Here is a 134,436-nt window from a genome sequence, read left to right on the forward strand (position 1 = left end):
CAGGTATATCCAGAGCAACAGAAGAAAATGGCACTGGGGACACTGTAGACTGAATGTTGGTGACCTCCCCAAATTCCTGTGTTGAAACCTCATCCTAAAAGTGATGGTATTTGTGGGTGAGGCCTTTGGAAAATAGTTAAGTTATGAGGGTGGTGCCCTCATGAATGAGATTAGCCCTCTTACAAGAGAGACCCCAGAAAACTCCCTTGTCCCTTTTGTTACATCAGGACCCAGTGAAAAGACAACCATCTATGAACAGACACTGAATCTGCCAGCACCTTGATCCCGGACTTCACAGACTCCTGATCTGTGAAAAATAAATTTCTGTTGTTTAAAAGCTACCCAGTATGTAGTATGTTGTTACAGCAGTCTCAAAGGACAAAGACAGAAAATGAGGCACCTGAGCCTGCTGGGTTCCCAAACACCTACCAGTTGTCCCAATGGCTCCATAAACAGATGTGTAAGCTTCTTTCAAGCAGTGGAAATTCAGAAAGAACAAGAAGGATAAATTTTAAAATATTGTTCTGATGTGGTTTTGTTAATACTGGTTCTACAAATAAGACATTCTTTTCTTTCTTTTCCCTCCTACTTGTATGATTTTGTAAATGATATTTTTAGTTATGATTATATTCAAAATAACTCTGCTTTGATTACCCATTATTTTCTCTATTACCAAAACAAAAGCAGAATACAAAGCAGTATGTGTACTGTTAATACAACAATCTAAAACTATGCAAGTATAAGGACAAAAACTAAAAAATAAGATATAGAGAAATAAAGAATTGTTTTTAACACTTAGAGACAAATGATGTTTAAAACCAAAATTTGTTGTCTTTACATGTTTTTAATCATGAGAGTTCTGAGCCACTGATATTTCAGAACAAGTTTTATTCAGAAATCTTTTATCAAAGAATTTAGAAATACTAAATCTTTAGAAAGATTACTTTCTCCATAAAAACGTTAGATTTGGCAAATGATTATATGCTAATATCTTAGTGAGTCCCACCACCCCATCCTCTAAATGTTGGATACTAGCTTCAAATGTGTCAGGAAATAGGATGTACATCTGAGTGAGAAAAAAAATGATTCTTAAAGGAAATGAGTTTTTAAAATGTGACCCAGTACAATTGATTATTAAATGAAGGGGCAAACCTGTAACTGTGGTCTCGTGTCTCCTAGCCTAGCACCATTCCAAACCCCTCCACAGCTTTCCAACATAACTAAACCCTCTACTGTTGTGCTGTGGTGGTGTTGTTCAGTAGCTAACTCATGTCCGACTCTTTGTGACCCCATGGACTGCAGCACACCAGGCTTCCTTGTTCTTCACTCTTACTCCCAAAACCATTCCTCATTGGGCCATGCCAAACCTGATGGTCAAACAGTATATAGGAAGTACTTATGCCTTTCACGATAAGAGATTTCTAGAAATGAGAAATAGTCATTCAACCCTAGTAGACTAAATCAACTGAGAATGAATGAACCATTTTGGATATCAGTGTACGTAGATATACAGGAATCTTCCAGAAATGATGAACTGGCAAGAAGACTTTCCCTAGAAAAAGTTTATAATATTTTTCATATTTACATCTGTTTATAATATTAGGAACCCAGACCACTGACCTTATGAGAAGCAACTTACACCATTTCTCACTTTAGCAAATAGCAAGGCCCAGAGATTGGGTCAACAAATAGGACTCCAAGGGATTGTTTTACATCAGTGCAAGGTCAGGGTCTTCAGAGAGCAAGTTATCAGCTAGATGCTGCACTTGGAAGTCTTGTGTGAAAGTCAACATGAGTCCTAATTCCCTTGCCAAATAGAACCACATACTCTTCCCCCAAGACTCTGGGTCCCTCTGCATCTGTTTGTATATCATATTCAAGAAGTTCCTCAAAATCAGGAATCTAAGAAAAAGTAAATCAATAGATAAATGAACTGTATTTTATTGTATTCAATGCCTGCCACAAACATTTGCCCTTAGGGAAATAAATGAGTGTTCCTGTAGGAAGAGAATTCAAGTTCCAGTGAAATCAAAGCTGCTTTCCAGGATAGTGAGGGAAAGGCCCCGCGTCCTTTCATCACACTGATGAGCTGTGACCCAAGGAGGCAGCCAGAAGGATGGGGAAACCAAAATGTTTTTATGTTTATGTATAAGTCTACCCAACCCACCTCTCTATCTGAATATTCTCTCCATCTTTCCTCCCACCCCTTGAATGATATACCTACAATGTAAAAAGGGACAATGGAAAGAAGTTTGAAATTAATCTTTACTATACACCTATTAAGTGCCAGAAATTTTAATAAGTGCTTCATTCATTTATTCAAAAATATTTTAAAGCATGTTCTAAATGTGGGGCACAGTACTAGATATCAGAGATACCCAAGAAAAAGACATTCACTGGCCTCAAGAAGCCACATTAGAATGTATTGCAATTACAATACAATTAATATCTGCTTTCTGGAGGTATATGTGAACTATGATGGAAGCATAGTAGGAAGGAAATACCTATTCTTACCCTTGGAATGTCAGGGAAGACTTCTTAGAGGAAGCAGCATTTGAAATGCTATTTAAAGGGTGAGTGGGAGTTTTGCTGAGGACATTGTTTATCAAAATTCTTGAACATCATCCTTAAAACCCTGTGGAGTATGTATTTATCATCCCCATTCTCCAAGTGAGGGACCTGAGAAGCAGAGATGTTGTCTAAAATCCCCCAACTACTAGGTAGCAGAGCTGGGTGGAAAAAAAAGTGAAAGTCATGTCCGACTCTTTGCAGCCCCATGGACTGTAGCCTGCCAGGCTCCTCTGTCCATGGAATTTCCCAGTCAAGAATACTGGAGTGGGTTGTCATTTCCTTCTCCAGAGGATCTTCCTGACCCAGGGATCAAACCCTGGTCGCAGGCAGATTGCAGAATTTTTACCATTGCAGACAGATTCTTTACCATCTCAGCCACCAGGGAAGCCCCAGCAGAGTTGGGACTTGAAGCCAAATCCATCTGACATCAAAGTCTATGCTACTTCTAAGTACAGCACTTCTCTTCAAAGCTATAGTGTCAATGATGTGCCCCTATTGGGTTGGTTTCTTTCTTTTTTGTCATTATTTTCATTTTGTTGTTTTTTTTTCTCTTTTATAACTGCTCTTGCTGTTCATTTTAATCTAATTTTACTTTATAAAGAATAGAGAAAAGGGTGATTATGAAATGTATTGTATGGTATTGTGCATCTAAAGCTGATGCATCCTGAAGATGATTTGGGCCCTCTATCAACCAACTTAGAAATGATCTGAAGTGAAGTATCTCACCCAAAAAAACTATGAATATCTGATGGTGTCAAAGAAGGCTTTACTTGCTTCATTTTTCTACCTGGGGACTCCCAGTCTGAAAGTTGACTTTATAAGACTACTCCCTAAAAATCAAAGAAAATATAAGACATACCCTTAGCCAGATAATTTTTTCCTGCTGCTGCTGCTAAGTTGCTTCACTCATGTCCGACTCTGTGCTACCCCATAGACAGCAGCCCACCAGGCTCCCCCTTCCCTGGGATTCTCCAGGCAAGAACACTGGAGTGGGTTGCCATTTCCTTCTCCAATGAATGAAAGTGAAAAGTGAAAGTGAAGGCGCTCAGTCGTGTCCGACTCAGTGACCCCATGGACTACAGTGCACCAGGATCCTCCATCCATGGGATTTTCCAGGCAAGAGTGCTACCCTCCCCCAAAATCAGCTATTCAAATCTCTTACGCAATAACTCAGGGTCCTCAATATAACAGGCTTAAAAAAAAAAGAGGCAGTGGTGATATCTGTCCAGTTCTTTCAGTAACTCTTTACATAACTTCTACTTTGAGGCTAATGATGTCTTGATATCAGTTGCAAGTAATTTTTCCAAGTCCAGAATCTTTTAGGATTTCTTTCTCACACTGATCATGAACTACTTCAGTCATCTATTGTTTTGGAAAATTAAGCTAACCAAATACTTGCAGGAGGCAAGCTTTATCTAAATTCTCATAGAACTATTAAATTCATGAATTCCAAGTCTGCATCACATGACTGTTATGGAAACTTCAGCCAGAGTATTTCTTTAGAATGTTTTCTAGTAGTGTACATTTTCTTCATCCCTAATGTGAAAGTCCAATAGGTAGAAAGTAAAGAGAACACTTTCCTATTCATTTACCCAACATAGCTAACTACATGTTGCAGTGGGTAATCAGAGGTAGGAATAGAGAGATAAGAAATAGATGGCCTAAAGCTGGAATTCACCCCCACCCCCTGCACCTCCTCCTCCTTCTCTGCCTCTCCCTCTTATTTCTCTTCCTCTCCTTCTCTTCATCCTCATTCTCTTTCTTCTTGTAACTCTCCTTCTCCTTCTCCTTTGTCTCTTCCTGCTTCTCCTTGAAGTGAAAGTGTTTGTTTCTCAGTTGAGTCCCACTCTTTGTGACCCCATGGACTATAGCCAAGCAGGCTCTTCTGTCCATGGGATTTGCCAGGCAATGATGGAGTGGGTGGCTTATTCTCCTATTATTATTTTTCTTCCTCTCTTAATTCCAGCTGTCACATAAGATTGATGTCAACTTGGAGTGAGGACTCCTAGATTATGACTCAATACTCTCGGTCACAAAACTTTCCATCTTCAGTCTAATCCCAGGAATAGGTTCTGACCTGAATATCCCACTAGCTGCCCTGAGTCCTCTACCCATATCTGTCTCCACCCAGATAAAAATACTAGATACCTTCAATCCCATCTTGAAGTAAATGAGAAGAACACTGGCAAACAGTTAATTCCCCCAACCCACTCTAGTTTCCTAGCCACCTCAAGTCCTCATGTTTCCATTATAAATACAGTGTTTAAATGATCAGCTAATGCTTCCCTTTAACTATCTGTGAAGGTTCTCAAGAGATAACTAAGAAAATTCTCACCAATAGATATTGCTCTTTTCTAACACAAAGCCTCTACTACTCCTTACCTTAGCTGCCCTCACCAAATCCCTTGCACTTGTGTTGTACTTGTGTCACCCAGTTGTGTCTAACTCTTTGCAACCCCATGGACTGTAGCCCACCAGGCTCCTCTGTCCATGGAATTCTCCAGGCAAGAATACTGGAGTGGGTTGAAATTCCTTTCTCCAGGGTAACTTCCCAACCCAGGGATTGAACCCAGGTCTCCCACATTGCAGGCAGATTCTTTACCATCTGAGCCACGTGAGAAGTCTAGTCTACATATACTAGACATAATATAGATGTACCTAGTATTGTATAAATAACCAAAACTTTCAGTCCATTCTCATGCAACCTCCAGTCAGCTCTCAGTTCTCATACTCTTAAGAGCACCCATATTCTGTCGCATCTGCTTCACACTTAGCCACACACACTTATACTCTTCTTATTACTTTGTCACTTAACTCCCACAACCCATATTCCTTAGGACAATTTCTAGTCCTTCATTGCAACATTCATACCATATCCTCTCTACCATCTTCCCCAAACTTTTTTCCGAGGATATACATGCCAGCTACACTACATTCTGTCCCCTTACCCTGCTGGTATTTACTCATGGCCAGGATCACCAATTTTATTATTATCATGAACAACTTCAACATCCATACATTCAACAACTCAGACTCAAACTTTATTAATATTCTTGGTTGTAACTAATTTCACTCACATTCTACTTTAAGAACTCACTCTGAAAAATAAGGAGACTCTAAACATTTTATTCTGAAGCGCTAGGGAAAATAAAGTGAACTCTTCTAGCCTATCTCTTTCCTGCCTTTTCCAGAAATCAAATGGGATACAAGTTGTCAGAACCTTTATTCAAAGTGTCATGGCTTCAATAGCAATCTTTCTTCCATTAAATTACACAAATAATCACTCCAAGAAGACTCTTCCCTCTTAACAGCATAATTTAATCAACCACCAAAGTCCTGCTGACTTTATCTCCTAAATATCTCTTTAATGTTTTCCTTACTTACTATCCCTACTTTCATAAAATCAGTTTAAGACTTCATTATCTGTTCACCTCACTATTTTAATAACCTCCTAGTTTATCTCCTGCCTCTAATTTTTCCCCTCAATTTCTGTTCTCCAATTAGACATGATCATGTGTATCTGAATTGTATATCTGACCATGTAAATCTTCCTATTTCAGTGTGGTTCTAGACAGAACCTTCCTTCACCAAGAGAAGGAAGAGAATTAAGCATAAGTAATAGCAAGAAAAAGTTACTTATTATTACTTTCAGGTGTTATAATTGTCTATCAAGAAAATAAATCAACTGAAGAAATATTATAACCAATAAGAAAAGTCACAAATGTAAACAGTTTTAAGCATGGGCAGAAATTAATTATTTTCCTACATACTAACAGCCAGATAGAAAAATAATAAAAAATAATGGAAAGGAGATATCATTCACATTAGTAAAATAGATATCTAGACATAAATGTTGAAAGATAGGTACATATTTATAATTTTTAATTTTTTAATTAAAATTATATTTAGAATTCAAAATAGAACTACCATATGCTCTGTCAGACATGACTGAGAGACTGAACTACTATACTATACTACTATACCATATGATCTAGCAATTCCACCCCTGAGTATTTATCCAAAGGAAAAAAAACACTACTTAGAAAAGATACATGCATCCCAATGTTCACTGCAACATTATTCACAATAGCCAAGATATATAAATAACACAAGTACTCATTAGCAGATGAATGGATAAAGAAGATGTGATTTCTATATTATATATATATTGGAATATATATATTATATATTATATATATATATATTCAGCTATGATGAAGAATGAAATCTTGTCTCTTGTGCAACGTGGATGGACCTAGAAGGCATTATGCTAAGTGAAATAAGTCACACAGAGAACGACAAATATTGTATGATTTCACTTATGTGTGGAATATAAAAAACAAATGAACAAAAACACAGAAACAAAGTTATATGTACCGAGAACAACCAGATGGTTTCCAGAAGACAGGGAAATAGGGGAAAGAAAGAATAGGTGAGGGAGATTAAGAGAAACAAGCTTACAAATGAAATTTAATGAGTCACGGGTATGAAATGTACAGTATGGGGAATATAGTCAATAACTATATATCAAAAATATCTTTGTATGGTGATATATCATAACTAGACTCATGATGATCATTTTGAAATGTTTAGAAGTACTAAATCACTTTGCTGTATAACAGGAACTAACATAGTATTGTAAGTCAATTGTACTTCAAAAACAAACACATAGAAAAAGAGATAAGATTTACAGTTATCATAGGCAAGAGGGGTAGAAGGAGGCGAATTGAGTGAAGACAGTCTTAAAAATCTTTTGAAATATTTTTTTAATAAAATACATGAGCATGGTATTTATGAAAAATAATTTTTATTTGTGATAAAAAATATAATTTTGACAAAACATGGTCCACTGGAGAAGGGAATGGCAAACCACTTCAGTATTCTTGTCTTGAGAACCCCATGAACAGTATGAAAAGGCAAAAAGATTGGACACTGAAAGATGAACTCCCCAGGTCAGTAGGTGCCCAATATGTCACTGGAGATCAGTGAAGAAATAACTCCAGAAAGAATGAAGAGACAGAGCCAAAATAAAAACAACAAATACCCAGTTGTGATGTGACTGGTGATGGAAGCAAGGTCCGATGCTGTAAAGAGCAATATTGCATAGGAACCTGGAATGCTAGGTCCATGAATCAAAGCAAATTGGAAGTGGTTAAACAGGAAATGGCAAGAGTGAACATTGACATTTTAAAATCAGCGAACTAAAATGGACTGGAATGGGTGAATTTAACTCAGATGACCATTATATCTACTACTGTGGGCAAGAATCCCTTAGAAGAAATGGAGTAGCCATCATAGTCAACAGAATAGTCCAAAATGCAGTTCATGGGTGCAATCTCAAAAACGAGAGAATGATCTCTGTTTGTTTCCAAGGAAAACCATTCAATATCAGAGTAATCCAAGTCTAAGCCCCGACCAGTAAAGCTGAAGAAGCTGAAGTTGAACAGTGCTATGAATACCTACAATACCTTCTAGAATTAAAAACCAAAAAAGATGTCCTTTTCATTATAAGGGACTGGAACACAAAAGTAGGATGTCAAGAAATACCTGGAGTAACAGGCAAATTTGGCCTTACAGTACAGAATGAAGCAGGGCAAAGGCTAACAGAGTTTTGCCAAGAGAACACACTGGTCATAGCAACTGAATTTACCCCCAGCTTCATCTATAAGTTTAATATAATTCCTTCAAAATCCCAATGGGAGAGAAGGACTTATATTGGAGATTGCTAGTTTCCCCCCACATATGTTCTTTGAACTCTCTTCGTTAGTAATAAAGACTCAAAATATAGGCTGGCACCTGACCACATAGAACTTCCCAGATAGCTCAGTTGTAAAGAATCTGCCTGCAGTGCAGGAGACTTGGATTCGACTCCTGCGTTGGGAAGATCCCCTGAGGAAGAAAATGGCAACTCACTCAAATATTCTTGCCTGAGAAATCCCATGGACAGAGAAGCCTGGTGGGCTACAGCCCATGGGGTCACAAAGAGTTGGACATGACTGAGCACAGCTCTGCTAGCATCTTGATTTCAGACAGCTAGCCTCCAGAACTACAAGTCAATTAATTTATTTTGTTTTCAAACCACCCAGTTTGTAGTACTCTCTTGCTGCAGTGCTAGGAAACTAATACAATCCCTCCCTTCAGAAACCCACATCTAATAAGAGACTAACATACAAACAAATATTTACAACATGGTGTAATAAGACCAAGAAATAAAAATTATGCACAGCATTCAAGGGTCGTACCAAGTAGTGGTTAACTCTACTTGGGATCTACGTTGGGGAGAATTCAGGTAAAACATGAAAACTTTACAGATATGGTGATGTTGGTTTGGGACATGGATAATTTATCCATTCCAATTACTCAGCCATAAATAGAAATGAATTTGAGCCAGTTCTAGCTGAGGTGGATGAACCTGCCGCCTATTATACAGAGTGAAGTAAGTCAGAAAGAGAAAAACAAATACCGTGTATTAACACGTTTACTTGGAATCTAGAAAAATGGTAATGATGAACCTATCTGCAGGACAGGAACAGAAACTCAGACAAAGAGAACAAACTTATGGACACAGCAGGGGAAGGAGAAGGTGAGACAAATTGAGACAGTAGCATTGAAACATATACATTGCTGCTACTGCTACTGCTAAGTCACTTCAGTCGTGTCCGACTCTGTGTGACCCCATAGACGGAAGCCCACCAGGCTCCCCCGTCCCTGGGATTCTCCAGGCAAGAACACTGGAGTGGGTTGCCATTTCCTTCTCCAATGTGTGAAAGTGAAAAGTGAAAATGAAGTCGCTCAGTCGTGTCTGACCCATAGCGACCCCACAGACTGCAGCCTACCAGGCTCCTCCATCCATGGGATTTTTTAGGCAAGAGTACTGGAGTGGCTTGCCATTGCCTTCTCTGGAAACATATACATTACTATATGTAAAATAGATAGGCAACAGGAAATTGTTGTAATAGCTCAGGAAGCACACTGTGGTGCTCTGTGACCATAGAGGGGTGAGATGGGGTGAGAGGGAGGTTCCAGATGGAGGGGACATGTGTATACCTATGGCTGATTCATGTTGATATATGGCATAAACCAATGCAACATTGTAAAGCAATTATCCTCCAATTAAAAGTTAATAACTTTTTTAAAAAAGAAATTTATCCATACCAAGATGAAGTGAAAGTCAAAGTAAGTGTTAGCTGCTCAGTCACGTCTGAATCTTTGCAGTTCCATGGACTATAACCTGCCAGGCTCCTCTGTCCATGGATTCTCCAAGCAAGAATACTGGAGTGGGTTGCCATTCCTTTCTCCAGGGGATCTTCCCAACCCAGGGATCAAACCTGAATCGCCTGCATTGCAAGCAGATTCTTTACTGATGAGCCACCAGGGAAGCCTATACTAAGATGGGAAGCACTAAAGTTTTAAAAGGTAGAACATGGTCAGATTAGAAGGGTCATCCTATGGGGAAAAGTGAAGAAGAAATTTGGGTAGAATATGTGTCACAAGCCAGACAGAAAGTCAAATTGACAGACTGGCTTCTTTTTCCATTCCTCATGATGCTTTCTCTTTCCGTGCATACCTTCCACCCCTCACCCACTCTAAGTCCTGAGGGGACCACTGTACATCAGGTTTTTATGTGGGAATAAGATTATTCATTTGTTTCTGTGCTTCTAGGATGTGATTAAGACAAATTGGTATAAGTGTGAGAGAAGATACAAGAACAACAACATAAAAAACTTGTCTCATTAGAAAGAGCTTTATAATTATTGCAGCATTTTCCCAAACATGACCTTAGTGAAGGGCAGGGGGTGGAGTAGTTCCATGGCCAAATATTTGGAAAATTCTGAGTTAAACAAAATAGAAAATATTCCCCATTAAGATTTTTGCAGAGCCCTTATTATGCTACTTTACATAATGACTCTCTAAGAGAGGACAATTTTATAAAATGTTTCCCAAATGTATTTGACCTCAGAACTTTTTCCTGCAAATTATCACTTCCCAAAATAAAACACACTTCGAGAAATGTTGAGGTGAGTTGGAATTTTCTGATGATGTAGGGATTGCCCTTTTGCTGGCATGTTTTAGAAGAGACGAGCCCTCTTACAGATGGTGTAAAAGGACATTTCTCCACTGAGCCGGGTATTAGATTAAACTACTTCTGAAGTCACTTTCAACTCCACATGCCATTATTATGTGGCTATTGATGATTTCCTCATGCATGAAATCTGATATGTTCTACCTCCAATATTTCATTTTATTATTGATTTTTAAAGAGTAAGAAATTTCACCCATTAATTAAATGGTAAATATAACTGGGCAATGAGGATTGGATGTTTTTCCCTCAACCTACATAAGGTCTTTCAGTCCCAGGATCAGACTACAAGAGTTTTCTTAGGCAAGAAACCCGATCCTCGTCCCACTCCACCCTGAAGAGCAGCCCAGTTCCAACACCATGCTCAACTGTGTGGCTTCCTTTCAGAAATGCATCTACATGACTCATGTAACCTAAGCTACTCCTGATTTTTTTTCCAGGGAAAATAAAAATCAAATACTTTACTGTTTCAAAGGAATGCTGTCATCAATAATGTAAGGAGGGTTGGGAAGGAACAAAGCCAGTCGCTGTCTAAGGAGATGCTAGGAGGACACCCCTACCTGTTGCCACTGGAATAAGGAGAGAGACCCTGTGGAATGGAGTCATTCAGAACCAAAGACTAGGGACAGGAAGAAGGGCAGGAAGAAACTGAGGAAGGAAAATCATTTCTGTGCCGACTGAAGAAACTCCTAGTCTTTCACAATCCTGCTCAGCCCAATGATGACCCTCTTCCCATTTAACTCAGTTCTGAGTTACACAAGTACATCTGTTTGGCAAATCTAAATTACAGCCATAACCTTAAGGGAGTCTTAAAAATGTGATTTTTAGCTTTCTAGCCTCTACTTCACAGGAACGCATACTAGGAGAACATTACAGTGGCCATGGAGAAGGCCAAACAGACACAGCATCCTCCATACACACAGATACAATACTTCCCTGGTGGCTCAGATGGTAAAGAATCTGTCTGCAATGCAGGAGACCCAGGTTTGATCCATGGGTTGGGAAGATACCCTGGAGAAGGGAATGGAAACCTAGCCCAGTATTTTTGCCTGGAGAACACCATGAAAAGAGGAGCCTGGAGGGCCATGGTCCATGGGGTCGCAGAGAGTCGAACATGACTGAGTGACTAACAATACACAAAATACAAATAGAATGAGTTGAGTGGGGTTCAATGACAAGTTATAATCTACTTCAGAAAGCTCCTGGTGATCCATTTACCCCAACAGCCATTAATACCCAGTCACATTTAAGGTGAGTCTGAGTAAGGAGGGAAGATGTATAGCATACATTCTTCCACTTTCCCCTCCCACTCCTGTGGCAGACATTAATAATCAATCCCATCACTTTAGTGCTAAATCTAGACTCAATTTCAAATGTCCATTCAGAACAATGCATCAGGCAACTAGTAACATCAATCAGAATTAATAGGAAAGTTGAAAACTGTCATACTTCATTCAATCTTTGTAACATTTTCCTTTTAAAATTTTAGGAAACTCCTGATCTATCATCTATTGCCACAAAAATGGTAAGGAAACAAAACAAAAATCTCCCTCAAATTCAGAGATTTAAAGCAACACTCATTTACTATTGTTAATGTGTCTTCATGTCGACTAATCTAGATTAGGCATGATTGAGAAAGCTCTGCTCCCCAGGTCCCTTATCCTCCTTGGAACAGTGGGCTAGTCCAGGCATGTTCTTCTCATGGCAATGACAAAGATATAAGAGCTGCTATGGAAATTCCCTGCCTCAGTTTGGAATGGGTATACTACCACCTCTGTGCACAAGCCATTAAAAGAACCAAGTTGAGCCCAAAGTCAGGAGTGGGGAAACAACTTTCAGCCACAATAAGGCTATGGCAAGTGTGTAGAAGAAAGAAGTGGTGAAGAATTGGGTATTAAAATGCAACAAGTCACAGGTCCTCATCCAGGATCATTGTCAAAATTACATGTAATCTCTAATTTTTGTTGCCAAAAACTTTGAAAACTTCTTCCCTACATTGTAAGACACTGGCTTTTGTCAATTAAGAATGTAGATCCACATAGAAGTGCAGATTGATCCTAGAAGCATTAAGGTGAGTGTGAAATCTGCTGGTTGAAGAAGTAATACTCTTAGAACTCGAAGCTACAGTGAGTGATGGTCATACTAAGGGCCAAGATAAGGGCCAAGATAAGTGACCAAGATAAGGGCCATATGTACTTGGAGCAGCTCTATTTGCTCTCAGCAGGGCACTCACCATAACATCAGAAGCATGCAACAACAATCACTTTCATGTAAAGATACCAATTTGCTACTATTACTCAGTGCTGTTTATGAAGGAAATTAATAAGCTTAAATTTGTCATTTTGATAACCTTAAAAACCAAATAAAACTTACTGGTAATAATAAGTACTAGAGTATATAGGATGCTGTAAAAAATTTTATTGATGCCGTAACTAAAAAAAATTACTAACAAAAAATGTTTTAACCATACAGTATTATGAAAACCAGATATTTTAACTATAAATCTTCATGATAAGCAATTGTATAATTTGATGTTATATTTGTATTTATAATCACTATTTGATATCAATTTTTAAAATATATAAATACATTATGGGAAACCCCATGGCTCAGTGGTAAAGAATCCTCCTGCCAGTGCAACAGTCACAGGAAACACAGGTTCCATCCCTGTGTTGGAAATATCCCCTGGAGAAGGAAATGACTACCCATTCCAGTATTCTTAGGCTTCCTGGGTGGCAATAGTGGTAAAGAACCTGCCTGCCAATGCAGGAGACATAAGTAAATGTAGGTTTGATCCCTGGGTCAGGAATATTCCTTGGAGGAAGGCATGGCAACACACTCCAGTATTCTTGTCTGGAGAATCCTCTGGACAGTGGAGCCTGATGAGCTACAGTCCATGGGGTCACAAAGAGTTGGACACAAGTGAAGTGACTTAGCAAGCAGGCATAAAAACATTTGTTGGATCCACCAATGCTATAAATGCCTTTGAATAATTTCGCTATCAGTGAGACTAAATTTCACAACACTTGGTGTTCCTAATTCCTTTCAAGACAGCTTAGTCTCAGTACTTTAATTACAGATTATTCTTTCTTCTCTCTTCTTTTATGCTCACATCTATAAGCACTAAAGCCCATGCAGGGTGGGGAGAAGGAGGAGAAAAGATGTTGGTTTTAAAAACTAATGGCAGAATCCTTATAAGAGAAAAATATATTATATTTATCGCATCTTGATTGGCCTCTGGCTGTAGAAAGATATTCCTTATGAGTGCAGGATGGGCAGCAAGTGAAGAAAAGAGGATCAAATTGCCCTATGTAATAAGAAGTTTTTGTGGAAGGGGGAGTCGGGGGTGGAGTCTGAGAACAAGGTAGAAACTGAGGGAGGAGCTAAATGAAGATGGTATCAACCAAAAATAATGCAAGAAGCTGCAGATAGGAAGAGAGTTTATTTGGGCTCTTACAAACTGTAATTCCAGAGACACAGATTTGGGTTGCCCCGAAAAGTGTGTTCTGAGGAAGAGAAAGACCCAGGGTTATAAAGACAAAAAGCCATGAGGATGTTAAGGTGCCCAGTGAGACTTGTGATTGATTCTGACTTGAGTCAGAAAATATTCACTCCATGGTTGCAAGGATGGTTCAATGTATGCAAATCAAAGTGAAATACCACATTCACAAAAGGAAAGACAAAACCACATGATCATCTCAATAGACTCAGATAAAGCATTTGACAAAATTCAACATCCATTCATGATAAAATCTCTCACCAAAGTGGGCATAGAGGGAACATATGTCAATATAATAAAAGGTATTTATGATCAATGCACAGCTAAGGTATAATACTCAATGGTGAGAAGCTGAAAGCCTTCCCATGAAAATCTGGAACAAGACATGGATGTACTCTCCCACCACTTCCATTCCACATAGTATTGGAAATCCTAGCAACAGCAATCAAACAAGAAAAAGAAAAATATGGTATCAAAATTGGAAGGGAAGAGATAAAACTGCCAAGATTCATAGATGACATAATATTCTATCTAGAGAACCCTAAAATCTCCACACAAAAGCTATTAGAATAAATTAATTCAGCAAGGTAGCAGGACACAAAATTAATATAAAGAAACCTGCTGCATTTCTATATACTAACAATGAAACATCAGAAAGAGAAAATTTTAAAAAAATCATGTTCAATATTGTGCCAAAAAAATAAAATACCTAGGAATAAATTCATCCAAGGAGAAGAAAGACCTCTAAGCTGAAAACTGTAAAACACTGACAAGGAAACTAAAGATGAGTCAAAGAAGTAGAAAGCTATCCCACACTCTTGGATTGGATGAATTAATATTGCTAAAATGGCTATACCACCCAATGCAATCTACAGATTTAATGATACCCCTATAAAAATACCCATGACCTTTTTCACATAACTAGAATAATCCTAAAATTTATATGGAATAATAACAACAACAACAAAAACAGAATTGCCAAAGCAATATTAAGGGAAAAGAACAAAGCTGAGGAAGTAACATCTCCATACTTCAGACAATACCATAAAGCTACAGTAATACAAAGTGTGGTATTGGAAAAAAAAAAAAAAAGATGTATAAATCAATGTAACAGAGCCCAGAAATAAACTCACACACATATGCTCAATTAATCTACAGCAAAGGAGGCAAGAATATGCAATGGAGAGAAGACAGTTTTTCAACAAACAGTATTGGAAAAGCTGGACAGGTATATGTAAACCAATGAAATTACAACACTCCCTCACATCATACTCAGAATGGCTTAAAGATATAAATATGACACTATACCATAAAACTTCTAGAGGTGAACATTGGCAAAACATTCTCAGATAAAAATCATAGCAACATTTTCTTAGATCACAGTCTCCCAAGGCAAAATAAATAAAAGCAAATATAAACAAATGGAGTCTAGTCAAACTTAAAAGCTTTTGCACGACAAAGTAAACCATCAACAAAACAAAAAGACAACCAAATGGTAGGAAATATCTGTGAATGATGCAACCACCAAGGGATTAGTTTCCAAAATATACAAATAGCTCATATAACTCAGTATCAGAAAAATAAACAACTCAATCAAACAAATGGGCCAAAGAACTAAATAGACATTTTTTTTCCAAAGAAGATATACAAGTGGCTAATAAGCATACGAAAAGATGCTCAACATCACTAATAATAGAGAAATGTAAATCAAAGTCACAATAAGGTGTCATTTCACATGGGTCAGAATGACTATTATCAAAAAGTCTACAAATAACAAATGCTGCAGAGAATTCCCAGGTAGTCCAGGGGTTAGGATTCCATGCTTCTACTTCATGGGGCATGAATTTGATCCCTGGTCCGGGAACTAAGATCCCTCAAACAACATGGTGTGGCCAAAATAATAATAATAGATGCTGGAGAGGGTGTGGAGAAAAGGGAACTCTCCTACACTATTGGTGGGAATGTAAATTGGTGCAGCCACTATGAAAAACAGTATGGAAGTTCCTAAAAAAACTAAAAATAGAGCAATCATTTGATCCAGCAATTTCACTTCTGGGCATGTATCCATAAAAGACAGAAACTCAGATTTGAAAAGATACATGTACCCCAAAGTTTGTAACAGCATTATTTACAATATCCAAGACATGAAAACAACCCACGTGCCCATCAACAGATAACTGGCTTAAGAAGATGTGGTATACACACATAATTGTTAGTCGCTCAGTCATACCCGACTCTTTGCAACCCTATGGACTGCAGCCCACCAATCTCCTCTGTCCATGAGATGTTTCAGGCAAGGATACTGGAGTGAGTTGCCATCTCCTTCTCCAGGGAATTTCCCCAACCCAGAGATCAAACCCAGGTCTCCTGCACTGCAGGCAGATTCTTTACTGGCTGAGCTACAAGGGAAGCCCAAGGTAGTGGAATAGTTCAGTTCAGTAACTCAGTCGTGTCCAACTCTTTAAGAGCGACCCCATGAATCACAGCACACCAGGACTCCTTGTCCATCACCAACTCCCGGAGTTCACTCAAACTCATGTCCATAGAGTCGGTGATGCCATCCAGCCATCTCATTCTCTGTCGTCCCCTTCTCCTCCTGCCCCCAACCCCTCCCAGCATCAGAGTCTCTTCCAGTGAGTCAACTCTTCACATACTCAGCCATAAAAAAGAATCAAATATTGCCATTTGCAGCAAGATGGATGGACTTAGAGAATATTATACTAAGTGAAATAAGTCAGAGAAAGACAAATATGGTATCACTTATATGTGTAATCTAAAAAATAGTACAAACAAATTTACCTATAAAACAGATACAGACTCAGACATAGAAAACAAACTTCCGGTTACCAAAGGGGAAAAAGGGAAGATAAATTAGGAATATGAGATTAATAGACAAAAACCACTCTACATAATAAACAGCATGGATTTACTGTGTAGCACAAGGAATTATATTCAATATCTTATAATAATTTATAATGGAAAATGATCTGAAATATATTAATATATTATTGCATCATTTTAGAGTATATATGTATATATATATACATATATATATATAAAACTTCATCACTTTGTTATATACCTGAAACTAATACAATATTGTAAATAATTATACTTTAATTTAAAATAAAAATAAAAATCAATATTTGCCCTTAAGGAATCACAAGTTGTTTTAGGGTACAGGTCCAGTAAGTAGATAAACTGTCACAAGTAATTTTAGGGTAAGGACCCAATAAGTGTCTTGAGTTTCTGGCAAATGTTCCAGATGACTTCATCAGGTCAAAGGTTCGATTCCATCCAGGCTGAGACGAGCAAAAGTGATGCTTCCTTAATGGCCTCCTAGCTCCATTTTAAAGAGTTCTCTTAGCAATACCAACTCCATTTTTATTTTCCTTTTATCATAGAGAGAGAAGGCTGGTAAAGTAACAAGAGCAGAGAGAACAGATGGCTGTGTATAAATTCAAGGTTGTGGGCATAGCTGTGGATCTTGAAGAACAAGCGTAGCTATATCTATTTCAAAGTGCTTGCTGAGCTCTGCTGCAATATCACACAAACCTGACACCAACCTCCACAAATCATGAGCAAAACACCTACAATATGTTTCAAAGCAATCAGAGAACTGTTCCCTTCAGGTTAACCAGGAGCAAAGAAAAGGGAATATTCATGAAAGGTGAAACAGAAAGAGGAAGAATTTGTGAGCAGAATAGATAAGCAAGAGGTTACTAGGAGAAATGCAAACAGGGTTACTAGATAAAATAAAGGACACCCTGTCAAATTTTAATTTCAGATCACAATGTTTTTGGTCTAAGGATATCTCAAATATTACCTGAAACATACTTATATTTTAAAAAGTAGTGTATTATTTGCTAAATGTAGCAAGCCTCCTCCACCCAAGAATCTTTTGATCTGTTGTAGCAAGCATGTGTTTCTCTTTTTAATTTGAAATGATTAAAGATTTATCCCAACCTTCTAGCAGACAGGAGGACCTGAGAAACTCCAGACAATTGAATAATATGTAATGTACCCATTTACCTTGTTACTAGCTAGTAATCGATACTAACCCAGTCATCTATTTCTCACGTCTTTTTAGAGTACTTTAAAATGGGGACCATTGTCCCAGCAACCTCTTTCTGGTGCTACAGAAGGAATAAAAAGTAGACTAGAAGTAGGTGTCCTTTTCTGGCATTATGGACAGATTAGATACCCTGAGCAATCTCACAGTTGAATTAACTAAAATGCGGGATAAACTGTCTCATAAAATACTTTGAATGCTTCTGAGTCACATTCACAGGAGTCTATAACATCCGCTGGATCATGGAGAAAGCAAGAGAGTTTCAGAAAAACATCTGTTTCTGCTTCATTGACTATGCCAAAGCCTTTGACTGTGTAGATCACAATAAACTGTGGAACATTCTGAAAGAGATGGGAATCCCAGACCACCTGACCTGCCTCTTGAGAAACCTATATGCAGGTCAGGAAGCAACAGTTAGAACTGGACATGGAACAACAGACTGGTTCCAAATAGGAAAAGGTGTACGTCAAGGTTGTATATTGTCTCCTTGCTTATTTAACTTATATGCAGAGTACATCATGAGGAATGCTGGGCTGGAAGAAGCACAAGCTGGAATCAAGATTGCTGGGAGAAATATCAATAACCTCAGATATGCAGATGACACTACCTTTATGGCAGAAAGTGAAGAGGAACTCAAAGGCCTCTTGATGAAAGTGAAAGAGGAGAGTGAAAAGGTTGGTTTGAAGCTCAACATTCAGAAAACAAAGATCATGGCATCTGGCCCCATCACTTCATGGGAAATAGATGGAAAAACAGTGGAAACAGTGTCAGACTTTGTTTTTTTGGGCTCCAAAATCACTGCAGATGCTGATTGCAGCCATGAAATTAAAAGACGCTTGCTCCTTGGAAGGAAAGTTATGACCAACCTAGATAGTATATTAAAAAGCAGAGACATTACTTTGCCAACCAGGTCCGTCTAGTCAAGGCAATGGTTTTTCCCGTGGTTGGACTGTGAAGAAGGCTGATTGCAGAAGAATCGATGCTTTTGAACTGTGGTGTTGGAGAAGACTCTTGAGAGTTCCTTATACTGCAAGGAGATCCAACCAGTCCATCCTAAAGGAGATCAATCCTGGATGTTCATTGGAGGGACTGATTGCTAAAGCTGAAGCTCCAATACTTTGGCCACCTCATGCGACGAGTTGACTCACTGGAAAAGACTCTGATGCTGGGAAAGGTTGGGGGCGGGAGGAGAAGGGGACGACAGAGAATGAGATGGCTGGATGGCATCACCGACTCTGTGGACATGAGTTTGAGTGTACTCTGGGAGTTGGTGATGGACAGGGAGGCCTGGCGTGCTGTGATTCATGGGGTCCCAAAGGGTCGGACACGACTGAGCGACTGAACTGAACTGAACTGATAGAATCCAGAAATGAAATGAGAGCAGGAACTCTGAGTGGTAAGCAAGTATGAAACTCTGCCTGGAGGGTTTGTGCTAATTCTGGAGACACAGTCAATAAATATGCAGGATGCATGGTGGAAAGGAAAACCCCAGATACTACCCAAGGTAGGGTATCAAATAGAAGACCTCTGTACCAAGTTGAGATGGCAAAGGTCCACACCCCCAGGAAAAAAGTAATGAAACCAAACCTCTCTCTGCTGGAAGGAGCAATCTACCTCCACCTGTATGCTGGCTGGAAGAGGAAAAATATTCTGCTTACAATCTCATAACCAGAGGGCTCTCTCTCATGGGTTCACAGTGTAAGTTCACATCAACTCTCTGATCCAAAAACTAAAATTTAAAGTGGCCCCAGGGGAATTCCTGAAAAAGAATGATGGCAGCATCATGAAATTATTGATTCTCTCCAAAACTCACCCTGAAACTAAACTGGACAAGCTAAAGATGCTGGCAAATGCTCACCACCAAAGATTCTCCACCCAAGTGGAAAGCTGGGAAGCAGACCTGAGAATGAGTGTAACTATAAGGAACTCTCATGGGCTACAAATCTTGGTGCAAAAATGACACTTTGGGGGTGGAAGAGGACAGTAGTCTCTGCCTTTCAGAATCTCAGATACCCAGGAATTGCCCTCTAGTGTCTCCCACTGACAAAGCCATGAGGAAGCCAGCTTACATGGGAACCCATGAAACAGGGCCTTAGGTGTCAGCTCCCTACATGACAGAGCAAAGTAGGGGAGGAGCAAAGAAAAGGGCCACAAGCAAACATGCAAGTGACCAGTGCAGCCACCCATTCCCTTAGTGCTGTCATCCTGTGCTGTCATCCTGGCAGCACCTGTCAAGGAGCGACCATGAAGGGGAAAGCCTCTGCCCATCTACACTGACCTCTCAAAGCTGTGTGAAGCCACCCGACATTTTGAAGTCATTTGGTACTACAGCACAACCCAGGATTGCCTTGAAAGACACAGAAATTGGTATTCTACCACTTAGAAGGACTCTGCTAATAACAAAAAAACCCTCAGTAGGGGATATTGGCTTAGTAATGCCCTTTTTTGAGTAATGTCCTTTTCTATGGATGTGAGAGTTGGACCATAAAGAAAGCTGAGTGCCAAAGAATTGATGCTTTTGAACTGTGGTGTTGGAGAAGACTCTTGAGAGTCCCTTGGACTGCAAGGAGATCCAACCAGTCCATCCTAAAGATCAGTCCTGAATGTTCATTGGAAGGACTGATGTTGAAGCTGAAACTCCACTACTTTGGCCACCTGATGCGAAGAGCTGACTCATTTGAAAAGACCCTGATGCTGGGAAAGATTGAGGGCAGGAGAAGGGGACAACAGAGGATGAGGTGGTTGGATGGCATCACTGACTTGATGGACATGAGTTTGAGTAAGCTCCGGGAGTTGGTGATGGACAGGGAGGCCTGGCTTGCTGCAGTCCATGGGGTGGCAAAGAGGCAGACACACTGAGCGACTGAACTGAACTGAGTGACAGGGAAATTAATTAGAAACCAGAATGGCAATCACCTGCCTACAATGGGAAGCGTTTGGTAGAACTGTCACTGAAGTAATCTGGAGGATGTATCTAGTGAGTTTATAACCCTAGGGGAGGAGTTCAGGAAGCAAACGTTAGTCATATGTTTTAGTTACAATTGGCTGTACTCAACAAGTTGCCAGGGGGAAGACAGGAGCTCACAGAAATTTGGCAGGCTTTGCAGAAAAGGGCAAGAAAGAACAGAGTCCACAAACTGAGGGATTTGTACAGTGTCTCTCAACCATGGGGTAAGATAACATTCAGGAAGTTTTGGTACAACAAAGGCCAGTTAAAACTCAGCTTTGGGGCAAATACCTAGTCAAGGTAGGGACACCTGAATTAGTCATCACTACTTTCAAAATGATAGTAGAGGTTGTCAGTAGAGGTTGAATCAGCAGTGTAACAACCAATAAATCCTCTCATTGGAATAATGGCTCAGGGTAAAGATAATGTGCTTATCTGGGATTTCGGGCTATTTTTTAAACACAGATTCCAAAAAGAGAATATGATAAACAGCTTTTTGTAAAATTGAAAACCATATGGAACAAATCAACCCCTAGGGGGGAAAGTCCCTACCAACAATAACTGAAGAAATAGAAAATCTGAATATTCTTACAATCATCAAATAAATGTAATCAATATTTTAAAATTTTCTACAAAGAAAACTTTGTAGTTTGTAGTTCACTGGGTTGCAAAGAGTAGAACATGACTGAGCGATTAACATAGACACAAAGAAAACTAGATTCAGAGAAATTCACAGTCAAATTCCATCAAACATTCTTATAAAAAATAATTGTAATCATACATTAATTCTTCCAAAGCACATAAAAAATTATTACCTCCTCCACAATTCATATTTTCAGGCTACCATAATTCCATACCTAACCCAGACAAAGACAGTACAAGAAAGGAAGCTGATCACCAAGTTAGGCTCTACTTAAGAACAAAAGAATACCCTAGGGACAACATTGTAACCCTGAATCCCAAAATTTATAAAATGATAATGTAACATAATCAAGTTAATTTTCCTTCTCAGGAATGAAAGTTTGAACTAAAGTTAAATCTAATTAACCTAAATATTATTTCAGTAGATTTAAGAAGGGGCTTCCCAAGTAGCTCAAATGGTCAAGAATTTGCCTGCAATGCCAGAGATGTGGGTTCGATCCCTGGTTCAGGAAGATCCCCTGGAGAAGGGTATGGCTACCTACTCTAGTAGTCTTGCCTGGAGAATCCCATGGACAGAAGAGCCTGGCAGGCTACAGTCCATGGGGTCACAAAGAGTCAGACACAACTGAGCAGCTAATACTTTTCACGTTCAGATATAAGAATTTAATAAAATTCAATATCCATTTATTATTTTTGAAAACCTTAAGAAACTAGAAACAGTCTCTAAATTATTGAAAGGTATTTAAAAATAACCAATAGCCAACCATACTTAAAGCAGTGATTTCAGGACAAACACGGACTTCCCTGGTGATCCAGTGGTTCAGACGCCACACTTCCAGTGCGTGGGGCATGGGTTCAATCCCTGCACAGAAAACTCAGATTCCACGTGCCATGTGGTATGGTCAAATGTTTTTTTTCTTTATTTTAAAGAAAGCACAAATACTGTAAGGTTTCACTTACATGTGAACTCTAAAAGCTAATAAACATAAAAAAACAGGAACAGACTCATAGATACAAAGAAGAGATGTGGTTGCCAGGGCAGGGATAGTATGGGGATGGACAAAACAGGTAGACTAAGGCATACAAACTTCCAGATATAGAATAAATAAGTCATGGGGCTATAGTGCACAACACAGGGAATATGGTTAATAATATTATAATAACTTTGTATAGTAATAGATGGTAACTAAACTTACTATGGTAATCATTTTGTAATGTTAAAGGACATCAAATCACTATGCTGTACACCTGAAACTAACACAATATTGTAAGTCAATTATATGTTAATGAAAACAAATATATAAACAGAGATAAAATTTTAAAATGTACTGCTTTCAGCATTTCACTCTCAGTCACTGACTGGCCCAAGACACAAATGCCTATTTACCATAACTTTTATTTAACATTGTACTAGAGATCTTAGACTACAGGTAAGATAAGAAAAATATTTTTTAAAGGATTTGAAAGCGATAAATAGGTCAATATTTGCATATCATGACTGTACCCATATAAATTCAAAAACAGCTACAAATCAGACAAAATCCCCGTGAAAATGTCAATCACATTGCTCTGCACCCTCAACAACCAGTCAGAAATCATAATTTTTAATAGATACATTTTAATATACTTTTTTAAAAAGATACATTTAGCTAGGGGAAAAACTTAACAAAAGATGTACATCTTTTTATAGAAAAAATGTAAAACTTTATTGCAAGAGTGTGAAAGATCTAAAGAAATGGAGAGACATGCCCTATTCCTAGTGAGAAAGATTTAATATCATACTGAAGATAATTCTTATCAAAATGACCTTTAGAATGACTTATACACTTTGCAGATTTCCAAAATATTGTTCAGAGAAACATACAAAAGGAAACTAGGAAGAGAATACTTAACATAAATTTTTGAGTATCTATGTTTGGGTGGGGCTGAGAAGAGAATTTAATTGGGAAGGTATTTTTTCCAAGGTATTGGAGGCTTCTGAGGTTTTAGTAATGTTCTGTTCCTTAATCTGGGCCATAGCTCTGCAGGTATTTCTTATTTTTCATTAAAAGGTACATTTGTATTTATGCTTGACTAAATGTTTCAGAGTTGGACTGTGAAGAAAGCTGATCGCCGAAGAACTGATGCTTTTGAACAGTGGTGCTGGAGAAGACTCTTGAGAGTCCCTTGGACTGCAAGGAGATCCAACCAGTCCATTCTAAAGGAGATCAATCCTGGGTGTTCATTGGAAGGACAGATGCTGAAGCTGAAACTCCAATACTTTGGCCACCTCATGCGACGAGTTGACTCATTGGAAAAGACTCTGATGCTGGGAAGGATTGGGGGCGGGAGGAGACGGGGACGACAGAGAATGAGATGGCTGGATGGCATCACCAACTCGATGGACATGAGTTTGAGTGAACTCCGGGAGTTGGTGATGGACAGGGAGGCCTGGCGTGCTGTGATTCATGGGGTTGCAAAGAGTCGGACACGACTGAGCAACTGAACTGAACTGAACTGAAATGTTTCAGAATTTAAAAAAACAATAATATTTGCTCAAATTGTCCACTAGCCTATATAGTTCTCTTAAAAACTCCTGATAATGTTAACCCATTAAACTATGTACGTATTGAGATTTAGTTGGCTCTAAATCTTGTTCTTCATACCTTTTTCCCTATCTGGTACAGGACCTGCGATGAAAAAATAGCTCCACAAATTATTTTAAATGAGTGAATAAACAAAGCCTCATTAACTCTATGTAATGGCATGCATCCATCCCAAAGTCAATTATTCTAATCCTATGAACTATGCTTTGTGTTCACATATCTCTAAGCCTTGCTGGTGTTCCTATAGTTTCCTGCCCACTGTCTACTGGATTTCCTCTGCTCAAATGCTTGACTCATTTCCTCATATAAGTTTAATGAAGTTGTCAGCAAAGCCCTTTTCATCAGACAGCCTAACTTGTGTTTCACTTAAGGTCTTATTAGCATGCCTAATTCTACTTCCTGAAACAGTTAATTAACTTTCTAAATTTGCACATATAGCCTGGCATCACATTTAGTTTGCATCTATACACCAAGAAAAGTTGCGAAACCCAAACCATTTCCTGGGACTTGAGTAGTACGGCAAGAGCACCTGGGGCTTTCTGGGGAGTTCACAAAGAATGGATTGAGGCAGTAGCTGGAGCAATGTAAATTGGGCTTAGCTTTCAGCAGCAAGGCAACCCACTCCAGTATTCTGGCCTGGGAATCCCATGGACAGAGGAGCCTGGAGGGCTACAGTCCACAGGTTCACAAAGAGTCGGACACGACTGCGTGACTAACACACACTCAGCAGCGACAGTGATAGGAGCTCATCTGCTCCAGCCTGTGGCAGCAAACTCCTGAGTCCACCCTGACTCTGTGTTTCGGTGTTCAGTCCCCATGAAAAGCTTCCACAACACAGATTATTTCTCCCCAGAAGATTACTACATTTTTAAAAAGAGACTGGTGGTCCCCTCCATACCTCTTAGGGGCTCATGCTCATTAGTGACTCTAACATGGGGTGTGTTCTGATGACTTTGACAGAATAACACCAAGCAACTTGAGGGGGGTGGTTTCATGCCATTTTGGGAGAAATTGGGGGCCTGGGGAAGATGAAGCAAAGCTAACATATATCCAAACTAGCCTACTCTCAGGCAGCCAGAGAGACCACCTGACTCTCTCAGAATCTCCTCCTCCTGCTACTTCTCCCCTCCCTTCCCTGCAGGGTTAAGAACTACCAGTGTAAACCGAGTTCCTACAACACACTCAAAGTTCCCCATGGAAGAAGTATGGATTAAACTCTAAATGTGATTCTGAGCTAATTCCATATATAAATATAACACATTCAGTGTAGTAAAATAAACTTAACAGAATTCTAGTTCTTAGGTCTCAATTGCTTCCCAAGGTACTTTATGCCCAGAATCACGAACCTGAGGCTCCTTCCTGCCTCTGACAGCATGTCCTCTCAAAAGCACCAGCAGTTTTCAGCCCTAGAGATGGAATGCAGTGGTACCATTTTATCTGGCAACCCAAGCTGCCTTCTGGACCTAGAAAATGCATATCTTTAAGCATGTCATGCAAACTTCTTCACTCTCCCTTTTCTCACCTGTAAAGTGAGGATCACACACTACCCTGCCCCCTTTTGGGGTTGTTGAGAGGGTAAAGATTACTACATATATTAGGTGGTTTGAGAAGAGTTGTACCCAGTAAACTGCAGCTACCTGACTTAATGGGCTTCCTCAGTGGCTCAAAGAGTAAAGAATCAGCCTGCAATGCAGGAGACCTGGCTTTGATCCCTGGGTCAGGAAAATCCCTTGGAGAAGGGAATGGCTACTCACTCAAGTATTCTTGCCTGGAAAATCCTATGGACAGAGGAGCCTGGTGGGCTACAATCCATGGGGTCACAAAGAGTCAGACACAACTCAGCGACTAACAAACACATCACACACACATACACACACACACACACATACACCTGACTTAATATTATCATTATTGTTAAATCTCCCTCTCATATCACAGAGATACTCTCTCCCTTCCTTCCCAGAAATGCTCCATGAGACTAAAGCATTGACTCTGAGTCAGAATGTCCTGGATTCTAGGACTTATTGGATGGTTCAGTGGCTAAGACTCTGCGCTCCCAGTGCAGGGGGTCTGAGTTTGTTCCCTGGTCAGGGAACTAGATCCCACATGCCACAACTAAGACTTGGCATACCCAAATAAAAAATTTTTTCAATGTTCTGGGTTCCAATCACAACTATGCTGATTGACAGAGGTACAACCTTCAGCAGGGCACTTACCTTCTCAAAACCCACTGGAAAAATCACACCTCAAAAACTTCTTACCAGATAATTTCAGGAGATCAATCAATTCAATTCTAAGTAAACAATACTCTTTATTACTGCCTCAGTTTCTCAAATAAAATTGCTAGTATCCCAATGCAGATTATCTTAATCTATACAAAAAATTATTAACATATTTAAACTTCAGAATCAGTTATTTGTAAATCAGGAAAAATTTCTCATTTGTGGGAACACTGGAAAGATATTTTTCAACAGGAGGTCTCCCTGAATCTTTGGGGCCTCGCTCCACACCCACAGCTTAAGAACTGCTCCTGACTTCTAAGAGGAGCCCGACGCCTGCTCTGAACCAAAAAACATTCATGCTCCTATTCTTAAAAGTGTAGGACAGCATGGGGTGGTTAAGCAATTATTTCCTTGATGCAATGCTCTTTTCTTTTTGGTGGGTGTTCCCGCTTCTCTTAATTTGGCAATTTAACATCTCTAATTAAAGATACTTCTGTAACTTAGAACTACTATAACTTGTGTATCTACCCCAGGGACACATAAGGGTATTTCCAGGGCTTGCTTTGTCTGTTGCCCTCTGCCTGATGGGAAATGGGCTGTGGGAGGGTGTCTTTGAGGCTATGTGTGGGCAGACTGATCTGGCTGAGAGCTGCTGCTGCTGCTGCTAAGTTGCTTCAGTTCTGTCCGACTCTGTGCGACCCCATAGACGGCAGCCCACCAGGCTCCCCCATCCCTGAGATTCTCCAGGCAAGAACACTGGAGTGGGTTGCCATTTCCTTCTCCAATGCATGAAAGTGAAAAGTGAAAGTAAAGTTGCTCAGTCGTGTCCGACTCTTAGCGACCCCATGGACTGCAGCCCACCAGGCTCCTCTGTCCATGGGATTCTCCAGGCAAGAGCTGAAAGCTAGTGAATCCTATAGCAATTTTCCTTCATAGTAAAATTTCTTAACATTTGTCATAAACTAATTTAGGGATTTCTCTCTTTACTGACCTTACTCCCTATTACCACCCCCAACACACACACACATATACACACAACCCACTGGTTACTACCTCTGTGATGCTGGCTTTGGTCACCACAACATATCCAGCTCCAAGTAACACACTGTGCACCTCGTATGCACTTACTAAGTATCTGTTGAATTACTGAGCAAATTTAAAGTTTCCTGTGGAAGCAGATGCTTTATGTACCTCTGTCTTTTGCAATAAATTTCATTTTAGGGTTAGGATTTTAGGGACCAATAGTTCAGAGCCATTGAGGTGAGGGGGAAGTCACCAGACAGCCTTATTACTGATGTAATTGGACTGGAGCATATGGTGTGGATGTGTAGCTACGTGGACTTTCTAAGGCCTCCAGAATGAAGAGACTTACCCACTCCTCACCCCCAGCTGAACAATCAGAGGGCTTCCTGAATGGATCAGGCCACATGGTGTATGGCAGAAATCAGATCAAAATAAACCTATTCTGTGGATGAGCAACTCCAAAAGAGTGAAAGTGGAGGGAGGCTGGCTGGGTCCAACATGTTCAGTTCCTTCTGAAGTCAATCATATAATTTGCTTCCTCCCATTCCCCACATGTGGGGATGAATGAGTTGAGCCATGGATTAAGTACAAGGCCAGATACATCATTTCATCCTGGAAAGACCCACCTCCATCAGATCAGCAATCAGTTAGCCAATGGTCTGGTGAACTCCAGGCTGGGGTCATGATGCTTAGCCTAAAAAGGGCAAGCCCAGCTCAGTGTGACAGGTGACCAAGAGAGGGCCTTCCACACCTGGCCTGAGCTGCTGCAGCTGTCAGAAAACAAAGAAAATGAGGTATTCATGTTGTGAACCAGGCTGATACCATTTACAGTGCCATCAGAGACAGAAAGGCACACATAAGAGAGAAAGAGGGAGCTTCCAGGCCCCTGTCTAGCCAGCTTGGGAAGTGTCTCCAGGTTCCCAAGTAAATGTCAATGGAGCCACTCACTGGATCAAGTGAAACAGTGGCCACAGTCTGAAGGTCAAGTCTGTCTAGACCTGAGACCCTTATCCAAGGTCCTGAAGGGCGAGGAGGGAGTAGGCAGGTCCTACATACTCCATAGCAGTCAGTCCTCAGCCTCCTTCTCATTCCCCTCCTTCCTTCTGGCACCTCGTCTCCTGCCCAAAGTTCCCAGTATTCTTGCACTTCCAGCTTCCCAGAGGCCACCCAGACCTGTTCTCTCTGGAGCATCCCCCCAAAATCACAAAATTAAGTCTCTACTTTTCCCATCATTATTCCTGACCCCAAACTCAAGCTCCCTCAAGGAAGCTAAACTAGATATCAGGAAGAAAACATATCACTGAGTTTATTTACACAAAGGCTCTCCTTTTTTTGTCCAAAACACAACTTAGTAGAATTACACGGGCAGGTGTGTCCTCTCTGTAATTTCCGGGGTGTTGCTCCAAATTACAGTCCCATGGGACACTAACCTTGGGCTGAAGCTGACAGTGAAGATAGCACAACAGAAGGAGACAGGACTCTGGGGCCTCGATGGCATAACTGAGTTGATGATTGTAACATGCCTGGAGCCTACCCTTTCCTTCCTATGGATTTCTTGTCATGCAATACAGTAATTTCTTATTATTATATTACTCATGGGTCTGGTGGTAAAAGTAAAGTCTGATGCTATAAAGAACAATATTGCATACGAACCTGGAATGTTAGGTCCATGAATCAAGGCAAATTGGAAGTGGTCAAACAGGAGATGGCAAGAATGAACATCAACATTCTAGGAATCAGCAAACTAAAATGGACTGGAATGGGTGAATTTAACTCAGATGACCATTATATCTACCACTGTGTGCAAGAATCCCTTAGAAGAAATGGAGTAGCCCTCATAGTCAACCAGAGTCCGAAATGCAGTACTTGGGTGCAATCCAAAAAATGATAGAATGATCTGTTTCTTTCCAAGGCAAACCATTCAACACCACAGTAATCCAAGTCTATGCCCGAAAAACTAATGCCAAAGAAGCTGAAGTTGAACGGTTCTATGAAGACCTACAAGACCTTCTAGAACTAACACCAAAAAAAGATGTAGGGAACTGAAATGCAAAAGTAGGAAGTCAAGAGATACCTGGAGTAACAGACAAGTTTGGCCTTGGGGTGAAAAATGAAGCAAGACAAAGGCTAACAGAGTTTTACCAAGAGAACTCACTGGTCATAGCAAATACCCTCTTCCAACAACACAAGAAACAACTCTACACACGGACATCACCAGATGGTCAATACTGAAATCAGATTGATTATATGCTTTGCAGCCAAAGATGGAAAAGCTCTATACAATCAGCAAAAATAAGACTGGGGGCTGACTGTGGCTCAGATCATGATTTTGTAAGTCTGCAAAATTCAGGCTTACATTGAAGAAAGTAGGGAAAACCACTAGGTCATTCAGGTATGATCTAAATCAAACCTCTTATGGTTATACAGTGGAAGTAACAAAAAGATTCAAGAGTAATTCAACAAATAGTTCTTCAGAGTGCCTGAAGAATTATGGATGGAGGTTTATAACACTGTATAGGAGGCAGTGACCAAAAACCATCCAAAAGGAAAAGAAATACAAGAAGGAAAAAATGGTTGTCTGAGGAGGCCTTACAAATAGCTGAGAAAAGAGAAGATAAAGGCAAAGGAGAAAAGGAAAGATACACATATTTGAATGCAGAGTTCCAAGGAATAGCAAGAAGAGATAAGATAGGCCCCCTAAGTGATCAGTGCAAAGATAGAGGAAAACAATAGAATGGGAAAGACTAGAGATCTCTTCAAGAATATTAGAGTGCTAAGGGAATAAAGGATGGAGGTTCGTGACATTGTACAGGAGACAGGGACCAAGACCATCCCCATGGAAAAGAAATGCAAAAAAGTGAAATGGCTGTCTGAGGAGGCCTTACAAACAGCTGTGAAAAGAAGAGAAGCGAAAAGCAAAGGAGAAAAGGAAAGATATAAGCATCTGAATGAAGAGTTCCAAAGAATAGCAAGGAGAGATAAGAAACCCTTCCTAAGTGATCAATGCAAAGAAATAGAGGAAAACAACAGAATAGGAAAAACAAGAGATCTTTTCAAGAAAATTAGAGCTATCAAGGGAACATTTCATGCAAAGATGGGCTCGATAAAGGACAGAAATGGTATGGACCTAACAGAAGCAGAAGATATTAAGAAGAGGTGGCAAGAATACACAGAAGAACTGTACAAAAAAGATCTTCACGATGAAGATAATCACGATGGCATGATCACTGACCTAGAGTCAGACATCTTGGAATGTGAAGTCAAGTGGGTCTTAGAAAGCATCACTACGAACAAAGCTAGTGGAGGTGATGGAATTCCAGTTGAGCTATTTCAAATCCTGAAAGATGATGCTGTGAAAGTGCTGCACTCAATATGCCAGGAAATTTGGAAAACTCAGCAGTGGCCACAGGACTGGAAAAGGTCAGTCTTCATTCCAATCCCAAAGAAAGGGAATACCAAAGAATGCTCAAACTACTGCACAATTGCACTCATCTCACACGCTAGTAAAGTCATGCTCCAAATTCTCCAAGCCAGGTTTCAGCAATATGTGAACCGTGAACTTCCAGATGTTCCAGCAGGTTTTAGAAAAGGCAGAGGCACCAGAGATCAAATTGCCAACATCCGCTGGATCATCGAAAAAGCAAGAGAGTTCCAGAAAAACATCTATTTCTGCTTCATTGACTATGCCAAAGCCTTTGACTGTGTGGATCACAATAAACTGTGGAACATTCTGAAAGAGATGGGAATACCAGACCACCTGACCTGACTCTTGAGAAACCTGTATGCAGGTCAGGAAGGAACAGTTAAAACTGGACACGGAACAACAGACTGGTTCCAAATAGGAAAAGGAGTACGTCAAGGTTGTATATGGTCACCCTGCTTATTCAACTTATATGCAGAGTACATCATGAGGAACGCTGGGCTGGAAGAAGCACAGGCTGGAATCAAGATTGCCGGGAGAAATATCAATAACCTCAGATATGCAGATGATACCACCCTTATGGCAGAAAGTGAAGAGGAACTCAAAAGCCTCTTGATGAAAGTGAAAGAGGAGAGTAAAAAGTTTGGCTTGAAGCTCAACATTCAGAAAATGAAGATCATGGCATCTGGTCCCATCACTTCATGGGAAATAGATGGGGAAACAGTGGAAACAGTGTCAGACTTTATTTTGGGAGGCTCCAAAATCACTGCAGATGCTGATTGCAGCCATGAAATTAAAAGACGCTTACTCCTTGGAAGGAAAGTTATGACCAGCCTAGATAGCATATTAAAAAGCAGAGACATTACTTTGCCAACCAAGGTCCATCTAGTCAAGGCTATGGTTTTTCCTGTGGTCATGTATGGATATGAGAGTTGGACTGTGAAGAAAGCTGATCGCCAAAGAATTGATGCTTTTGAACTGTGGTGCTGGAGAAGACTCTTGAGAGTCCCTTGGACTGCAAGGAGATCCAACCAGTTCATTCTAAAGGAGATCAATCCTGGGTGATCATTGGAAGGACTGATGCTGAAGCTGAAACTCCAATACTTTGGCCACCTCATGTGAAGAGTTGACTCACTGGAAAAGACTCTGATGCTGGGAGGGACTGGGGGTGGGAGGAGACGGGGACAACAGAGAATGAGATGGCTGGATGGCATCACTGACTCGATGGACATGAGTTTGAGTGAACTCCGGGAGTTGGTGATGGACAGGGAGGCCTGGCGTGCTGTGATTCATGGGGTCGCAAAGAGTCGGACACGACTGAGCAACTGAACTGAACTGAACTGAAGGGAATATTTCATGCAAAGATGGACACAATAAAGGACAGAAACAGTAGGGACCTAACATAAGCAGAAGATGTTAAGAACAGGTGGCAAGAATACACAGAAGAACTGTTCAAAAAAGGTCTTGATGACCCAGTTAACCACAATGGTGTGATCACTCACCTAGAGCCAGACATGTAGGAGTGTGAAGTCAAGTGGTCCTTAGGAAGCATTTGCTATGGACAAAGTAAGTGGAAGTGATGGAATTCCAGTTTTGCTATTTCAAATCCTAAATGCTGTGAAAGTGCTGCACTCAATATGCCAGCAAATTTGGAAAATTCAGCAGCGGCCACAGGATTGGGAAAGGTCAGTTTTTATTCCAACCCCAAATAAGGTCAATGCCAAAGAATGTTCAAACTATAACACAATTGAATTTATTTCACATGCTAGCAAGATTATGCTTAAACCCTTCAAGCTAGACTTCAGCAGTATGTGAACAGAGAACTTCCAGACATACATGCTGGATTCAGAAAAGGCAGAGGAACCAGAGATCGAAATGCCAACATCCATTGGATCATACAGAAAGTAAGAGAAGTCCAGAAAACATCTACATCTGCTTCATTGACTACACTAAAGCCTTTGACTGTGTTGATCACAACAAACTGTAGAAAATTCTTAAAGAGATGGCAATACCAGACCACCTTACCCGCCTCCTGAGAAACCTGTAGGCAAGTGAAGAAGCAACAGTTAGAACTGTGTGTGGAACAATGGACTGGTTCCAAATTGGGAAAGGAGTACATCAAGGCTGTATATTGTCATCCTGCTTATTTAACTTATATGCAGAGTACATCATGTGAAATGCCAGGCTGGATGAAGCACAAGCTGGAATCAAGATTGCCAGGAGAAATATCAATAACCTCAGATATGCAGATGACACCACCCTAATGGCAGGAAGCAAAGAAGAACTAAAGAGCCTCTTGATGAAAGTGAAAGAGGAGAGTGAAAAAGTTGGCTTAAAGCTCAACATTCAGAAAACTAAGATCATGGCATCTGGTCCCATCACTTCATGGCAAATAGATGGGTAAACAATGAAACAGTGACAGACTTTATTTTCTTGGGCTCCAAAATCACTGTAGATGGTGACTGAAGCCATGAAATTAAAAGACAGTTGCTTCTTGGAAGAAAAGCTATGACCATCCTGCTGCTGCTGCTGCTGCTGCTAAGTCACTTCAGTCGTGTCCGACTCTGTGTGACCCCACAGACGGAAGCCCACCAGGCTCCCCCGTCCCTGGGATTCTCCAGGCAAGAACACTGGAGTGGGTTGCCATTTCCTTCTCCAATGTGTAAAAGTGAAAAGTGAAAGCGAAGTCGCCCAGTCGTGTCCGACCCTTAGCGACCCCACGGACTGCAGCCTACCAGACTGCTCCATCCATGGGATTTTCTAGGCAAGAGTACTGGAGTGGCTTGCCATTGCCTTCTCCTAGATAGCATATTAAAAAGTAGAAACATCACTTTGCCAACATAGGTCCACATAGTTAAAGCTACTTTTCCACTAGTCACATACAGATGCAAGAGTTGCACCATAAAGCAAGCTGAGTACCAGAGAATTGATGCTTTCAAACTGTGGTGCTGGAGAAGACTCTTGAGAGTCCCTTGGACTGCAAGGAGATCAAATAGTCACTCCTAATGGAAATCAACCCTGAATATTCATTGGAAGGACTGATGTGAAGTTGAAGCTCCAATACTTTGGCCACATGGTGGAAAGAACTGACTCATTGAAAAAGACACTGATGCTGAGAAAGATTGAGGGCAGGAGGAGAAGGGGGTGACAGAGGATGGGATGGTTGGATGGCATCACCAACTCAATGGATATGAGTTTGAGCAAACACTGATAGATAGTGAAGGACAGGGAAGCCTGGCATCTTGCAGTCCATGTGGTCACAAAGAAAAACATGTTACTCATTACAAAATTCTCTCAGGATTAGGGGAAGTGTGTAAATTGAGCAAATGTAAGATCAGATTCTGACTTCATTTAAAATTGCAATATTTTATTCATTGTGGTTTTATAGGGAGAGGGGGAGATAAATGGGGAGGGTAGCAAGGATGCATATACAATAACATATGTAGACAGATAGACAATGGGAATTTGCAGTATGACTCCGGGAACGCAAACTGGGGCTCTGTAAAATCCTAGAGGGATGAGATTAGGTGGTAGGTGGGAGGGAGATTCAGGAGGGAGGGGGATATATGTACACCTATGTCAACATGTCAATATGCAAAACATGACAGAAATAAAACCAATCACCAATGAATTAAAAATAAATTAATTAAAAATACTTGAAGTGAAAAAGAAAATAAAAACATAACATTTAAATGATATAATCTTTCTTACTGATTTTATTACTTCTTTTGGTGCCCTCTCTCAAATCTACACCCAAGGCAAGTCCCTCAGTTACTTCACCCCAGTCACAGTTCTTCTATTTCTTCAAGATTTTTTTTGAGTTGAATTATTTTTTTTAAGTCTTTATTGAATTTGTTACAGTTTTGCTTCTGGTTTATGTGTCCGTTTTTTGGCCACAACGCATATGGGATCTTAGCTCCCCAGACAGGGATCAAACCTTCATCACTTGCATAGGAAGGCAAAGTCTTAACCAGTGGACCTCCAGGGAAGTCCCAGCCCTGCTACTTTTAGTGGCAATTTTGTTACTCACAGCAAAAAAATCATTCTCAGATTGAATAAAAGGGAGGGAGAATTGCATAAAAGTAGGGAAATTGGTTATGGATATGAGGTAAATGCTAGTGGAATTCTAACTTCAGATAGGCCTGGGAAATGCCTACATGCTAACTCTGTATTTCAGGAAGGAGAGAGAACAAATACAGGGAGGTGAGAGCCACAGCTTTGCAACCAGTACAGCTCACTGCTTGGTCTTGCAGGATGTCTCCAAAAAGGCGGTATGAAACCACTGTCTTAGAACTCCTCTCACATGTTGTCATATGTGAAACGAATCACTAGTTCAGGGTCAATGCATGTTATAGGATGCTCGGGGCTGGCATGTGGGGATGACCCAGAGGGAGGATAAAGGGAGGAAGGAGGTGGGAGGGGGGTTCAGGAGGGGGAACTTATGTAAACCCGGGGCGAATTCATACCAATGTATGGCAAAACCAACCAATATAATATTGTAAAATAATTTGCCTCCAATAAAAAATAAATTAATTACCAAAAAAAAATAAATAAATAAATAAAATAAATAAAAAAAGAAAAAAAAAGAACTCCTTGGAGGAGGATGGGCAAGCAATCTAAAGGCTGACTTTCCCCTTCCTCTCTTCTCTGTCTTGGTAGAAATCCACCTGCTGGAGTTTTGACTCCCTCACACTCCCTGGTTGTGTGTCCTGCCAGGCAGCCCCTGGAGAAGTCCAAGCCCCCTCCCAGGTCCCATCTAATCAGGTGCAGGTATGATGGGCTTTCCTGTCAGTGCCAAGTAAGAACACCTTAGTCTATGGTCTCAATGGCCACGGTGTTATGACCATTAGAGCAAAGAGAGCCATCACCAGGGTGACTCTGGCCAGAAAAATGGGGCAGGTGGCCAGATCCAGGCCAAGCCAGGGAGACCTGGAATGGCACAGAAGCTGGCTCTGCTACAGATCTCCATGTCCCATTGTACACAAACAATTTCCAGGGCATTAAAGGCTTAACTATTCTTCAAAGAATAACAAACTATAAAAACACTAGAGGAAAATAAAAGAGCATAGCTATGCTATTTGGGAGTAGCAACGGCTTTCTTAAGGTGTGAAAAAGCAAAATCTTAATAAAAAGCATTTTCAATTTAATTGTACTAATAATTAAGCTTTGCCCCCTGGGGGACGCTCAGCAAGACATTTTCACCTGCCCAAACTTGGAAAGTGAGGTGGGATAATACTGGCATCTAAATGCATTGAGGCCAGGGATGCTGCTAAACAACCTACAATGTACAAGACAGACTTCACAATGGAGGCTTATCCAGCCCAATCTGTCAATACTGCCAAGGTTGAGAAACCCAACCATAAACAATGTCAACAGACAAGTTAGAGAGAGAGAAAAGCTGTTTGGTATATATATCCCCAATAAAAGATTAGAGTCTATTATGGAGAGAGACTTACAAATCAGTAAGGAAAAGATTCCTCATTGTTTTGATTGGTAAAATTAAAAAAAAATCTAATAGTATCAAGTGGTAATGCGAATTTAGGAAACAACGACTCTCATATACAGCTGGCAACCACGTAAGTAGGTACAGCTCCCCAGAACAGAAAGTTGTTTGACAGAATTTTTTTTTTAGGTTTGAAAATGGTCATAATCCACTAATGGAGCATCAGTGGAAGTGAAGGTGTGCATTTGTAGGTCTGTTCCTGAGAACACAGGTGTAAGCTCCTCTAGGCATCTTCCTGACAATGGGATTTGTAGCTATCTCTGACCTAACTTCAACCATGAAGACAGAAAAAAGAGAAGGAAGGTCTGCTATTGGCTGGGTAGACAAAGCCACCTTGCTACCTGAACTGTTCACCTTGCAACTATTATGTGAGAGAATATACATGTCTGGTTTTCTTTAATCAGCTATATTTGGGGTCCTCTTTGCTGAAGCAGCTTGCTTTTACCCCACTAATACAGTTGACCCTTGACCAACATAGGGGTTAAAGGTGCCCACTCCCCCTGCAGGACCTCACATCCATGGTTAAACATCCAGAGATTCATATTTACAGATTCTTTGCTACATATTTAGTGAAAAAAAAAATCCACATATGAGTAGACTTGCACAGTTCAAACCTAGATTGTTTGAGAGTCAACTGTACAATATGCGTATGTTCTGTGTGTGTAAAAACACAGAGAAAGATCTGGAAGACTACACACAAAGCTCACAGTAGTTTCCTCCTGGCTGGGGGATGGGTTTGGGAACCGTGGTCAAAGAACTCTTTCTGCAATGCTTTTCTTTTAAGGAAGAGAAGGTACTCACATATTATGTGTTTTTAAAAATATATTTTAAAAACAGTTGACAAAGATCATGTTTCCCAAACCCATTCAACAAATGGCAATTACTATCGGTAAAAGACAGGTGCAAGGTAATTGAGAGCATAGGCCTTGCTCTCAGGAGACCCACATCTGCAGGCACGTTCCAAAGTCGGCTGCCAGACCTTAGTCAAGTTGCTTCATCTCTGAGGCTAAGTTTCTTCAGGCACAAAATCCACACAGTAATGCTTCCCTCACATGGCTGTTGTGAAGAATAAAGGAGAGAAAGTATGTAAAATTCTTAGAATGATGCCTATCATTTGAAAAGCATTCACTAACTGGAAGCAATTATTATTACTATTATTATTATTAGGATATGTGTGAAAGCCAAAGAAAAGCTCTCTATTTTACTAGAACCGTATTTGTGAAAATAAAAATGAAAGGGTTATATAGCTGGCAAAAAAGGAAAGCAAAAAAAAATTTACATTCATTTCACATGCATGTATTAAACACTCACTGGAAAAGACTCTGATGCTGGGAAAGGTTGGGGGCGGGAGGAGAAGGGGACGACAGAGAATGAGATGGCTGGATGGCATCACCGACTCTGTGGACATGAGTTTGAGTGAACTCCGGGAGTTGGTGATGGACAGGGAGGCCTGGCGTGCTGTGATTCATGGGGTCGCGGAGAGTCGGACACGACTGAGCGACTGAACTGAACTGAACTGAACTGATGTGCTAGATAAGTATGACCTAGTCTCCTGCCACTAAGAAGCTCAGAATCTGGTTGTGGAGACAAGTGAAACTGAACCCGTAGATACTATGTAGAACCTCTAATCTACGTAACAAGAGAAACTGGCCATGCCTTCTATAGTTCATTGGAGAGATTGGAACAGAGAGAGCTTTCAAAGGGAAGATGATAGAAAACATGAATACAAAGATGAAAAAAAGGCAGCAAAAGTCAGGATAAGGGCAGTATGGCCAAGTGGAAGTCATATGCAAAGAGATGAAAAAGGACACCATCAATGTTTGCCAGAATCCAGACATGGAAGTAGTCACAGGGGTGAGAGAGAAGACTCTAGAGGCATCAGAGGCCCAAACAAACAGGGAGGTCTTGAATGCCATCTTTAAGACCTGGCAGCCAGGTGGAGGGCGGATTTAAAGGGACTGAGGCTGGGAAGTAGGAGAAAAAAGAGGGAGATATAGCTGAAGTTAGAGCAACAAGCACAGTAAGAGCAAAAGAGACCCAGAAGAGAGGCTACACAGGCAGCAAAATTTAAATTAACTAATGCACTGGACACGGGGGAAGAGAAAAAGGCAGACACTGAGGTTGGCCACTGGGTTTCTAGCCAGTGACAGGTCATACCTCTAAAACACGGGGTTCAAGTGGTGGCAGAGAGAGCCGTGCGGCAGGTCTATCTACAAGCTCGGTGTCAGAACACGCCAGTTGACTGCTGTGCTGCCCTGCTGGGGTGTGAATGCTTGGGTGCGCTACCAGATCCTGTAGCCTGACGCTGGACAAGACAGCTGCTGGCCTCTGCTCTCCACAGAACCCTGGACGTGGCCTCCACCTCATGGCTCATGACCAAGTGCTTAATTATACCCTCTCGAATGGCCCAACTCACATCTAAATGCAGAAATGTCTTTCAAGAGCACTTCTGCTTTCATTTAAACCTTATCGACTGCAAGGGTTGCAGAGACAAAGGGAAATGTGTTATCCTGTGTTTGAGTCCCTGGTATGCATGCGCCTAATCTTTAATATTTTCAATTAAATCATGAGGAAATAATTATGCAAACCATAATTTCACCATCCACAGGGAAATTATTAGTTTATTGTTCTTGAGAGGTTTGTATCAGGGCATCTAAATTTTTAGATAAGGAGCTAATTTAATTTTAGTTCCCCTTCTGCTAAGATTTTATCATACTCTGGGGTAATATATACAAAAAAGGGAAAACGTGTGAGGTCCCTGGGTCAGGAATACTGTGATTATTAATGAACAGAAATTTAGCTGTTTTACTTCGTTGCTGTTCAGTCTTTGCAACCCCATGGACTGCTGCTCTCCAGGCCTCCCTATGTCTACAAAATTCCTTCTTACACACGATCTCATTTATTTCTAAAGATAATATAAAGTGAAAATTTCAAAAACAAAATACCTAAATTACACTTGAGTCAAATTTTATGTGGGGAAAAGCCTTATTTTACATATATATATATAACCAAGCATATAACACTTTTGAATTGTAGAGTTCATGGCTGAAAGAGACCATTCCACAGAGTGTCACACATTTTAAAAGTGAAACGAAGGCTCAGAGCAGGTGGACAGCTTAGCGAAGCTCACACAGTTGGGTCGTCACAAAGAAAGGACTAGAGCCCAGGACTTCTATCATACATTCAGCATTCTCTCCTCCACCCCACCCTATCACCCTCACCGACATTTTTCATTCTTTTAAAATGCATGTTTCAATTTTAAAACTGAAAATGTTTCATTATCCCTAGTTAGCCAAACCCATCTCCCTTATTCTGTCTCTCTACCCACTGGCTTGAACCTCTGCTTTCTGCTGGGTTTTCTCAAGTTCATAAACTTACCACCCTTTCAAAACAAAACAGCATCCCTCTAATCCTGCCTCCCCCTCCAGTTCCTCCCTCCCTACTCCTCCCTTCACAGACCAGCTTTCTGAGCAGATGTGCCCCCTCAGGTTCTCCTCTTCCTCCCCCCGAGTCATTCCTCAATGGCCACCTGGAGCCTGCTGCGGCCACTCCTGGGCACTCCTCTCACTGCAGACACTTGGGACCTCAGTCCTGGCATGCCCTAGGACCTGTCTGTCCGTGCCGGGCTTCCTGCTGCGTGTGATGGTGTGGGCCATGTCGTCCCTTGTGACACTCTCTCATCCCAGATTCTATGATGCCAGCTCTTTGGTGCTTCCTTCTTTCTCAGTCTCCTCATGGGCCCTCTGCTTTTTATGAGTAGGCAGGGTGGTGGGGCATGGGTGAGTGGATCTGGCAAGCGATGGAAGGGAGACACAACCACCCTCACACACAGCTTTTCTTGACATCCTGCATCCACCACCCCAACTCAGTAGTCCTGCCTTCATGAATTCTTCATTTAACATCTGTCAAGCACCAACCACATGGCAAATAACGTTCTCGACCCTGGGGATGCAGACATGAAAGACGAGAGTGTAGTCTCTCTGCTTTCAGTGTGTGAGTGAGACAGTGTTAGTTGCTCAGTTGTGTCTGACTCTTTGCGACCCTATGGACTGTATGCAGCCCACCAGGCTCTTCTGTACATGGAATTCTCCAGGTAAAGAACACTAGAGTGGGTTGCCATTTCCTTCTCCAGGAGATCTTCCCAACCCAGGGATCGAACCCACATCTTCCGCTTTGGCAGGCGGATTCTTTACCACTGAGCCACTAGAGAAGCCTTCAGTCTGTACCTGCCACCAATTCACTCCCCTCCTACCCACCCACCTTCTGCAAAGATTTGGTAGGTCCTGTTACTCCCTTCTGATGGAATTCCTCCAATGGCTCTCTTTTTAAACACAACTCCTCAGAATGACACATAGCTGGTTGGTTTTAATCTGTCTAGCTATTATCTCCAGCAAACACTCCAGTCACATAGAAAAACTCACAATTTCCCAAACACACCATTTCATGCTTATATTACACCACCTCTCCCCTTCTCTCTCTGAAACACCCCTACTTATCTTCTCTGTGTGGCAAAATTCTCTTCATCTTTCAAAGACTGAGCAAAAATGTCATCTCCCCTAAGATGCCTTGTCAACACCCCATCTGTTGTTCCCACTGTATGTTGTACAAACTCGTTACAGCACTTATCACTTTAAATTGAAATTGTTTTTTCATGTCAGCCTTTTCAACAGACTGTGAGCTCTAAGAACAAAAGCTACACATTATTTATTTTCACACATGTCTAATGCCTAGCATAGTCCCCGGTAGACTGTTACAAGCGCAGACATCAATAAAAACGTGCTGAATTAATTACTCTATTTTCAGTGGTACCACACATCCTCGGTGCTGGTGCTTTCCATCAACATTTAATATGTCCTGGGTTGATTTCACGTTCTTTACCACTGTCTTCATCTCACTGCTTCCTTTTGTTCTATTTATGTACTTCAAGAGGAAATGGCAAAACCTGACCTCTTTTCTTATCCCTCAGGCTCTTCTTCTTTATTAAATTGAAACCAAAAATATGAAACCATGAAAGACTTTTGGCTCAAGCCCCTCCTCCTGTAGATAGCAATGAGGACAGATTTCCTTTCACTGGATTTATTTCTTGATAATGGAATAAAAATTAACTTCAGGGAAACAGTACCTACAGCCAGAGGTAATTCAACAACAAGTGAATGAGTTATTACATAACAAAACAGCTTAATTGGCTATTCTTGATTTAAAGGGCAAAGCCTCTATAGTTTACAATATTTAATTTCCTTTCATTCTTTCTAATTCTGTCATTGTGCAGTAATTACTTGCATATCCCTCTTTGAAAACCCTGTCTTCCGCTCATCTTATTCCTCGTAAATGAACCATGCCCACACACACTAGACCTCACTGGGATTGAATTAAAAAGTCGCCGCAAGAAGAAGCAGGTCCTTGCTCTGCCTCCAGGATGCTCACTGCTCCCCCGCCCACTTATGCCTCCCATTATTTCTCATGCCATAATAACTCCTACATTTGGGGTTTGTACCATGAACTCTGGACGGAGGTTCGTGACATTGTACAGGAGAGAGGGACCAAGACCATCCCCATGGAAAAGAAATGCAAAAAAGCAAAATGGCTGTCTGAGGAGGCCTTACAAATAGCTGGGAAAAGAAGAGAAGCGAAAAGGAAAGGAGAAAAGGAAAGATATAAGCATCTGAATGCAGAGTTCCAAAGAATAGCAAGGAGAGATAAGAAAGCCTTCCTCAGTGATCAATGGAAAGAAATAGAGGAAAACAACAGAATAGGAAAAACAAGAGATCTCTTCAAGAAAATTAGAGATTCCAAGGGAACTTTTCATGCAAAGATGGGCTCGATAAAGGACAGAAATGGTATGGACCTAACAGAAGCAGAAGATATTAAGAAGAGGTGGCAAGAGTACACAGAAGAACTATACAAAAAAGATATTCACGACCAAGATAGTCACGACAAGGTGATCAATGGCCTAGAGCCAGACATCTTGGAATGTGAAGTCAAGTGGGCCTTAGAAAGCATCACTACGAACAAAGCTAGTGGTGGTGATGGAATTCCAGTTGAGCTATTTCAAATCTTGAAAGATGATGCTGTGAAAGTGCTGTACTCAATATGCCAGCAAATTTGGAAAACTCAGCAGTGGCCACAGGACTGGAAAAGGTCAGTCTTCATTCCAATCCCAAAGAAAGGCAATGCCAAAGAATGCTCAAACTACCGCACAATTGCACTCATTTCACATGCTAGTCAAGTCATGCTCAAAATTCTCCAAGCCAGGCTTCAGCAATATGTGAACTGTGAACTCCCAGATGTTCCAGCAGGTTTTAGAAAAGGCAGAGGCACCAGAGATCAAATTGCCAACCTCCACTGGATCATGGAGAAAGCAAGAGAGTTTCAGAAAAACATCTATTTCTGCTTCATTGACTATGCCAAAGCCTTTGACTGTGTGGATCACAATAAACTGTGGAACATTCTGAAAGAGATGGGAATACCAGACCACCTGATCTGCCTCTTGAGAAACCTGTATGCAGGTCAGGAAGCAACAGTCAGAACTGGACATGGAACAACAGACTGGTTCCAAATAGGAAAAGGAGTACGTCAAGGCTGTATATTGTCACCTTGCTTATTTAACTTCTATGCAGAGTACATCATGAGGAACGCTGGGCTGGAAGAAGCACAAGCTGGAATCAAGATTGCTGGGAGAAATATCAATAACCTCAGATATGCAGATGACACTACCCTTATGGCAGAAAGTGAAGAGGAACTCAAAGGCCTCTTGATGAAAGTGAAAGAGAGTGAAAAGTTTGGCTTGAAGCTCAACATGCAGAAAACGAAGATCATGGCATCTGGTCCCATCACTTCATGGGAAATAGATGGGGAAACAGTGGAAACAGTGTCAGACTTTATTTTTGGGGGCTCCAAAATCACTGCAGATGCTGATTGCAGCCATGAAATTAAAAGACGCTTACTCCTTGGAAGGGAAGTTATGACCAACCTTGATAATATATTAAAAAGCAGAGACATTACTTTGCCAACAAAAGTCCGTCTAGTCAAGGCTATGGTTTTTCCCGTGGTCATGTATGGATATGAGAGTTGGACTGTGAAGAAAGCTGATCGCTGAAGAATTGATGCTTTTGAACTGTGGTGCTGGAGAAGACTCTTGAGAGTCCCTTGGACTGCAAGGAGATCCAACCAGTCCATTTTAAAGGAGATCAATCCTGGGTGTTCATTGGAAGGACTGATGCTAAAGCTGACACTGCAATACTTTGGCCACCTCATGCGATGAGTTGACTCACTGGAAAAGACTGTGATGCTGGGAAGGGTTGGAGGCGGGAGGAGAAGGGAACGACCAAGAATGAGATGGCTGGATGGCATCAACCACTCTGTGGACATAAGTTTGAGTGAACTCTGGGAGTTAGTAATGGACAGGGAGGCCTGGCGTGCTGTGATTCATGGGGTCGCGGAGAGTCAGACACGACTGAGCAACTGAACTGAACTGAACTGAACCATGGCCCCATACTTTCTTAGCATAGTGAATTGATGATTTTGCTTGGACCAGCTGTCTCCATGATTGATGTCTCTCTCCGTATCACCACCAAGCGGTCCCCTGCTTCAGGCCACAGAGGAGGACCCCTGGAAGCACAAGCTTCCAGGAGCACTTCCCCCCATAACAGGGCATATAGACTGACAGGTGTCATTTCTGAGCACAGTCCTATCTCCACACTTTTACATTTCTCCCTTTCATCAGCTTCCCATAACTGTTAGCCTCATAAAGGTCTAACATCACCCTCAGTTTCTCCCTTCCTCACCTCTCCTACTCCCATGAGGACACACCCCTTGCCCTCCACAAAGTGAAAGGTGGGATATGTGTGCTCCTCACTGTCCACTTCAACTTCTGGACCATTCCCCACATAGGCATCTCTTGTTAAACCCCATCCCACCAAAGGCTCTGCCATCTGACCATTTATTCCCGTGGTAGTCAACACTTTTCTCTGTTTCCTCGTCACATGCTCTCATTCATTAAAGGCTTTAGGTAGCTGGGACACGAGAAATTGTCAGCTCCCCAAGCTGGTTCGCTGTCAGATTTATAACTCAAGATCTCTGTTTGACCCACCCTCTCTCCTCTCAACTTATATACCAATCATTCCCACCAACTTTGTTCTTCGAGTTCAGCAGGACCTCCGGACGGTCAACCCACACACTTTGCGAATCCGTCTCCTCCTTTCCCCTTACTCTGCTCTGACTCCGCGATCCGGACGTCAACAACTTCTTGTCCAGTATCTGCAACTCCTTTCTGGTCTGCGCTTTCACGGCACCTACTCAATTAACCAAGCTATCTGCTGTCTTGGTGCTTACAACAGGGATGTCAATACCAGAGAAAATCAAATGTGGGAGGACAGGGTTTTCTTATCTTCTTCCTCTCCTTGCCCAAGCGACCTTCATGGAGGGAAAGCTCTCCGTCCCTCCTCAGTCCTCACCTTACCTGGCATCCAACGCAGCCCATGTTTCAGATTTTCCTCAGTCTCACTGCTGCTCCTTCTCATCACCTGGACTGCTTCCTCCTCATCTCTCTGAACTCTTACTGGAGGGAGGCTTCAGTCTTCAGCCCTTGTCTTCTCCTCCTTATCTGTACTCATTTCTATACCTATCTGATCTACTGGATGCTGATGACTCCCAAAAGTCTATATCTACGTCCCCTGAATTCTAGATATGCTTTCTTGAATTTTACCTTGGATATCTCATAGGCATCTCAAATTTCAAATGTTCCAAATCCAATTCTCCACCTTCCCACTCAGTCCACCTATTTTGCTGTTAACATACTCCTCCCATCTCGATAAAAGGCAGCTTCACTGTCCTGTCCTTCTTGGTTCAAAAACTTAGTCATCCCGTAATCAACAATTTCTTTTAAACCCCTATCTAATCTGTCAACAAATCCTGCCAGCCCTCTGTCCTGTTCTCCTCTGTGTAGGAGGCTGGAGAACATTACTCTTTATCTATAGGTCTCTCATCTCAACCATTAATAATATCCTTTATATGCAGTGATCAGAAGAAATCAGTTTGCAGTGGTTCTCAAACTTGACCGCACTCTGGAATCCTCGAGAATGGGGGAGGGGTGAGGCTTTAAAAAATTCTGGTGCCTGTGTTTCAACTCCAGGGATTCTCATTTAACTGGTCTGGGGGGTATGGCCCAAGATTTTTAACTACCACTCCCTGGCCCTCCTATCCAAATGATCCTAATATGCAGCCAAGTTTTAAGGCTTAAAGAAAGAGAGAGCCAGAGAGACCTGGAGAAAATCATTAGTGCTAATCAAGTACTATTTAATTTAATTGTACTATTTTATTATTTAACTGCCAAGTCGATTTCAGATGCAGTGTCACATACTAAAAACAATATTCCCCAAATTAAAATAAATAATAATAATAATAAAAACTGGGAATCTATATCAATATGTTCTGTCCTCTTGAACAAGCCTTGTGGCAATCATTTACAATCTTTTCTTTCTCATTTTTTGTGAGAATCTGTTTTATTAGTTCTAAACCCTGATCATTTGAAGAGAAAATTTAACCCTTGACTAAAAGTTGACCAGAATATCACCAGGTCTCAGCTCTAGATTCTTTCTGTGTCTTCTTTGCAAGCACCGACATTTTTCCAAATGTTGAGGGAAATGAGCTGAAAAACTCATCTCAATTTTAGGCAGGGTGAAAGACTAACAATTTAACAAGGCCAGTTTTATTACCTTGATTTTCTTTTTCAATTCTCAAGCATTTTCCTCCAACGCCATCAGGTTGTAGAGTGACCAGCTTGCAGTTCTTTGGTAAATTAACAAACAAGGGGAAAGAGATAACTGAGAATTTTAAAAATCATAGGGAAAACGGCTCAAAGATCGGTGGGTGAGAGGAGGGAGGCAGGAAGACGCAAAAGAGGTGGGGCCAGTACTTCTCAGTTCCTGTTACCAGTGGGATATCAGAAACAGGTGAGCAGCTGGTGGACGCTGCAGGGAGGCCCATCATCACACCAGAACTGAGTATTTCTGCTCCCCATCCTAATCTCTGTTTTTCTCTGGTCAAAATTTATGTTTGTTAGGGTCTGTGCAATAAAGTGTCTGCAGTCGTATTTCCCCTAAGAAATTCCCTATGGATGTCAGAACTGTATATTGAACAAATGTTTATATTTATGTAGTTGCATAACATTGAAATACAAATTTAGCATTAAAAAAAACCCTGTTTTTAAGAATTGAAGGATACTTTAGATTAATCCAATAATACAGATTGAATTGTCTAATGGTAATATTAAATCCTTCCCATGATGCTAATTATTCCAGAGATTTATCAGAGCAAGCTTGTCTTAATCTGAAACCTAAACTGTATTTCTTTTAAAATACATCAACCAAAGGGCAAATAAGGAAAACAGCTTCTTGTTTAAAAATAAACAAAACCACCCAAAGGAGAATGGGGCAAAACTCAAATCTGTGGTGCATTTTACTTGTTTGTTTTATTTTATTTTTATACTTATGTTAACCCCCTTGTACTTCAAACTTGAATTATGAATACACTTCTTGAAATATTTTAAGCAAACGAAAAAATATTCATCATACTATGAAAACAAATGTTCCAAAATATCTTCTAAGGTCAAAATTTTCATATTGGAACATTTAAATATAACTGTGTATGAGAAGTAATGCTGGGTTGTTTTTTTTTAATCACTTCTAATTTGACTTGCAAAACATGGAATTTTTCTATTTTTGAAAAATTGCCTTAAAAAAAGTAAACAAGCCTTTCTCTTCAATGCTACACATAAATGAACTTCTTTGTCACCTTCTCTTCTGGAATGGTAACAAACCGAACCTACCTCCCCTCCTTTAAACAAGGCAATGATGGTTTGTGCAGGAAATGCAAATCTGGCCTGAAGCAGCTCAGTGATTTTCCAGTTGCAGGCAAATGGAGAGAAAGCTAAGAGGCTCCAGGTACCTGCAGGTCTACAGAGCTGGGAGAAGTCTGCCACCCGGTGGAGGATTGAGGCCATTACACTTATTATTATACTATGGAATGGTATAATACTGTAATAGTTTGATGCCGGTACTTTTGGGGCATCAAGAATGGCTTCCCTGGGGTCTTAGGTGGCAAAGAATCTGCCTGCAATGCAGGAGACCAAGCTTCTATTCTTGGGTAGGGAAGATCCCCTGGAGAAGGCCTGGAAAATTCCATGAACAGAGGAGCCTGGCGGGCTACGTCCATGGGGTCACAAAGAGTCGCACACGACAGAGCAACTAACACACACACGAACTGCTTCTACAGAGTCCTGGGTCATAGGTTCCACTGGATACAGTGTACTATCAGGAGAATCCCAACAAAATGCAATACCCAAGACACAAAATGTTCCTTCCTGTAAAAGACAACTACACAGGAGTTCCCTACACAAGCACATAAACCAGTGCCTTTAGGTAAAGTACTGAGTGTTTTAAATATTTAACAAATCCCACCTAATTTCTACAGCGATTACTAATTGTGTGTCTTTTCCTCGGGATCTGTTGTCTTCCACGAAACCAGTCCCTGGGGCCAAAAAGGTTGGGGACCATTGCTCTCTGAGATGATTTTCAGACACCACCCCATCCTGCAGTCTCCTACCTCTCAACTTCTGATTGTATTTGCTTTCTCAGTCACATTGTCCTACAGCTGTACTAAGTCCTGGGAATTCAGTTTAGTTTTAAAAGTGCAATTATGTGGCTGCACAGTATTTTTCACTGCATGCCTAGTGTTCACTATAAGTTCTTTTTTATTCAGTCTTCATTTGTCCTAAGTTTCTGTTTTTCAGTGTTCTTGCATTTTTGCCTCTATTTCCTAATGATGTTTTTCCTTAACCTCTTTCACTCATCAGGGATCAGGGGTTCTGTTGAGGCCCCCTTTCTCCTGCATAGAGTTCCTTTGCAGTGCCCTCCATGGTGATGCTCCAGTCTGGAGTCCTTCTCTCTGGGTCTATTGCCAGCCTCAGGCTCCCTGACACTGCTTTCCCCGGTTGGATCCACTGTTGCCTATATCCTGTTCTTCTTTTTCTCCTGGTATATTTACTCCCTTACTTGATTATATCCTAAGAAAGAATGTGTGGGAAGTAAACTTCCTTTCACTTTGGAAATTTATTGTTCTCATCTTCAGTTTAGTAAACAGTTGTATTGCTTTAGATTCTCAATTATCACTTTCCTACTTTCTAGGGATACAGCTCAGAGAAGGTAATGGCACCCCACTCCAGTGCTCTTGCCTGGAGAATCCCATGGACGGAGGAGCCTGGTGGGCTGCAGTCCATGGGGTCGCTAAGAGTCGGACACAACTGAGCGACTTCACTTTCACTTTTCACTTTCATGCATTGGAGAAGGAAATGGCAACCCACTCCAGTGTTCTTGCCTGGAGAATCCCAGGGATGGGGGAGCCTGGTGGGCTGCCATCTATGGGGTCACACAGAGTTGAACACAAGTGAAGTGACTTAGCAGGGATACAGCTGCAAAGTCTGATGCATTTTGGTCCTGTTCCTTTGCATATGGAGGTTTTCCTTCTCCATTTTGGAAACTGTTCAGATCTTTTCTCATTTTCCTTGGTGTTCTGAACTTTGCAATGGCAGGTCTAGATGTGTGTGTATCTGTTTGTATGTATCGTGCTAGGCAGCAGCTGCCAAAAGGGCTTCCAAAGGCAGAGGGAGGAGAAGAAATACCCTGGCTTCCCCCTTCCTCTGCCCTCCAGTCTCCTGCCAGTGCCCCCACTGGCCAGCTCCACCTGGGAGCAGCACACCTGGGAGCAAGGAGTTATACCCAGGAATATAGAGCAAGGAAGGGGAAGGGCAAGGAATAAATCTGAAGGCAGACAGGCCCAGGATCAGGACAATTAAGATGACAAAATGCCATACAGAACACAATCTCATTTTGTTTTTTATGGTTTTAAAGGTTATAAAAGTCAAACATACTAGCTGTACAAATTCAAACAATAAGCGGGTCTACATTAAATAGTGAAAGTCTCATGCACAGCCCACCCATGACACTCCCTGCCCCAGAGAACAACACTGTTTCAGTAGAGATCCTTATCTGTGCCTTTCCAAGCTTTCCATGCACATGTGATATGTACATAACATTCTGTTTCTTTTACAACCCCTTTTCTCAATTCTGTTAGGCTGGTTAAGTTCTCAGGTTTCTTTGGTCTTCTTTAAGTAGATTAGAAATAATACAGCAATTTTACAGTTTTGATTCAATATCCCAATGAGATATTCTATATAAAATATAACTGTATATATAAAATATGATGTGTCTCCATTACTTGGCCTAAGATTTAACAGTATTGCTAAAGTATCCACAATGTCCCCTAAATCATAACCTTCTTCCACCCACCAACAAGCACTAATCTGAAATGTGGCTTTTCTTAAAACTATAATTTTAAACTATATATTACCTTAAATACTATACTGGTAACTCACTGTGCTGAGTTTTTTAAATATATGTGAAAGGCGATATACTATAAATATTCTTATGCAACTTGCATTGTTTACTCAAAATTATGGCTTTTGTTAGATTCACACATATTGCTATGAAACTACAAAATATTATCAAGAAAATTTTTTAAAATTTATAAATGGAGAGAGATACCTTCTTCATGGGTCAGGAAGAAGATGTCACTTCTCCCCAGATTAATCTACAGATTTAATGTAATGCCAGTCAAATTTCCAACAGGATTTGTACACATTGTACACATTGACAAGCTGATTCCAAAATTCATATGGAAATGCAAAGGACCTAGAATAGCCAAAACAACTTTGAAAAAGAAGAACGAAGTTGGATAATTTACAGTACTTGATTTCAAGACTTATTAAGCCACAGTAATGAAGACAGTGTGGCATTAAAACACACAAGCAGATGAACAAAACAGAATGAGGTCCAGCAATTGACCCACATATATATGGATAACCAACTTTCAACAAAGGTACAAAGATGACTCAGTAAATAAACAATCATCGTTTCAACGAAGGGTACCAGAATCATTGAATATTCATACACAAAAGCTTGAACTTCAATCCACACCTTGCATCATACACAAAAATTAACTCAAAGCTGATCATAGACCTAACTTCAAAACCTTTAAATTACAAAATTTCCAGGAGAAAATGTTCTCAAAATTTTAAGAAAATCTTAAAATCTAAGAAATTTTTCTTGGATATAATACTATGATTCAAAAAGAACAATTGATAAATTGGACTACATCAAAACTAAAAACTGCTCTGCAAAGACATAACTAACAGGAGAGACAGACAAGCACCAGATTGAGAGAAAATATTTTCAAAGTATATATGTGATAAAGGACTTTCTATGCCAGGCTAGATGAATTCCAAGCTGGAATCAAGATTGCTGGGAGAAATATCAACAAGCTCAGATATGCAGATGACACCACTCTAATGGCAAAAAGGAAAGGAACTAAATAGCCTCTTGATTAAGGTGAAAGAGGAGAGTGAAAAAGCTGGCTTGAAACTCAACATTCAAAACACTAAGATCACCGCATCCAGTCCTATCATTTCTTGGCAAATAGAAGGGGAAAAGTGGAAGCAGTGACAGATTTTATTTTCTTGGGTTCCAAAGTCACTGTGGATGGGGACTGAAGCCATGAAATTAAAAGATGCTTGTTCCTTGGAAGGAAAGCTATGACAAACCTAGACAGCATATTAAAAAGCAGAGATATCACCTTGCTGACAAAGATTCATATAGTCAAAGATATGGTTTATCCCGTAGTCATGTATGGATGTGAGAATTGGTCCACAGAAAAGGCTGAACATCAAAGAATTGATGCTTTAGAATTGTAGTGCTGGAGAAGACTCTTTATAGAGTCCCTTGGACTGCAAGAAGATCAAACTAGTCAATTCTAAAGGAAATCAACCCAGAATATTTATCGAAAGGACTGCTGCTGAAACTGGAGCTCCAATACTTTGGGTACCTGACGTGAAGAACTGACTCACTGGAAAAAACCGATGCTGGGAAAGATTGACGGCAAAAAGGGAAGGCAGTGGCAGAGGATAAGATGGTTGGATGGCATCACTGATTCAATGGACATGAGTTTGAGCAAACTCTGGGAGTTGGTGAAGGACAGGGAAGCCTGGTGTGCTGCAGTCCATGGGGTCACAAAGAGTCAGACACTACTTAGCAACTGAACAACAGCAATGAGCGATTATCACAGTGAAAATAAGGCTGTCGGTTCACTTCTCACCTTAAGGGCATGTCCACAGATCTGTACTGAACCAACCTCTCCAGGCCTTTCTTCCTGCCCTCTTGACCAAGAAGAACTGCACTGCTGGGTGTTCTGAGAGGGGAAGGGAAATATCTCACTAGCAGTCATCATCTGATTATTAGTTAACTGTACCATAAAAAATTCAAAGAATTTTGCTGAATCGATGTATGTCTCATGATGTTGTCAATCTTTGTGCTCATTGCTTTGTAAGAACAATCAAAGAATTATTTATGCCTGGCAGAGATAGGAGCATTTCCCATAATCTGGTCAGAATTCCCTAAAACAATGGTTGTACATTTTTACTAGTCAAAGAAGACAAATACACAAAAGAGCAGAACTTTCAAACTACAGCAGAAGTCTTCAATTGTTCACTTTCTCCTTGCCTTGATATAGTTTTATTATCTTATGGATGGTTTTCTCTTATTTGTCCAGGAGGGACATCTTTATAGAGTAAAGAGGGAGAAAACAAAATCAGAGAAGGAACAAATCACAAGTGGATGGACTTTAAAACTTCTCCTCACCTTGTTTTCTTGCAGATCCTTCTACTGTAAGAGCCTCGAGCCCCTGAGTCATTATTATTACCTGTAAGTCTACACTTGCACCTTATCACCCACGTCTTCTGAAGGTTTAATCATCCAGAAACAAAACGGATTTAGAAACAGTTCTAAGTCTGAAGAATCTTATCATCCTTTTCCACATTACAATTAATTTTACCCTCTACTTTCCATCACCTCCTAAGCCCTTGAAAACTATCAACTCTGAATTATACTATTGACTTTTCATTTAGGACACTGTTTACTGAACCACCTGACCATGAAGTTGCATTGCCACTTACCGGTAACATTCTGGGGATTTAGAGATCCAATAGGCAAAGGATGTGTTGTTTCAAGTGAGCAGAGCCCACCATTCTGTGGCACAATGACACTCACTCCTGAGACACATAGTACAAGGGGTAGGAGGCAGTTAGAGAGCCTACGGTAAAATAACTGAGAGATTACTATATATTCTTTTTCCCCAGTATGTTCCCTTTCATCTCATTTCAGGCAAGGAATTCAGGCTTTAGTATTACCTCCCCTCAGTGATTTTTAAAAATGGAAAACAGAAGTCACTTTCAATCAGAGGCTCTTCTGTCTTTTGCAAGTTACTTGCAGATAAGATGCCAGGAGTCCCAGGGGATGAGCAGATAGGTGCCTTTAAAAGCAAAGAGACAAAGGTCAAACCTAGGGACTGGGAAGGAGACAAAGGTTGGTGGATCCCAAGGTAAAAAGAGAATCACATTCAACTCCTCAGCCTTGCAGAATGCAAAGGCCAGAGCCCAGGCTCAAATATCCCATGTCTTACCAACTACTACCATGCCAAGCCCAGCACAGCCTCTGGATCCAAGGGACCATGCAGGCTGCAACAAAGGGCTCCTTAGCAGCAACTGGTGGGGCCAACTAGAGGGGCCAAGATCCCAGGTCACTGGCACAGCTCTGAGTAGTACAGAGCTTCCAGCTGGATTTAAGCTAAATTAAATAAACTTCAGAAAAGTCACTTTTTTTTTCACATGCCAGTTGCCATACCAAGATTCACGTAGGACTCCCTGTGGAGGCTGAGTGATACATATTTGTGGCTGACACTGATCACAAGTGCTGGAATTGAAGCCAATTCATCCTGAACCCATGGTCATGACTGCATTGTGTGGAAAAGTGTGTAAAGAGATGAGTGTAAACTCTTGAAAAATACAACTGATTAGCAAACACCAAAGATCTGCGATAAGTTTCCATTTGAAGAGTACTTTAGAATGCTTTAGAATCCCTGGCCCTCTTTTAAGAGTAACAAAATAGCAATCATGTCTTTGGTTACTATTATCTTGACTTCAAGAAAGTAAGTCAAAGCAGAACAATATCAACTAACAAAAAATAAAAGGATTGCTTGCAATATTGTACAGCTTGTACAAATTATAAGCAAATCCTGGGCAGATACAAGGTGGTCAGAGAAGGGAGTGAGCACAATATAGCCTTGCGTGTTTGCTAAGTGCTAAGATTCAAGTTTTCTAACTTTTAGAAAACCACCTAGAAAGATTTTAAGGTCTCTAATTTCTCTTTTTAAAAAATCAAAATACTCCCTGGAGAGGGTAAGGCAGAAAGTAGCCAACAGACCCACCACCTGGGGAAGGGGTCACTAGGCTGGGACAGCAATTGCGGGGAAAACCATTCTGTGTGTGATGGACATGACGGTTACAAGAGTGCAGGTGTTTTCCAGTGATGTTTCCAATAATGAGACTCCTACCCCTAGAGGAGACACATCTGAAACTTGGTTACGAAGCATCACCATGCAACTGCGGCCATTACGGTACTGGAAATGCTAGGCTGACTGGCCTCCCTCCAGCCCTCTGTGGCTCCATCACTTACTACCCTCCCTTCTGCTCCCCTCACTCCAGCTACTCTGGCCTCCTGGATGTTCTCCTCCACCCTGGGCCTTTTCCTGTGTTTGCTCTGCCTGGAATGCCCTTCCTGGACAGACATCAGTGTGGCCCAGTCCCGTGCCCCCTTCAGCCCTTTACTCAAGCAGCCCCTTCTCAGCAAGCTGTTCTCTACCTAAAATCACCACCTCAGCCTCAGCCCTGCCTTCTGCACTTACCACCATCTGACATATTACATATTTTACTTACTTTGTTGTCTATCTCCACTAGATAATCTCCATTTAGGAAAGGTATAAAATTCTGTTTAGTGCTGTGACCTCAGTCCCAAAAAGTGTCTGACATACAACAGGCAGTTAACAAAACTCCCCGAAAGCATCAAAGAGCAAGGGAATGTTGATGGAATAAATGCCAAGTGGCCCAGGCCTGGAGCACTTCTGCTTTCACAGCAAACAGTACTGCAGTGGCTATGGCCAGGCATCTGAATATAGGGCTGTGAAGCCCAGTGACAACCAGAGAAGGGACAAATTAGCAGACAAACAAACAACCAAAAAAAAAAAAAAAAACATACACAGAAGGTTGTGAATAGGTGTCTTCAATTGTGGTCAGAGGGCAGCAGCAGGTTCAGACCTAGGCAGCCTGGACCTCAGCGCAGCTCTGTCCTGCAGGGAAGCAGGAGGGCAGACAGCACTGTGCAGGGTGTACTGTCCCAGAGAATGGTCTAAACAAGTTCAGCCTGCTCTGTGCATCTCCCAAGCGGGACACGTGGCAAAGGAGGTGAAGCGGGCGTTGTCAGTCGCTTCCCTCTACACCTAATTATTCCTTGGTGCTCTTCGCAAAACAGAGAAATTCCACGAGAACAAAAGAACCAGGAATATTCTTATTTGGGGATAGGGAAACCACGCCACGATTTTATACAAGGGACCTGATGTAAAGCTCAAAGGACAAAATAGTCAAAATACAATGTCTGTTCATGTGAAACTTACTCTCTGGATGGGGATACAAGACAAACAGGTAAGAAACAAAATGGTGGCATGTTTCTAATAAAGGGTCCCTGAGAGTCAAAGAGGGCTAATGTGTTTTTCCGGGATGCTGGGGAGAATTCAAGTTGGAACACAGAATTTCTTTGCAGTCTTATGCTTTATCTTTTTAAACAAAATTTATAATCTGAATTATATAATTGCTTTAATTACTTACCAGTAAACTTGCTCAACATTCAGAAAACAAAGATCATGGCATCTGGTCCCATCACTTCATGGGAAATAGATGGAAAAACAGTGGAAATAGTGTCAGACTTTATTTTTTGGGGCTCCAAAATCACTGAGGATGCTGATTGCAGCCATGAAATTAAAAGACGCTTACTCCTTGGAAGGAAAGTTATGACCAACCTGGATAGTATATTAAAAAGCAGAGACATTACTTTGCCAACCAAGGTCCATCTAGTCAAGGCTATGGTTTTCCCCGTGGTCATGTATGGATGTGAGAGTTGGACTGTGAAGAAAGCTGATCGCCGAAGAATTGATGCTTTTGAACTGTGGTGCTGGAGAAGACTCTTGAGAATCCCTTGGACTGCAAGGAGATCCAACCAGTCCATTCTAAAGGAGATCAATCCTGGGTGTTCATTGGAAGGACTGATGCTAAAGCTGAAACTCCAATACTTTGGCCACCTCATGCGATAAGTTGACTCACTGGAAAAGACTCTGATGCTGGGAAGGATTGGGGGCGGGAGGAGAAGGGGACAACAGAGAATGAGTTGGCTGACTGGCATCACCGACTCGATGGACATGAGTTTGAGTGAACTCTGGGAGTTGGTGATGGACAGGGAGGCCTGGCGTGCTGCGATTCATGGGGTCACAAAGAGTCGGACACGATTGAGCGAGTGAACTGAACTGAACTGAAACTTACTTGGGGGCTTCCCTGGTGGTTCAGACAATAAAGAATCTGCCTGCAATGCAGGAGACCTGGGTTCAATCCCTGGGTCGGGAAGACCCTCTGGAGAAAGGAATGGCTACCCACTCCAGTATTCTTGACTGGAGAAATCCATGGACAGAGGAGCCTGGTTGGCTACACTCCATGGGGTTGCAAAGAGCTGGACACAACCGAGCAACTAACACACACACAAACACGAAGTGAAGTGAAGTGAAGTCACTCAGTTGTGTCCGACTCTTTACGACCCCATGGCCTAGAGCCCACCAGGCTTCTCAGTCCATGGGATTTTCCAGGCAAGAGTACTGGAGTGGGTTGCCATTTCCTTCTCCAGGGGATCTTCCCGACCCAGGGATCGAACCCTGGTCTCCCACATTGTAGGCAGATGCTTTACCCTCTGAGCCACCAGGGAAGCCCCGCACAAACATACTTAGCTTTTGTTTCCCACAACTTGAAGACAAATAGATACTCCACCAAATGTACTAAGAAGACTGTGACTTCAGATTCTCCTTGGCACTGTGACCCCCAGGTAGGTAAGTGTTAGTTGTTTAGTCGTACCAGACTGTTTGTGACACCATGGACTATAGCCCGCCAGGCTCCTCTGTCCATGGAATTCTCCAGGCAAGAATACTGGAGTGGGTAGCCATTCCCTTCTCTAGGGAGCTTTCTGACCTACTTATCAAACCCAGCTGTCCTGCATTGCAGGAAGATTCTTTTACCATCTGAGCCACCAGGGAAGCCTGTGACCCCCAGGGGTATCACCCTTATTGGTAAATGTGGAATTTGGACATCACAAAAGAACATCATCTTATACCAAAATGTATGAAAGATTTAACAATTGTTGCGGCTGTTCAGAAAAGGCCAAATATTTGGAAAGACTATAATGAGTCTTACCCAATAATACTATAAGCATTATTCAAACTGCTGCCAGTGATATGAACTGTTTATAAACAGTTTATAACTGATATAAACAGTGATTTTTTTTTACCTCAGTTACACTATTTTTTTTAAATGAGGAAATAAGACATTTCAAAAACAAACATATATGTATTTTTAATTATCAATGTAAAGCAAATACACAGTAATGCCAGAAACAAACTATTCTTGACTCTGGGCTCTTTTCAAAAAATACAAGATTGTTTCAAAAGATACAAGATACACAGATAAATCACATTCATACCTTACAAATGTTAAATAGAAAACAATTTAAATTCATAATGAACAATGAATTTTTTCAGTAGCCTGAAATTTTACTCATCCCATAATCTTATGAGTGAAAAAAAGAGCTGATCTAGTACCTTAATATTGTCATTTATGCATTACTCAAAAGTACAAACACCCTGAAGACAGAGTTTCACACTTACCATATGTATTATAAAAACATTGAGATATTTATCAGGCATAACAAATATAATGACAACTATATGTTAGGATACGCCTCACAAACACAAGTTCAACATTTCTCTTTGGTTTAGAAAGCGTGAGAGGTAGGTTCAAATAAAGTAAATGCCTATTATGTCACCAGATTTTCATTAAAATGTTGGCAATTTATGACAGAAATTACTAGAAATCAAACTTGAGTTTAAGAATTACACTGAAAAGTGATAAGAATAATTTCAACTACTAAACAGTTATCTAAGTCCTAATCACACAAATCAGAAAAGACAGTTGATTATAAAAATGGCTTCAGTAAAATAAAATCATGCTCTTGCTTCATTTTAAGTTTTCTAAATCAAAACATGTTCCTAAAACTGGGGACAAGAGAAAATATGAATGTACTTGTTTGTAAACTGGGCCTTCCATCTCATTATAGGCACCAAATATGCAGAATTAATATATACTATTTTTAATACATAGTATTCTGCTAGGTTTGCACTGCCCAAGTTGAGAATTGCAGGGTCAAATAAACGGTGAGGACGTAATAAGAATGCCATTCACCCATGATCAACCTACTTCACTTAATTAAGAAATTTCAGATAACAGGGAATGGCTTCCAGAAGCCTTCTTGGTGAAAACAGGAGTTTGATTAAGTAGGAGACAAAGGACAAAGAGAAGAGAGGTGCTCTTTAGAGACTGATATAAGTAAAGGGGTTTTGTTTCCTGATGTTTCCAAAACAATGGTAACAAACAGAATCTCTCAATTAAGTTGCCTTGCGTGGACAATTTACCAGGGATATGCTAATAATCAGTGGGTTGTCCTGAATACCAAACAATAGGACAAGCAAAACGGAGACGTGATCACTGAAATAAATATTATTTTATCACTCCTCCTTACACAAAAATTATATGTGGACTAGGGTATTCACATGCCTTGAAATTCTGCCATTTAACGTTCATTCTTATTCTGCTTAAAGAAAGAATATAAACTCTATACCTATTTGGCTGCTTAAGGTATGTTTTCATGCAATGATTCTCCATTAATGATCCTACAAGGAAATTTTAAGAAATTCAAAATATATGAACAATTTAAGTTTCCAAGTTTTCTGATCATTTTGTTTTTAAGAAAATTATATTTAAGTATATAGGAACTAGCATAAACTTGAACCAACCAAAATAAAGATTAAAGATTTATAATTCTAGCACACAAAGCAAATTTAGTTCAAGGAAGTACATTTCTTGAGATTTAGGATTCTGGGCAGATTGTAGAAAGAATAAGAAAAGATAAACTATAATTTTCTGGCCTTCTCAAAATTGTATGAGCTTATCAAAACTATGATTTTTTTAGACATTTCTGAATATACAAAATTGAGTCCAAATGTCTGAAATTATCATTGATATGCTCTTCTTCCTTTTCGTGAAAAAGAAAATAAAGCTTCTTTTTGCCATAAATTTGTTTCAATTCTAGGAGAAAATGTCACTCTGGAGACAGTTGAAAGTTTCAGTAATCATGCTAAAGCAAAAAATTCAACATGTCATTTCTGAGTTACTCCTAAAGTTTGTTTCATATTTTCATAAACCACATAACTGATGCCTACAGCAGGGAGCACCTTCATAAAGTTTGGGGTGATGCCTCTGTAAAGTCCTGGTAGTCCTTCTTTATAAATTATTCGTCGAAAGAGCCCAACCATGTTCAGTTGTGGGCTTCCTTCTATCATGGCTAGAAAATTTAAAAAAAAGAAAAGAAATCAGGCTAATTTAATATTCACACATTTTATTATGACTATATACCATTACGATTCATAACGATACTCTAGAATAAACAGATAAAATTTATTCCAAGGGTCCTCAAAAAGTGCCCCTTTATATAATTCTCCCTGGATAGGACCTAAGAGTGAGAGATCTGGTAAGAATAACAATGGTACTATCACTTTGTGTTAGATGTTGGGTTAATTACTTGATATACCAATCCTCCAAGGTAAGAGTTATTATATCCACTTAGTAAGTAAGGAATCTTAGAAAGATAGAGAAACTGTCTTAACACACTTAGCCAGCAAGTGGGAGAGCTGACAGCTGATAGTCTTTCTTCTCTGTAAATGGAATGAAAACTGTGCAGTGTTGTAAGAATCAATAACAACTATGTAAATCAGCTGGCATTTGTCAAATTCTCAGTAAATGGTGGCTAGAGTTTTTATTATTATGAGACCTAAAACTTTTGAACTGTGATTCCTCCCCACTGTGACACTGTCTCCTTGACTTTGATTACACCATGCCTCCTGGATCTCCTGTCATCTCACTAATTGTTCTCTTTGTTCATGATTTGCTGACTAGAATCCGCCTGCTAATGCAGGAGATGCAGGTTTGATCCTGGGTTGGGAAGATTACCCCGGAGAAGGAAATAGCAACCCATTCCAGTATTCTTGCCTAGAGAATCCCACGGACAGAGCGGTCTGGAGGACTACAGTCCATGGAGTCACAAAGAATCAGACACAGCCGAGCACACACGCATGAATGCATTGCATTGCTATATTAAATAGCATGCATTCTGTGCCTCTCTTTATGTTTTATCCCTGGCCTATCTCGTCCACTATCATTTCTTTAAACAGTACACCCTGAACATCTGCACCTCTATCCGCAACCTCTCTTCTAAGTACCAACCACACCTCCCCCAACCAAGCAATCATCAATTAACCAACACTTTCAATGCAGATGATTTGTAAATACAATGCAGAGTGGACTGCATGGCACAGTCCCATTTTACTTTTTGGAACTTTCTGGAGTTTGGGAGTTTTTTCCATGAGTGTTTTCAATTCACAGTAGGTTGAATCCTCAGATGCAGAGCCCACGAATGGGGACAGCCAACTATACTCTTAAAACATGCATTCTCAACATAAGCAAGAAAATCTTACTCTATTTGTGCAGGAACCACAGATACACATACAGTATATGCATAGTGTATCTATGCTATTAAGATTTCATGAAAAAGAACTGATTTAGAAAAGAATTTCTAAAAAGCTTCCTTAGGGAGGCAATAACGTAAAAAAATGGTTAAGAAATATTATCTTAAAATCACACCACTGTCTCAGTGGAACTTGAGAGTTCCAGAAGCACGTTACTGATGCCATACTTTTATCAGTGTCCTGCTTTCATTCAATACTCACCTTGAGCCTGCATGCGTGTTCTCACCAAAGCCAAGGGGTAGCTGGCCAGCTGACCACAGGTACTAGATAAGGCACCACAGCCCAGCAACACCATGACTCCAGGGTTCACAGAGTCTTTGGCAAAATTATCTAGCCAATGAGACTTTAGGAGCTGCCAGAGAAACAGAAAAGAAAAATAATAAACAGCTACTTAACAACTGCTTGCACTCAACAGGGACATTCCCACGGCAGCTCTCATCCTGATAGGATCAACAGGCTACACTTCTGCAACGCTGGGCAACCCGTTCCCAGGAGCAGCAGCCACTGCAAAGGCAACAGCTCTGTAGAGAAGCAGGGAAGCCACCAGGGATTCAAAACACCAACAACTTGCACTGGGTGCTCCCTTCCTTTTAAGTAAATGTGAGGATCAATCGCACACCAATGTAGGATCTAAACAACATTTCCTATAGTATCAATGAAAATAACATAATACTATGAAGTTCATCTGATTTTTTACTTTACACATATGTTATTTCATTCCGTTCTTCTACAAAAGCTCTACAAAAGGTGGAGCTATTCTTCTGATTTTAGAAATGAGACTCAGTGGAGTTTTTTTTAAACAAGTGTGTAGAATCAAGTGTACTGATCCCCAGGCCACTCTTTTTCCCTGTTATCCTGGGTCCCTGTATTTCCATGAGCAGGCCATAATTGAGAGAAATCATATAAAATATATATGCTAATTTACTTTTTAAATAAAAATATCTTAAGTATTAAAATATATGCTAATATATGGGGGAAATTATATACTACTTTAAATATTTTAATGGAAAATTTAATTGCATACTTGGACCTTACAATTATATAACACAAATAGCTTTATATATTTGGAAGCAAAAATTACATTTAAGTGTTTATTTAATATTCAATTAGTACTGTAATATATGACAATAAATAGAGTAATGAAGGCTAAAGACAATTATGTCTGAACTGCAGAAATAAGAGAAGTGATTGACTAGAAACTAATCAACTGTTTACACTGTGAAGACCAGAACAGGAGGAAAAAAGAGAGGAAAACATACTCTTGAAACAATTAAAGTTCTATAAAACATATATGATCTTGCAAGTCCTCTCTGTTTATTCCATAATCCATTTTCTTCTCATGCTAAGGGCCATTATCATTCCCTATCTCTCAGGTCTCACTAGATTTTTAAAAATTTTTACTTATTTATTTTTCTTTTTTCTGTCTCTCCTTCTTCCTTAGCTCTGTACCCCTCAAAATTTTATCACCTTATGAAGATTCTCTGTCAACATCAGGGTCATAACAGGGTCCTGATTCAATAGTACTAGTATCTTTATAAGAAGAAAACACCAGAGAATTCATTCACTCACTCTGTCTCCCTCTGGGAACATAGCAAGAAGACAGCAGTCTGCAAGGCAGTAAGACAGCCTACCCACAAACCAAATCAGCCAGAACCTTGATCTTGGATTTCTAGCCTCCAGAACTGTGAAAAAGTAATTTCTATTGTTTAACCCACCCAGTCTCTGGGGGGTTTTTGTTTTGTTTTTTGGTTTTTCTGTTTGATTTTTTTTTTTTTTTTTTGGCCATCCCGTACAGCTTGCGAGATCTTAGTTCCCCAATCAGGGATTGAACCTGGGGCCCTGGGCAGTGAGAGCGCACAGTCCCAACCACCGGACCACCTCAGAATTCTTGGTATCTAGTATTTTGTTATGGCAGTCCAAACAAACTAGCACACTACCCAAAGCAACCTACATATACAATGCAATCACTATTCAAATTTCAATCATAGCGTTTGAAGAAATAATAAAGAAAAATTCTAAAACTCAAATGGAATCTCAAGGGACCTCAGCTGGCCAAAATAACCTTGAAAAAGAACGAAGTTGGAGGCCTCACATTTCCTGATTTCAATATATACTACAAAGCAATAGTAATCAAAATAGTGCCATGCTGGCATAAAGACAGATACATAGATCAACAGAACAAAATAGAGAGCCCAGAAATAACTTCTCTACATTAGGCAAAGGAAAGTCTCTTCTCAAATGGAAAAACTGGATATCCACAAGCAGAAAAATAAAGTTATCTTACAGCATACACAAAAAACTAACTCAAAATAAATTAAAGGTCTAAACATAAGACCTAATAGTATACAATTCCTAAGAGAAAACTCAGGGTAATAAAACCTTTAGGACATTGGATTTGGCAACAATTTCTTGGATGTGATACTAAAAGCACAGGCAACAAAAGCAAAAATAGACAAATGGATTTCATCAACTTAAAAACTTCTGCACAGCAAAGGAAATGAGAGAGAAAAAAAAGGCAACCTATGGAATGGGACCATATATCTGATAAGTAGTTAATATCCAAAATATATAAAGAACTTCCACAACTAAGCAACAATTTTAAAAACCTAATTAAAAACTGGGCAAAAGACTTGAATAGACATTTCTCCAAAAAAATAAATAGATGGACAACAAACATATTAAAAGATCCTCAACATCACTCATCATCAGAGAAATGCAGATGAAAAGCACAATGAGATATTATTTCACAACTGTTGGGATGGATACTATCAAAAAACCAGAAACTTACAAATATTAGTGAGGATATAGAAAAGTATACTGTTAGTGGGAATGAAAAAGGGTGCAGTGGTCACAGGACTGGAAAAGGTCAGCTTTCATTCCAACACCAAAGAAAGGCAATGCCAAAGAATGCTCAAACTACTGCACAATTGCACTCATCTCACATGCTAGCAAAGTAATGCTCAAAATACTCCAAGCTAGGCTTCAACAGTACATGAACCAAGAACATCCCAATGTACAAGCTGGATTTAGAAAAGGCAGAGGAACCAGAGATCAAATTGCCAACATCCACTGGATCATAGAAAAAGCTAGATAATTCAAAAAAAACATCTATTTCTGCTTCATTGACTACGGTAATGCCTTTGACTGTGTGAATCACAACAAACTGTGGAAAATTCTTCAAGAGACGGGGATATCAGACTACTTTAACTGCCTCCTAAGAAATCTATATGCAGGTCAAGAAGCAACAGTGAGAACTGGACATGGAACAACAGACTGGTTCCAAATTGGGAAAGCAGTACATCAAGGCTGTATATTGTCAACCTGCTTATTTAACTTATATGCAGAGTGCATCATGTGAACTGCTAGGTTCGATGAAGCACAAGCTGGAATCAAGATTGCTGGGAGAAATAGCAATAACCTCAGATATGCAGATGATACCACCCTTATGGATGCAAGCGAAGAGGAACTAAAAAGCCTCTCCATGAAGGGGAAAGAGGAGAGTGAAAAAGCTGGCTTAAAACTCAACATTCAAAAAACTAAGATCATGGTATCTGGTCCCATCATTTCATGGCAAATAGATGGGGAAACAATGGAAACAGTGACAGACTTTATTTTCTTGGGCTCCAAAATCACTGAAGATGGTGACTGCAGCCATGAAATTAAAAGATGCTTGCTCCTTGGAAGAAAAGCTTTGACCAACCTAGACAGCATATTGAAAAGAAGAGACATTACTTTGCCAACAAAGGTCCATCTAGTCAAAGCTATGGTTTTTCCAGTAGTCACGTATGGATGTGAGAGTTGGACCACTAAGAAAGCTGAGCGTGAAAGAAGTGATGCTTTTGAACTGTGGTATTTTGAACTCTTGAGAGTCCCTTGGACTGCAAGGAGATCCAATCAGTCAATTTTAGGAAATCAGTCCTGAATATTCACTGGAAGGACTGATGCTGAAGTTGAAACTCCAATACTTTGTCCACCTGATGCGAAGAACTGACTCATTTGAAAAGACCCTTATTCTGAGAAAGATTGAAGGTAGGAGAAGGGGATAACAAAGGATGATATTGTTGGATGGCATCACTGACTCCATGGAAATGAGTTTGAGCAAGCTCCAGGAGTTGCTGATGGATAGGGAAGCCTGGTGTGCTGCAGTTCATGGGGTCCCAAAGAGTCAGACACGACTGAGTGACTGAACTGACAAAAAGCTTAAAATGGAATTAATATATGACCCAGCAATTCTACTGGTAGATATACACCCAAACAAACTGAAATCAGGGACTTGAAGAGATATTTGTATCCCTTTTTCTCAAAAGGTGAAATTATCTTTGAAATTAATTCAACCCCTCAACAATGGATGGCATTCCAAGTTCCTCAACTTGTCAGAAGTTTTTGCCCTTAAGACAAGCTTGGAAGGTAAAAGAAACTTGAAACTCAAAGAAGTCCCTGAGAGCCTTGGTAAAATCCACAACCCACATTAGGCAGATTCATCTGAGTCCCACAATTCAAATTCAAATAGACCATGGTAAGCCTGTTCCTAACCTCAAACAATGTCCTTTAAATCCTGAGGCCTTAGCAAGAATTCAGCCAATCATACAGGAATATAAGACACAAGACCTCATAGTTCCCTGCACTTGTCTCTGTAATATACCTATTCTCCCTATTAAGAAACCCCACAAAGGAGAATGGAGATTTGCTCAAAACTTGAGAGCTATTCATAACCTTGTCATTAACTGCTATCCAGTTTCCCTTGACCTTCATGCTCTTTTGATGGCAATTCCTACAGAGAGTAGGTTTTCACCATAATTGATCTCTGTAGCACCTTTTTCAGCATCTCTGTGGATTGTGAAAGTCAAATGTTATGTGCTTTCATGTGGGAAGGACAATACACCTGGACATGTCAGAAGTGTAGACTGAAAGCCCTACTTTTTACAGATCCTAAAAGCAGATTTAGCATCTGTCATTTTTCCATAAGTGCCCACCCTTTGCAATATGTTGATGACCTTCTTCTCTTCTTCTCTTCCAAGGAAGCAAGTGAGCAAGTCAGCATCATCTCCTCAAGCTGTTAGCAACTGAAGGTCATGAAGGTCTCCAAAGAGAAATTACAACTTGTTCAAACACAGGTCAAATACCTAGGACACCTGATCTCAGATTAAAGATTCCTTTCAGACCCTACTAGGATTCAAAGTGTCTTAAATTTCCCACAGCCACAGACCAAAAGACAACTTGAAAACATCTGGAGGGGGCGGTCCTAAGATTGCGGAGGAATAGGATAGAGAGACCACTTTCTCCTCCACAAAGTCATCAAAAGATCACTTGAACACTGAGAAAATTCCACAAAAAAAACTTCTGAATGCTGGCGGAGGACACCAGGTATCCAGAAAGGCAGCCCATTCTCTTCGAAAGGTGGTAGGACAAAATATAAAAGATAAAGTGAAACTGAAGTCGCTCAGTCGTGTCCGACTCTTTGTGACCCCATGGACACCAGGCTCCACTGTCCATGGGATTGTCTAGGCAAGAGTATTGGAGTGGGTTGCCATTTCCTTCTCCAGGGAATCTTCCCAACCCAAGGATCAAACCCAGGTCTCCCGCATTGTAGACAGATGCTTTACCGTCTGAGTCACCAGGGAAGTCCATAAAAGATAAAAAGAGACAAAAGAGTTAGGGACAGAGACCTGACCAGGGGAGGGAGATGTGAAGAAGGAGAAGTTTCCAAACAACAGGAAACCCTCTCACTTGCAGGTCTGTGAGGAGTCTTGGAATCTCAGAGGGCAACACACCCAGGAGGGAAAAACAAAAAACCCACAGATTACAAGCCTAACTGCAACTACCAGCAGAGAAGTAGCTCAGACACTCGCAGCCACCAGCAGCAAGCAGGGGCTGAACAGGGAGGTGCGGGCTGCATTGCACCCGCAATGGTAAGGACCGGGCCTGAATGCCCTGAGGACAATCTGAGGGAGCTAACATGAGAGAGCAACCTAAACTGTGGGAGCCGGAGAGAGAGAACTTTCCCGCGAGAAGCTCTAACCTAAGGCACTGCCCGGCTGGCTCACAGAACCAAGGACTGAGTGAACACCGGAGGAGAGCCAGCCAGGTGCGGACCAGCCCATCCCGCGCCAGAGGCAGAGAGGCAGGCGGTCGACACCCAGAGCCAGAGGCAAAGGGAAATCTCAGCCCCAGGACGGCACCCTCTACCAAACTGTGGGCGGGCTTCCGGTTGCTAACCAAGTCTTCCTGGGATCCTGGATGGTTGACATCTGCCAGGAGGGCCGCAGCCAGAGATCAGCTCCCCAGAGGAGACACACGGCACACCTGAGATGACGCTCCCACTGCACACGCAAGAAATCAAGTGACTGGGACCGGGGAGGTGATAAGGCACACCCCTCACCTGGGGAGAGTGTGTTCGCCAAGCACCTGGAAGCCTGAGCTGGTTGGACCTGGGAAGGGCACAAAACTCAGGCCCAATCAAGTCTGTGTCTTTGTGGAGTACCCGAGAACCTGAACCTGAGCAGCTTAGACCTGGGAAGTGCACGCAACCCAGCACATGCTTTAGACAGTTCCCCTGCAGAGCAACCTGGGGCTTGAACAGTGTAGACTGGGAAAGCACACATACCATGAGCAGGGACAAATCCAGGGTGACCCAGACACTGCGAGCACTCCCCACACATGCCAGTGATATTTGCTTGCAGTATTCCTCCCTCCCCACAGCACGACTGAACTAGTGAGCCTAAATAAGTGAACACCTTCGCTACCTTGTGTCAGAGTGGAAATTAGACACTGTAGAGACTTGCAAACAGAGGAAGGCAAAATAAACAAAGAAGAGGGAACTGCTTTGAAAGTGACAGGTGCAACAGATTAAAACCCTGTAGTTAAAACCGACTACATTGGAAAGGGCCTATAGACCTTGAGAAGAAGTATAACCTGGAACAAGGAACTATCTGAAATGGAACTGACCCCCCACACAGCCTTCAACAGCTCCAGAGAAATTCCTAGATATATTTTATTATTATCATTAAAAAAAATTTTTTTAATTTTTAAGATCTTTATTACTTCTTTAATTTTCACTTTTATAACCTATTACCTTGCAAAAAAAAAGACCCTATTTTTAAAGCAAATTTCATATTTTTTATATAATTTTTGTGATTTTGCTTTGTTTTTTTAGTATTGTATTTTTGAGAGTCTAACCTCTAGATGTTTAACCTTCGCTTTTTGGTATTGGTTATCAATTTTGTACCTTTAAGAATAAAATCTTCAGTACCCATTTTTACTTGCTGCTGCTGCTGCTAAGTCACTTCAGTCGTGTCTGACTCTGTGCGACCCCATAGATGGCAGCCCACCAGGCTCCCTCGTCCCTGGGATTCTCCAGGCAAGAACACTGGAGTGGCTTGCCATTGCCTTCTCCGACCCATTTTTACTTAGGACTGTGATTACTGGCTTGATTGCCCTCTCCGCCTTTTGAGAGAATTCAGCACAACCAAACCAGCTCTTCAACAAATGCTAAAAGATCCTCTCTAGACAGGAAATACAGAAAAGGTGTATAAAATCAAACCCAAAACAACAAAGTAAATGGCAATGGGATCATACTTATCAATAATTACCTTAAATGTAAATGGGTGAATGCTCCAACCAAAAGGCAAAGACTGGCTGAATGGATACAAAACAAGACCCCTCTATATGCTGTCTACAAGAGACCCGCCTCAAAACAAGGGACACATACAAAACTAAGATCATGGCATCTGGTCCTATCCCTTCATGGGAAATAGATGGGGCAACAGTGGAAACAGTGTCAGACTTTATTTTTCTGGGCTCCAAAATCACTGCAGATGGTGATTGCAGCCATGAAATTAAAAGACGCTTACTCCTTGGAAGGGAAGTTATGACCAACCTAGACAGCATATTAAAAAGCAGAGACATTACTTTGCCAACAAAGGTCCGCCAATCAAGGCTATGGTTTTTCCAGTGGTCATGTATGGATGTGAGAGTTGGACTATGAAGAAAGCTGAACACCAAAGAATTGATGCTTTTGAACTGTGGTGTTGGAGAAGACTCTTGAGAGCCCGGTGGACTGCAAGGAGATCCAACCAGCCATTCTAAAGATCAGTCCTGGGTGTTCACTGGAAGGACTGATGCTAAAGCTGAAACTCCAATACTTTGGCCACCTCATGCGACGAGTTGACCCACTGGAAAAGACTCTGATGCTGGGAGGGATTGTGGGCAGAGGGAGAAGGGGACGACAGAGGATGAGATGGCTGGATGGCATCACCAACTCGACGGACATGAGGTTGAGTGAATTCTGGGAGTTGGCGATGGACAGGGAGGCCTGGCGTGCTGTGATTCATGGGGTCACAAAGAGTCGGACACAACTGAGGAACTGAACTGAACTGAACTGAACAGACTGAAAGTGAAGGACTGGAAAAAATATTTCATAAAAATAGAGACCAAAAGAAAGCAGGAGTAGCAATACTCATATCAGATAGAATAGACTTTGAAATAAAGGCTGTGACAAGAGATAGACAAGGATCAACCCAAGAAGGATCAAAGGATCAATCCAAGAAGAAGATATAACAATTATAAATATATATGCACCCAACACAGGAGCACCGCAATATGTAAGGCAAATGCTAACAAGTATGAAAGGGGAAATTAATAATAACACAATAATAGTGGGAGACTTTAATACCCCACTCACAATTATGGATAGATCAACTAAACAGAAAATTAACAAAGAAACACAAACTTTAAATGATACAATGGACCAGTTAGACCACATTGGTGTCTATAGGACATTTCACCCCAAAACAATGAATTTCACCGTTTTCTCAAGTGCACACAGAACCTTCTCCAAGGTAGATCACATCATGGGCCATAAATCTAGTCTTGGTAAATTCAAAAAAACTGAAATCATTCCAAGCATCTTTTCTGATCACAATGGGGTAAGATTAGATGTCAACTACAAGAAAAAAACTATTAAAGATACAAACATATGGACGCTAAACAACACACTTCTGAATAACCAACAAATCACAGAAGAAATCAAAATATGCATAGAAATGAATGAAAATGAAAACACAACAACCCAAAACCTACGGGATTCAGTAAAAGTAGTGCTAAGGGGAAGATGCATAGCAATACAAACTTACCTAACTCTACACTAAAACAACTAGAAAAACAAGAAATCAAGGACCCCAGGGTTAGCAGGAGGAAAGAAATCATAAAAATTAGGGCTGAAATAAATGAGAAAGAAACAAAGGAGACCATAGCAAAAATCAACAAAAGTAAAAGCTGGTTCTTTGAGAAGATAAATAAAATAGACAAATGATTAGCCAGACTCATCAAGAAACAAAGGGAGAAGAATCAAATCAACAAAATTAGAAATGAAAATGCAGAAATAACAACAGACAACACATAAATACAAAGGATCATAAGAAACTACTATCAGCAACTATATGCCAATAAAATGGACAACTTGGAAGAAATGGACAAATTCTTAGAAAACTACAACTTTCCAAAAGTGAACCAGGAAGAAATAAAAAATCTTAACAGACCCATCACAAGAATGGAAATCAAAACTGTAATCAGAAATCTTCCAGCAAACAAAAGCCCAGGTCCAGACGGCTTCACAGCTGAATTCTACCAAACATTTAGAGAAGAGCTAACACCTATCCTACTCAAACTCTTCCAAAAAATTTCAGAGGAAAGTAAACTTTCAAACTCATTCTATGAGGGCACCATCACCCTAATACCAAAACCTGACAAAGATGCCACAAAAAAAAGAAAACTACAGGCCAATATCACTGATGAATACAGACGCAAAAATCCTTAAAAAATTCTAGCAAACAGAATCCAAAAGCATATTTAAAAGATTACAAATCATGACCAAGGGGGCTTTATCCCAGGAACGCAAGGATTCTTCAATATCCGCAAATCAATCAATGTGATACACCACATTAACAAATTGAAAGATAAAACCATTTGATTATCTCAATAGATGCAGAGAAAGCCTTTGACAAAATTCAACATGCATTTATGATCAAAACCTTCCAGAAAGCAGGAATAGAAGGAACATAACTCAACATAATAAAAGCCATATATGATAAACCCACAGGAAACGCTATTCAAAATGGTAAAAAATTGAAAGCATTTCCCCTAAAATCAGGAACAAGACAAGGGCTCCCACTCTCACCACTACTATCAACATAGTTTTGGAAGTTTTAGCCACAGGAATCAGAGAAGAAAAAGAAATAAAAGGAATCCAAATTGGAAAAGAAGTAAAACTCTCACTGTTTGTAGATGACATGATCCTCTACATAGAAAACCCTAAAGACTCCACCAGAAAATTACTAGAGCTAATCAATGAATATAGTAAAGTTTCAGGATATAAAATTGACACACAGAAATCCCTTGCATTCCTATACACTAACAATGAGAAAACAGAAAGAGAAATTAAGGAAATAATTCCATTCACCATTGCAACACAAAGAATAAGACACTCAGGAATAAATCTACCTAAAGAAACAAAAGACCTATATATAGAAAACTTTAAAACACTGATGAAAGAAATCAAAGATGACAGAAATGGAGAAATATATCATGTTCATGGGTCGGAAGAATCAATATAGTGAAAATGAGTATACTACCCAAAGCAATTTATAGATTCAATGCAATCCCTATCAAGCTATCAACGGTATTTTTCACAGAACTAGAACAAATAAGCTCACAATTTGTATGGAAATACAAAAAACCTCGAATAGCCAAAGCAATCTTGAGAAAGAAGAACAGAATGGAAGGAAACAACCTGCCTGACTTCAGGCTATACTACAAAGCTACAGTCATCAGAACAGTATGGTACTGGCACAAAGACAGAAATATAGATCAATGGAACAAAATAGAGAGCCCAGAAATAAATCCACGCACCTATGGACACCTTATCTTTGACAAATGAGGCAAGAATATGAAAAGACAATCTCTTTGACAAGTGGTGCTGGGAAAACTGGTCAACCACTTGTAAAAGAATGAAACTAGAACACTTTCTAACACCATACACAAAAATAAACTCCAAATGGATTAAAGATCTAAACATAAGACCAGGAACTATAAAACTCCTAGAGGAAAACATAGCAAAACACTCTCTGATATAAATCACAGCAGGATCCTCTATGACCCACCTCCTAGAATAATGGAAATAAAAGCAAAAATAAACAAATGGGATCTAATTAAACTAAAAGCTTTTACACAATGAAGGAAACTATAAGCAAGGTGAAAAGACAGCCTTCAGAATGGGAGAAAATAATAACAAACGAAACAACTGACAAAGAATTAATCTCAAAAATATACAAGCAGCTCCTTCAGCTCAATTCCAGAAAAATAAACGACCCAATCAAAAATGGGCCAAAGAACTAAACAGACATTTCTCCACAGAAGACATACAGAATGGCTAACAAACACATGGAAGGATGCTCAGTATCACTCGTTATCAGAGAAATGCAAATCAAAGCCACAATGAGGTACCATCTCATGTCGGCTAGAATGGCTGCTATCAAAAAGTCTACAAACAATAAATGCTGGAGAGGGCGTGGAGAAAAAGGAACCCTCTTACACTGTTGGTGAGAATGCAAACTAGTACAGCCACTATGGAGAACAGTGTGGAGATTCCTTAAAAAACTGGAAATAGAACTACCATATGACCCAGCAATCCCACTGCTGGGCATACACACCAAGGAAACCAGAATTGAAAGAGACACGTGTACCCCAATGTTCATTGCAGCACTGTTTACAAGAGCCATGACATGGACGCAACCTAGATGTCCATCAGCAGATGAATGGATAAGAAAGCTTGGTACATATCACAATGGAATATTACTCAGACATTAAAAAGAATGCATTTGAATCAGTTCTGATGAGGTGGATGAAACTGGAGTCTATTATACAGAGTGAAGTAAGTCAGGAAACAAAAACACCAATACAGTAAACTAACGCATATATATGGAATTTACAAAGATGGTAACGATGATCCTATATGCGAGACAGCAAGAGACACAGATGTAAAGAACAGTCTTTTGGATTCTGTGGGAGAAGGCGAGGGTGGGATGATTTGAGAGAATAGCATTGAAACACGTATATTATCATATGTGCAACAGATTGCCAGTCCAGGTTTGATGCATGAGACAGGGTGCTCAAGGCTGGTGCACTGGGATGACCCTGAGGGATGGAATGGGGAGGGATGTGGGGGAGGGATGTGGGAGGGAGGTTCAGGATGTGGAACACATGTGCACCCATGGCTGATTCATGTCAATGTATGGCAAAAAGCACCACAATATTGTAAAGTAACTAGCCTCCAATTTAAAAAAATTAATTAAAAAAAATAAAGTCCAGCAGTCTAAAATAAATAAATAAAACATCTTGAGCTGACCAAACATTATAGACACGTGAGCTGACCAAAACTTTTAGTTGCCCAGCCTTGCTCAAAGCTCAAAGACAAGATCCTTTAGAGCAGGAAGAAAACATCTTTATGGCTCCAGAACCTGAGAAGCGGACTTTGTTGTCTCCTGCTTTACGACATTCTAATTATCAGCTTCCCTTTTCTACCTCATGTACAAGAGCAGAGAAATGCATTAGGATTGCTTACTCAAAGGCACAGAGGTCAACACCAATCTTTTGGCTATGATACTCAACAATCGGACCTGTAGCCAGAGGTCTGTCTCCATGCATAACAGCTATTTGAGAAGCAGCAGCCCTTACAACATAACTGAGGAAATGGTTACAGTCTCTCCACTATCATCTATGCTCCCCCATGCAACAGGAGGCTTGCTCAATTCTCATCACACTCAATACTTTTCTGCAAGCCATCTTCAGTTCAGTTCAGTCGCTCAGTCATGTCTGACACTTTGTGACCCCATGAATCACAGCACGCCAGGCCTCCCTGTCCATCACCGACTCCTGGAGTTCACTCAAACTCATGTCCATCAAGTCGGTGATGCCATCCAGCCATCTCATTCTCTGTCGTCCCCTTCTCCTCCTGCCCCCAATCCCTCCCAGCATCAGAGTCTTTTCCAGTGAGTTAACTCGTCGCATGAGGTGGCCAAAGTAGTGGAGTTTCAGCTTATCTTACCCCATATGAAATATCATTACTAACTTGTGACATAACACTTTCCTGCTACAACAACCTCAACCTTGCAACTCTTCTCCCTTTCCGTCCGTCCCGTCGCTCAGTCGTGTCCGACTCTTTGCGACCCCGTGGACTGTAGCCTACCAGGCTTTTCCGTCCATGGGATTGTCCAGGCAAGAATACTGGAGTGGGTTACTATTTCCTTCTCCAGGGGATCTTCCCGACCCAGGGACCAAACCCGGGTCTCCCGTATTGGAGGCAGACGCTTTAACCTCTGAGCCACCAGGGAAGCCCTTACATAGTGGCAAAACTACTCATGACTGTCTGATCCTAACTGATCTTTACTCCTTTGAAGTAACTGAGGCAGTGCCACCACTGAACACTACTTCAGCCCAGCAGACAACTCCCTGCATTAACTGGAGATTGCACCCTAGCAGAAACTGAAACTGTGAATACCTATACAGATAGCCACTTTGCCATGAGGGTAGCTCTTGGCTTTGGTATGCCAATGGTATGGACCTAACAGAAGCAGAAGATATTAAGAAGAGATGGCAAGAATACACAGAAGAACTGTAAAAAAAGATCTTCATGACCAAGACAATCATGATGGCGTGATCACTCACCTAGAGCCAGACATCTTGGAATGTGATATCAAGTGGGCCTTAGAAAGCATCACTACGAACAAAGCTAGTGGAGGTGATGGAATTCCAGTTGAGCTATTTCATATCCTGAAAGATGATGCTGTGAAAGTGCTGCACTCAACATGCCAGCAAATTTGGAAAACTCAGCAGTGGCCACAGGACTGGAAAGGTCAGTTTTCATTCCAATACCAAAGAAAGGCAATGCCAAAGAATGCTCAAACTACCGCACAATTGCAATCATCTCACACGCTAGTCAAGTCATGCTCAAAATTCTCCAAGCCAGGCTTCAGCAATACGTGAACCGTGAACAACTTCCAGATGTTCAAGCAGGTTTTAGAAAAGGCAGAGGCACCAGAGATCAAATTGCCAACATCCGCTGGGTCATGGAGAAAGCAAGAGAATTCCAGAAAAACATCTATTTCTCCTTCAATGACTATGCCAAAGCCTTTGACTGTGTGGATCACAATAAACTGTGGAAAATTCTGAAAGAGATGGGAATACCAGACCACCTGACCTGCCTCTTGAGAAACCTGTATGCAGGTCAGTAAGTAACACTTAAAACTGGACATGAACAACAGACTGGATCCAAGTAGGAAAAGGAGTACGTCAAGGCTGTATATTGTCACCCTGCTTATTTCACTTATATGCAGAGTACATCATGAGGAATGCTGGGCTGGAAGAAGCACAAGCTGGATTCAAGATTGCCAGGAGAAATATCAATAATCTCAGATATGCAGATGACACTACCCTTATGGCAGAAAGTGAAGAGGAACTCAAAAGCCTCTTGATGAAAGTGAAAGAGGAGAGTGAAAAGGTTGGCTTGAAGCTCAACATTCAGAAAACAAAGATCATGGCATCTGGTCCTATCACTTCATGGGAAATAGATGGGGAAACAGTGGAAACAGGGTCAGACTTTATTTTTTGGGGCTCCAAAATCACTGCGGATGCTGATTGCAGCCATGAAATTAAAAGACGCCATGAAGGAAAGTTATGACCAACCTAGATAGTATATTAAAAAAGCAGAGACAGTACTTTGCCAACAAAGGTCCGTCTAGTCAAGGCTATGGTTTTTCCAGTGGTCATGTATGGATGTGAGAGTTGGACTGTGAAGAAAGCTGATTGCCTAAGAATTGATGCTTTTGAACTGTGGTGCTGGAGAAGACTCTTGAGAGTCCCTTGGACTGCAAGGAGATCCAACCAATCCATTCTAAAGGAGATCAATCCTGGGTGTTCATTGGAAGGACTGATGCTAAAGCTGAAACTCCAATACTTTGGCCACCTCATGCGATGAGTTGACTCACTGGAAAAGACTCTGATGCTGGGAGGGATTGGGGGCGGGAGGAGACAGGGACGACAGAGAATGAGATGGCTGGATGACATCACCGCCTCGATGGACATGAGTTGAAGTGAACTCCGGGAGTTGGTGATGGACAGGGAGGCCTGGCGTGCTGTGATTCATGGGGTCACAAAGAGTCAGACACGACTGAGTGACTGAACTGACTGACTGACTGACTGACTGAGAAACAAAAGGATTCTTAACCTAGGGAGAAGTCAGATTAAGAATAAAAATTGGGTCAAAAGACTGTTGGAATCAACCCAACTTCTATCTGTCCTAACCATCATTAGGGTACCTGGGCATCCAAAACTAAATTCAGATGACAACACGGTAAAGCAATTATCTTCTAATTTAAAAAAAAACTTTTTAAATTCAAATAAAACCAAAGGAAATAACTTGGTTGATCAGGCCACAAGGCCAACTTCCTTATGAGTCACCAAATCTGCACAATAGTCATTTCCTGAATATCTCCCTGTTGCTCAAATGTGTTCTAACCGTATGACACTGACTCTTTGAAGAAAGCGCAGGAGATTAAAAATTCTCCCCAACAAGGAACATGACTTTATGGCACAGGTCCATCCCAGTGATATGAGACAAAGCAAACCTCTAAGTTGTTTGGCAATGCTTTTAGAGAATGATCTTGATCAAAAGGGTGATATGTGAAATAAAATGGAGTCATTTATGTCAAGGGGTTTTAAAATGAAGCCAAAAGGCCATTCAGGAGTTAGACCTTATGTACCTCTCACCAGGTGGAACCATGAACTTAAGAACTCGGCCACACCACAGATAGTCCAAGGACTCTGCAAGAACACTGACAATTTGTCACAGTAATGAATTCTTATCTCCCTCCAGTGATAGCCTTGGCCATCAATCATGTTTAGCCAACTAAATTCTGCCTTCAGCTCCCTCTAAAATTCTTTGTAATGCAAACCTCCCTTCTTTACCATTAAAACCCCCTTTTACTCCCTAGCAGACAATGTTGATATTGCTACCCAAGTCTGGGTTACTGAATTGAAATTCTTTGATCCTAAATAAATGATTTGTGTCTGATTATTTCCTCCTAGGTTTCTTCAGGCTGGCAAGTACAAAGAATAAATCTGTGCTACCCACATCAGTCTCTTGGCTTTATCAATATGAAATTTTTACAAACCAAAGAAAATATACCATTTTTGCTTATTATCTCTCTCTTCAAAATCCCTAGTATCATCTTCCAAGCTGAACAACTACATCGGTAATAATTTTTTTAAAGTATAACTAATTCACAATGTTGTGTTAGCTTCAGGTATACAGCAAAGTGATTCAGTTATACAGTCTTTTTTTTCCGATTCTTTTCCATTATAGGTTATTCAGTTCAGTTCAGTTCAGTTCAGTCGCTCAGTCGTGTCCAACTCTTTGCGACCCCATGAACCACAGCACACCAGGCCTCCCTGTCCATCACCAAATTCCGGAGTTCACTCAAACTCATGTCCATCAAGTCGGTGATGCCATCCAGCCATTTCATTCTCTGTCGTCCCCTTCTCCTCCCGCCCCCAATCCTTCCCAGCATCAGAGTCTTTTCCAGTGAGTCAACTCGTCGCATGAGGTGGACAAAGTATTGCAGTTTCAGCTTTAGCATCAGTCCTTCCAATGAACACCCAGGATTGATCTCCTTTAGAATGGACTGGTTGGATCTCCTTGCAGTCCAAGGGACTCTCAAGAGTCTTCTCCAGCACCACAGGTCAAAAGCATCAATTCTTCGGCGATCAGCTTTCTTCACAGTCCAACTCTCACATCCATACATGACCACAGGAAAAACCATAGCCTTGACTAGATGGACCTTTGTTGGCAAAGTAATGTCTCTGCTTTTTAATATGCTATCTAGGTTGGTCACAACTTTCCTTCCAAGGAGTAAGCATCTTTTAATTTCCTGGCTGCAATCAGCATCTGCAGTGATTTTGGAGCCCAAAAGAATAAAGTCTGACACAAGACATCAAATATAGTTTCCTGTGCTATACAGCAGCTCAGTGGTAAAGAATCTAGGTGCCAATACAGGAGACATGGGTTTGATCCCTGGATTGGGAAGATCCCCTGGAGAAGGAAGTAGCAACCCATTCCAGTATTCTTGCCTGGGAAATCCCATGGGTAGAGGAACCTGGCAGGCTAAAGTCCATTGGGTCGCAAAGAGTCAGACACTACTTAGCAACTAAACAAAACAAGGTCCAACCATGTTGCTGCATATGACATGATGGCTGAGTTTCCACTGTGTATAAATACATATTCTTTATCCATTCATCTGTTGATGGACCTTAGGTAGCTTCCATGTCTTGGCTAAATAGTGCTGATGTGAACACTGAGGTGCATGTATCTTTTCAAATTAAAGTTTTCTCTGGATACACACCCAGGAATGGAACTGCAGAAACATATGGTAACTCTAGTTTTTTTTAAGGAACTTTCATACTGTTTTCCATAATGGCTATACCAACTAACATTCCTACCAACAGTGTACAAGGATTCCCTTTTTTCCACACTGGATACAGTGTGGAAATTTGTTATTTTTAGACTTTTTAATGATGGCCAACTGACTGCTGTGAGGTGATACTTCACTGTAGCTTTGATCTGCACTTCCCCAATAATTAGTGACACTGAGTATATTTTCATGTGTCTATTGGCCACCTATATGTCTTCTTGGGAGAAATGTTTGTTTAGGCCTTTTGCTCAGTTTTTGATTGGGTTGTTTCTTGATATTAAGCTATTTGTGAATTTTGGAAATTAATCCCTCACTGGTAGCACTGCTTGAAAATATTCTATCCTAGTCTATATGTAGTCTTTTCATGTTATCGCTTCCTTTGTTGTGCAAAAGCTTTTTAAGTTTAATTAGGTTCCATTTGTTTATTTTTGTTTTTATTTCCCTTACTCTAGGAGATAGGTCCAAAAAAATATTTCTGTGATTTATGTTGAAGAGTTGTTCTGCCTGTTTTCCTCTAGGAGTTTATGGTATCCAGCCTTAGCACTTTAATCTATTTTATTTTATTTTTGTATATGGTATTAGAGAATTAAACAACTATATCTGAATGTGAGTCTATTAGCTTCATTAATAAAAATAATTAACAAGGAAATCTAATACAAAAGATCACAGGTATATGGGGTCTCAGAAAGATCAAAGAATATACCCTTGAATCTACTTTTGTTTACAAACTGTTTCCTGGCAGACATCTGCTTATCTATAAAACAAATTCTAACAATGAGAACTACTTAACCATATTGTTGAATTCAAAAGATTACTACAAACTCACCTCATATACAGCAAGATCTATACCTGCATAAGGTATGATGCCTAATAAATTGGGAATATAACCTTTGTAAAAAGCTCCCATGCCTTCATATTTCAAAATCTTCTTGGCACAATCAAACATTCCAGAGTATTGTCCAGTTTTGCCTACAGCCAGCCTGGTTTTCAGAACCTGGTTATGAAAGAATATAAAAAATACTATTATTCACACTAATGTTATCATCATAGAATTTGAAAGAAGTAATTTTATAGAGAACAAATACCTAGCATATATTATCACTCAAATGACTGTTCAATTTATTGATGTGTAAGAAACTCTTACACAGTATCTCTCTTGAGGGTCTAAGACCAGAGTCAAGAAGATGCTTTAGTTGTGAAAAGAATCTGAATTAGGGCAGTGGCAGAGGAAACAGAAGATAATCTATTGGTATCTTAACAACACTGTGACAAATTAGATATGGAGGGTAGGGGAAATGGTAGTGTAAAGGATGACTCAAGAGTTTCTAGCATGGAACTCAGGATGTGGCCACAGGATAGAGGGAAGGTGATGCTATTAACTGAGATGGAGGATGTAAGAGGAAGCTTAGATATTAATTAGGATATTTTTTGAGGGGTGTGTGGAGTAACATGAACAATAATATTAAGATGCTTGAAAGGAAAGCTGTGTTAACATACATACCATAAAGATGAAAATTAAAGATATTTCTTAGGTCTTTTCAGTTATTAAAAAACCCTTTGTCATATCAATAAAGATATCCACATCTACAATATTATTTTTACCCTGAAGGAGGAGTTGGTGAACTTTTTCTATATAAAGTGAATATTTTAGTTTCTACAGGACTAAAATATCAGGTCTCTGTTGCAAATTCTTTGGTTTTGTATTTTTTTGTTTTGTTTTTTAAACCACCTTAGAAAGATAAAAATACAAAAACCAAAAAAAAGAAAATGGCTATAAAATAGCCGTTCACAGATCCATAGTTTGGAACTATAAAAGAGTTCACAGATCCATGGTTTGCTAATCTATGCTCTAACAGAAGGATGTCCAGTTAGGATTACCATCACCTAACCTAATTCTAAGGTTCCATTATGAAATTTATGGTACAGAAACTCTTTAGAGAGAATTGGGTGTTCTAATTCTTATTAACAATATTGCAACCAGCCTTCAAGATAAACCCCAACTCTCCCAGCCTCCTGGTATTTGTACCATGTGTATCCCCTTCCACAGTCTACCGGGGCAGTCTGCACAACCTACAATGTACAGCGAGCAAAGAGTGCAAGTTCTCTTTGATAACTGATTTAGAAAACAATACAGCTACCATGTTATGAGGATACACAAGCATCCTATGGAGAGGCCCATGAAATAAGGAACTGATATCTTCAACCAATAGCTATGGAGCCCTGGCAATACACACATGAATAAACTTAAAAGGAGGTCCATCCCCCATTGATACCTGCAGGGACTGCAGCCCTGGCTGACACCCTGACTGCAGGTTGTGAGAAATCCTGAACAAGAGGCCAGATTCCTGACCCACAGAAACTGTGAGATGATAAATATGTTTTAAACTGTTAATTTTGGGATAACCTATTATGCAGCAATAGATAAAAATACAAACATCATTAATACAATAGACCACAATAGTACTTACCTCCATAGGATAAATAAAAGTCTGTGCAGTTGCTCCAGCCATGGAACCAGATACAAATCTCTCAAAGGTTCCTATTTTCTGTCCTTCCTCAGTAAGCAACTTTTTGTACTGTGTAAATGAAGTTTTAAATGTGCATTAATATTTGCTATAGAATGAACTGTGTTCTTCCCCCATTTCTCCTCCCCCCACCCCCCACCCCCAGATTCATATTTTGAAACTGCATTACCTCCAATGCATGGTATCTGGAGATGGGGCCTTTGAGAGAAATTATGGTCTGATCATGAGATGGGGCCCTCATGACAGAATTAGTGTTCTTACAAGAGACATCAGAGTTCTCTTTCCCTTTCTCACACATACATGTTCAATCTCGTCCTCCATCCCTCCCCTTCACTTCTCTCTGCCTCTTCCTTTCTCTCGATCTCCCCTCTCGCCCAACATGCATGCACCAAGGAAAGGCCATGTGAACAGACAGTGAAAAGGTGGCCATCTGCAAGCCAAAATGACAGCCCTCACCAGAAACCGAATTGATCAGCACCTTGATGACAGATTCCTCAGCTCTAGAACCATGAGAAATAAACTTCCATTCTTTAAACCACCCAGCGTATGGTAGCTCAAGCTAAGACAATATCAAAATACAAATCAGCTCCTAGAAATCAATTAATTGACAATGCGATGTTTCTCAAAATGCACACACTGCATTAACAGTATCTAACAGAAAAGCAAGGCTTGAATGCTAATAGACTCATTTACTGGAGAGTGATTTTCAAGTTAGAATTCCACAAAACACAGATGGTCCACAGAGGTGACACTGTAGCTCCTTTGCTGAAACAGAATCACAGCATTCTTTTCCAGATGCACAGGTTAATAAAGTGCTCACAGCTTTTAGATACTGTCCCCATGGTTTTCACCAGTACAAATAAAACAAATCAGTAACAAACACATAATAAAACAACTTAGAAAAACAGTTTTTGTAGATAATACATACGATTACACTAACAAATCAACCCTAGACCCCTTGGCCCACCAGTACTAAAGCAAGTGACAGGGCTGATCTAGCCATGGGTGGAAGTCTGGCACAAGTGCAGCCAAAATACCGATGGGGCAGGATGTTAATATCATGGGCTCCAAAGGCAGGCAGACCTGAACTGGAACCCTAGAACTATATGGCTCTGAGTAAGTTCACAAACATACCCAAACTGCAGGTGCCTCATCTTTGATAACAATACCTAAACGGGGTTGTTGAAAGAATTATTAGGTAATGGCATCACCGACTCTGTGGACATGAGTTTGAGTGTGCTCCGGGAGTTGGTGATGGACAGGGAGGCCTGGCGGGCTGTGATTCATGGGGTCGCGGAGAGTCGGACACGACTGAGCGACTGAACTGAACTGAACTGAACTGAACTGAACATATAACACAGTTAGCACAGCGCTGGGCAGATGTTCAATAAACATTGTTGCTGTTATTATTATTATCATCTTTATACAGCTTGGAGAGAAAACCTCTGCCCAAATTAGACTGTGGTTAGAAGCCAAGCAAATCAGATTCTTTCTCCTAGAGTTGTGACATGGGTCTACAGGTGTAATTAGGTACTGATACCAGAGGGAGAAATGGACAAAGTGACAAAGAAGCAAACACATGGAGAAAGGACAGGTCAGCGAGGCTCCACTTCTGCACTCCCTGAGGCTCCTCCCCTAATGCCCCAGGCATCCCCACAGTGACCCCTACCGCCACCCCCACCCGGCTTTCCTGAGCCAGCCGGAGTTCAATTCCTTAAAATTAGAAGAACTTAGTGCAAAATTACAGGAATACTTTGTCCTAGTAAAATTGTGCTTCTCTGCTCATGATAAAAATTGAATACAATTTCAAAAAGTTTCCCAAATGGCAGATATCTGCCTCCCCCAAAAGTCAATGTTTCCATGGGCTCTATTTCTTGAACTACATCATAATGTTAATAACCAAAACTCCTCGTCTGCACAGGCCCTATTAATTTTCCTTATGTTACATCATCACAATCATTAAATACAATTTATCAAAAACCATTCTGCATATGAATAGGAACCTTGAAGACATATCTTTTACATACTGTACCCCAACCCAAAGCACCCATCAAAAGTACTCAATAAATACTTAGTGACTGGTAGAGAATAAGTATTTTAAGAGAACAGGTTTGGGGCTTTTGCACCCCAAAACATACCATGCACAAAGGGAAGAGTTAAGGACAGAGATATAGGGTTAGGCAAAGTGACAAGGGCTTAACCCTATGTCACCAAGCTTAGTTTCTACCCCAGGGATGTGGTGTCAGGTCACAGAGGCTTTAAGATTTAAGAGGCTTGCTCAAGGCCACAGAATTTGACTTTTTCAAAGGAGGTTTAAATGGGCTCTCAAAGCCACTGAAAATCTTTTCAGGATTTCAATTTCTTTCCTTTCTTTCTTCCAATCTGTTTTTCTTTCCATCCACCCCATCCATGACAACTCTCTCTCTCATTTGTCAGAATATCTATTTCAACCTTCTCCAATCCTTTCTCCTCCAGCTTCCAATACCACTTCCTCCCTCAGTCTAAAAAAAAAAAAAAAAAAGTCCTTTCTTGGGAACTCAAGGAAAAACAAAGAGGCCATCAGGCAAGGATATCTTGGTACTTCTGTCCACTTCCCACAAAATCACCCACATTCACTTCTTCCTAAGCTGACATGAGCAGAGTTCTCCATGCTGTCAAAGGCAAATCCTGCCACAGTCTGGATATCATTTCTTCCCCCGCCCTTCCGCTCCCTACCCCACACACATACTTTCCCTGAACACCTGCAACACTTGTCTCTCTCACTTATATTTTTTAACTTCCCTCTTTGTACTGACATGCTTCCTTCAGCCACAGGCATGCCATGAAAACAAAATATCAAAACCCAACATCCTTCCATTCTGTCACTCTCTCCCTTGTCTTTTCTTCTTCCTTTCATTGAGGGTAAATCCCTAACAAAGGTGTCTACTGTCCAGTTTTCTTCGCCTCCTGTTCCCTTTAGCTCATCTCAATTGCTTTCTCACCTCATTACTTCTCTGAAACATTTATACCAAGTTTTCCTATCCCTGAGGTGATAAATCCTAAAAGATAAACTTTTTATCATATTTACTACCCGTCATGAACGTCTCTTCTTCCTCTGACTTCTAGGCCATCGCTTTCTATGAATTCCTTTCTGTCCCCTTGGCTGCTCCTTCTCAGTCTCCTTTGCTGGCTTCTCCTTCTACTTCTCCCTGGGCCTATCCCCAAAACTCTTCACATTCTATAAGTCTTCTTGAGCGATCCATTCCAAAGCCTTCACCTCAATAACAACCTATCAGAAATCAAAGTCTATGGTCTACTCCTTCTACATGTTACAGAAAGAGCTCAAACCCAGCCTGTGCAAAATGCAACCTGTCATTTGATTGCAAAATGCAACCTGTCATTTGATTGCAAAATGCAACTTGTCATTTGATTGCAAAATGCAACCTGTCATTTGATCTCAAAATTGATTCTTCTTTTTGTCTTTTCTGTGTATTTGGTTGCTCAAGTTAGAAATCAGAAAGCATTCTTGATTCTTCACCTCCACATCCACTCAGTGAGTTCTGTTGTTTCTATTTCCCCAAATATTTTTCAGTTCACATCAGTTTTTCTCCAATCACTGCAGCCACTGCCTTATACGGATACTGATCATTTCCTCCCTAAATCCCTGAACTATTTCCTTAAATAGTCTTCCTGCCTCCAATAAGAGCCTCACTCTCTTCCATACCTCTCTACTTTCCAGGTTGACCTTAAATGCAAATACACTCATTCCACTCCCCTACACAGGACACTTCAATAATGTCTTCCCCACATTCAGGATAAAATCCAGACTCCCATCACATCTGGCTCCTGCCTAAATGTCCAGCCTGTTTTCATCATCATCTTCCTGGACATACACTCCATGACACTTGAGCCCATTGCAACTTCAGCTTCCTTAGTGAATGATGCTCTCCTGAGCCTACATTTCCATCCACAGGCTGCCACTTCTCTTCAAAATACCCATCTTTCCCTTCATCTTAATGAACTGAAGACTGACGGCAACCTGGGGCTCCAAACACAGCTCTGGCAGTTCTTTGTTTTCACTCATTCAACAGGGATTTTCCGGCACTGGGAACACACACTGAAAACAAATACTGCCTAAGGAAGCTCACAGTCCTGAATTCAATACTGGATTCTGATGAAAGTGCTAACAGAGGAAAACAAAGGGAAGGTTTCCTGGAGGAAATAACTCTCCAGTAAAGTGCTGAAGCATGTTTACCACCATAAGACCTAGACAAAGAGGAATGGGATGTGTGTGCGGGTGTCTGTGTGTGTCTGTCTGTGTGACTAGAGTGGGGGTGGTAGAGGGATGACTTGAAGTACCCCTGGGATATCTAGGTGGAGATACACTGATATGCAGTGCACAGGTGGATGTGTAGGTACCAAGATGAACAGAAAAATGCTAGAAGGGAAGGCAGTTAGAACACAGATGGCAGCTGAAACCATGAGAACACAACACCACACTGCCTCCCCGATCCTGATAAGACTGCACTGTTACGCCAGTGAGAACCCAAATGGACCACCGCTTTATCCTGTGTTAATGTGTTTAAGAGATCTACATACCAGGCTGATGCTATCCTTTTCTTCATTTTTCTAAACTGTTAGTTTTTCAATGAAACAACACCTATTTGAATCCAGCAGGGAGCTGGCTAGGTACTCTGGGAAATTTGAGAATACATATGGCATAATAGTTATCCCAAAGTAGTTTACAATTCACTGGGGAAAAGAATGGGTTTTATATTATCCAGTGGAAAACTGAATATTTCATAATATAGGATTCTAAGGAAGTCAGGCAGGTGAGGCATCAGTTTTGCTTGGGATGCTTAGGAAATGCTTCTAATAGGAAGCTGGGCTTAACAGAGCCCAGGGGATAAACAGACCTATACCAGGCAGAGAAAATAAACAGGTAAAACAGGCCCCAGAGACCACAAGGACACTGCACCACCTATGCAGAGAGCTGTCTCCTGATCTCTAAGAAAAGTTATCATGCAGAAATTAGAATACTGTGAAGAGCACCCAGAAAGGAGTCTGGCTGGATGGAAGCAGAGGACGCCTGTTGGTGGTGTCCAAGGTGAAAATTAGCCAAGTAGCATAAAGTATAATACACATATCTGCTTACAATAATACAAACTTCCACAAATACTGACTTCCTGCTTATGGAATAATGGTTTTATTAATATACTTCAATATTTGTTTTAGGCTCTGGCTTTCCTATCATAAAATCCAGGATGTGGTCAGAATAACCTACAGGTATCTAAAATGCAAGCCCTAACTCATGATTTCATAGAGGGAAAATATCCTTCCCAATGACAGGCTATAATTTAAGTCATAGAGGCTAAATTTTTTTCAATTTTTTTCTTTGCTTCTCTATTTTTTAAGCCAAGAAAAGACTCCTCTAGACTTTGTAACCTTCTCAAGAGTATTCTGTTGCTCAAGAACACTAAAAAAAAAAAAAAACCTAAAACTAAACACTCTCAAAAATAATCAAAAATCTATTTGAAATAATACAACATATAAGGTGGAGTTAAATTTCAAGGTTCTTATTATCTGTGGTTAACAATGACAAAAGAAATCATGGAAAGAATAATTTTGTGCATGCTTAACTAGACAACTCTGCTACTGACCATAAAGAGAAGCCAATTCTAAAATCCACTATTGTATTTCCCCTTAACATCAAATTATGCTGACCCAGCATCCTAACACCCAAACATCCTAAACAGCCCAAGTCAACAGAAAGGTTAAGTCAGAAGTAAGTCACATCCAATCATTTACTCGTTCACTCACTCACTCAACACTTCCTGAATGCCAGGCGTATCACACGTCAGGCTCTGTCCATGCGCTGAAGTGCATGGAGAAGCAGCCAAGCCCCCACCTGATGGAGCTTTCAGTCTAAATTCAACTCAGTTTTATAGCAATGTCAAATTACACAAAGGATCTGAACTTAAAAGTTTTCCTTCCAGATTCTGGACGGGGACACTTTTATAAAAACTTATGTTCATGTGCAACTTCTATTCTGAATCCAAAATGAGTAAGCTAAAATCTTGCATATCCTTTAAGAGCTACTTAGAAAACACAAAAACCTTTCTGATATAAGTAATATGAAATTCAGAATCCCAGAATTTAGCGTGGAATCTCTAAATTAATCTAATCTCCTGTAACAGAAATTCTTCATGGAGTATATGCGGAAAATTCAGTTCAGTTCAGTTCAGTCGCTCAGTCGTGTCCGACTCTCCGCGACCCCATGAATCACAGCACGCCAGGCCTCCCTGTCCATCACCAACTCCCGGAGTTCACTCAAACTCATGTCCACAGAGTCGGTGATGCCATCCAGCCATCTCATTTTCCGTCGTCCCCTTCTCCTCCCGCCCCCAACCTTTCCCAGCATCAGAGTCTTTTCCAGTGAGTCAACTCGTCGCATGAGGTGGCCAAAGTATTGCAGTTTCAGCTTTAGCATCAGTCCCTCCAATGAACATCCAGGATTGATCTCCTCTAGAATGGACTGGTTGGATCTCCTTGCAGTATAAGGGACTCTCAAGAGTCTTCTCCAACACCACAGTTCAATTATCAGGTATTAAAACAATAGTCTAAAATGCATGGTATTTTAATTGTTATTGAATCAGTGTGACTCTTCCTTGTTAACAAATTCCATAGGTGATAACTATTACCTGTTCATATGCCCAGAACTTAACAGCTGTCTCAGGAGCAATTTTAATGACATTTGTACCATTTCCTCTCCAAAGCGAGCGGATACCTCCTTCTTTCACCATCTGTCGAAAGCCACCATATATGTTCATTTTCGCTGATTTTGATCCATGGACCTAAAAATAAAGCAAAATTATATAAAATACTGGTGAGATGTTATCATTACTATTTCTAAAGCAGAAATACAACCACTCTCTTTCCTTCAATACAATTTATTACTACAAAAAGATGTATTTGAAAATATAGAAGGTTGAGAAAATATATAATGGGAAGAACTATTACCATCATTGTAGAAGCCTGACTCTAAGAAAAACTGATATCCTCATTGTGCCAAAGCAGAGAAGACATGATCAAAATTAAAATCATGAACAACACCCATAAGATAAAATGAACCAACTTAATACTTATTAGGCTTTACACCCTTTGGCATATGAGCAAGTTCAATGTAAGAAAAATTAGAAAAATATAGTGAAGGCAATATTCTTCCTCCCTGAGAAATAATACAGACATGAAATATAAATGGGACTGAAAACAATTTGGATATTATGTTTATCAGAACCATAGAGACTAGGATATACATAGCCTGACACCAAAAATAAAACCTGTACAATCTATGGCTTATCTTGAGGTATGATGTGTGAACTCCTGACCCAGTGAGTATCAATAAATTACCTGACTCATACTACCAATGTCATAGTTGTTTAAATAAACTAGAACTTATGCTTGCCTGTATGTAAAACTGACGACATATAATAAACTCCAAATAAAGAAGTCAGCTATTCTTTTTTGTTTTTATTTTGCACTGGGATATGGCCAATTAACAATGTTATGACAGTTTCAGGTGAACAGCAAAAGGACTCAGCCATACATTCACATGTATCCATTCTCCAAATTACCCTCCCATCCCAGCTTCTACATAACACTGAGCAGAGTTCCATGTGCTACCAGGAGCAGTAGGTCCTCGTTAGCTATCCATTTTAAATACAGCAGTGTGCCACATGTCCATCCCAAGCTCCCTAACTATCCCTTCCCTCTGGCAACCGTAAGTTTGTTCTCTAAGCCTGTGAATCTCTTCCTGTTTTGTAAGCAAGTTCATTGTATCATTTCTTTTCAGATTCCACATTTAAGGGAAGTCATACAATATTTCTCCTTCTCTGTCAAAAGTCAGCTATTCTTCTGATTGCTTCAGCTTACACAAAATGAATCACTACTACAATAAAAAAAAAAAAAAGATCAGAGGGGCTGAAGATTAAAAGTCAGCCATGAGGGCACAATAAAACCCCTCAACACCAAAGACTTAGGTGAGCTTCCTTGACTGGTGTGCAACTCTGGGCATGCTGTCACAGGCTGATGGCAAGAAGTAACACATTGTGACTCTTCGGGGAGAAAACAACAGAAATTCTGCATTTGATTCTTCCATGGACTCAGCCCTATGCTCTTTGCTCCTTGGCTGATTTTAATCTGTATCTTTAGTTGTAATAAACCGTAACCATAAGTATAAAAGCTTCCAGTGAATTCTGTGAATTACTGAATCTGAGGGTACTTTGAGAAACTTCCTGAACTTGTAGGAAATAAAGTCAAAGTATATCCATTTTATTTTAAATAAACTGCACAGTAAAATATGACAAAGGAAAGACGAATGATTATTCAAAATTCCTCAAAGTCAGTTTACTACCATTCCTGAAAACAAAAATACATGCCAATTCTCTCTCCTTTTTCTTTAAAGCAGTATCATTACCCCTAAATATATTTTGAGATGTAGGTACATTCTAGATGAATTCTAGTTGAAAATATTGTCAGAAATCATTCTGTATAGAAATCTAAGGACAAATACAAAAGAACTGACCACAGAAATAATAACACAACTTTTAAAAACCTTCTTAAAGCAACTACTATATTCTAGTGGGCGTTCCAGCCTACCAGGCATTTTCCCATAACTTACATTGTTTAATGTTTTTACCACTCTTGTTAGATAGTCTTACTCCCATTCTAGAATGAAAGAAAATGAAGCCTCAGGGGTTTCATGCAGTATGAGAAATATAGTCAAAAACACTCCATTCCTTATCTAATTTGTTGTGAAGGAAAAGTTATTCAACCCCCTGAGCCAGATAATATGAGGATAAAATCCCCCTGGCTGCATTATTAGAAGATTAAATGGGTAACCATAATGAGCACCAAATAAATATTAATCCTTTCCTTTTCCTCTTTCTTTTCACTCTGACCAGCCAGGGTTACACTGCTAGTAAATAGCAAAGTCAATCTAGAAAACCAGGTCCTTTCTGCTAACCTCAGATTTAGAATAACTTCTTAAATTACATCCTTGTTCTAAGAGTCTAGATTTCAGAAAAAAACCCTCTTTTAAGAAAGTACATAAAATAGAAGGAAAATATAAGTAGTTTAAGGAGAGTACTACAACAATGGCTAGAGATTTTCCTTTCTAATTAAACATTTGAATAGGCACAGGATGCCAAGATTAAAAGTTCATCACACATGTGTTCATCACACCTTCCTGGAGAAGGAAATGGCAACCCACTCCAGTATTCTTACCTGGAAAATCCCATGGACAGAGGAGCCTTGCAGGCTATAGTCCATAGGGTCACAAAGACTCAGACGTGACTGAGTGACTGAGCACATACGTATGTACCAACAATTTAAACTAAATCCTTACATGGACTGAATTTAGGATTAATAGCAATAAAATTGAGAGACTCCTTTTTAAAGGTATGATGATTACTGAGATATCTTTTATCTTTTCTCAAAGTACCACATTTCTCACTATTTCAGAATATTTTGGACACACTTAGACACAAGGTCCTAAAGCTCACCTGCATCATTACTTTCAGACGATCCAGAGGGGCTGTGCTTGTCCGAGAGACGGCCCCGGCAACACCTCCTGCCAAAAGCTGCCTCCACCACTGTCCCGACTTTTTTTCATCTTCTGTGAATTCATCTGGAATAGTTAAACTATCTCCTATGTCAATACCCTGTTAAAATGGAAGAAAAATCCCCAGGCTCCATCAATTAAAGATAGATCATTCCAGAAGGTTTGTTTCTTTTAGAGAAGAATTACGTATTATTTTATAAAGATCAGTTTCAATCCTTAGAAAGTATTATACTGAACCAATCTGAGCATTTAAGATTATAAACAGCCTATTTACACTAAATACAGTATCAGTCCACAAGAAATGAAAATTAACAGTAATTACAAATTTATAATACCAATAATTACAAATTTTCTTAACAGATTCAAGATAACTTTTCCAGGTCTCAGTTAGAATGAAAGAGCAGTGTTTTATCAGATGGAGAGAATCTTACTAGTTATAGAAAGAATTATTTTGTCAGTTTTTCAAAGATACTCCTTTTATCTCAAAATTAAATCTACATTATATTTTATATCATGATATGTGCTCTAAATATATAAATGAAAATTAAATTAAAACTGTACAGTGAATGCCCCTAAACTTATTTCCTGTCTATAAATATTTTTATTAATCTAACTTGCCATTTAAAACTTTAGTTAACAGGGAGGTATTATTTAAAATTATCTACCTTTCAATCTATTCTAAACATTACAATGGATTACAAATATAACTTGACAGAAACAAAATTCTATAATAATATTTTTACAGCTTTATTATCTAAATGGTTCTAGCGTAAAAGATTTTATAGGTAAGAGTGTCAGGGTAAGAAGCTATGCTACAATAGAAACCCTCTAATTCATTTTTACTATCAAAAAAATGGATACATGATTATAGCCTCAACTATTAACTATCTCCAAAGATAAAATAATAATTTGATTATGTAAATATGATTTCACATAAGCATAAATTTTATCAAGGCAACTGAACTACTAATATAGTATTATTTTACACTCATAGCTGAAAAGGCATTGTTTTCTGTTGTTCAGTCACTAAGTCACGTCTGACTCTGCAACCCCGTGGACTGCAGCACACCAGGTTCCACTGTCCTTCACCATCTCCTGGAGTTTGCTCAAACTCATGTCCACTGAGTCAGTGATGCCATCTAATCATCTCATCCTCTGCCAGCATTTGTCACCATTAATTTTACAATTTTCTAGGTAAGGTTAGGCATTGTTACTAGTGGCAATGTGAATGCTAGGCTTCATTTAGTACATATAAAATGTACTGAAATCCAGGAATAAGTATAGAAGTCAAGCCTATTAGAAAAATTAAAATTCTCTCAAAGAGTTTCCATTGTTTCCAGGAACAGACTGCACACTGAAACGAATTTTATTTATGTCAAGATATTTCAGCAGGATACTAATGGAATTTAATTAAAATTTGAAAGCTTTGAGGAATACAGAGAGATAGGTGTGCAATGCTGAGCAAATGAGCCAAACATTTATTTAACCTTCCATGACTATTATGATAGATGCCTTATTCCAGAGATAAATCTGAATAAGCAAGTTTCAGAAGGGATCTTTGACTATATCAACCATGAGGTACTGAGAGTGATATATTATCTGTACAAAGTAACAGCCTATGACCTTTACATTTCCCTAAGGCAGAATCCTTAAATGCCTATAAAGCTGGGCAGCTTATCTTCACAAGATTTCTTGAAGGCAGTAGCTCTTTCAAGTTCTGTGAATGGCAAACATAGGAACTATATCTGCAATCTTCATGAAGTCTTGGGTTGTGTTTTTTTTTAAAGATATTCAGTCGTGTCCGACTCTTTGTGACCCCATGGACTGCCTACCAGGCTCCTCCGTCCATGGGATTTTCTAGGCAAGAGTACTGGAGTGGGTTGCCATTTCCTTCTCCAGGGGATCTTTCCGACCCAGGGATCGAACCCAGGTCTCCCGCATTGTAGTCAGATGATTTACTGTCTGAGCCACCAGGGAAGTCCCCATACCTAACAGAGTATGTAGAATTCTTATAAGTCAATGAGCTAGCTACAGAGACTTAGGCACCTGACCCACAGGTGTTGCAGAATACTCCTGGATGATAACTATACCAATGGCTTACAGCTCCAAATAAGTGACAATTAATACATAAAGTGGACTCACAGTAGAATGTTTCCAGAAGCGGATGATTTCCTCAATATCTGTAACGGGGTTAAATAAGAAGTAGTCTCGCCATTCATTCCAGTCCACTGTCATGGTCCCATCAGCATCAATGCTGAAAACAAAAAGAAGCTGATTAAAGAATAAAATACAATTTTTAAATAAAAATATTATTGGCCATGTTGCAGAATGACAATTTTTCTTTCAACTTAATATTCTTCTAAGGTTTTTGGAAATGGCAAATGGCAACAAGCATTTGATGATCTGTTAGTTTTAACAATTTTAAATAAAAAAGGACTCCAAATTTATAGATCTCACTAAAAGCTACTTTTGGTGCTCCATCAAATTCCAAGTCAATGAGCTGACAAAGATAAAATTGTGGGGTAGTCCATGGCTGATTCATGTGAATGTATGGCAAAAAATGTATGGCTAATTACACAATATTGTAATTAGCATCCCAATAAAATAAATTTTTAAATATTTTTTTAAAAATTGGGGGGTGGTAATGAATAAACCATAGCCTTGACTAGACGGACCTTGGTTGGCAAAGTAATGTCTCTGCTTTTTAAAAGGCTATCCAGGTTGGTCATAACTTTCCTTCCAAGGAGTAAGCGTCTTTTTCCCGTGGTCATGTATGGATGTGAGAGTTGGACTGTGAAGAAAGCTGATCACTGAAGAATTGATGCTTTTGAATTGTGGTGCTGGAGAAGACTCTTGAGAGTCCCTTGGACTGCAAGGAGATCCAACCAGTCCATTCTAAAGGAGATCAATCCTGGGTGTTCATTGGAAGGACTGATGCTAAAGCTGAAACTCCAATACTTTGGCCACCTCATGCAACGAGTTGACTCACTGGAAAAGACTCTGATGCTGGGAGGGATTGGGGATGGGAGGAGACGGGGATGACAGAGAATGAGATGGCTGGATGGCATCACCAACTCAATGGACATGAGTTTGAGTGAACTCCGGGAGTTGGTGATGAATAGGGAGGCCTGGCGTGCTGTGATTCATGGGGTCGCAAAGAGTCGGACACAACTGAGCGACTGAACTGAACTGAACTGAATGAATAAACTAATGATTCATTTTTCTTACACTGGCTCAGGAAGATAGTTCTTAATGTTCTATTTTAACATTTGGATGTAACTTTGGAATATACTCAAAATACACTATCAATTTTCTTTTCCAGTTCTCTCTATGCTAAGAAAACTAGCAGTGATTATATATTTAAAAAATCTATTGCAAAGCAACCATCAATCAATTAAAAATAAACCGAATTTTAAAAAAATCAAACTTGGTGATTGGGCCTTTTGAGACTTAAGAAATCCTAGTACCTTATCTTCAATGTTTACAGTTAATATAACCTTGAATATTTTTCATTAACTTTTTGCTTGTTTTAGAAGTTTCTTGGCAATGATGTCATTTGTACCTGTTTTTTCCCCGAAAAGTGACTCTAAACTGCCTTGGATTTTGATTGTTTCGTTCACTACTGTGTGACCCAGGACATAAAGTGGTCAGCAAAAAGAATGTGCTCAATTATTTGTTTAATTAATGAATATCTCTGAAAAAAAGCTTAAGCATCTCCTCCAGATTTTTAATTTATTCTATGAATTGTGTGAAAGTGATGCATAAAGACAGACAAATAAAATGCTATTTTCAGATATTTGATATTTTCCAGTTCCACTTTTAACTTTGATCTGCATACATGAAATTACACTTAAATTTTCATTTGTTCTAGTACACAGGTATTAACATTTCATATTTGCCTAAGTCCTAGTTATTGCTGATATTTATAACATTATTCTTCAGGGCGGCCATGTTTATTACTCTGTTTTTAGTACTACTTTCCATTTTAATGCAATTGTTTATTGTCTGATCCTACCCATCAACCCTCCACATGCAAAAATCCTTTCAAGGATTTTTGTTTATTTTATTCACTGATATGGCCAAAGTGTCTAAAACAGTGCCTGACACAGAGCAAATTATTAACTAAATGAATAAATGAATTTCAAATTCTAGCTTACAGCCACAGAACCCTCAGTGTCAACAAACTTAAAATAGTCCCGTGGTGGGTTTAAACTGTATTTCTCTTCGAATTACTAATGCAGTTGACCAACTTATCCTATTCACCTGCTATTCATTTTTTTCTTCTTGTGAAATGCTTGTTCATATCTTTTGCCCATTTTCTAATGGGCTGTGTCCTTTTCTTAAATGTGTATAGTTTTTTATATAATTGATTTAATCCTTCAAATTATAAATTAGCAAGTACTTTGTCTTTTCACTTTATAGTATCCATGAATTATTGTTGCTGTTCAGTCGCTAAATTTATGTCCAACTCTTTGTGACCCCATGGACTGTGGCACGCCAGGCTCCTCTGTCCTCCACTATCTCCCTGAGAGATTGCTCAAATTAATGTCCATTGAGTCAGTGATGCTATCTGACCATCTCATCCTCTGCCGCACTCTTTTCCTTTGCCTTCACTTTTTCCCAGCATCATGGTCTTTTCACAGAAGTCAGCTCTTTGCAACAGGTGGCCAAAATATTGGATCTTCAGCTTCAGCATCAGTCCTTCCAATGACTATTCAGGGTTGATTTCCTTTAGGATTGACTGGTCTGATCTCCTAGATGCTCTTAATTTTAATATAGCTGAATTTATCAATCTTTTCATTTATGGTTTATTGACTTCTGTATTTTTTAAAATAAACTCCTCCCTATACTGAGATATAGACATCTGCTTATTTTTCCCTTAGCGGTATTATACATTTAGTTTGATTTTTTTTAATTGAAATATAGTTGATTTACAATATTATGTTAGTTTCAGGTATATAGCAAAGTGACTCAGTTGTATATATTTCAGATTATTTTCTGTTACAGGTTATTACAAGATACCAAATATAGTTCCCTGTGGTACACAGTAAATCCTTGTTGCTTACCTATTTTATATTTAGTAGTTTGTATCTGTTAATCCCATACTCCTAATTTATCCCTCCCCTTACCCTTTCCCCTTTGGTAACCATAATTTGCCTTCTATTTCTGTGATTTCTATGTATGGCCTAAGGCAGGTATCCAACTGTATTTCTGTCTGCATGGATAACCAGAAGCACCAGTACCATTTATTGCATGGTCTCTTCTTTTCAAAGGGATTTGCAAAGCTACTTCTCTCATGTGACAAATCCCAAACATGGATGGGTCTGTTACTGGGAGGGTAAGTTCCATTTGTCAATTTGTCTATCTGTGTAGCAACACCACTCACTGTATCTTAATTATAGCTTATAACAACTCTTGATAATCTGATGGAGCAGGCCCCCAGCACCTCATGGCTCTCCAAGAATGTCTTGGTTATTTCTGTATCTGTACAGTTTCATTTTTCTCTGGAAATACTTCATAGTCCAAACGCTGGGGCAAAGAGAACAACTGAGAGGATAGTTCAGGATTGGGAGAAAGCAAGTAGGAATGGTGAAAGAATCAAGAGAAGATTGACAAACTGGTGGAAATGAAGGGGCCAGAGGTCTGTAAGTCAAAATGCAAGTACCAGAGAGAAAGACAGTGTAGAATGTAGAAGAAGGTCAGAAGATAGGATATAGGTATTTAAGACTTCGGAGGAGGAGGAGCTTCAAGTTATGATACAATTGGAGAGAGAGCGGGCTACTGAAGCAAAATGGAAAAAAGGCTCAGGTGTTGAGGAAAGTGAGGAACATTAATGCTAGAAAGTAAGGGGAACCACCAGCATGAATACTGCGGTTTCCTAGGACTTTGGATAAAGAGAAAATGACCATTTGACAAGTGCCAATGTCCTCAACAGATGCAGAGAGGGAACGAGAGGTAAGGAAATGAGAGGAAAGATGGATAGAGATGAAAGCCTAAAAGGAAAGAGGCTTTTTTACTTGAGAGCAGAAGATAAAGATACATGAAGCACACATATGTGGGAGAGACACCTATTTCAGCTACTCTCACCATATCTTCCACTGATAAAGGAGAACTGCTGCTGCTGCTGCTAAGTCGCTCCAGTCGTGTCCAACTCTGTGCGACCCCAGACGGTAGCCCACCAGGCTCTCCCATCCCAGGAGGCTATATTTCAATAGGCTATGATTCCTGTCTCATACTCTGATGATTCAGCCACAGCTGTTTCAAACAGCGCCTCACACATTTCTTTTCCATGATTTCAGTCTTGGAAACAGTAAGAGACAGTGAAAAGGCAAAAAAGAAACTGACATTTGGAGGTATATGAGTCACACTGATGGCTGAGCCCTCAAGGGGAAATCTGTGATTTCTACTACTGAAAACACAATTGTGAGATAACAGAAAATGTATAATTTGGTCCCTGTTTCCTGCTCCTGGCTCAGAGTCCCTACAGCCCTTCTACTTTGTAAGTGATGAAAGCTCGAGGGCATCTCTTGTTCTCATGAGGCAACTCTGGCTGGGCACCTGGATGAGGAACGGTCATCAGAAAAACTAAGCCATGATCAGAACCTTGGAATGTTCAGCCCCTTCCCTCCCAACCCCAGCCCCCAATTCTCCAGAGAGGGGAAAGGGACCGAAAATGGAGTTAGTAACTGATCATGCCTATGTGAATAAACCTCCATAAAAATCCCAACAGTATAGGATTCAGGGAGCTTCTGGATAACAAACACATCCACACACCAGCAGGGTGACACATCCCAACTCCTGTGCTCGGGACCCTCCCAGACCTTCTTTTGTATGTATCTTTTTATTGGCTGTTTACCTGTATCTTTTACAATATCCTTTCATAAACTGATAAATACAGGTACACATTTTCCCAAGTTCTGTGAACCCATCTGGCAAGTAACTGAATCCAATGGGGAGAAGGTCATGGGAACCTCTGATCTGCAGCCAAGTCAGATAGAATATGTGGGTAACCTAGGGACCTCCTACTCCTTGTGATTGGCATCTGAAGTGGACAGCAGTCTTGTGAAACTGAGCCCTGAACTTGTGGGATCTGACACTACCTCCAGGTTGACAATGTTAGAACTGAATTACACTGTATGACATCCAGCTGGCATCACTGAGAATTGCCTGCTGTGGGGGGAAAACCCACCTATTTGGTGACCAGAAGCTTCAGAAGTAAAGTGCTTTGTGCGAGTAACAAAGGAGTCTCATAAAAGGGAAAATGGAGCTTCTTCTCTAATCCAAACATATTCTAAAATATTTACTGAAAAAGTATAAATGCTAATAATAATAGTAATAGCCTAACAGTGCAAAAGAACATACATTAGCCACTGGGGAAACAAAAACACCATGATGAGATACCACTTCATAACAACATACCCATGGTTAAAATCAAAAGACAGAAAATAACGTCAGGGAAGATGTGGAGAAATTCAGGGCTTCCATACACTGCTGCTGGGATTGTAAAATGGTGCGACCACTATGGAAAACAGTCTGTCAGTTCTTCAACCAGTTGAACATAGAGTTACCATATGACCCAGGAATTCTTCACTAGGTATATACCCAAGGGAATTATAAACAAGTTCACATAAAACTGTGTACACAAATATTCATAGCAGCAATATTCATGATAGCTGAATATTGGAAGCAAAAAATATTGGAAGTGGAAGCAACCCAAATGTCCATCTGTTGATGAATGGATAAATAAAGTGCGATATATACATAAAATGGAATATAACTTGGTCTAAAAAAGGAATGAAGTAGTGATGCATGCTACAACATGGATGAAGCTTGAGAACGTGCTAAGTGAGAAAAGCCAGACACAAATGCCACATGCTGAATGATTCTATTTCTTTATGAATGTCCAGAACAGACAAAGGAGATCAGTGGCTGCTGGGAGCTTGCACGGGGAGGAGTAAGGAATGACTGCTAATGGATACAGAGTTACTCTGGGGGTTGATGAAAATGTTCCAAAATTAGATAATGGTGATGGTTGCACAACTCCCTGAAAATAGTAAAAACCAGTGACCTGAACATTTTAAAAGAGTGAATTTTTTGTATGTGAACTACTTATCAGTAAGGTTGTCATAAAAGAGTTATATATACAATTATATAGCATCATTTAAAAATCCACCCTCTATATTACCTGTGATTTATTCTGGAGCTTAGGCTGGAATTTACATTGGTCCTAAAGCTATCAAAAGGAATACAGGAATAGCATTTCTGGCCAGCAAATCAGAGCAATACTCTCAGTTTCCTGGAAAAATGTGGCTTTGGCGGCAGAACATTACATACCCCACGTTCCACTTTCAAAATGCTATTTAAGGGCCTTCCCTGGTGGTCCTATGGTTAGGACCCCATACTTCCACTGCAAGGGGCACAGGTTGGATCCCCGGTTAGTAAAGCGCACACCACACAGTGAGGCCAAAAATAAAAATTTTTTAAATGCTGTTTATCTCCTTTTCATTTATCTCCTTTACATTTCCTCAGGAAAGCCTTTCTGATTCGATGTTAACAAAAGTGATGCCAATGAATAGCTCTGAGATTTGAGCCTTCCTATTAAGCAGCTGCTTGCAGAAGAAATTCTGAATAGACAGAGGGAGGAAAATGCTACCAGTGCAGATACAAAAGGAGATAAAGGTGACAATAAAGCCATATGGAAGAAACTTTTTAGGTAATGTTGAAGACTGAAAACACTGACAAGAACACTAATATAATGTAACTATCCTTTTCTATTTTCTGTTACCATTTTTTTTAATTGGTCCCTGTACTATATTTGTAACAAAAAAGCCTTCAAGGACACTTAGACTTCAGAAATTATCACTCTATCCTGTGAAATAACACACTAAACCTGACTGCCCTGGGCAATAATGTTCAAACTGTATCTCTATTTTCTGAAAGAAATACGTATTTCTTTTTATGTGGGGGAGATATTTTCTCTTTTTTCTTTTTTTTAAATTGAGGTACAACTGATTTATAATATATCAGTTCCAGGTGTACAACAGTGATTCAGAACTTTTATAGACTATACTCCACTTATAGTGATTATAAAATATTGGCTTTATTCCCTATGCTGCACAATATATCCTTGTAGCCTATTTATTTTACGCATAGTACTTTGCACCTCTTGTCTCCCTATCTTGCCCTCCCCACTTTCATCTCCCGATTAGTAACCACTGGTTTGTTCGCTATGAGTCTGTTTCCTTTCTGTTCACTAGTTTTTTAGATTCCACATATAAGTGATAATATACAGTATTTATCTTTCTTTGTCTGACTTATTTCACTAAACATAATCCCTCTAAGTCCATCCATGTTGTTGCAAATGGAAAAATTTAATCCTTTTTTATGGCTGATGCTAAAGCTGAAACTGCAATACTTTGGCCACCTCATGCGACAAGTTGACTCACTGGAAAAGACTCTGATGCTGGGAAAGGTTGGGGGAGGAAGAAGAAGGGGACGACAGAGAATGAGATGGCTGGATGGCATCACCGACTCTGTGGACATGAGTTTGAGTGTACTCCGGGAATTGGTGATGGACAGGGAGGCCTGGCGTGCTGTGATTCATGGGGTCGCGGAGAGTCGGACACGACTGAGCGACTGAACTGAACTGAACTGAATATTGCATTGTATATATCTACCATGTCTTCTTTATCCATTCATCTGTTGATGGACACTTAGGTTGCTCTTTTTGACTATTGTAAATAGTGCTGCTATGAATTCTGGGTGCATGCACCTTTTGAAATAGTCCTTTTTTTTTTTTGATATATACCCAGGAGTGAAATCGCTGGATCATATGATAGTTCTATTTTTAGTTTTCTGGGGAACTGGCATACTGTGTTCCACAGTGGCTGCATCAAGTTACACTCCCACCAACAAAGTGCAAGGGTTCCCTTTTCCCCATATCCTCATCAACATTCCTTATTTGTGGTATTTTTGATGATGGTCATTCTCATAGGTGTGAGGTGCTATCTCACTGTAGTTCTGATTTGCATTTCTTTGATGATTAGCAATGTTGAGCATTTTTTCATGTTGCTGTTGGCCACCTGTATATCTTTCTTGGAAAAATGCCTGTTCAGTTTTTCTGCCATTTTTTTGTTCGACTTGTTTGTTCTTTTTAAATCAGTATTTTTGTCAGTCAATGAGGAGACCTTTGGGATTTCTCTCTTATCCAGTCATGTCATGCATAAGATAAAGAAGTGACGAATATACTTGACTCCTCATTTTGAAACAATGAGTTCTACTGTCACATTAGGAACTAAATAGGAAAAAAGATAGCACTAAAACTTTTAGGCTCCTTCTGTAGAGACTTAACACCTTCCTGTCAGTCCTGGAGGGCTTGAGAGTTTTCTCATTCCTACACTTTAGGTGCATGAGCACACACAAAATGAAAAGGGAGAGAAGCGGAGAAAGATACTGTGAGGAATGATGAGGTGCAGAGAATTGTTTTAAGCCACGCTTACAAATGCAGATCTCTAATACAGGATATTAAAATTTAAAAAAAAACAAAAAACTGTTGTCAATAGATGAAGAGCTTACCTTCGAAGAATCAATTCTGCTTGTTGTTCAGAAATAGTTAGACCTAGTATCTGGAGAGACTGGACAATTTCAGAAGCCTCAATTTTTCCTTTAAAAAATAAAAATTATAAACTCAGAACTGACAAGGACCTTAGAAATATGACTTTCAAATCCCTTACTTTATAAGGGAAAGCCTTGAACTGATTAAGGTAATATTATGAATTTAGAAGAGTTACAGATTTGCTTAACACCAACTCAAATTTTAACAAATATATTAAATAAGTACACATATATTATTTCATTCAAAAATCATAACAGCCTTGTAGGTAAATAATGATTCCATCGAAAGAAGAGACTGAACTTACATGGCCATACAAAGAAACCACATTAAGAAGCAACAGAACTGAAGTACAAGACACTCAAATTTTGAAGTAAATTCAGTTAAGGTAGGATCTCTTAAATATAAAGTATGCATTTACTAAATGACAAAGCATTTATTATGCATAAAGATATACTGCACTGAGTTAAAAGAAAGTAGAAAAATGACTAAATGAAGCCAAAGAGTGTGAAATATTCTTTTGAGAGATCTGGCAATAAAAATGAAGAAAGCAGGGATAGCAGGAAGATGGAAGAAGAAAAATTATTATAATGAGAGCAATTAGAGCATGCTGTGGAAAGGAGAAGAAACAGAGAAGAAGAAAAAGAAAATACAAGCAGTAAATTGTAAGACTGCATTTCCCTGAAGCAGTTCACAGACTCATGATGATCCTAAGACTAGTATGAATAGAAAAGGATGAAACAAAACAAAATAAGAGAGGGTCTGATGCCAAACCAGGATTAATAGCAAAGTTCTCCAGGAAAAGAGCAAGACAAAAATTACTGTTAGGGGTGAGAGGAAAAGACTACATTTAAGAGAAGGACTTTGAAGGGATGATAGGATTGGGAGAGAACTTTCTAGGGAGAAGAAAGGAGCAGCATGAGAATCTGGACAATGTAAGAACAGCCAGACTTTTCAACAATGAAAGTCTGCAAACACCACTCTGAATAATCACCTTTATAACTGCCCTTTCAAAGAAATACAGTTGATTTTCATTATTCATGCTGGTTACTTTCTATAAGGTCACTGTGAATACAGAATAAAGGGAAATGGAACCATTGTTCCTAAGGGAAATATGGGGTTAGGTTCCTGTAAGCCTCTGGTTTTCTCATCAATTTTTCTCATCATCTGATCAATACAAAAGCTTGTTTGCTGTGTGTTTCTGTTTAAATACACCTTGTTTTATATATATATATGTTAATGTTGACTCATTAACGGTGAGCTCATGGTCAATAGCACTATAACTCTTGTCTGAGTAAAGTGTTTTGACACATATATTTTTCTCCAAAGACACTTCACAGCCTTCCCACATTTAGGAATGTGCACCAACATTTCAGCACTGCTCTTGGCAGCCATTGTAAATAGAGATCATCAACAAAAAACACAAAAATGCAAAAGACATGGCACCAAGTAGGCTGCAAAAGGACTTATTTACAGTACAAAAGCTACAACAGGGAAGCAGAGCATCACCTTATTCTGTCTCAGCTAGAAATGTGCTCACCAAATCAATGAAGCTTGTGGCTTCTCTATGCAAATCCATGAATGACTGCAAAAGTACTGTGAGTACAATTCGGGGGTTACCTCTGGAGTTAAATTTTATCAAGTAAACAAATTCTCAAATACAGAATTCATGAAGAATTAGAATAGATTATATATGCTTTCCTTTGTTGTTGGTTAATCACTAAGTTGTGTCTAACTCTTTTGCAAGCCAATGGACTACAGCCTGCCAGATTCCTTTGTCCATGGGATTTCTCAGGCAAGAATACTGGAGTTGGTTGCCATTGCCTTCTTCAGTGAATCTTCCCAACCCAGGGATCAAACTCATGTTTCCTGAATTGGCAGGCAGATTCTTTATCACTGAGCCACCAGGAAAGTGCCAGTTTTCTTTATGAAAGTCTAATAAACAAAAATATGAATCTATAATGAGAAAATATTTTTAAATATATAAGCAAGATAAATTGAGAGGAAACTGTTTGATCTACTACAAATGTATAAGTTTCATCTTTAATACAACATTGTAAGTCAACTATACTTCAATTAAAAACTGAAACAGAAAGACTTCACCTGTATTTCTTCTGGGTCATTTAGAACTTTCTGAAATTAACCAATGATATGTACACACCATACATACCGGATGATCAGCCTCTACTTATCTGGAGATGATCCTGAGTTAGCTCCATCTTCCAGGAACTGCCTGACCTAACACTATGTAGACAGTCCCTTCAATGCAGAGAATTCAGGGTGGGATGAAAGTCTGTGGGAAGAAACTAAGTTGACTGTAAGAACTGAATTTTGCTATAAGATTAGACTAAGGTAGACTTGTAGACTTGTGGCATACAATGTAAGGTTTATGGGTGCTAATAAATGTTCTAACAGTACTACTTTCCACCACAAACTCAGTTCTTCCTAGCTGAGTCACAGATTTGAGCAATCATCAAAACCATTCAAAGGATTTAGTTGTTTGTTTGAAGGAACTTGCCTTGAATCTAACTAAAGTTAAGGTTCAGTATAAACCAGGGCTTCGCTGATACCTCAGTTGGTAAAGAATCCACCTGCAATGCAGGAGACACCAGTTTGATTCCTGGGTGGGGAAGATCTGCTGAAGAAGAAATAGGCTACCCATTCCAGTATTCTTGGGCTTCCCTTTTGGCTCAGCTGGCAAAGAATCTTCCTGCAACGCAGGAGACCTGGGTTCGATCCCTGGGTTTGGAAGACCCCTGGAGAAGGGAACAGCTACCCACTCCAGTATTCTGACCTGGAGAATTCCATGGACTCTATAGTCCATGGGGTCGCAAAGAATTGGACATGATTGAGTGACTCACTTTGGGCTTCCCTGGTATCTCAGAGGGTAAAGAATCCACCTGCAATGTGGGAGACCTGGGTTCGATCCCTGGGTTGGGAAGATCCTCTGGAGAAGGGAAGAGCTATGTACTTCAGTATTCTTGCCTGGAGAATCCCATGGACAAAGGAGCCTGGTAGGCTACAGTCCATGGGGCTGCAAGGAGTTGGACACGACTGAGTGACTAACACATACATAGTCGATGGGGTTGCAAAGAGTCGTTTGTGACTGAGCGACTTTCACTTTTCAACAAACTATAACCTTCTGGCCAAATAAAGCCAGTTGCCAGCTTTTACAAATAAAGTTTTATTGGTACACAGCCATGCCCACTCATTTACATATTATCTAAGGCTGTTTCTGCAGGGTGACAGCAGAGATGAGTACCTGCAACTGAGATCACATGGGTCACTAAGCTAAATATTTCCTATCTGGCCTTTTATTAAAAAAAAGTTTGTCTACCCTGGTATGAACCATATTTTCTGTTTATTTGTTTAACTTGTTTCTTGAATAATAAATCTGTGAATGGAATGGCCTCAACCACTTATGCATGGGGAGGGGTCTGAGGCTACATTATACATTTTTAAAATAAACTCCCTCTTCTTATCAAAGGTTGCCTCTGGTGATAAGGGTTTGAAAGGTGCTTCCTTTCTCCCACTGTGGCCCTTGATTTTTGCTCTACATGACTGGGACTCTAACTCCAAGCTATTAATAAATAGAAAAGCCACAATCCCAATCAGAAGGTATATATTTAAATATGTATCTGCTATTTCTTTTCTAATTTTCATCATCAGAGAGTATCTTCTCTGATCACAGGTAATTCTTTCAAAAAGACTTATCAAATATAAGATAATCTGAAAGTTGTTTAAAGTTTAGAATATAAAACACTTGTGCTTAGAATGAATAAAAATAAATCTATATAAAAATCATATGCTAAGAAAAACAAATATTAGCACAAGTAATAATTATCACCTAAAAAAGACAGACTAAAATATACATTCTTTTAGACTTAGAAGCATGAGAAGTGGTTCTTCATAGCTGTTGATAAACAGAAAATAAAGACAAACCATCATTATTTTTGTCCAAACTCTTAAATGCCAATTTCATTTTTTTCTCATGATCTTTAAGGTACTTCATAAATTCTTCAAAATCCAGCTTCCCATCTTTGTTGACATCACCAGTAGTGAAAATTTTCTATAAAAAAGAAAAAAATTAGAGATATTTTATATGGGTTAAAAATACTGCATTTTTTATACAAAAACTTTAAGCAAATTGGCTATTTTCCTATTAAGAAATCTATTTTATAAATTCAAAGATAGAAGACAAAATCTTGACCTAAATTTAAATGTTTAAAATGTCTTTTTCCCTATGAATTTACAAAATTACATGACTTCTTCCTAAAAATGATCCTTATAAAAGCTGTCATATCAAATTGCCTATCTCTATCAAGAAAAATCATTTGTTTTGAGAAATATTATTTCACAAACAATAATATACATACACACACTATATATATATATAATGTATATGGATACAATATACATACTATGTATATAATTATATGAATACAACATAAAATGGATACTATATATTCACATATAATACTATATATATCATACATAATATGTATATACATAACACTATATATGGACACACATATATACAAAAGATAAATGTATACCAGTAATGTCAGGTTAGGTTAACATGGTTTTTTTTAATCTTATAATTTACCACAGTAACAGAATTAAAAAGTCACATGATCACCCTAGTAAATGTGGACAAATTTTTGATGGATTCTACACCTTTATGACTAAAAATTCTGAGCAAACTAAAATCTCTGAGTGGTGCTTCCTCAAACTAATAAAGGTGACTACAAAGAATTCTGGCCTTTTTTGTTTAAACTAGTATCAGTAGAATTCTCTTATCTGCAACCTAAGTAGTCTTGATTCAAATGCTACCAATCATTACATTTTAAAAGCAAATACATTTTAATGTCTCTGAAAAATAATTATTGCTCTTTAATTACTTTCAAACTTAGATTGAGGATGATCTTCATCTAGAAATTGTTTTCTGATTACTCAACACATACACTGAGATTTGCATAATCCATGAGAAAATGTCACAGCATTCTGGGGCCCCATTTCAGTTCTAAAGTTTCATCTAAGTTTATTTTGATCATTGAAAGTAACAGTGAACAACTGTCATTTTAGAAATCACAAATTAAAGGACATCTCTAACCCAATCTTTAAACAGCTTGATTTTTCTTTTTACCCATATTTCATTTGTTGTTGTTCAGTTGCTAAGCTCTGCAACCCCATAGACTGCAGCATGCCAGGCTTTCTTGTCCTTCACTATATCCTGGAGTTTGCTTAAATTCATGTCCATTGAGTCAGTGGTGCTATCTAACCATTTCATCCTCTGCTGCCCTCTTCTCCTTCTGTCTTCAATCTTTCCCAGCTTGAGAGTCTTTTCCAAGAGTTGGCTCTTCGTATCAGGTGGCCAAAGTATTGAAGTTTCAGTATAAGTCCTTCCAGTGAATATTCAGAGTTGATTTCCTTTAGGATTAACTGGTTTGATCTCCTTGTAGTCCAAGGGACTCTCAAGAGTCTTCTCCAGCATCACAATTTGAAAGCATCAGTTCTTCAGTATTCAGTTCAGTTCAGTCACTTAGTCGCGTCTGACTCTGTGTGACCCCATGGACTGCAGCACACCAAGCCTTGCTGTCCATCACCAACTCCCAGAGCTTACTTAAACGCATGTCCATCGAGTTGGTGATGCCATCCAACCATCTCATCCTCTGTCGTCCCCTCCTCCTCCTGCTTTCAATCTTTCTTATCATCAGGGTCTTTTCAAATGAACCATTTCTTCCCATCAGGTGGACAAAGTATTGGAATTTCAGATTGAGCATAATTTATGTCCTTCCAATGAATATTCAGGACTGATTTCCTTTAGGACTGACTGGTTGAATCTCCTTGCAGTCCAAGGGACTCTCAAGAGTCTTCTCCAACACCACAGTTCAAAATCATCAATTCTTCAGAGCTCAGCTTCCTTTATAATCCAACTTTGACATCCATACATGACTACTGGCCCGTCTTTGCCTAGACAGGCCTTTGTCGGCAATGTAATGTCTCTGCTTTTTAATATGCTGCCTAGGTTGATCACTGCTTTTATTCCAAGGAACCTCTTTTAATTTCATGACTGTAGTCATTATCTTCAGTGATTTTGGAACCCCAAAAATAAAGTCTCTCACTGTTTCCATTGTTTCCTTATCTATTTGCCATGAAGTGATGGGACCAGATGCCATGATCTTACTTTTCTGAATGTTGAGTTTTAAGGCAACTTTTTCACTCTCCTCTTTCACTTTCATCAAGAGGCTCTTTAGTGGTTCTTCTCTTTCTGCCAGAAGTCTGGTGTCATCTGCATATCTGAGGTTATTGATATTTCTCCCTGCATTCTTGATTCCAGCTTGTGCTTCATCCAGCCTGGCATTTCTCATGATGTACTCTGCATATAAGTCAAATAAGCAGGGTGACGATATATAGCCTTGATGTACTCCTTTTCCTATTTGGAACCAGTCTGTTGTTCCATATCCAGTTCTTTGGCACGATCCTTCTTTATAGTCCAACTCTCACAACTGTAGATGACTACTGGAAAAAACCATAGCTTTGACTGTTTCATTCACCTTTCTGTAAAGAATCCACCTGCAATGCAGGAGACACAGGAGACGAAAGTCTGGAAATGGCAGGGAAATGGCAACCCACTCCAGTATTCTTACCTGGATAATTCCATGGACAGAAGAGCCAGGCTACAATCCAAAGGGTAGTAAAGAGCCAAACAAAACTGAGTGACTAAGGATGCATGCACAGTAAATACAGATTATTTACACACAGTAAATAAAGATTCCCAGAGTTACAACTCTCTACTGACACTGAGTTCTGAGTTTTCTCCTCTATTCTTCAGTGAAAATAAAGATCAATCAAAGGAGAAAAGGAAAGGGTATTTATTCTGGGATTACTATAGCAAGGAAGTCAGCCAATGTCACTTGTGTCTTGGCTCAAAGGCAGGAAGAAGAGTGAGAAACTTTATAGTAGGAAAAAAGGAGTTTTCCAGTGTGCCCTGACTGGAGACTGCTGGCCTGGGAAAACTTCGGGATTTAAGTGGGTCATCCTGTGTGATTGGTTGGAGGACATATTTAGCCCTCTCTGGTTGGTCCTAAGTTGGAAGCAGGGACAAAAATTGGGGAAACTGTCAGTGATCAATCAATTCCTGGCCATTTGGGGCTGTTACAGAAGTTATTATTTAGCTTCTTGGACTGTCACCAGAGATAGTATTCTGGCTTCCAGTAAAATCTGACTTACAGTAGGTTGGCTTCATGGATTGTTTATCATAGACAAAGGGTCATCTTCTCAACAGGTCATGGGTCAAATTTTAGATTTTTTCAAATTGAAATATAGTTGACATAGCGTATTAGTTTCAGGTTACAACATAGTGACTTCACACTTGCATATATTATGAAATTCAAAGTTCAATTTTAAATATGGTCTAACCACTATTCGCATATTCAGTCTCTCACTTTTCATAGCAAGAAAAAAAAATAAAATAAAATATCAATCAAAAAAATCTGTTACCAGAATAAAAAGTTGTATCTTTTCTTTCTTAGTACCACATAAGTACGACTTCTATCTAAAATATTAAATGAACTCTCAATCTTTATAAATAAACTTTTGACTAGGGAAGCTGGAGACATGTGAGAGAAAATTCATATCAAAACTTCCTAGACATGTCACCTCACCTGAGGAAAAGCCACATCATTTTCCCGGAAATACAAGGTTCTATGTGGTTACTGTAATGCTGTAAAGAGCAATATTGCATAGGAACCTGTAAAGTTAGGTCCATGAATCAAGGCAAATTGGAAGTGAAAAAACAGGAGATGGCAAGAGCGAACATCAACATTTTAGGAATCAGCAAACTAAAATGGACTGGAATGGGTGAATGTAACTCAGATGACCATTATATCTACTACTGTGGGCAAGAATCCCTTAGAAGAAATGGAGTAACAACCAAAGTAAAAAAAGAGTCCGAAATGCAGTATTTGGATGCAGTCTCAAAATGGCCAGAATGATCTCTCTTCATTCCCAATGCAAACCATTCAACATCATGGTAATCCAAGTCTATGCCCCGGCCAGTAAAGTTGAAGAAGCTGAAGTTGAACAATTCTATGAATACCTACAATACCTTCTAGAATTAACACCCAAAAAGATGTCCTTTTCATTATAGGGGACTGGAATGCAAACGTAGAAGTCAAGAAACACCTGGAGTAACAGGCAAATTTGTCGTTGGAGCACGGAATGAAGCAGGGCAAAGGCTAATAGAGTTCTGCTAAAAGAACACACTGGTCATAGCAAACACTCTCTCCCAACAACACAAGAAAAGACTCTACACATTCACATCACCAGATGGTCAACACCGAAATCATATAGATTTCAAATCGATCAGATAGATAGATTCACTGCAGCCAAAGATGGAGAAGCTCTATATAGTCAGCAAAAAGAAAACCGGGAGCTGACTGTGGCTGTGGCTCAAATCATGAACTCCTTATTGACAAATTCAGACTTAAATTGAAGAAAGTGGAGCCTGCTGGGCTTCCGTCTAGGGGGTCACACAGAGTCAGACACGACTGAAGTGACTCAGCAGCAGCAGGGAAAACCACTAGACCATTCAGGTATGACCTAAATCAAATCCCTAACTGTTATACAGTGGAAGTGAGAAATAAATTTAAGGGACTAGATCTGATAATAGAGTGCCTGATGAACTATGGATGAAGGTTCGTGACTTTGTACAGGAGACAGAGAGCAAGACCATCCCCAAGAAAAAGAAATTCAAAAAAGCAAAATGGCTGTCTGAGGAGGCCTTACAAATAGCCGAGAAAAGACGAGAAGCAAAAACCAAAGGAGAAAAGGAAAGATACACCCATTTGAATGCAGAGGTCCAAAGAATAGCAAGGAGAGATAAGAAAGCCTTCCTCGGTGATCAGTGAAAAGAAATAGAGGAAAACAACAGAATGGGAAAGACTAGAGACCTCTTCAAGAAAATTAGAGATACCAAGGGAACATTTCATGCAAAGATGGGCTCAATAAAGGACAGAAATGGTATGGATCTAGCAGAAGATGTTAAGAAGAGGTGACAAGAATACACAGAAGAACTGTACAAAAAAGATCTTCACGACCCAGAATCATGATGGTGTGATCACTCACCTACAGCCAGACATCTTGGAATGTGAAGTCAAGTAGGCCTTAGGAAGCACCACTATGAACAAAGCTAGTGGAGGTGATGGAATTCCATGTGAGCTATTTCAAATCCTAAAAGATGATGCTGTGAAAGTGCTGTACTCAATATGCTAGCAAATTTGGAAAACTCAGCAGTGGCCACAGTACTAGAAAAGGTCAGTTTTCATTCCAATCCCAAAGAAAGGCAATGACAAAGAATGCTCAAACTACCACACAGTTGCACTCATCTCATATGCTAGTAAAGTAATGCTCAAAATTCTCCAAGCCAGGCTTCAACAATACGTGAACCTGAACTTCCAGACGTTCAAGCTAGTTTTAGAAAAGGCAGAGGAACCAGAGATCAAATTGTCAACATCTGCTGGATCATCAAGAAAGCAAGAGAGTTCCAAAAAACATCTATCTCTGCTTTATTGACTATGCCAAAGCCTTTGACTGTGTGGACCACAATAAACTGTGGAAAATTCTGAAAGAGATGGGAATACAAGACCACCTGACCTGCTTCTTGAGAAATCTGTATGCAGGTCAGGAAGCAACAGTTAGAACTGGACATGGAACAACAGACTGGTTCCAAATGGGAAAAGGAGTACATCAAGGCTGTATACTGTCACCGTGCTTACCTAACTTATATACACAGTACATTATGAGAAAAGCTGGGCTGGATGAAACACAAGCTGGAATCAAGATTGCTGGGAGAAATATCAATAACCTCAGATATGCAGATGACACCACCCTTATGGCAGAAAGAAAAGAAGAACTAAAGAGCCTTATGATAAAAGTGAAAGAGGAGAGTGAAAGAGTTGGCTTAAAGCTCAACATTCAGAAAACTAAGATCATGGCATCTGGTCCCATCACTTCATGGCAAATAGATGGAGAAACAGTGGAAACAGTGGCAGACTTTATTATTGGGGCTCCAAAATCATTGCAGATGGTGACTGAAATAAAAAGAATCATGAAATAAAAAGATGCTTACTCCTTGGAAGAAAAGTTATGACCAACCTAGACAGCATATTAAAAAGCAGAGACATTACTTTGCCAACAAACGTCCGTCTAGTCAAGGCTATGGTTTTTCCAGTAGTCATGTATGGATGTGACAGTTGGACTGTGAAGAAAGCTGAGCACTGAAGAATTGATGCTTTTGAACTGTGGTGTTGGAGAAGACTCTTGAGAGTCCCTTGGACAGCAAGGAGATTCAATCAGTCCAACCTAAAGGAAATCAGTCCTGAATGTTCATTGGAAGGACTGATGTTGAAGCTGAAACTCCAATACGTTGTCCACCTGATGCAAAGAACTGACTCATTGGAAAAGACCCTGATGCTGGGAAAGATTGAAGACAGGAGGAGAAGGGGATGACAGAGGATGACATGGTTGGATGGCATCACCAACTCAATGGACATGAGTTTGAATAAACTCTGGGAGTTGGTGATGGACAGGGAGGCCTGGTGTGCTGCAGTCCATAGGGTAGCTAAGAGTCAGACATGACTGAGTGACTGAACTGAACTGATGTGGTTACTGCAGAGTCCGCTGGAGTTTTGATACATAAACCCTCATCAGTCACAAAAAGCCTTTTTATATGGCTCACACTATCTATTATCAAGAACCACAAACAAACAAAAAATTTTTTTGATAAAGAAGTAATGTGTTTCAAAGACTGAACTTGTTTATGGCTAATCTAGAATTTCTTACGAAAGGTTAGCTTATTCCTAATAAATAAAAGTCACACTTGAAAATCTAAGTACAAGAGAAGCTTCTAAAAAGCATTAAGGGCAATAGGTTTAAAAAGAAAAACACAACTTAAAAAACAAGTGCAATTTACAGAGAGAATATTTTGGACTGGCCTGGTCTACAGACAACATCCAGTCCAGGCCTCTGGTGTCACAAATGAAGAAATCAAGACACAGTGCTTGGCATATAAAACGTGCTCAAAATACAACTGATCAATGACTGAATGGATGATTAAAATATAGACTTCCAAAGTTCACACAGCTTTTTAGAAGAAGAGTTTTACCAAATCTTAACATGACAGAGCTCAAATGATAGTTTTTTGAGCATGAAGTGCCAATTTTTCAAATGAATTTGCCAATCTTTACCTCTCATGGATCTCCTAGTCTTCTTAAACATCCAAAGAGCAAATATAATTGGAAAACAATAATTATACTCAATAATAACAGCCAAATAGAAAATTACTTGGAAATAATGGAAATGCATGTGGCATCACATACTGAGAATGATCCTCTGACCTAGGTTGCTGGGGGAAAGATCTGCAACGCAAACAATGCCCAAGCTCATTTTTAAAAGTCTAATGATTAAAGCAAGTTATAAGGACATATTAGCTTTGGTGAGACCCCAAGACTACAAGCCATTCAGACTGATTGCCCTCCTTCAAAATCCAATATTAGAGAAGTTTCAACTACCACACAACTCTCAAAATACAAAAATAGTGATTATGCCAGTTCCCTAAAGAGGGGAGGGAGCATTCTTGGGGCTGATGCTCATAGGCTACTAATAACAGGTGAGTACCTTGAACAAGGTGACTTCAGAAACCAGTTTGCATCCAATATTTTGAGAGCAATTTGAATTCACAAGCCCGAGTTCATCTCGAGTTAGTTATTTTGTCTCATAACTTGCCTTGATGTCTTTTTCCTTCCCTGGATACTTTTGGAACACTTAGTAATGACAGGTTATTGTATTCCTTACTTTATTTCTAAATTATCATATTAGAACCAGGGGGGAAACTGAGAAAAATGCTTGAGAAGACTATCAGTAACATTGTTATTCTTCCTACAGTAATGCTGGCAATTGACCTGAAAACTAGAGCGGCAGCCCAGATCGAGTTTCAGTTCAGTTCAGTTCAGTCACTCAGTCATGTCCGACTCATTGCGACCTGATGAATCACAGCACACCAGGCCTCCCTGTCCATCACCAACTCCGGGAGTTCACTCAAACTCATGTCCATCGAGTCGGTGATGCCATCAAGCCATCTCATTCTCTGTCGTCCCCTTCTCCTCCCACCCCCAATCCCTCCCAGCATCAGAGTCTTTTCCAGTGAGTCAACTCGTCACATGAAGTGGCCAAAGTATTGGAATTGCAGCTTTAGCATCAGTCCTTCCAGTGAACACCCAGGATTGATCTCCTTTAGAATGGACTGGTTGGATCTCCTTACAGTCCAAGGGACTCTCAAGAGTCTTCTGCAGCACCACAGATCAAAAGCATCAATTCTTCAGCGATCAGCTTTCTTCACAGTCCAACTCTCACATCCATACATGACCACGAGAAAAACCATAGCCTTGACTAGACGGACTTTTGTTGGCAAAGTAATGTCTCTGCTTTTTAATATACTGTCTAGGTTGGTCATAACTTTCCTTCCAAGGAGTAAGCGTCTTTTATTTTCATGGCTGCAGTCAGCATTCACAGTGATTTTGGACATCAAGTTTAGGAACCTGTAAATTTGACTGTAGGCTTCTCTGCCCAAGGCTCCTCCAGAACTCTCAGCCCCAACATCTCTCTGATCACAGACCCTCTGAAGCCCACCTTCCCTCCATACTGAATGACCCCTATACCCTGCAGGCCTTCCTGAAGTTCAAAGATGTCCAGGGCCCCGTCTTCATTATGATATAGGTGAGAAAACAGTTTATCATAGGAGGTGTCCATCTGGGATGTCTCTTGCGGGAGAAGTGACTCGAGTGGTCCACACTGTGACCCCGTGAGTCTCGGGGTGGATGTGAAAGTCAAGACGGTGATCTCTGCCCACTGCAGGCCGAGTTGGAAGAGTCCTGAAGTAGCAGCTGTCTCTCTGCTACCAAAGCCAAAGCCCTTTTGCCAGGTACAGAACAGGAAGGCAACTGTGCAGGCAACGGCCCCAGAGGCACATGGTGCACGCGGCCTTGGGGGCCAGGTCTGGTGTGCGAGGCCATGGAGTTCCCACCTCACTCCCTGATCATCCAATCAGAAAGCCTGTTTCCACCTCACTCCAGGAAGAGTCTTTCCTCCAGAAGCTTCCTGAAAGACTTCTGCACAGGTCTGTCTCTAAAGGTAGAACTTCTTTTTAGGGAAAAGTGGGTAGGGGAATTTTGAGACATGGACTGTGGAGTCGTAATGAATGGTGGTGTTGGTCCAACTTTTCTTTTTTTTAAAGTTGTTTAGTCACACCTTTCTAAGACTTCTTCTTCTAAGGTTAAGGAACTTGGGAATCATTATAATGATGCTTGGAACCTGAATGAAAATCTGCCAGCATGGGCCTTTCCTTCTGTGATGACCCCCACGCCCCTACACCAGGTCATTATCTTCACTGGGTTTCTGCAGTGGCTCCAGAACAAATATGAAATTCTTTGAGCTGCTTCCCTTCTAGCTCTTGGTAATCCTCTTGGCTGTAAGAGTCCTATGCCTCTTATGATTCTAAGTCTCTCCTAAGAAAGTTACAGTAAGAGTTTGTACCTGTGAATACATGGCAGACAAGTTGTAAAACTGTCCATGACTTCAGAGGTCAGCTGAACACAACTGTTAGATCAGTTAGCTGTGAACATGGGTACAGGAATACCTTCATATGCTACACAGTCTGCCCCATTTTCCCTCCACCTATTAATAAAAGAATTACTACTAATTGGTGCCATGATTTGAGGAGAAATAAAAAATATTTGTAAAAATCTGTATAAAAAAAGTCAAGATCTTCCTTTTTTCATTACATTGCCTTATTCATTCTAAATCTAAAGTTTTTTGGTTTTGGTCCTATACTATTACAAAGTTTTCCAAGCCTAAATGGAATCAAAATAAGAACTTACAGCTAAAATTGCAGACTCTTCACCAGTTTATTTTTCTGATTTCCATTTCAGTAAATTAAAATTCAGATTACTTATTCTCCTCTTTGATGTTCTGAAATTTTTTTCCTCATAGTATCTCAAATGATATCCAAATATTAATATCCTTTTAGAATGCTCTAATGTGGCCTTTGATGGAAAACGAGGAGAAGGAGGAAGGCAGAAGGAGGAAGACGAGAGGGAGCAGGAGAGGGGAAAGGGGAAAGGGAGGAGGGATATTCTAAGAAAAAAGAAAAAGCAGACAGGATTACTAGATTCTTATGGGAATATTAGTAATAACTACTGTATTTCCTTGTTTCTCATGCTACCTTCTACAAACAATTCCTGAGTCCTAGAAGAACTTAACGTGAATTTTATCTCTTCTAAAACACTAATTTCATAATGAGGCAATTTGGAAACATGTAAAAGCAGGGTCATTCATTTAGAAGAAACTGTAGTGCATTCACCTCTGTCCTATGTGTCAGGCACTGTGCCTGCAGCATGCTCAGTCGCTCCGACCCTGTGACCCCATGGTGTGACCCCATGGACTGTAGCCCACCAGGCTCCTCTATCCACAGGACTTCCTAGGTAAGAGTACTGGAGTGGATTGCCATTTCCTCCTCCAGGAGATCTTCCCAAAACCAGGGATCAAACCCAAGTGAGTCTCTCGTGTCTTCTGCATTGCAGATGGGTTCTTTACCACTGTGCCTCTTGGGAAGCCCAAGTTCACCTCTGGTTAGTTCTTTGTCCCAGGAATTGCCTTGTTGTCTTTTCCTTTCCCTGGATACTTTTGGAACATGTAGTAATGATTAGTTATTGTATTCCTTAAAATATTCCTAATTTATCGTATTCCTTATACCTATTTTCTACACTCTTATATTTCACAATCTTTCCCTCTAAGGCTTTAAGGAACTTAAATAGAAATCTGCTCCCTTCTATATGCTTCTACATCACAAAAACTTGGCAATATGGAGAAGAGATCAAGTCAGATGGAAATTTATAGAGATTTCACTTCAGGTTGAGTATTTGTGATAGAAGCAAATTATCTTGAAATCTTTCCCTTGAAGAGTCACCCCAAAGTTCTCATTTCTAGATGCTCAGATGGATAATCTCCCCAGTCTGTGACATTATACAGACCCTTGATGGATGCCTCTGAAATTCTCCTCCATAAAGACTGACCATGTAATCCCAAGTATTTGATTGGCTGCTGTGGCCCAGGCTTGCCTCCACACCCTCTCTTCCTCCATCTGCTTTCCACATGGCCACTAGCGTGCTCTTCCTAAATCATAAATCTGCTTGTGTCTCCTCTTGCTTACAACCTTCCAAGTGTTCCCATCACTCATATGATAAAAATCCAAACCATCCAGCAGGTCCTCAATGCCTTTCATGATCTGACGCTTGCCTGGCCCAGAAGTGACACTATTCCTCAAGAAGACCAATGGGTCACTCAGTGGAAAGTCAGTTATATTGGGTGCCACCTGTCATGGAAGGGACAATGTGTCTTCCTGGAAAAAGGAAAGTAGGGGTTTCCCCTTCCTGCCCACAACAGTTCAGATAGCACCACTATCTGGGTGTTGGTGAAATGCCTAATCCACAAGCATGAAATCACTACCTAACACAGCAACTGACCAGGGGATCCCTTCACAGTGGAAGACGTGTAGAAGTGGGCCCAAGACCATGGGATCCACTAGACATGTCACCCACCACACCATCCGGAAGCAGCCAACCTCACAGGATGCTGGAATGGCCTACTGAAAGCAGAGTCAAATCAACCCCAAGGAGACAATTATTTGGCAAAAATGGGCTGCTACCTTTCGGGATGCAGTATGTACACTGAATCAGCGACCTACCACGTGGCTCTGTGTTCCCTAAAGGACGAATACCTGAGTCCAGGAACTCAGAGGGGGAAGCAGCAATATTTCCACTTTCTGTCACTCCCAGTGACTTGCTGGGGACTTTTTGCTTCCTGTCCCTATAGCTCTGGGCTTTGCCGGGTTAGCTTCTGGTCCCCAAACAGGATAGTTATACACTCGTCAGGGAACACAATAAGGATCCCAATGAACTACAAACTATAACTTCCATCTGGACATTTGGATCTCGTGTTCAGGGACAACAGGCAAGAAAAGAAGTCACCCTCTGGATAGGTGTAACTTGGCCTTGATCAGCAGGAGGCAGGGCTGCTTCTACACCACAGAGACAGAGAGGAATATTGATGGAATTCAGATGACCCACGTGGACACCAGGAATGCCACCGAATACTCCCAGGCCCACTTAGGGCTGTGAATGGGCACAGGCAACAACAGTGGCCTGAGAAGCTCAGGCCCCACAGGAAGGAAAGTTCGGGTCACACCACCAGCAAAGTTACAAAGACCTGCAGTTTCCAGCTGACTGAGAGTGGTGTTTAAAATAGACAGGAAGAGAAATCAGGAGTGGCAGCTGTGACCAAGTGAAGCAATGGGGACTGTAGTCTGTCCCACTATCCTCCCCGAGGTAAAGAGGCCAAGAACAGTGAGATGCGCTCCCCAAACCTATGCTGAGAAGCAGATCCGTGTGGGTCAAGGAGTGGCCTGTGGACACCATGTCAGAATGCCTACAAGGGAACCTGCTATAGGAGCAGAGGTGACTGACAGCCTACTTGCCACACCTGTGGACCTCTGGACCCACTGAGCACCCATGCCAAGGCCCCCCTTGGGTTAGGGTTAGGGTTAGTCATGGGCCGTTCCATCCAATGACTAGCACAGAAGGGGCAGCCACCACAGGGCTCTCCTAACAGATTCCTTTCCTCAGCCATTCTCCTTAGCCTAGCTGAGAGCTTCTAAGAACTATTCTTGGATCTGAAGTTCCTCCTAAACCTCCTTCTTTCTTGGACTCTTCTACCAGGGATTAAACTTGCATCGTGGTCTGAAGACTCCCCTCAGTTCACCCCTGTCTCCTCTCCCTTACCCTTCTTTTGCATACCCAATCCCATCTTGGTTTCTGCTCTAAGGAAGACCAGAGTGATGCAGTTGCAGTTGGCATCACGGTTAGCCCAAGACAAGAGGTGGGAACATGGGGTTTGGAAACTGACTCATTCACCACCCAGAAGGCAAAGGGCCCTGAGTGGACTGTGGGACAAGGATGATGCCCTGTACAAGGTGGGAGCCCAAATACTGAAGATTTTCCTGCGGTGACCTGAGGAAACAACCTGTTCATGGGAAACACCCTGGTCAGTGCAATGATTCGGGCATTTGCCAAATATAGGGGGAACCATGCTACAAAGGTAGGCAAGAAACCAGAAAGATAAAAAGAGCAATTCACCAAGAAGATATAACAATGCTAAATCTGAATTCACCAGTAGTACAGTCCACTATCTAGTCTATTTTTAAAATATAAAAGGGGAAAACTGATAAAATTATAAAGTTGGCAAATCTACAATTATAGAGATTCTGACACTTCTTTTTAATAGTGACTATAATAACAGTATTAGATAATTTAAAGCCTATAATTAGTTGACTGTCAGGTACCAGGTATTATTCTAAGTATTTAACATATTTTAATTAATTTATACTTCACAATAACTCTATGAAATAAGTACTGATATCACCTCTGTCACAGATGTGGAAACTGGGGCTAGAGAAATTTTAAAATTTGCCCCAAAGTTATCAAGTAAGTAGCACAATCGCGATTTAAACCCAGTTTGGCTAGACTTTTATTACAAGTTCATCTATGTGTGTAAAAAGATGTTTACCGGGCAAAACTATGGAAACGAAAGATCAGTGGATGGAGGTGGGAATGAGCAAAGCAGAGCACAGAGGACTTTTAGGCAGAGCACAGAGGACTTTTAGGGCAGTAATAGCACTCTATATGATATTATAATAATGAATACATGTCATTATACATTTGTCCAAACCCACAGAATATACATACAATACCAAGAGTGAACCCTAAAGTAAGCTATGAACTTAAAGTGATAATGATGTGTCAATGTAGGTTCATCCATGGTAAAAAAAAAAAAATGTACCATTCTGTTAAATGATACTGGCAGTGGGGGAAGGCTTATGTATGTGATGTCTAGGGGCAGAAGGTGTGTGGGAAATCTCTGTACCTTCCTCTCAATTTTGTTGTAAACCAAAAACTGCTCTAAAAAATACTTTTATATATTTATCTTATCTTTTACAGCATTTCTGGGCATCTTACAAAAGGAGAACTTTTGGTTTTCTGTCTTACCTATGCTGGAAATAAAACCATTAACAACTGCTTTGCAGTTGAATATTTAATTGATTAATTTTTAATAACCAACTTTTAATTATTTCAAATGAGCCACTGCCTTGTTTAGGGTATTTCAAATCACAAACCTTAAATCTTTTGGCATCACTGTGCTTAGACCATGAGACATGATCCTCATCTTCAGGATGTCTGGTACTAGCGGAGGACACAGTCAATAAATAAAAATACCTTTTGGAGAGACCAGTGATGAACTCATCTATAGAGGGTGGTCCGGAAAAGCTCATCCCAGAGAGATGATATTTAATTTTTTAAAAAATCCTCTATTTTTTCCTAATCATAAAAATAATAATGTATGATCATTTTTAAAAATTGAAATAATACAAAAATTATGAAGAAGAAAGTAAAAAGGTAATTTAACTCCAACCATCCAAAAGCAATCATTATTGAACTTTTATTGAAGAATCAAAAAAAAAGTGCTGAGAACGGTTAATATCTGGCATGAGCACTGACAGTGAGAGTATGTATATGTAAAATATATTTTATGTATATGCATAAGATACATATATTAGGTATGTGACAAATACATGCCATCCTGTTATATCTTTGCATACACATAGTTTTATACAACTTATTCTATACTATATTCATTTTAGAAAACTGAAGACATTTTTTATTCCTGAGTTCTCTCTTTTTCTTAAGCAGTCTTGCCAGAGGTTTATCTATTTTATTCATACTTTCGAAGAACCAACAAAGAAAGCATATATTTTGAAATTTATATCACACATTTAAATAATTCATGGGTCAGGGATGAAATCCTATTGGACATTAAAAAATACTGGGAGCTAAGTTACAACAAAAATACAAACTTATGGGATGAGAGGAAAGAAGTGATCAAAGGGATATTGTAGCTCAAAATGGGCTTCCCTGATGGCTCAGATGGTAAAGAATCTGCCTGCAATGCAGAGACCCAGGTTCGACGATTCCCTGGAGAAGGGAATAGCAACCCACTCCTGTACTCTTGGTTGGAGAATTCCATGGACAGAGGAGCGTGGCCGGCTACAGTCCATGAGGTCACAAAGAGTCAGTTAATGAATCAAACATTCAACTCAAGAAACAGAAAAGGGGCAAATGAGTAAACCTAAAGAAAGTAGAAAGAAACAAACAAAAGCTAATGGAAGAAAATTTAAAAACAGAGACAATCAGCAAAAATTACCAAAGTTGGCCGGGACAGGGAGAAGGACTGGCAAGAAAAAAAAGATTTGGTGAGATTGAAGGTTGGAGGAAGAAGAAAACAACTACAGATACAGTCAGAACTTTTTTAAAACCCTAAGGGAATTTAAGTATTATGAACCTTGGACAAAATGGGCAGTTTCCTAAACGTTGTAGCTTACTAAATCTGACTCAAGAAGAAATAGCCACCTGAAGAGGCCTGTAACTACTACAGGCATTGAATGAGTAGCTTAAAATACAACTACAATAAAACAGTTGTTCGCTCTCAGAACGTATTCACTTTCCCGCTCGGGATAGAGAATGCCAAAGTGTCCTCTTACGTTTCAGAGGGGCTGGAGAGGTTCCAAGTATCTCCGCCCTGCTGATAGGAGCTGCTCTGGGGGACACAGTTATGACTCAGAGAAGCCGAAATTGCTCAGACGACGGGCCAACCCTTCAGGTCAACTTGTGGACTTTGGGTATTAAGAATGCTTTAAACAATGGAATGTTGCCTCTCCTCCTCAACGGGAAGTTGGGGGGGGAAATAACGATGGGTTTTCAAACAGTTATAAAACAGCAAACTATCTGATGTAAGAAAGCAGCTTCGAAGAGAGATACAAAATGCGAGCCTTTTTACACAACTTGGGGCCACTGAAGTGTGGGAGCTTAAGAAAAACTTCATTAAACGTTTGCAGAGGCTGAGAGGCGCAAAAAGGGGGTGGGGGTACCAAAAGTACTGGGGACAGGATTTTGAACTGTAAGAGCGAGCTAGAGCATCCGCCGCACTCATTTTTCTGGAAAAACACCAGCAGCCTTTCAGATCTCGACGAGCGTCCGTTCTGGGGTACCTGGCCGCGGTCCGCACCCCCGAGCTTCTGACCCATGCGCGGGCTGGCCGCCTCAAGCCCGGCCTCTTCCTGCAGAGCCGCGGGCCGCCGCCCTAGTCCTGGAGCGCCCAGAGTCCCCGCAGCCCTCCCGGCCCTGGGGCCGCGCCCCGCAGCCACCCACCTCCTCGGCGTCCTGGCCCAGGGGGATGCCCAAGCTTTTGAGCCCCTCCTGCAGCTCGCTGATGTCCACCACGCCGTCCCCGTTGCGGTCCAGTTTCTGAAAGAGGGTCTCGTAGCGCGTGGGCGGCTCCGCGTCCTGGCAGGCCGCCGTGGGCAGCACGAAGCCCCGCAGCCAGCGCAGCATGATACCGGAGGCGCTGGACCGCCCAGCCGAGGGAGCTCAGGGGGGCCAAGGCCTGGCGGCTAAGGAACTGCCACTTGCAGTCCGAAGAGCCGAGACCCTACGAGCCGCCTCGGCGCACAGGGAGTGGCAGCTCTCGCTGCTGCTCTGGGAGGAGCTCGCCGGGCCAGGCGCAGCCGGGGACGGGCAGGAAGTGCAAAGGCTGCGGGGTGGGGCCCTGGAGGGGCACCGGGACCTGGGGAGTGAGCGCTGGTCTGTCTGAGTGGAGCAGTCCGAGACGCGGTCCGACTAGGAAGCCCCAGAGACTGTGGGATTCTGCGTTAGCGTGTTAAAGAGGGGCGAGGGTGTGTGTGTGTCGGGGGCGGGGCGGGGGGACGGGCAGCCTGACGCTCAGGTTACTTAACTTCAAGCCCTCCCTCCCTTTCGGTTTGTAGCCCTGGTGAACTGCCCAGAAACAGTTCTCTCCGCAGGGAAATTGGGCCTTCTCGGGCTTTGTTTAGCACACATCTCTTTTTTAACTGCAACTCCACGGAGCCAGTCACTGGATCTGTTTTCCATTCACGGAAATGAGAGAGTTGGGTGGCTGCACACCTGGGATGGCAATTAAGCTTTAAAACGCAGAGGAGTTAAATCTGAAAGCAATTTTTAAAATGAAAAGGAACACCTAAAACTAATACAGTGTTGTATAATCGTAGCTCAATAGAAGTGGGCGTGGGGGGGAGGAGATTGTTACGCAGAAAAAGTCAGCATCCATCCAGGTGGATGGGGCTACTTCGATCTACAGCTTAGTGTGATCTGCCCGATGAGTTTTAGAATCTTAGCACATATCAGAAAAACTTCAGGCCGCTCCTCCTCAAGATGGATGCTGCTACAAGGCTTGGGATTACTGCCCAGGAAATTCAGAACTCTTACTGCATAACATGGGATAAGCGAAGGAACAGTGGACTTACAGAGAAAATACCAGGCAGGGTCCTAATCTTTCATCTGTGTAAAGCTGAAATGTGAAATCGGAGATGTGCCATAACCTCCCTGGGTAGCCTCTCATCAGTAAAAGAGTATGAGTATCTGCCTCTTAACAGGGTTGTATACTGTATGTGAAAGATCCTAATACTCTCAAGTACCAATCAAGTGAAATACTAATTGTGGTGATGTTCTGTTCATCCACAGCAGTTATAAAAACTATCACTGGGTTCCTATTATCTGCAGGAGATACAGATCTGTACATGTAAATAAGGATCTGCCCACATCTTTTGAATTATTAAACAAAGACTGGTTCCAGCTAGTTAATTAGTCCAGACTAATTACTAAACAAAACCCAGAAACTGAGACCTTGAATTTACTTCCCCTCATACTATTTTGTATATTTAAGACGTATGCAAATCTAGAGTTTGTAAACTGAGGGCTGTCTGTTTAGTTACAATCATCTTGAAACCCATTTATTTGCTTTTTTACTTTTACTCCCAATTTCCAGTTTTGTTAAGAATTCTCCTCTCCCTTTGGAAAGGTCCTCAAACATCATCAAATTTTCTATCCATCCTTGAAAAATCTCTTTTAATCTCTACTATGAACATTCTGTACTTGAAGAGAAGCTCCTTGAAATGGTCATCTCAGACTCTAATTTTTTTTTCTTTTCCTTCTTCTCCTTTTTCTTTTTTTGGCAGTAAATAGAGAAATTACTTGTCAACATTTTGACTGACAGAGAAAGACAAATACCGTACATTAATGCATATATATGGAATCTCAAAAGATAGAACCGATCATCCTATATGCAGGGCAGCAAAGGAGACACAGACATAAAGAACAGACTTTTGGACACAGTGGGAGAAGGAGAGGGCAGGATGATTTGAGAGAACAGCATTGAAACGTATACACTGCTATGTGTAAAATAGATAGCCAGTGGGAGTTCGATGTGTGACACAGGGAACCCAAAGTCAGTGTTCTGTGGCAACCTGGAGGGATGGGGTGGGGAGGGAAGTGGGAGGGGGTTCAGGAGGGAGGGAACACGTGGATGCCTATGGCTGACTCATGTTGAGGTATACCAGAGGCCAATACAATGTACTGGAGTAATTATCCACCAATTAAAATAAATAATTTTTAAAAATTAACTGAGAAACTTATGTTTGCACAAAACTTGTACAAGAATGTTCATAGCTGTTTTCTTCATAATCACCAAAACCTATAAATAAGCAAAATGTTCTTAAATGGGTGAATGTTAGATAAACAACCTATGTTGCATTCATACAATGGAATATTACTCAGCAACAAAAAGGAATGAACAGATGCATGCAGCCATACATTACATGACATCCTAGAAAAGGGAAAACTATAGTGACAGAAAACACATCAGTGGTTGTCAGGTGCTGAGGAGCTAGGGGGAGTGATGGAACTGTTCTATGATTACAGCGGTGTTTAAACAACTGTACGAGGTTGTTAAAATGCACAGCACTATGTACTAAAATGGTTTAATTTTACTCTGTGGAAACATACTTCAATAAATCTGACTCTTTAAATATGCAGATGACACCACACTTATGGCAGAAAGCAAAGAACTAAAGAGCCTCTTGATCCCACAAAGAGTTGGATCAACCTAGTGACTAAACAAGAACAACTTTATACTAGCAGAGATTTTCAAACTTTAACATGTGAAAGATGACCTGGGGCTCTGGTGTAAGTGCAACTCTTATATAGTAGACCTGGGGAACTTCCAGATGTTCAAGCTGGTTTTAGAAAAGGCAGGGGAACCAGAGATCAAATTGCCAACATCCGCTGGATCATCAAAAATGCAAGAGAGTTCCAGAAAAACATCTACTTCTGCTTTATTGACTGTGCCAAAACCTTTGCGTGAATCACAACAAACTGTGGAAAATTCTTCAGGAGATGGGAATGCCAGACCACCTGACCTGCCTCTTGAGAAATCTGTATGTGGTCAAGAAGCAACAGTTAGAACTGGACATGGAACAAGAGACTGGTTCCAAATTGGGAAAGGAGTATGTCAAGGCTGTATATATTGTCACCCTGCCCATTTAACTTATATGGAGAGTACATCATGAGAAATTCTGGACTGGATGAAGCACAGGCTTGAATTAAGATTGCTGGGAGAAATATCAATAACCTCAGATATGCAGATGACACCACCTTTATGGCAGAAAGCAAAGAAGAACTAAAGAGCCTCTTGATGAAAGTGATAGAAGAGATGAAAAAGTTGGCTTAAAACTCAACATTCAGAAAACTAAGATCATAGCATCTGGTCCCATCATTTCATGGCAAATAGATGGGAAAACAGTGATAGACTTTATTTTCTTGGGCTCCAAAATCACTGTAGATGGTGACTGCAGCCATGAAATTAAAAGACGTCTGCTCCCCGGAAGAATAGTTATGACCAACCTAGACAGCATAGTAAAAAGCAGAGACATTACTTTGCCATCGAAGGTCCGTCTAGTCAAAGCTATCATTTTTCCAGTAGTCATGTATGGATGAGAGAGTTGGACTATAAAGAACACTGAGCACTGCAGAATTGATGCTTTTGAACTGAAGTGCTGGAGAAGACTCTTGAGAGTCCCTTGGACAACAAGGACATCCATCCAGTTCATCCTAAAGGAAATCAGTCCTGAATATTCATTGGAAGGACTGATGCTGAATCTGAAACTTCAATACTTTGGCCACCTGAAGCGAAGAACTGACTCATCTGAAAAGACCCTGATGCTGGAAAAGATTGAAGGCAGGAGGAGAAGGGGACAACAGAGGATGAGATGGTTGGATGGCATCACCGACTCGATAGGCATGAGTTTGACACATACTCTGGGAGTTGATGATGGACAGGGGGGCCTGGCGTGCTGCAGTCAATGGTGTCACAAAGAGTCAGACGTGACTGAGTGACTGAACTGGACAATAGCAACTTTCTATGTGAGAAAAGAAAATGTTACATAATATTTACACATCTGCATGAGGCAGGGCATCCCTACCCACTTGTATGTTGCTAATTGCCAAAGACTAGTGTTTCTACGGGGCTTCCCTGGTGGCTCAGAGGTTAAAGCATCTGCCTCCAATGTGGGAGACCCGGGTTCAATCCCTGGGTTGGGAAGATCCCCTGGAGAAGGAAACGGTAACCCACTCCAGTATTCTTGCCTGGAGAATCCCATGGAAGGAGAAGCCTGGTAGGCTACAGTCCACGGGGTCGCAAAGAGTCGGACACGACTGTGCGACGGAACGGAATGGAATGGAGTGTTTCTACAGAGGCCAAGAGTAGAAACCCTGAACTCATTCTCTTCCTTAGCGCAATTTATTTCTGTAGTCAGGAGAGGAGCCTGGGTTCAGCACAGTTCAACTTGCTTCTGTTTTCCCTGACATCTAGCCTTCTTGGGTGCTACTATCTTCCATCACAACCTTTTAACTTAATCAGTTTCATCTACTTTGATCTTCAAAAATCTCTTTCAATATCTGCTTTGAATACCATATAGTTAAGGGGTTCTGCTTGAATAATCAGTTGAGATTTTCATATTTTTTGCTGTTTAACAATCTTACCCTTTAAAAAAAAAATAAACCTACTGGAGCACTTAGTTCCAGTAAGACCAAAGTTTTAGCTGGTCCACAAGGCTCTGATCATATTTCAAACCCTGGTCATTGCTGTCTCAAATTTAAGTGCTCACAAAGTGGGATAACTAAGTGTGTGTGTGTGTGTGTGTGTGCGCGTGCACGCACACCCAGTCCAGTTCGACTCTTTGGGACCCCAAACACTGTAGCCCGCCAGGCTGTCCATGGGGTTTTCCAGGAAAGAATACTGGTGTGGGTTGCCATTTCCTTCTCCAGGTGATCTTCCTGTTGGCTCAGCATAAAGCTATCACATCACCGGAAAGACAGTTTTATCATACAGTGAGTTTTAAATTTCAATGTTCTAGTAGTATTTAGGAGACAATAATTATTTTACATTTTGACTCATTTATCACATTAAAATAAGTGAATAGAGTGGGAGGGAACAAGATGGTGGAGGAATAGGACCGTGAGACCACTTTCTCCCCCACAAATTCATCAAAAGAACATTTGAATGCTGAGTAAATTCCACAAAACAACTTTGCTGGCAGAAGACATCAGGCACCCAGAAAAGCAGCCCATTGTCTTCGAAAGGAGGTAGGAAAAAACATAAAAGATAAAAAGAGAGACAAGAGAGGTAGGGACGGAGCTCCGTCCCGGGAAGGGAGGCTTAAAAAAGAGAGAAACACTCTCACAGGCGAGTCTGTGGCAAGCCTTGGAACCTCAGAGAGCCACATAACTGGGAGAAAAAAGAAAAAAATAATTAAAACCCACAGATTACATGCCCAACAGTAACCCCCAGCGGAGAAGCAGCAGACACCCGCATCCGCCATTAGCAAGAGGGGGCTGGGCAGGGAGGAGCCAGCTGAACTGCTTAGAGTGAGGACCGGGCCTGAATGCTGCGAGGGCAGTCTGAGACAGCTAACTGGAGATAGCAGAGCAGACTGTGGGATAACTACCCCGCAAAAAGGCGAAAAGCTCTAACCTAAGACTCCACCAGTCCTGCTCACAGAACAAAGGACTAAGCAGAGCTAGCCAGCTGCGGATGGCCCATCCCCCCTCCGAGACAGGCAGGGGAGGGCAGCCAGAGCTGGAAGGGGGCAACTGTGGCCCCAGAAAGGGATCCGATACCAAACTGCAGGCAGGCTTCGTTGCTAACCAAGACTTCTTGGGTTTCTGGCCGGTCAACATCCACCTGAGAAGGTGCGCCAGTTGTACACCCAGAAAACAGGGCAGGAGGGACTGGGGAGGCAATAAGTTGCAGCGACTGCGCTCGCCAAACACCTGGTCACCTGAGCTGCTCAGACCAGGGAAGGGCAAAAAACGCAGGCCCAACCAAGTCTGCGCCTTTGTGGAGCACCCAAATACCTGAACCTGAGCAGCTTAGACCTGGGATGTGCATGCAACCCAGCGCTGGCCTCAGACACTTTTTGGCAGAGCAACCTAGAGCCTGTGCAGTGTAGACTGGGACAGCACACATGCCATGAGCAGGGGCAAAGCCAGTGTGGCCAGAACACTGTGAGCACTCCCCACAGACGCCAGAGATATTTGCCTGCAGCATTCCTCCCTTCCCAGAACACGACTGAACAAGCGAGCCTTAAAAAGTGTCCACCACCGCCCCCTAGTGTCAGGGCAGAAATTAGACACTGAAGAGACCAGCAAACAGAAGCTAAAACAGAGGGAACCACCTTGGAAGTGACAGATAGAGGCTACTGCAAGAATAAGACTGAAAATCAGAGGCAGGAGGCTTAAGTCCAAATCCTGAGAACACCAGAGAACTCCTGACTCCAGGGAACATTAATCGATAGGAGCTCATCAAACACCTCCATACCCACACTGAAACCAAGCACCAACCAAGGGTCAAGTTCCAGAGCAAGACATACTACGCAAATTCTCTAGCAACACAGGAAAATAGCCCTGAGCTTCAATATACACGCTGCCCAAAGTCACTCCAAACCCACTGACATCTCATAACTCAAAACTGAACACTTCATTGCACTCCAGAGAGAAGAAATCCAGCTCCACCCGTCCAGCCTCACCCATAGTGAGGAAACTCCACAATAAAGAGAACTCCACAAACTGCCAGAAGACAGAAAGGCCACCCCAAACACAGCAATATAAGCAAGATGAAGAGGCAGAGAAATACCCAGCAAATAAAGGAACAGGATAAATGCCTACCAACCCAAAAAAAAAGAGGAAGAGATGGGGAACCTATGTGATAAAGAATTCCGAATAATGATAGTGAAATTGATCCAAAATCTTGAAAACAAATTGGAGTTACAGATAAATAACCTGGAGACAAGGATTGAGAAGATGCAAGAAAGGTTTAACAAGGATCTAGAATAAATTTAAAAAGTCACTATACAATGAATAATGCAATAGATGAGATCAAAAACACTCTGGAGGGAACCAACAGTAGAATAATGGAGGGAGAATATAGGAAAAGTGAGTTAGAAGATAGAATGGTAGAAATAAATGAAGTAGAGAAGAAAAAAGAAAAATGAATAAAAAGAAATGAGGACAATCTCAGAGACCTCTGGGACAATTTTAAATGCCCCAACATCTGAATCCTAGGAGTCCCAGAAGAAGAATACAAGAAGAAAGACCATGAGAAAATACTTGAGGAGATAATAGTTGAAAATTTCCCTAAAATGGGGAAGGAAATAATCACCCAAGTCCAAAAATCCCAGAGATTCCCAAAAAGGATAAACCCAAGGTGAAATACCCCAAGACACATATTAATCAAATTTAAAAAGATCAAACACAAAGAACAAACATTAAAAGCAGCAAGGGAAAAGCAACAAATAACACACAAGGGGATCCCCATAAGGATAACAGCTGATATTTCAATAGAAACTCTTCAGGCCAGGAGGGAATGGCAGGGCATACTTAAAGTGATGAAAGAAAATAACCTACAGCCCAGATTACTGTACCCAGCAAGGATCTCATTCAAATATGAAGGAGAAATCAAAAGCTTTACAGACAAGCAAAAGCTGAGAGAATTCAGCATCACCAAACCAGCTCTCCAACAAATGCTAAAGGATCTTCTCTAGAGGAAACACAGAATGAGTGTATAAACTAGAACCCAAAACAATAAAGTAAATGGCAACAGGATCATAATTATCAATAATTACCTTAAATGTAAATGGGTGGAATGCCCCAACCAAAAAACAAAGACTGGCTGAATGGATACAAAAACAAGACCCCTATATATGCTGTCTACAAGAGACCCACCTCAAAACGAGGGACACATACAGACTGAAAGTGAAGGGCTGGAAAAGATATTCCATGCAAATAGAGACCAAAAGAAACCAGGAGTAGCAATACTCATATCAGAAAAAATAGACTTTAAGACAAAGGCTGTGAAAACAGACAAGGAAAGACACTACATAATGATCAAAGGATCAATCCAAGAAGAAGATATAGCAATCATAAATATATATGCACCCAACCTAGGAGCACTGCAATATGTAAGACAAATGCTAACAAGTGTGAAAGGGAAAATCAACAATAACACCATAATAGTGGGAAACTTTAATACCCCACTCACACCTATGGATAGATCAACTCAGTTCAGTTCAGTCGCTCAGTCATGTCACTCTTTGCGAACCCATGAATCACAGCACACCAGGCCTCCCTGTCCATCACCAACTCCCGGAGTTCACTCAAACTCATGTCCATCGAGTTGGTGATGCCATCAAGCCATCTCATTCTCTGTCATCCCCTTCTCCTCCCGCCCCCAATCCTTCCCAGCATCAGAGTCTTTTCCAGTGAGTCAACTCATCACATGAGGTGGCCAAAGTATTGGAGTTTCAGCTTTAGCATCTGTCCTTCCAATGAACACCCAGGATTGATCTCCTTTAGAATGGACTGGTTGGATCTAATGGAAAATTTAAAAGGAAACAGAAATGTTAAATGATACAATTGACCAGTTAGATCTAATAGATATCTATAGGACATTTCACCCCAAAACAATGAATTTCACCTTCTTCTCATGTGCACACGGAACCTTCTCCAGGATAGATCACATCCTGGGCCATAAACCTAGCCTTTGTAAATTTAAAAAAACTGAAATCATCCCAAGCATTTTTTCTGACCACAATGCAGTAAGACTAGATCTCAATTACATGAGAAAAACTATTAAAAATTACAACATATGGATGCTGAACAACACATTGCTGAATAATGAACAAATCATAGAAGAAATCAAAATATGCATATAAATGAATGAAAATGAAAACACAACAACCCAAAACCTGTGGGACACTGTAAAAGCAGTGCTAAGGGGAAGGTTCATAGCAATACAGGCATACCCCAAGAAACAAGAAAAAAGTCAACTAAATAACCTAACTCTACATCTAAAGAAACTAGAAAAGGAAGAAATGAAGAACCCCAGGGTTAGTAGAAGGAAAGAAATCGTAAAAATTAGGGCAGAGATAAATGCAAAAGAAGCAAAAGAGACCATAGCAAAAATCAACAAAGCCAAAAGCTGGTTCTTTGAGAGGGTAAATAAAATTGAGAAACCACAAGCCAGACTCATCAAGAAACAAAGGGAGAAAAACCATGTCAATAAAATTAGAAATGAAAACGGAGAGATCACAACAGACAACACAGAAACACAAAGGATAATTAGAGACTACTATCAGCAATTATATGCCAATAAAATGGACAACTTGGAAGAAATGGACAATTCTTAGAAAAGTACAACTTTCCAAAACTGAACCAGGAAGAAATAGAAAAACTTAATAGACCCATTGCAAGAACAGAAATTGAAACTATAATCAGAAATCTTCCAGCAAACAAAAGCCCAGGTCCAGACGGCTTCACAGCTGAATTCTACCAAAAATTTAGAGAAGAGCTAACACCTATCCTACTCAAACTCTTCCAGAAAATTGCAGAGGAAGGTAAACTTCCAAACTCATTCTACGAGTCCACCATAACCCTAATACCAAAACCTGACAAAGATGCCAAAAAAAAAAAAGAGAGAACTACAGGCAAATACCACTGATGAACATAGATGCAAAAATCCTTAACAAAATTCTAGCAATCAGAATCCAACAACACATTAAAAAGATCATACATCATGACCAAGTGGGCTTTATCCCAGGGATGCATGGATTCGTCAATATCCACAAATCAATCAATGTAATACACCACATTAACAAAATGAAAAATAAAACTATATGATTATCTCAATAGATGCAGAGAAAGCCTTTGACAAAATTCAACATCCATTTACCCTCCAGAAGGCAGGAGTAGAAGGAACATTCCTCAACATAATAAAAGCTATATATGACAAACCCACAACAAACATTATCCTCAATGGTGAAAAACTGAAAGCGTTTCCCCTAAAGTCAGAAACAAGACAAGGGTGCCCACTCTCACCACTACTATTCAACATAGTTTTGGAAGTTTTGGCCACAGCAATCAGAGCAGAAAAAGATATAAAAGGAATCCAAATTGGAAAAGAAGAAGTAAAACTCTCACTGTTTGCAGATAACATGATCCTCTACACAGAAAACCCTAAAGACTCTACCAGAAAATTACTAGAGCTAATCAATGAATATAGTTGCAGGATAAAAAATCACACACAGAAATCCCTTGCATTCCTATACACTAATAATGAGAAAATAGAAAGAGAAGTTAAGGAAACAATTCCATTCACCATTGCAATGAAAAGAATAAAATACTTAGGAATATACCTACCTAAAGAAACAAAAGACCCATATATAGCAAACTACAAAACACTGGTGAAAGAAATCAGAAAGGACACTAATAGATGGAGAAATATACCATGTTCATGGATTGGAAGAATAAATATTGTGAAAATGAATATATTACCCAAAGTAATTTATAAGTTCAATGCAATCCCTATCAAGCTACCAACGGTGTTTTTCACAGAGCTAGAACAAATAATTTCACAATTTGTATGGAAATACAAAAAACCTCGAATAACCGAAGCAATCTTGAGAAAAAAGAATGGAACTAGGGGAATCAATCTGCCTGACTTCAGGCTATACTACAAAGCCACAGTTCAAGACAGTATGGTACTGGCATAAAGACAGAAATATAGATCAATGAAACAAAATAGAAAGCCCAGAGATAAATCCACGCACCTATGGACACCTTATCTTTGACAAGAGAGGAAGAATATTCAATGGAGAAAAGACAATCTCTTTAACAAGTGGTGCTGGGAACACTGGTCAACCACTTGTAAAAGAATGAAACTAGAACACTCCCTAATACCATACACAAAAATAAACTCAAAATGGATTAAAGATATAAATGTAAGACCAGAAACTATAAAACTCCTAGAGGAGAACAAAGGCAAAACACTCTCCGACTTAAATCACAGCAGGATCCTCCATGACCCACCTCCCAGAATATTGGAAATAAAAGCAAAAATAAACAAATGGGACCTAATTAAAATTAAAAGCTTCTGCACAGCAAAGGAAACTATAAGCAAGGTGAAAAGACAGCCTTCAGAATGGGAGAAAATAATAGCAAATGAAACAACTGACAAAGGATTCATCTCAAAAATATACAAGCAACTCCTGCAGCTCAATTCCAGAAAAATAAACGACCCAATCAAAAATGGGCTACAGAACTAAACAGACATTTCTCCACAGAAGACATACAGATGGCTAACACACACATGAAAAAATGCTCAACATCTCTCATAATCAGAGAAATGCAAATCAAAACCACAATGAGGTACCATTTCATGCCAGTCAGAATGGCTGCTATCCAAAAGTCTACAAGCAATAAAATGCTGGAGAGGGTGTGGAGAAAAGGGAATCCTCTTACACTGCTGGTGGGAATGCAAACTAGTACAGCCACTATGGAGAACAGTGTGGAGATTCCTTAAAAATCTGGAAATAGAACTGCCATATGATCCAGCAATCGCACTCCTGGGCATACACACCGAGGAAACCAGAATTGAAAGAGACACATGTACTCCAATGTTCATCGCAGCATTGTTTATAATAGCCAGGACATGGAAGCAACCTATATGTCCATCTGCAGATGAATGGATAAGAAAGCTTTGGTACATATACACAATGGAGTATTACTCAGTCATTGAAAAGAATGCATTTGAATCAGTTTTAATGAGGTGGATGAAACTGGAGCCTATTATACAGAGTGAAGTAAGCCAGAAAGAAAAACACCAATACAGTATACTAATGCATATATATGGAATTTAGAAAGATGATGATAACCCTGTATACGAGACAGCAAAATAGACAAAGATATATAGAACAGTCTTTTGGACTCTGTGGGAGAGGGCGAGGGTGGGATGATTTGGGAGAATGGCATTGAAACATGTATATTATCATATGTGAAATGAATCGCCAGTCCAAGTTCGATGCATGATACTGGATGCTCGGGGCTGGTGTACTGGGATGACCCAGAGGGATGGGATGGGGAGGGAGGTGGGAGGAGGATTCGAGATGAGAAACATATGTACACCTGGGGCAGATTCATGTCTATGTATGGCAAAACCAATACAATAATGTAAAATAATTAGCCTCCAATTAAAATTTAAAAAATAATAATGATTAAATTAATTAAATAACATAAGTGAATATTCTCCCGATGTTTTCCAAGGCATCTAAGAGACAAAACTCAGCCTATTCACTATCCCCAACCCTTCAAAACATAAATGCAGATAATTCTCAATCACAAAATAATGGCACTCAATTACTGAAAAACTACCGTTATTATTAAATCATGTAAATAATTGTCACTTCCAACCAATTGTGTCAAATTCAAAATGGATTCAAAGTAACATATCTATCTCAAAACTTTGAAAATATTTCAGTCTGAACACAGACTTTCTTCATTTTGTGATCATTTGTGTAAATTTTGTTCTGAAGACTGATAGATTAAAAATGCAAGAAAAAAAATGGATATCTATTGAAGAATCAATAATCATTGAAATTGTATCAATATTCTATACTTATATTTTTTTATGTAAAGCCTCCATTTCCCTCCTCCCTCCCTCTCTCCCTTCCTTCTGGAATCATCAGTTAAAAGCTGTTAGGCAGGCTTGAGAAAAGCTGCCCAGCATGGGTCGAAACTCAAGGAAAAAAGGTAGCTAAGCCAGTCCATTATAAAGGAGATCAGTCCTGGGTGTTCATTGGAAAGACTGATGCTAAAGCTGAAACTCCAATACTTTGGCCACCTCATGCGAAGAGTTGACTCACTGGAAAAGACTCTGATGCTGGGAGGGATTGGGGGCAGGAAGAGAAGGGGATGACAGAGAATGAGATGGCTGGATGGCATCACCAACTCGATGGACATGAGTTTGAGTGAACTCCGGGAATTGATGATGGACAGGGAGGCCTGGGGTGCTGTGATTCATGGGGTCGCAAAGAGTCGGACACGACTGAGCGACTGAACTGAACTGAAGCAGGGCAGTAGCCTAATGTTTGTGAGACTGATTACATAAAAAAAGGATAGGGCAAATGAGTATACTGAGGAAAAGAGCTAGGCTTCTTGTTGTCAGAGAAGTGAGTTACAAATATACCAAGGGAAAAGCTAGAATGAATCCTACAGATTTGAATTTGAATTAGTGGTATTGGTGTGAATTCAGTTTTGAATATTTTTAGATACAGAAATACAGAGGTGGTCTCTGTACTC

General features: G+C 40.3%; 1 protein-coding gene across 1 annotated transcript; it reads right to left on the reverse strand.

Moving 5' to 3' along the window:
* Window positions 1-57,144: 57,144 nt before the first annotated feature.
* On the reverse strand, window positions 57,145-121,581 carry SLC25A24 (solute carrier family 25 member 24). The gene is made up of 10 exons (XM_055402321.2): window positions 121,087-121,581; window positions 104,654-104,780; window positions 100,675-100,762; window positions 92,242-92,353; window positions 90,041-90,199; window positions 87,179-87,331; window positions 80,442-80,549; window positions 78,800-78,967; window positions 60,656-60,806; window positions 57,145-59,214 (listed from the first exon to the last, which is right to left on the reverse strand). The coding sequence occupies exons 1-10, from the start codon at window positions 121,267-121,269 to the stop codon at window positions 59,030-59,032; spliced, it is 1,434 nt and encodes a 477-aa protein (XP_055258296.1). The 5' UTR covers window positions 121,270-121,581; the 3' UTR covers window positions 57,145-59,029.
* Between the last annotated feature and the right edge of the window lie 12,855 nt (window positions 121,582-134,436).

Source organism: Moschus berezovskii, chromosome 4 (assembly GCF_049115385.1).
Source record: "Moschus berezovskii isolate FMDL1 chromosome 4, NW_MosBer_1.0, whole genome shotgun sequence".
NCBI lineage: Eukaryota > Metazoa > Chordata > Mammalia > Artiodactyla > Moschidae > Moschus > Moschus berezovskii.

Bases quoted from the DNA above. Each gene is read 5' to 3' on its own strand.
- SLC25A24 (XM_055402321.2), bottom strand. From the start codon at position 121,269: ATGCTGCGCTGGCTGCGGGGCTTCGTGCTGCCCACGGCGGCCTGCCAG. The intron at 80,550-87,178 runs GTAATAGTTATC...TCATTTACACAG, and splicing joins AGTTCTGGGCATATGAACAG to TACAAAAAGTTGCTTACTGA. The intron at 60,807-78,799 runs GTGAGTTTGTAG...TTTCTCTGGCAG, and splicing joins TAGATCTTGCTGTATATGAG to CTCCTAAAGTCTCATTGGCT.